The sequence below is a fragment of the Pezoporus flaviventris genome, unplaced genomic scaffold (assembly GCF_033815535.1).
Source record: "Pezoporus flaviventris isolate CSIRO_AGI_PZ_B2104156 unplaced genomic scaffold, CSIRO_AGI_Pfla_v1 ptg000059l, whole genome shotgun sequence".
Taxonomy (NCBI): domain Eukaryota; kingdom Metazoa; phylum Chordata; class Aves; order Psittaciformes; family Psittacidae; genus Pezoporus; species Pezoporus flaviventris.
Genome location: NW_026892607.1, coordinates 3,465,729 through 3,604,778, shown reverse-complemented (window position 1 = coordinate 3,604,778; position 139,050 = coordinate 3,465,729). Strand labels below are relative to the sequence as shown.

Genomic DNA, 139,050 nt, shown 5'->3' with positions numbered 1-139,050 from the left:
CCGTGCCTCACCACCCTCACAGTAAAGAATTTCCTCCTTATATCCAATCCAAACTTCCCCTGTTTAAGTTTGAACCCGTTACCCCTTGTCCTGTCACATTTTTACTAAAAGTGATCTCAATTTCTTAGTAAAAATCTGGCTTTTCATAAAAATTTGGAACATTTCATCTCGACGATTGAAATTGGATTGAAACTGGGTCTTCCGATATCCAGTCTGAATTGGATATTGAAGCTGGCAATTTGTCACCAACCTTTTTCTCTACATAAAATCCCAGTGTTGATGAATCAGCGTGTTTTTTTAAATAAACTTTTCTCTGTAAGGTCTTGGCAAGCAATAGAGGCATCCAGAGCAGAGCATGTCAGCAGAGAAAGGAATTTAGTTCTGGAACCAGTCATTCCATACGTGTTCTGTGGGAGCTGGGCTTTTCTTCAGCTTTACCACTAGTGAAAATGATTCTGAAATCATTTCTGTAGGTGCTCGTTTTGTCTGTGTGTGCTGCCTGGTGCTGCGCTTTCTTACCACATCAACAGAATAGAGCAGGAGCTTTGTGTCTGCGAGGCCAGCTTTGGGAGGCGTGAGCCCTGCCTGATGTTTGCATGAAGGTGCTGCGGCTGTGATACCTGCAGTGGTGCAAGCACGCAGCACTGCTGTGAAGAGCCTGGTGAAGAGAGCTTCTACCCACAGCTTTGGAGACTTCTGAACACAGCCAGGTTACCAGTGGTCACTGTAACCCAGATCCCATGGGATGCTCGAAGCAGTGTTCACTGGCATGAGCTGGCAATGAGTGGACAGGGTATCTTGGGAGTGGTGCCTCATCCTTGCAGAAGCTCTGCTCCCTGGGCTGTAGACTGCCTCACCCTAGCCTGTGCAATGGGATTACAGCCTGGTTTTATCCCTTTAGCTGCTCGGACCTGCATTAAGCACTTGCACAATTGCATTTTTATTATTATTGGCAGAAGTTGGCTTTCATTTAGCACGTGCCCTATCACTTACTCTGGAGTTCTCTCACAAATGATGTGTCATCAGCAAACAGCATTTAAATTGTGTTTCCATGCTATCAGACATGTACTCCAGGGCATTTCCACTGCAACTATTGGAGCTCTTATCAAGGTCTGGAGAATACAATAGAGTATGCAATGCTGACAACACCGAATTGCTTGTTTGAGATGTCACTGCACTGCAGAAATCATTTCCTGCTTTAAACTCAGGAGAACATGGTGCTGCCTTGGGCCACCCCACTGCTGTAGGGTAACTATGAGTAAATACTTCTCTCCCACAGTGACCTGTGTGTGACCAAGGTAACAGCAGGCAGCACTGAGACACTAACGTAACCTTGGTTTGCGGTTGAGGGGCTGGGGAGGAAAGCGGAGGCAAAGGGGTTCAGAAAAATCAGGTAACACTGGTAAGGACTTGTTTCCTCAACAGGCAGAGGCTCTGTAGCCTGCACTGCAGACCCGCAAGGTTCATACTCAAATGAGATGGTAGCAGGAAGAGTGCTTTTACAAAGCCCCTCCCAGTGATAAATGTCCATTGCATACCCATGCACCTGTGAGGAAATCCAGCGTTTTGTTTAGGAATTCATGGCTCGTTTGCCCTTTCCTTCATCTCAGAAGGACTTCCCAGTATTTCCAGTGGGGCTCCAGCGTGACTGCTGGTGCTGTCGGGACGCGCTGGTGAGGTCGTGGCAACCCAGTCTTTGTGCTTTTATCTAAAATCAGAAATACCTGGGCTATCTCAAAGGCACTAGTGTTGTCCATGGAGCTTTAAATCACTGTGCACCTGTGAAAGCCGATTAAGGTGGTGGATAGTACCCTACCAGGGATGCTGCCGAGACTCTAAGTCAAATTCAATCCAAATACGTTAAATTTGAGTGTGTTGTTTCAAGTTAATGGGTATAGCTTCAACTCAAGACAAAGGCAGGAGCTGAAACCAGGTGAATATGGCTTTAAACCACACAGGAGTTTTCCTTGGGATTTTCTGTGCCCTGTTTAAGTTTAGTTTAATAAACCAATCAAAATACTCTGTAGAAATGATAAACTTAAAAGTGTTTTATTCCAGTAGTGTGGCTTGGATAATTCAGGGCAATCTGGAAGTCAGAAAGTGGTCAAAATAAGTTACTGCAGGTATTAGGGGTAGCAGTTAGCCTTAGGAACCAATCCCTTGGGAAATTCTTGTGATTTCATCTTGCAGAAACTAACTGGGCTCACTTGAAAAGCTTCGTCACAAACATAGATTTATTTTGTGGGTGATCAAGTTTCAGAGAGAACTCATGATTTCCCACAAGAAATCTAACCCATCCGTATGTCCTTGTCCTGTTTAGAATCAGTGAGAACAATTACAATTACTTTTCTAGAAGGTTCTTCTCTCTTCCAGTCTCAATTTTCTAGCAACCTTAGAGAAGAAAAAGCAATCAGTCAGTCATCTCCAGGACATGTAAAGCCCTGAAGTCCTCTGAAATCGAAGCAGGCCGGAAGGAACCAAGAATCAAGCTTCCCACTTCAACCCTACAGCAGCTTCCTCAGCTGGAAACAAACAGGCTCAGAGGCTTTGTACCGCTGTGAGCTGCTCTGTGTGCTGCAAACCAGAATGAGAGTCTTGATCATTTCAACACTTTCATTTTCTCTTAATGGGCAGAGCTTTTGTTTTGCAATAGGCACCAGATCTTGAAACAAATCAAAATTGAACCAAGTAAAACAAAAGGCAGAACTGAGAAATGGAGAGCCAGACCCTCAGATGCTGTCAATCAGCTCATTCCACTGGTGGAGCTTTTGAGCTGAGGGAGGTGGACACTGGTCTATCTACAACCCAGGACACCGACCTCTGCCAGTAAACTGGAATGAAATGAGAGCCAAATCATTTATGCATCTTCTTTGGCACCTCCATGTCACTGTTGCAGAAGCATTTCAGATGTGGACTAAATCCTTGAGAACTGCCTTTGTGTTTGATGTGCCCTAAACGTGCAGCGTCTCCTTCCTGAGTGCCTGGAGGTGAATCCTGCCCTTGCTGCTGAAAAGGTGATGAGGATTTGGCTCCACTGAATGAATGGCAGCGAAGTATTGTTAACTTCAGCAGACTTTTACTGGGGATGCAAAAGGTCCTTTTACAAGATTGCTTCTGAATCTTGGCTTCTCCACTGCGGTGTTCCTGAAAAAGTGCCTAAAAAGATGCTTAGACTTCACTGAAGATAGAGTTTAATCCTGGCTGTTCACAAGTGATTACTTCTTGCTACAAGGCAATTGGTTAAAATATCCTAGCAGTTTCCTGCAGTCAATATGAATTTGTCTTGAACTGGTGAACTGCAAAGCTGCAGTATCTAGCAAGTGGGGTGGAACAATTCCAATATTCCCGAGGAGCCCTGAGTAACAAAAGAACATGTTTGGGGCTCAGCTTGGTCAATATGGGAGTAATAATAGATGTTCGTTGTGAAATGTAAGATCAGAGCTTGCTGCTCTTGCTCCTGCTGTGGCAACCAAAACGATTCTGTTTCCCCAGTATCATCACTCTGATCTCGCAGAGTGGGAAAGCAGCACACACTGCAGCTCGAGGCTCACCCGAGGAAAACAACGCTTCATTATCTTCAAGAAAAGCTGCATTTCTCAGGAAATTTAAGCCCCCAAACAGCCATGTTGAGGCAATCTGGTATTTATCAGCGAACAAGGCCCCTTGTGGGGTGTGTAAGTGTCTGCCCCTTGCATGGGGAAGAGCTGGTTGATCCCTGCCTGTCCACACCAGTGGGTCGGTCTCTGGAGGGTGCTCAGCACCCCGATGCTGCTACGTCCCCCATTTAATCCTTGTCTGCCCATGTTTTACTACGCATTTCAGTGAGAGGACAGCAGCGAGCTTTAGGAAGCCCTACTTGATACGGAAAGCTGCAACCACTTGAAGAGATGCCAAATGTAGGATAATGATTTGCCAGTGAATTAGATGGCAGAGTTACCTTTGAGGAAACAGTGCACATCCAGGACCCCCGTTGACACCAGGGCTGTAATGAGCTGAATTCTGCTGTGGCTGTGATGAGCTAGCACCTCTGTGGAAGGCAGTGTGAGACCTACCAGTCACTGCAGCCTTACTGTAAGGCTGCCCAGGCACCTGAGACATCCTCTGCCCTTTGCTAAGCCACACATGTATATTGTTCAGGAGCAGCAATACTTTCCAGAAGAAGCAATACTTCATCTGTAGCAAAAAAGCTCTCTTTTTGCTACAGATGAAGCTGATGTCTCCTGTCACCAGACACAGCTCCTCTTGCTCCTGGGTCTTCCCTTTGCCTCTCCCTGCGTGATTCCGTCCATCCCCTTGCTCAAGGAATTCTGGGCCGCTGCAGTTTGTGATAAATGCACAATGAAAGTAACAAGGCGTTGAAGTGACACTGCTGCTTGGAGCAAGCTGCCCTAGTGGAAGTGTGCATGCCCGTGGCAGGGATCGGAACTGGATGAGCTTTAAGGTCCTTTCCAACACAAGCCATGACATGACTCTGTGGTTCTATGGCTGCAGGGGATGTTTAACCTCCTCTGTGCATGGGCAGTGGTGTGTTCCCTTGCTGGCGCAGCAGGATGGCTCGGTGTTACCACTGCAGCCCCTGGGATGATGGCAGAGAGCTTGCAGCACGCTCCCTTCCCTGCTGGGAACCAGCCAGTTCTCGTGTCCCTGTGCAACAAGGGAAGAGCAAAACCATGCAGTTGTTTCCCAAGCCACTCAAATCACTGTCCTAGCTTTGGCATTGATTCTTAAGCCAGGGCATAGGCTTCCCTCTTTACTTCAATGGGACTTTAGTTCATGTTTAAGGTTGAGCACATCCTTCAGTCCTTTCCTGGGTTAGGAACCATTGAAAACAGATGAAGTGTCTTGTACAAGGGTGCACAAGCTAAAAGGAAGGTTTGCAAGGCAACAGCTGAAAGATTCTCCCAGTGCAAGAAGCTAGAGTGCAGTGACGAGAGGAATGCTGTTTCTCACCTCACTGTCCAGCTGATAGCTTCAGACATGCTCAGCCAGCCTCTAGATTTAGAATCATAGAATAGTTAGGGTTGGAAAGGACCTTAAGATCATCCAGTTCCAGCCCCCTGCCATGGGCAGGGACACCTCACACTAAGCCATGTCACCCAAGGCTCTGTCCAACCTGGCCTTGAACACCGCCAGGGATGGAGCATTCACAGCTCCCCATGGCAAAGTTTGGATGGTGGTCATTTGAAGGTGGTCAGCTTGCACACCCTGCGCAGTGCTGGATGAATGGGTACAGATGTCAGAGTGTCTTTTTTTCAGTCACATTTGCCCGTCACTGCATTGTATTGATGTAATCTCCAAGTGGATCAAACCCCTTTCATTGGTGGAGCTTTTGAGCTGAGGGAGCTGGACTCTGGTGCATCCCTTCACTAAGGATGTTTTTGTGTAAATTTTCTTGCCTATGAGGTTAATTGCATGCATTTGATCTTATCTTTGTCTCTAGCCAGGGAAATATCCAGTGCAGCTCCAGCAGGTTCTCAAGAAGAGCACTGTCTGTCCTTCTGAACTGACAAGTTTGTGTGCTTATTAAACATAGCTGTGGGCACCTTTATCTTTGCCCAGCAATGTGTGCAAAATCATGGAGTGTCCTGAGCTGGAAGGGACCTGTGGGGACCACTGAGTACAACTCCTCACTCCAGCAGCCTAAAAGTTAAACCAGATATCTAAGAGTGTGTTCAAAGATTTCTTAAACACTGACAGGCCTGGGGCCATGACCACTTCCCTGAGGAGCTGGTTCCAGTAACAGCAATATTTTACTTGGGGTGTTGATTTCGATGCAAGATAGATTGTAATGCAGCAAATCACTGCAGCAAAGCTCTAAGCAAGGCATTGCTTAATTCATGGGTTTATTTAACCCTTGTTTAACTCTGCAACATGCTTTACATGCACAAAAGGAATCTTTTATCAGTTTTGCTTGTGGAGAGCCTTTAAAGACAGGGAATGAGGAGCCAAGTTTGTGGTAAAGACTGAGCCCCTGGATATGGACTCTTCATTAGGGACTGTAGTGACAGGACAAGGGGTAACGGGTTCAAACTTAAACAGGGGAAGTTTAGATTGGATATAAGGAGGAAACTCTTTACTGTGAGGGTGGTGAGGCACTGGAATGGGTTGCCCAGGGAGGTTGTGAATGCTCCATCCCTGGCAGTGTTCAAGGCCAGGTTGGACAGAGCCTTGGGTGAGCTGGTTTAGTGTGAGGTGTCCCTGCCCATGGCAGGGGGGTTGGAACTGGATGATCTTAAGGTCCTTTCCAACCATGACTATTCTATGATTCCGTGATTCCATAGCACTATTGACCCAGCCGTTTCCGCTCGCAGTGACAGGACAGTCTGCAGTGACGGTCTGGCCCCGAGAGCTGTCCTCTGCTGAGAAGCACTCGGCGCTTCTCCAGAACCCTCTGCTCTGCAGCGGGGAAGGTGGAAGAGGCTGTGCCGAGTCCTAGACCTCATCTCTGCTGGGCTCAGGTGTGCACTGCCCCTTCTGCACGTGGGTTTGCAGCACTGTGAGTGCACTACTGTGAGTAACACCACCACCCAGACTGACGTTCTTTCCCACTGTTGATGCCATTGTTTTCTTCATAGCACCCTGCAGCAAAGAGAAGCTGTTACGTTTGCCCTGAGAAACGAGCACACAGACGAAACCTCTCCGAGATAACTAACAAACTAACAGTGACCTACAAAATCACTATTTTTTGTTAACGTAAGTAGGAGGTCTGCAATGTTTCATGTTGGTATTTAGGCAACTATTCTGTAGGTAAGCTTGCAGCACCCAGGAGCATATAGCCTAATTCCTGGGGTTTAGAGCCAGTAGAAACAATTAGTGGTGATTGAGGATGACTCTCCTGTTCGGCTGTTAACATTAACTTTTAACACTGAAAAGCAAATAGGGGCTTGGCAGTCAAAAACGCTGTATAAACTGAATTTTCCAGCCTATGCCATGATGAACAGCTCTGTCGTGACCTGCTGTTTATTGGGCTGGGTTTGCAATACCACAGTATTCTGAAAAAATCATTTCCATATGAGTATTGGTGTGAGATTTTCCTTTCTGAACATATCTTCCTCAGTTTGTCATGGTTTTCACTGCCATGGAGCTATAAGGAGAACCTATGTGTTTCAATTGGTTGCCAGAATGCTCACATACTTAGGCTGTGCAGTTAAAATTGATTTATTTTGTGGATATGAAGTTGTAGCTATAAAGTTTTATTGAATAGTCATCATTGGTAAAGAAAATACTCGAACAGAGTGCAGAGAGACTGAATGCTTTTGAATCCATGGGCTTTGGTCTGAGCAATGAAGCAGAGAGCCATCTGCTATCAGCCCAAGGAGAAGGGCCTGGGACATTCTGTTGCCAACCAGCCAGGACATCTTGATTTCATACTGCAGGGGTGGAGGTGATAATGGATGTTGATGGGATATTATGAATAAGGTCAAAATCGTCCTTTGCTTTTCTTGCCATGGTCCTTCTGTAGAAGGAGCTCTGTCTGTTAGCCAGGATGCCACCACATCGTGTGTCAGAGTAAGGTGAGCTGACCATGGATGGTTACAGCTGGAGGGTACCTTTACACATTGCTGTGCCCCTGCTTCTCTGCTGTTTCTTGCTGGATGCACATGCTTTGGGCTCAGATTAGCTGTGCAGAACAGGCTCGTGTGTGGCCAACAAGCCAACGATGCTGGACATCAGCGCTCGGTCTCGTGCTGTGGCGTGACTTCCCTGTGCTCTCAGGAAGGCAGTTCAGTCACCGTGCCTCAGTTCCTGTTCTGCAGGATGCAGATTGCCTCTTAGAGCTTTTACAGGGAAAAATGCAGCAAATAGGGTGAGCTGTGCAGCTTCTCAGGAGTCCCGGCACCACAGTCCGGCCGGCCCTGGGTCCCCTGGGTGTTTGCTGCTGCTGATGCGAGCAGGAGTCCACGCTCACTCAGCACAGAGGAAAGGTTCAGATTAACAACTGTGTATTCCTTATGCTCACATTCATCTGTCACCTTCACCCCGTCTCCCAGCATGGTTAAGTCATCCAGGAATGAGTTGAAAGGGCTGGGTTTGTAATTAAAGTGGGAACACATGGCTGAGTTTTCTTTTACCTGCTGCAGAACATGGAGCAAGGGGACATGCAAGATGTGAATTGGATGTAAACTTCCAAGAAGAGCTGAGCAGTCACTTCAGTGATGCTGCCTGCAGCTTGCTCGCCTGCTTTTGATGCGGCGCTAGGGTTACCAGAGGGTTATTCACATCTCTGACTGCTGGCATCCTGGACTCTGATGACATCTCCTTTCACTATTTCTCATCCATTCATTGGTAAGAGTACATAGCTTTTCAGTTTGTTTAAAGGAGTCCCACTCATGTTTTTCCCTCAGATTCTTTCTCAAGGAATCAAAACTGAAAAGGACAGAGGCTGGATGAGTTTTGGCTCCAGCCTTTGGCAGGTATTGAGTAAAAATACGGTGTGAAAAGTGTGAGCTCCTGCTATTTACATCTGCAGCGAACAGCTGATGGTAATGTACTGCAGAGCCAGGTTTGTTACCTCTGAGCGTCAGCTGCCTTCTGCAGCTCAAACCCCACAACTGTAAATGTCTGACTGTGGGTGTTTCTGGGTTAGGTGTTGTCTGTGGATGCACAGGTAGGCATCGACTGAGTTGGAGAAGAGGATAAGGGTCTGGTCCTGTGGTGGTTGTTAGAGTGTGTTTCACCCGATGCTTTGTGTGCATCACAGTCACCCTCTGAGATTATGAACATCGTTTTGTCAAGGGCCTGCAGGGACAGGCCAAGGGGAATGGCTTTAACCTGCCTGAGGGGATGCTGAGATGAGCTCTTAGGCAGAAGCTCTTCCCTGTGAGGGTGCTGAGGCGCTGGCACAGGGTGCCCAGAGAAGCTGTGGCTGCCCCATCCCTGGCAGTGTTCAAGGCCAGGTTGGACACAGGGGCTTGGAGCAAGCTGCTCCAGTGGAAGGGGTCCCTGCCCGTGGCAGGGGTTGGAGGTGTGATGATTCTATGATAACATAAGGACTTGTGTTGAAAGGGAAACTGTGTTGGAAGATGGGCAAAATACAGCCCCCCAAAATGGGGAATTAATTTAAAGTCACACAGAGAATCTATAGCAAAGTGAAAAGCAGGAATGAACCCTCCAAGTCCTGGGCCTCAGCTATAATCACAAACCTGGTTTACACTCATTTGCTCGTACTGTCATCAGGAGCTGATTTATTAAAATCCCTAAGGGTCACAGTGCTCCCTATAGTAAGAATGAGACAATGCAATGGATTATTGTCTGCTGCACTGGCCATGATCTGATCTAACTGTTTGTGTTAGCATTGCTGTTTATTTATATACCTAGGAAACTCTTTTTACAGTTTACTTTTGCTCGCTCCAGTCGTCCGTTCACAGTCAAATAACTAAACCTTGGTGTCCCACTGGAAACCACCATCTATCCTTAGTTTATTCAAAGAATGACCTCAGCACGATGAGTGTTTTGGTTCAGACACCGAGCTCTGTCTCCATGGAAGTGCACCTTGCTCCAACCCTGGCAGTGCTCCGGGCTGGGTTCAGTGGGGTTTTTAGTAGTGGGATCTGGGAAGCTGGACAGGTGCACTCAGTTATGGTTTGTGGTGTTGTTTGTGGCACATGGACTTGGAGGTGGAGGAAGAACTCAGAGCTCTCCTTGTCAGGGTCAGTATGATCAATGGAGCAAAAAGAAATGTTTATGCTTGTGAAATTCCATCGCTTGGTTTTGCCCTTAATCCTTTTTCTGGTTATGCAGGAAATGGCCTTAGTCGCTTCAGAAGGAGCCCGTGCTCGGGTAACGGGGACTCCTGGTGTGGGGGCTCCGTCTTCATGATTTTTCTGCTTAAGAGCTCTATAGGAAATCTCCTGTTTTCTCACAAGCATTTGTAAGCTCAGAGGAGACTGGAAGACCCGCTGGGCTCTGCCAAGTGGTTACCACAAGCCCGGGGATTAGTCCAGGGGCTGCTCCAGGCTGTGGAGCCTGAAAGGCTCAGCGAAGATGTTGTTGTTTGTTAATTATTTCAGCCACAGCTTTCATGTTCAAGTTCATGTTCGTGTTCGTGTTTGTGTTCGTGTTCATGTTTGTGTTCGTGTTCATGTTTGTGTTCGTGTTCGTGTTCTTGTTCATGTTCCTTGCTAACAGCAGGTGACCTGTGTTCAGGGGCAGGGGAAGCTAATTCTACAGAGAACACAAGTGCTGCTTTCACCTGGTGTTTGGTGCCTGGTGCTGTTTTCTCCCTGGCCCAGGCTCACTCTGGTGTCCTCCCATTTGATGCTCGTTTCCAGATGGTGATCTGTACCTGGTGCTGCTGCCTCCCCAGGGACTCCTGCTCTCTGGTACCTTGTACATCTGTTGGTCAGACTGTGCCATCATTTCATCTTAAAGAAATTAATTATCCTCATTGAATTCCTTTATAGAAAGGGAAGAATTAGTTTTCTCCTGTGCCTCGTCTTGGTACTGGCTTCCAACAAGCAGTCTCTGGGCCAGGAGCAGCCGAACAGGGAAGCACATAGCTGCACAGGAGCAGAATAGCAAGAGCAAATAGAACCGCATCACAAGGGCACTCTCTGAACTGCAGTGCTGAGGCAAAGCAGGTGCATCTGTGAAAGCTGCTAGAGTTGCCTTTGGGGCTAAACCCCGCGAGCAGGGGCCCATCTGCCCTGCTCAGAGCAGTGTCTGCTTCCTCCACACGCTCACAGTCCCTGGACTATGGCACTACCTGTGCAGGGGGCCCAGCGCCTCTGCCTTCTCCTCATGAACCTCTGTGATACGGCTTTGATGGAGGAAGGCTGTGCTGCCTGCAGGTCCTCACCTGCCTGTGGCCACCGGGTCCCTCTGCCTGCGGGTGGTCAGCTCTCCTTGCAGGGTGCCCCTTCCTTTGGAGCTGGACAGGCACTGGTGGGCACCTGCCTTGGATTTTGGTGCACTTCAAGGGCTGTAAAGACCTGGCATGGCTGAGCAGGGACAGGGGACTTGGGAGATCAGCTCTCACTGTGTCTGTTCCGCTGACTGAAGCTGCCTTCTGCGGTGGCAGGGTGAGAAGACACGTACGGGGCACACAGATCCCGGCACAGGGGCCCAGGGGAATCGTTGCTGGAGAGGCATGGTTGGGTCTGCAGGCTGCGAGCACGTGGTGCGGAGGAGCCCAGGATGGCTCACGGCAGCACAAGGCGAGGGGACAGTGGTGATCTGTGGGCTGCCGGTGTAGCCTTTTGTGAAGTGACTGAAGGGCTGGTGTGACTGCAGAACATAACCAATAAACTGCTTGTGATGGTAAGGACGAGGAGGGAGCCCAAGTGCAGAACCAGGCATTTGAGGAGCGGCATGGGAAGGGAACGGTGGGCTGGCCAGCCGTTCCAGAAGAAATCACTGTGGAACTTGGCTGTCTGTGAGGTTGCTTGGCTGTGCCTCACTTTACAGCGTGCAACCCAACAGTGGTTACTGCTCAGAGGAGGAATCACAGCTCATCTCCGGAGCGGACTCACGTGCAGGTGTAATACCAGAAAGGCAAAACCGCTGACACAGTTCTACCAGTGTGATCGTGGGGGCAGGATGGAGTTACCTCCTGCCAGGCTGCTGGCGTGGGCGCACGCTGATCCTCGGGGCATGGGGACGGTCCGGTGCGCTTTAAACCACAGGGGAAGTTAGCGCTGTGGAAGTGGTTCAGCTATCACCCCTGCAGCCCTCTGCTGCCGCACTGAGCGGCTCCTGGAGGCTCTGCACTGGCTCCTTCCCCAGCACAGCTGGGACAACCGGCAGGAAGGCAGCCGGGAGCCTCGGGCAGATCTCTGCCTCTCCGCTCCCGTTTTCACATGGAATAGTTGCGCTGCCCAGAGCGACAGCACGGAGCTGCTGCCAGGGCCGCTGCTTTCCTGGACATCCTTCCTGCCCACAGTTAACAGCACCGTGTGGGTTTGCTTAAAACTGCTACCAGTGCTCTCAGTGCGCGCGGGGACTCGGGCGTCTGGATTGCAGCGTCAGCAGCCTCAGCTGGCTTATCGCTGTGAATGAGCTGCAGTTACCAGAGCCCAAAAAGCTCCCTCTGCTTCCGCCCAGCTCTCCCCTGTGCTGCCTGTCTTGAAAATGAATCCACTGTCCCTGCCATGTTTCCTTAGAGCCCGTTCCTGAAGCTACTGCGGACTGGGGATGCTCACACGACCGCTCTGCTTATTAATTACAGCCAAATGGCATAAGCTGCAGACAGTGGAGACAAATAATGATGCTCACCAAGCCAGTTTTCTTTCTTTCCAGCCATTTCTCTCTGTGAATATTAAGGATTAGACTTGAAACTGAAACACCTTTGCTGTGCAGCGGTAGAACTAGGACACAGCAAGGGTGTTCGCGGGGATTTCAGCTCAGTTTTAGTGGTAGACTTTATCTACATATGCCACTTTAATCGATTTACCTTTATTGTTTGCCTCTTGATTTTAAGTGTTCCACCTTGCTACTTCCTGACCGCACACGAGCCGGAACTCTTCCAGGACAGAAAGTCTGAATTCAGTACAAAGATTTCTTCTCGGAAAATGGCTGAAATAGGTTTTACAGGGTGCCCTGAAGATCAACAGACCTGGGTCCCCATCAGTCAATGGCAGGGGCCTGAACACCTTCATCTTCTTTTCCATAGTAGTTAAATCCATGGCAATGAACAGTTAGATGGTATGGAAGTGTCAGGATCTCCCAATGCCTAAGACTCTAATTAGATTAAAACAGTAAAGGATGAGGGAAGATGTTTAGGGGAATTAGGCTGAAGTGAGTTTGCTATGGATGTACTCACCTGAAGAAACTGTGCTGTTTAGGTTAACTCCAGTGAATGATAACCCTAGTGAGAGATCTACAGAGATACATTAGAATATGCCCAGTGCTTCAGGCTGTCTGAAATGTCTACCCTGATTTGTTTATTGGTTCCAGCTCTAAAACAGGGCAAGCCATTGGTGTGACTCTGAGCACTCTTGCTATGGAGTAGCTGTACATCCCATTCCTAAACAACTCTGCATGACCAATGTTCCGTGTTTGACTCTGAAGAGAGGCTGGAGAACTCCACAAGGATACGTTGTAGACCCTTGAATATCAGTGAAACTGGGAAAAGAAGGGGAATGCAGGGGGAAATCATACATTCAAGGGGAGGGAGCTACAGTAGCAAAGCCCAAATTATTGAATGAGGGTTCATTACTGTGTGCTGAGTGTGGGGTGCTTAAAGAGTGGGGGCAGGTTTCCTGTGGTGGGGAGTGCAATCACAATGATTTTAGCACAGCTCGTAAAGGAGAATGTGACCCTTTAATGTTTGTGATCAGGAGTCAGCAACTCAGAGGAAACAATCAGGTTGTGTAGTTCCAAGTGACACAGAGCTCCTGGCGCAGTCAGCAATTAAACCAGAGCTGATTTATGTAAAACAGTATTTGTGATTTAAATGCCTGACAGTACCATGGGGTTCAGTCCTTCAAGTGCCAGTGAAGACTGAACATCAAAGGTGACTTACTCAGAATGGCTCTTCACACACTGCAGCCTCTGTGCAACCCTCATGGCAAACACAGAATGGTAAGGGCTTTGTTTCCAGTCACGTCTGTGCTTTTCTGTAAGACTGCAATGTCACAACAAGCTCTCCAGCACTTCTGCAAGTGTTTTACGTTACGTTGGATGATAACAAACCAAAACCTTTCTGGGACCTGCGCACATTGGTACATTCTGGTAGCAAGGTGCCTCCATTCTTCCTATTCCACTAATAAGGGGATTTCAGCAACTTGCTTTTAGTGACACCGGTAATTACCTGTGTCTGTAGGAAGCCAAATGAACAAGGATATGATACACAATCACAGACAGATGTGGTTAAGAACATCACAGATGTTACCTGGCTGGCTGAGGCACACATGCTCCTGTTTATGTTACTTTCTCAGCCCTGTGCAGGCTGGGGCTTTAAAGGCACTCGAGCAATGTGTTCAGTAGATCACTTCAGTTAGCGTCATAACCATGGATGCACTAGGACAATATGTGACCATTAAAAGGCGAGAGAATGGATCTCCCAAAGTCTCAAAAGGCAAGATTTGTGTTTGCTTATGTTCTAACTCCCTGTGGCTTGGTCAGTTTGTTGTGATTAGTAACTTCTGTTCATCTGATACCCTGAACCTTCCTGTTGAATCCCTTTCCCTCTCTGATTCAGGGTTGCTAGTTCCCTTTTTTAAGCTCAAGTTAACTCCAGCTGCCATATTAAGTTGGAAGTTTGCTTAACTCCACACAAATAGGTGGTGACAGATTGATCCTCAGAGCTCATTGCTTCACCTGTTCTCCATACTGACACTTTGCCAGTTATTCCCCGTTGTTCACCAGGTATTGTGGAAGCTACCAGAAGAGTTAGGGCGTTTGGAGGTCAGAGCAAACAGTCTTACGCCTTGCCTACTATGTGTAATGCCAAAGTAAAACTATCATGTTAAAGAGTGTATTTTCATATATTTTCATATTATTCTTATTGAATATTATATATTCAGTGTGAGGCGCTGGCACAGGGTATCCAGAGAAGCTGTGGCTGCCCCATCCCTGGCAGTGTTCAAGGCCAGGTTGGACACAGGGGCTTGGAGCAAGCTGCTCTAGTGGAAGGGGTCCCTGCCCATGGCAGGGGCTGGAGCTGAAGGAGCTTTAAGGTCCCTTCCAACTCAAAGTAGGCTGGGATCCTATGGAACAGAGGGTCTGGCAGCCCTGGGGTGTCCGGTGTCTGATGCTGTTCCTGCACGCTGCCCAGTGCAGGACACAAAAGTTGTCTTGCAGCCAGACCCAAAAGGCAGAGATGTGGGGTTTTTCCTGGGGAAGTGCCCAGAAGCCAGAGCTGCAGAACCTGCCCTGCCATTCCCTTGGGCTAGCCCCAGAGAACCTATCAGCAAGATGGGTTTCGTTAAATGAAGGTCTGTGCTCTGTGCCAGACTGCGAAAGTATCTGTGTGACGTGAGTCATTCCCCCAGAAATAGACCCTGAACGACCAAAAGCTCATTGCACTGTGTCAGGAGTAAAGTTTGGACAGGAAACAGAGTAGTTTTTTGGCTTCAGCAGATGAAGTGAACCCCTTGTGAAAAGAATTTGCAATTTCAAGTGGAAAATGTGGAAGAAGGGAAGAATGTACAAATAATGCCAAGAAACAGACTCACTCCTCTGGCACAAAATATGGAGGAGTCTTTCCAGCTGGTGGTGGGGACCCAGGAGCACCGCACGGGTCAGAAATCAGTGAACCGAGTTATCTTGTTGCAGTCAGCGTGTGTGATTTTCAAGCAGATTTGAGGACCCAACAGTATGTTAAAAAATCCGTTTTGGGTGACAAGAGCGAGAACAAAAAGCAGATTCTAAGTTTGTCAGACTCAAATATTCATGTTTCACTGGTGAAAACAAACAGAACGGGCAGTTCCTTTGAACTGGGCTGTAGGTGTATACAATGAGCTCATGGAGATCCAGGTGCAGCCATTAAGGGAACATTTGATATTGTGAAGTTCATTCAACTTCAAATGCTGGTACTTCTAGAAAGTGTGTTATTTAATGTAAGTGTAAATAGGAGGCAAGAAAGGGAACTGTTTTTTATAGTTTGGAAAGTCATCCACTTTCTCAGCAATAAATACCATTAACCATTTCGTGCCCTTTGTGCACACGAAGAGGCTTTTAGCGATGTAGAACCTGTGTCCTTGTTCCTCTCTACACTACTGATACATCTAACTGGGACAACATAGCCTGTCCGTAGCTATGTTTGAACTGGGGCTGGGGAGGGGGATCCTCTCAGGGACCCCAGGGGCTGTGCCTGGGCAGACCTGGACACTGCAGGGAGCAGGACATGGAATCACACAGGGGTTGGGGTTGGGACAATTTGTCTTGGCCAGGCGCTGGGGCTTGGTGTGGGGCACCCAGTACCCTCCCTGTAAGAAAAAGCTGATGGTTTCTGTTCATGAGAACTGGTCTTGGATGTGCAAATTAGTTCAGGCAAAGCAAAATATTAGTATAGTATAAATAAGGATGACGGACCTCCTCCTGCGCTCCAGATTCACTTGTTTCAACACTGAAAAACAGGCATTCATATTATTTTCACTGTTTTGTCACCTTTTTAGAATGTTTTCTGACTTTTAGCAGCCTCTAAAGTTGGTAAAGAGTTAAGGTAAAGAGTTAAGGTAAGGAGTTAAGGCATTAAATGGTCTCCACTCATAATGGTGTTCAGTGTTGGCAACGTCAGCAGTTGAACATATTTGGGGGAGAAATTAAGTGACAGATAGTTGGTCAGCAAACCTTCAGACCTAGCTCTACTCTCTGCAGCTGTTTAGCCTGTGAAATGAGATGCCAAACCTGTTCAGGTTTTAAGGGCTGCGGTTTACACTTGTTTCTCAGTTTCTAGTATTAAAGACCACCTCCCACAAGTATCGCCTCAAGTTCTTGCGTTCTTGTCTTCACTGCTGCGTTTACATCCTGAAGCGGATCGATCCTGTCTGTTAAGTCTCTTTGTGCAGGACTAGCAATGAATTACCCCAGGTCAAGCTCTGTTTACGCAGTGGGCTGCTCCTGCAGAATTACCTTCTTGACTTAATAGCTTCCTTTCGGGTGACATTTCTGCCGGGGAGCAGGCAAATTGTGCAGGGTCAGCGTGCAGAGCAGCTCCGAGCGAGGGCGGAAACTGCGGCGGACCCGGGCAATTGAAGGGGCAGGCGGGCAGGCAGAGCGCGGCCGGAGCCCTGCGGCGCTGGGCTTGGTGTGCTCCGCTCCGCTCCGCTCCGGGGCGTGAGGGGCAGACCGGTGCGCTGACAGGGAGCCACAGCAGCGCGGCCATCCCTCCAGCTTCGTGGCGGCGTGTTCTGTGCTCCCCCAGCCCCGGTGTTACACCTGGCAATTGCCTGCCCGTGTCCGCAGCCGTCACGTTTCCCGGCGGCTCTTCCATCCATGGTGCAGCTTCCCTGCACCTTCCCTCCTGCTCGTCCCTGAAACCGCCTTTGGAGTCTTTGTCTTACAGATAGCTGGGAGCTGAAGCCTTGCGGCTGAGCCTGCTCTCGTCGTGGCACAGGAGCTGTGAATTTGCTTCCTCATGTGTAACGTAGGGGGATAGGGCTAAAGGACCTGATGCAGATCCCATGAACCTGCTCTTGGTGATCCTGATGCTGTTCCATATGTGTCTGTATGCTTTACAGAGCACATCGTGCTATACAGAACACATGATTTGTATGGTTTATGTGTGTGTATATATTATATTCTATATAATTATATATTTTATATATATTTGTATTGTGTTTATATATATATATAAGCATTATTTGGTTTACATATATATGAACTCAAATAAATTAGAGTTTTATCTTGTATGAAACTTACAGTAAGGGAACAATTAGGCACTAAAACCCAGGCGTCTTGCATATGTGCCTAAAAACTGAGCTGAAGCTTGATTCCATGCTTGCCCCATGACACTCTGCTCATCGAGGTGACGGGTGAGCCTGTTTCACTGCTGCTTTGCTTGTTATTGCACCTTGGCTCTATTTAAAGTGGACATCCAAAGCCCCTTCGTGTGGGGGAGAACCTAAAACACAAGTGCGTCATATTTAAAACAATGGAGTTACCTTTTCCCTATGGAAATCCTTCTATTTATTCTGTGTTCTACGAGAGGAAAAATAGAAAAGTCTCCCTTTAATTAAGCTCTTTATCCTTTGAAGTTATTTTGGATTTTTTTTTCACGTCGGTGATGTAATTTATGTAAATAATCATCTATCTATGAAAGGAGTGTGTCTGTCAAAAGCTAAAATAAAAAACATCCGTCATTTTGAAGTGATTAACATTCTCCAGATGTTTAAATCATCGGATTTCAGGAGTTTCCCTTTGTTGTGATAATGATATAGTATCCAGAACTAGACTGTTTACTTTTTTGCATGGGTCAAACACAGATTTTTCACAATCCTATTAAAGCATGCAGTTTATTGTAATTGTATGTGCAGATGAAAGCATATGCAGTTATTATTATTTCCCTTAATTGTAAACTGCTGCTGGTAATTTTACTGTAAAGCTGAAACAAAAGGAGTGTACTTGAAAGGACCACCACTGCCCGCTGATGTAATCAATTTAGGGATGTCAAGTTTGTGCAGAGATGGTTATCCCTCCCCGTCAGAGCACCGGTGACATGCTGCCACCCTGCAGCGCGCTCCCCCCGTGTCCCGCGGGAGCTGCTTGGCCGTACAGTAGATGTAGCTGATAATATTAAGTGACAGTTCTGAACCGCCCTGCTCAAATGTGTTCAGCTGGAGGCTTCAGGGAGGAGAGGAAACGTGCATTCCTCCCTAATGCGATGGACCTCATGGCTGATCAAGAGAACTTTGCCCGTCCTCCGCCGGCTGGCTCGTTGGGGTAACTGGAGCCACAGAGCCTTGCTGGAAGTTATGGGGGTTATAGTCAGGGAGAATGGCTGCACGGGTAAAAAATGGATCGTTTCCTTCCCCTCCTATAGCCCTTGCAGAGCAACAGCCTTCAAGTCATAAACCTGGATAACGTACGTCAGAAACTGTCACTACTTTACCCCTTACCCAGGGACTGCAGTGACAGGACAGGGGTGATGGGTTCAAACCGAAACAGGAAATTTAGGGTGGATCTAAGGCAGAAGTTTTTCCCTGTGAGGGTCCTGAGGGCGCTGGCACAGGGTGCCCAGAGAAGCTGTGGCTGCCCCATCCCTGGCAGTGTTCAAGGCCAGGTTGGACACAGGGGCTTGGAGCAAGCTGCTCTAGTGGAAGGGGTCCCTGCCCGTGGCAGGGGTTGGAGCTGGAGGAGCTTTGAGGTCCCTTCCAACACAAACTGTTCCATGATTCTGTGATTTTACGCCTTTTTTTCCTCTCCAGCTCTGTTGCCCTGGATGCAATGGATGCATCAGCGCAATTTGCAAACCTAGCAATGAGTAGACCAAGCTCACTGTTGGTTTCCTGAGCCCTTTGCTCAAGCCGAAGGCCATGTCAGGAGCCTGGCAGCACTCAACTCTGCAGTGCAGGGTCTGGGTCTCCGTCCCCAGAGCTGCTCTGTCAGCTCAGTGGGCACAAGCACCTCTCCAGTAAGGGTGGGCATGGGGACCAGGTTGAGCCCCTCTCTCCTCCCGGTTACTCGCGTCCCCCTGGGAGCTGGAACACTTTGGAATTCATGTAATGAATTATGCACATGCTCCTGTTACAGACCAGGTGAGCTGCTCACATGGGCACCTGCAAGTGGGCCTGTTCATCTCAGGGTAAGGGAAGTGGGTGGGTGGGTTTGGTTCTTAGCACTGGGATTGAATGGGAATAAAGCAGTTCTCACCTGGGGAGTTATGACAGTGATATAGAGCCAAACGAAGGATGGGTTAAAGGCTGTCTTCTGCCTTTGTTCTACCTTGGCATTTTCACAGAGCAGTCCTGTGCAGGTCACATACGGACCCTCTCCCTACTGTCCGGTCACCGCCTTTGGAGAAGCAGCCTGTGGGTGCTCTGCAGGAATGTGCTGTAAACACACCTTTAAGAAAGCCAATAATTTCTGTCACTGCATTTCAGCTTTGCTGGGCATTCCCTCTGAGTCTGACAGGTTTTTTCCCTGGATAATGTTGAAATAGTCTTCCCTTTTCTGAAGTAATTCCTTTCTTTGAGTCTTCCATTGCCTTATTCACTTAAGCTGCTAATTGGGCTGAGACATGAGCTGCTTTTGCAGCTAGTTTTCCCTTGATATCCTGGACCCTCCAAAATGATGGCTTTGGAAAACTAATGACGGCTAAAACACCAGCTCTGCTGCATTTGCAGCCTCTAGCACCAGGAGATGTCAGTTCTGTTGGTTTTGCTTTTCCTGCCTTTACACACAGTAGCAAGTACCACCTTTCCACCGCAGCACTACATTACATAGCACAGTCTGGGTACTGCTCTGCCGGGGCTTGTCTCACCATCGCAATTGTGGATTTGGGATCATTTCAGTGCTAAACTGCTGGGTTTAGGGATATACCAGTGGGCTATGGAAGTATGTTTTATTTGATCAAATAAAACCTTTCTGCCTGTAAATGCACAAAAGCCATGGCAAGCCATGGGAAGGGGTTGGAACCTGGTGATGTTTAAGTCCCCTTCCAACCCAAACTATCCTGTGATTTTGTGATTCTATAAATACAAGTTATTGGCTTGAATCTGCAAACAAAGCAAACAAAGCTCAAGCCTCAAGCGCCCAGATGCTAGTCACTGCTTTGGGTTCACTTCAAGCAAGTCACTTCATCCCCATTCCTGATGTAACTGCGGGTTTGTCCTGTCTGGATGACACCCAGGTTCAGCTGCCTCCTTCCAACTTCAGTTTGGAATTAAAGTTCACACAATGCTTCTTCCCACCCCCCCGACAAAGGATGGAAAAGAAAAAAAAGAGAAAAGGAAAAGGTGAGGAAGGAACGGGGTGGGGGGGATAAACACAAAGTGCAGCTCACTTAAAATATCTCTGCTTGATGGAGGCTAAAAGGTGGCAGCTGTGCCAAAGTAGTGGACCCTGAATCGCTGAGCAAAGAAAGAGCCGGGAGCGCTGTGATTGCGCGGTGCCGGCGTGAATGTGGCTGAGGCACAAATCAAGCAGGCTTAAAAAACAGGGGAAGGAAAAAAAAAAAGACTCAATCAAGGCAATAATGGCTCCACTTCACAATCAGACAAGTGCTTCTACTTCAGAAATCCGACCATTTATGGCTGATTGCTAACCCCGGCCTCATTTCTAATCTAAAGGGCGAGTAATAATTTGGAAGAGGAATTATAACAACTTCCCAGCCATTTGGTAAATCGTCATTATTTTAAAGGGGTCTTGGGAGGCTGTTGCTGTTTGTCAGAGTTTTTTTTTCCTGCTGCTGCTCTGCCACTTCCACCACACTGATTCTCACTGATGTCATTCCAGAAGGGAAGCAATGCACGGTGGAAAAGTGTTGGAAAGAAAAGCCCAGAGCAATGCTCCTTCGGTGTGATAGAAGTTTATATGGAGGCACATGCAGAGGGATGGAAATGCTCTTTCCTTTACCCAGAGCCCAGTGACAGGATGGGTGCCTGTGATGAGCAGGGATGCTGTTCCCTCCCTGGGAGCTCCTGCATGAATCGCCTCCAGTGGGAGCATTCCTGCCCTAGAAACTTCTGGAACGGGAGGGTGCAGGGTGCGTGGTGCTGCTCTGGGGTGCTGGGGCAGTGAGGGGCTCACCAGAGAGGTGCACCCATGGCATAACTGCTGCTCTGCTGTCCCCACCCTACCTGTGCTGCCTCACTGCAAGCAGCAACATGAGAGACAACATCAAGTGTCCAAGGCCAGGTTGGACACAGGGGCTTGGAGCAAGCTGCTCTAGTGGAAGGTGTCCCTGCCTGTGGCAGGGGCTGGAACTGGATGAGCTTTAAGCTCCCTTCCAACCCAAACCAGTCTGGGATTCTGTGATTAATGGTTTAACCCACAGGTCATCATGACGGGAAATGCGTTAACCTAGAACTCCAGACCTTGACTGCAGTTATTTGTGCTTGCTTTCCTGCCCCAAGCATGGAGAACTGCACATGTAAATATTTCAATCTATATATAAATATTTATTCCAATGTCTAATGCAAGTCTGTTGTGTTTTTCACAGTGTTTTCTAGGGAGAAAACACTGAAATGGAGGGCTCAGACAATATCCCTTCCCACTGGCACTGGGAGAGCCACAGCTGCCCTGGGTCAGAGTATGGGATTTTGCCTGATGTGTCTGTTCCAAATGACAAAGCGTTTAAAACCAGATGCAGAGCAAAATAACCGGGGACGGGGGACGGACGGGGACGGACACGACTATGTGCAGCTTCACCTGGTTAGCTAATCTAATCCTGCTGAAATCATGGCAGTGTTTTGATAATAGCGGGCACTGGGATCAAAATACCTCTTACCTTAGTGAACCGAGGATAAGACGGGCTGCCATCACTTCCACAGGGGAATGTGCTTTGTGCTGTGAAGGGGATGATCAGTGTGTTTTGGAGGACAGCAAAATTCCATTCACTGCCTCAGGAGATAAAAGCAGCGGCAGCCTCGGTGTGGTGTGATCTCCCCTGTTCCCGGCTGTGCTGTGGAGTATCCAGTGCCGCGGTTATTTAAATCCATATTTTAAATACAATGGGAAGAGAGACCGATTCAGAAATTTCCAATGACCCCGTGGAACCTGAACTACTCATTGCACGACAAAAAGAATAATGTTCGGTTGGAACAACAACTCGGAATGTGTTTTATTAAACGGAATTCATTTAATGTTACCCTGGAGTGCTGTGGATTTGAAAGCACGTTCTTGAGTTTGACCTTTCCTACCTCAGCAACAGGAATGAGGGAAACCCTACTGTAATAGTGCACATTTGGGGGCAAGTTCTGATCCCCATAGAGCTGCCCACGGTGTTCCTGCAGGTATTTCCCGAACATTGCGTGTCCCTGAGTGCTGTCTGTCGTTCCGAGGTGAGGGGAGAACAGCGGATCCTGCACAGGGCTCTATGTAACACTTCCGTGTCCTGCTCTCCTGTCACTGCTCTATTTGTTTCTGAGGTGAGCGTGTGTCCAGAGAAACAAAACCAGGGTCAGCCTCAGTGGAATCAAAGATAATGCTGTCTAAAATAGGGACGCAAAGTAAGGCAAACAGAAGATGATGTGCACAAACTCTGGGTGCCCTTCACCTGTAAATATTCCTTGGGCTTTGTCAGCAATGTTATACACAAACATTTACTTCAGCAGATTATAGAAGTGTTAACAAAAGATTCATTTATAAAACGGCATTTATTTATAAAATGCATAGCATTTATTTATGAAAGAGTACTGCCAGTTTAACACGGATCCAGAACTGATCGCTTCTTAAGGGAATACTCCTCAGAAAGCAAAGGGATTCATTTACATATCTATTAGTGTGGTCATTCCAAGGAAAACAGGTTTTTCCAGTCCAGCTGGTATTTCAGTGGTTCAGACGGCTCCTACTGCGGGAGCAGCGTGTGTGAGACCAGTCACAAGCACTGCTTCGGTCGCAGATGGTGTGGGTGAAAGCCGCCGGACGGACATCGAGTAACGGTGGGGCTGCCCGGGACGGACATCGAGTATCGGTGGGGCTGCCCGGGACGGTGGCCGAGAAGCTGCGTGCTCGGGGCTGGGTGTCCCCGTGATGCTGGGTGCTCCCCTCCCGAGCCCGGTGCCGCACGGGAGCCCGGCTCAGCGCCCTGCCCGGGGCCAGCGGCGCAGCTGGGCCCTGCTACGGGCCATGGGGCTCTGTATCCCGCGGGGCACCGCAGCGGCTCAGCGGGATGGATGCGCCAGGCGCAGCCGTGCCGGTTGTTGAGAGCTCGGTGAGTTACAAACGCCGGGAGCCCCCGTGTGCGGGTCCAGGGCCACCCCTGAGCCTGTTCAACGGAGAGACGTCGCGGACACGTCCGGTACAGAAACGAGCCCCGCAAGCGCCCCGGCTCCGTATGGAGCCGCCCGCGCGGTACCGGTACCGTTCGTCACGCACACGCTGCAGCCGCCGCAGCGCTGCGACCCTCGCGGGGTACCGCGGCTCCGTTATCCCCGGCCGGGGACGGGAGGCGAGCGAAGGTCCCCGAGCCCGCGGTGGCAGCGGCGGGGCCCGGCGGGGAGAAGGGTTTGGCCGCTGCAGGAGCGGCTGCGAGCTCCGGGCGCTCTCCTTCGGAAACCTCATGACAGCCACGCACTGCCGCGCCGGAGGGGAGGAACGGTGCTCCTTCTGATAAGAAACCAGTCGGTTTCGATGGCAACGCTCCTCTTCCCACGGGGCCGCGCAGGAAAGGAAAACAAAATAAGATTCCCCCCCCCCCCCCCCCAAGTATAAAGTTGACCAAAGCGCCGTTTCTGCTCAGTTACACGCATAAACCGCATGCAGAAAGCAGAGTAAAAGCTTGGGTGTAATTTCTGCATGGAACGCGGACATTGCTCTCCGGTTTTAAAGCGGCCATGAAGATGCTCTGACCCTGGTGTCTGAGTAGCTGCTGCCACACCAGGGGACTGGGTGTGAGGCAACGATTCCCACAGGCTGCACGTTCCTGGTGGTGAAGAAATTGCTCGGGCAGCCAGGGGAATCTGGCATGAGAATATCATCCATTTGTTTTAAAGGCTCAAAGCTGCTCTCACAGGTTCTCTCAGAAAACACACCATGCGCTGCACAGGTGTTCGTTTCATCTGCTGGTACATCAGGAGTTAAACATTCTTCTTGATAGCACAGTATGTAAAATCGAATCAATATAATATCGCAAAGTAATTGTGTATTTTCAGTAACCAAACATACCAGACCCCTTCTAACACTGCCATGCGTGGCTTGTTTAACAGTACAAAGGTATTTATAAAAGTAAGACTCAATTTTATCCAGTTTCACATTGTCAAGTGCACAGGCTGGGGCACAGTGAGGTGCAGCACGCACAGGAGCGGTGGTGGGGACTGACGAGCTCTCCCTAGCCTACGGAGGGTTTTGACTCCAGCAGTTCCCACCGCAGTCTGACGGCGTTACTGCTCTGTTCTTGTGAACTGATTGAAGCACTCCAGCTTCAAGGGAAGAAGCTGCTCCAAGCAAGTGCTCCTGCTTGTGGCACACGCTGTGGTTTATATGTAGAGACTTGTCTGGGTACCCCTGCACGGCCGCTGGTGCTTGCACTCCAATTCAAGGAGTGAGGACCTGGAGTGACCTTCTGGTATGATAGTAAATGTTATGGGTGGGCAAGACCATCCATCACCAGAGTGAATGATTCCAAGGGGAATGAAATTGTGATTTTAAGCTTTCCAGTATTTTAACATAGAATCAGATGGGTTGGAAAAGACCTTTAAGATCATCAAACAGCAAAAGCAAGTATGAAAATTGTGCTGAAAATACCCTTTTGTGCCCAAACACACTTAAAAATGAAAAGCTTTGCCAGTTTTAGGAATCTTGTTGCTTATCCGTACTTCTTTCCCTGCTGTGAACCCCCGAGTTGCTTTTGAGGACTGCAGCCTCCTGTTGCATGAAGCCTTTTCTCTGGGGCGCCTGCAGCCAAGCGCTGTGTTGGAAGTGTAACGGAATTAGTTACAGGGGCTGGAAATAGGAGCTGGGCCTTCAGGGGGTGAAAAATCAGGAGAACCTTGTAAAACTGCTCTGTATTTTAATGACTGCAGTAACACGATTCCCTGATCATGGAGAATCACAGGCTGCTTGTTCTTGTTGTAGGGTCTTGTTTTGCTTTCCTGTATGAGGTCCGCAGCAGTGCTCAGTAATTGGAGTTAGCAGCTATGAAGTAATGAGGTGCAGTGCTTTGGGTCACCTTTCTGGGTCAACACTGTCAAAAAATCTCCCTGAATTTGGCATCATTTTTAAGAGGAATGTGGGATCGTATCACACATCAGTTCCTGACAGACCCTATTTCTAGAGGACACAAATCCTGTACGTGCAGTCACACACTGTAAGGGTTTGGGATGTTATTGTAGTGCTTGGATTGCATTAAAAAAGAAAGAGGGAAAAGGAAAAAGCAGCTTCCCCCCAGAATGAAGTAGTTGCATTGAATACCCTTCCCTCCTAACACATGGCCCCTTGAAAGCATCCCAAAGTCCTGGTTTCTACACAGAACCAGTGTTCGTGATCCCTCTCCCACCTCACACGGGTGCATTCATGACTGTATGGACCTGGGTGTTATCCCAGTCTAAACTCTGGTAGAGGCTGCTGGGCTCAGGAATATGGACTCTTTGTGCCGGGGCTGACGTCTGATGAAGCTCCTTCACATCTCAGCTTTTTCTGCGCTGAATTTTACCTTCCCCGTGTGTGGTGGAAGAGCAGTGCATTGCCAGGAGTGTGGCAACTGCTCACATTCACTGACAGCATCTACAGCCTCTTGCAGTCATGTCTAACAGCGCAGAGCCTCACAGCATCAACCACCCAGCCCTCCACTTGACACCACGGCAAGTGCCAACTGTTCCACGGCCAGCGGTTTGCTGCCTGGTACCAGAACTTGCTGGGGCTGCTTTAAATGCAGGAGCCAGGTCAGGCTGTTCCCAACAAGCTCTCTGAAATCCAGCCCCTGCCCCTCTCTGAAATCCAGCCCCTGCCCCTAAAAGCAACAGTGGCCTCCTCTGCATGGAGCTGCCTGCTGGGTGGGGAGGAGGGGCCTGTGGGATGGTGGTACCCCACCAGCTGGGATGGGGATGGGACAGGGACAGCCAGTGAGTCCCACCAGTAAGGATACAGATGGGGACTGGGACAGAGGCAGCCAGCCATCAGCTTACCAGGGCTTTGCTGGGGTAGCTGGCCAGTGAGATCCACTCACCCCTCTGCAACGAATTAGACGTTGCTGTTTGTTGGTGGAAGTTTTGGGGCTTCAGTTGGAAGAAACCTGGTTGTGCCTCAGAACGGAAAGGAAGGGCTACAGAAACTTGCTGTTGTGAAGGCCTGGAGCAAGTGCCTGCCCTGGCTCTGTTCTGGTAATGCAGGGGCAGCCACGTGCCCCAAGGACCCTCGGCTGCTCCTGCCTGCTGCAGCACAGGCTGTGGGACAGTTAGACTCAAACACAGATCAGTCCACCTAAATACAAGAGGTTTGGGAACAGCACATACAACGTAGCACTGTTTCTTGTGGTATTTCAACATCTTACGTACTTGGACACCTCACGAGCAGGTGCTCTCTAATCTTTCACATGTGCCGTCAGTGTCTTGCCCCTCCATGAAGCAGGGAAATAGCAGAGCCTGCTCCTTCTGCCCTTTGCTCGACTGCAGTCTTCTTGCAGGGATGGAAATGTGTTAGCTGTTTGCTTTCCCATGCCCCAGCCAGGTCCTGAGCCCTTTCAAGCCACCAGAAATGGGGTGAAAGTAAGTGCACAGGGCTGTTCAAGCTGCAAGTCACTAACACAGACAAGAACACAAGAGGCTCAGGTTTATTGTTTCTGGCTTGCCTGCTACTGGACACGCAGCCCAATAGGTCTTCCAAAATCTGCTTAAAGCCCCCAGTTACTTTTCCCTTTGCCTGCCACCTTGTGTGCCAAGTTTTCACAGAGGAGTTAAAATGCCCCCATGACGTGGGCTCACGTAATAGAAACAATGACAGTTCTCTGTCCCTGTGAACTGGGGACTGCTGCAACAGAGACCACTTCCTTCAGGCAGGGCCTTGCTCTACAGGGTTAGCCATCACTCCACCACACAAGGCTGGGCTCAGGATTCCTTGTTCTAAGGTTTACAAACTCACCATTTCCCCCCAAAAACCACACTATGAGTAGGGAGTGCCTTTTCCACTGGTCCCATATAGGAACACAGAATATTGCGCTGTTTCACACCTAACACTGCATGTCAGTGGCTCACAGTGGTACCAAAGCCTATGGCTGAACACTTGACTTTCTGCCCAAGGGCTGCAGCTGAAGCTCAGTGCTGTCCATGTAGGATCCATGTAAGTGAGGTCAGGAACTCTCAACACATGGGGCAAAGAAAAATAACATCGGCTGCTGGCCAAGGGAAGCAGAACACGAGCACAGCAGGGCTGGGGCCTGAAGCAGTGAGGGGCAGGAGAACAGCATCAACTGTGTTGCCCGCTGCACTGCCCAGGAAGGATCCTGGATGCACCCACCATGGCCAGCACAGAGCAGCACACAGCTTCTGCTCTCCTCACCTCCACTGCACGTACTGCTCTTCTGCTGACTGACATGAGGCTTGGTGTGATCTGAGAGGGCCACCTGTATTGGCACATGCTGCTCTGCAGGGCTCCTGCAGGGATTAAAAGCCTTCAAGGACAACCACCCAGTTTTCAGAGTTTCTCTGCTCTGCCAGATGACTTAAACCCAGGACCTGGAACTGAAACGCTTCCACAGAGAGCATGGCCGAAGGTGGCAGCAAACCAGTTATTTCTGTGATAACCAACAGAGTAAGAGGTTGTTAATTCAACAGTGCTGTTACAAACCCCACAACACTCTAAGGTTTTGTTCTCTGTGCTTCTGTGGCATTAATCCTGTTCACAATTACCTTTCTTCCCAGTAAATGTCCACAAGGGTGTTACTACTTAGAACAGCAGTTTGTATCTCTTACAAAGAGCATTACAACAATTATTCAGTTTGCCATTTGCTTTCAAATGCCTTAGTCTATATCATGAGTTCAGCAAAAATACCAAGATTGGTTTCTGCATCATCTGCAGGACCTGGTTCTTCACTGTGGTCCTCTGGGGAGGTGTGTGCTTCTTGTTGCTGAATGGTCTTCCTCCTTCTCCTGCGAGTGTACACGGCGTGGCTCTTCCCCATCTCCTCAGGTGAGGTGTCTGCACTGGCGGGAGCTTCCAAGGCCAACTCCAAGCATTTGTAGAATCTAGAAGCAAACAACTGTACAGCTGTTATTTTCGCAGGTTTGCTCAGGATCTGCCCTGAGAAACTGATGCTTCTGTGCTATAACCAAAACGTGCTGCGAGAAGAAAATCTTGAACTGCAACACTGGAAGAAAAATCAGAACCATCAGCACACGTCTTGTGGACGCTCTTCGTAACGTGGTGTTAGGAATCAGCCAGTGGATGTGCTCATGTGCCTTTAAGTCCCTGTTAATCTTACAGAAACCATACGCTGGGACCAGGATAAATGTCTGGTGAATGATGGCATTAATGATCAGACAGACTGCTACTATTAGCAGTTCCTTTTAACAACTAGAAAGATCTCAAACCTATACACAATGAAATGCTTGTTTAATTCGGTATTAAGGCCATACAAAAAGAAGCTGCTCTTAGCCCATGTAGGTGTCTCTCCTTTGAGTCCTCATGCTCTTTGGCTCTTCAACTTGTTCTCTTCCATAGCTGGAGACAAATGCAAAGAGCCAAAGCACCTGTAACCTTCCACCACCTTCCTGAATCACCAATTTGGAAACTATACAGAGGGTTTGGTGGATTAAAGTGTGTGTTGCAATCTGAGTGCTTCTGAACCAGTTACTGTTAACAGAGCCGTTATCATTAGACAAAGTAACTGCTACTGGTCAGTAACAAACAGTCTGCAAACACCTGTGGTTCATGCATTTTTGCTGAAGTGGTTTAGTCGGAGCTCAGAAAGTCTACAGACATTGTATTTGAGACTTTGGGAAACTGTCTGGTTTGGTGGTTGGTTTTGCCTTTTCACACCTGACAGACAGGACCAGCGTAATCTCACAAACCTGTCAATCCTCCGGGTGTTTTCTTCCATCTTCCGATTAGCAACGTCTATCAGAAATTCCATGTATTCCTCAGAAACCATCAATTTCCCCTTGTGGCTCAAGGGAACTTCCAAGCAGTGAGTGCTCCGGACGGCCTAAATACACAGAGAAGCAGTTATGTAGAGTAAAGGGTTTTATTTTATGAAGGTCATTTAAATAATATGGGGAGTTCGTTACAGGAAAGAGCCCACTTATTCACAGGATTGGTTAGTTTGCTGTCAGCCAAAGCAGAAAGGTATTTCTTTGCTATAGCACACCCTGTGACAGCTGTCTGCCACTGCCCAGTTCACATCTTGCCTTGTATAAATCCAGGTTAACAGTAATGATATGATTTGGTTACTTTTCTCACAGGGAAGTAGAAAAGTCCTTACCATCATGATTTTTCCTCCTCTGCCAACTGTAATACCAGAGTTCCTGAACCCCGAATTGACAGCCACTGAATGCTGCAGAACAAATAAATGCTTTAAACAGGTCTTGCACACTTTCACACCAAGAACTAATTACGATGGGTTGCAATGCAACTTGCTATCTCAGCATTGCAAAAACCCTTATTCAATGCCATCTCCGCGTGAGTGCAATAACAGTTACACTGACATGTTTTTAAGATCAAACCCACACAAATCGTGGCTGGTCCTCCAAGAACCACAATCACTCCTCAGTGTCTAATCTTAATCCATCACTGCAGATGGCACATGAATGTCTCTTGGGAGCTCCACTATTTCAGCACATGAAGAGCTGGGAACCACACAGACATTGGTGCAACGCTTTTATAGCTAGAAGTGCAGCAGCACTGTAAAAGAAGCTAATCAGCTCCTTTCCACGTTAATGAAGGAACAAACCTACCAAGCATCACTCTCCAGAGTCATTCTGGGGGAGCAGAAGGAAAAGGTACTGCTCAATTAGTTGAAACACTGGAGCCAAAATGCACGTAGAAGCCCATCACTTTCAGCCAGCCAAAGTGACCCAGGCTCACTGGGGAAAATTTTGGAGTAATTATGTTTTCTAAAAGTCCAGCAAAATCTCTGCTAAGTCTAAAGCTGTTTTCTTCATCAGCTTGCTTTTTCTACCCTAGTTATGAAACATACAGCACATCTGGGACTGCTCTTGAGTGCTGAAGCTCATTCAGGAGCAAATACTGTTACGTTAACAGCCAGGAACAGCACAGAACAACAGTGCAAGGTTGTTATTGATGTAGTTTTACCAGAAGCTGAGCATCTTGCAGCTCTTGACACAGCACGTGAAGAACAAATGGTTCAAACTTGAGCACAGCGTCACCAGTGGCTTTCTCTAGGGCTGTCATCTGGAAAAGACACCAAAACGTTTGTATTAACACTGCAAGCGTGTGCTGTTACTACAGAGCAAAGAAGAAAATAACAGCTAGTCAGTGTGTGAAACAAGCACTGAAAATGCAGCAAACGAGTCCAAGAGACCAGGTTTGTTCAGCTGCTTTTGATTTCTCACTGCCTGTAATACATAGAAATGTCATGGATTTCCAGGATGCTCTTTGCTAAACTGATCAGGTTTGATAGATTTATCACAAGATATACTCTAAAAACTTGGAAAAGTGTGTTCCCCTGTTTACTTCTTTGTACATTCAAACAAATGGATTTAGTCCAGCATGGGAAGAGCAGAGCCTTACTGCAACCAGGGGAAACCTGAGCAGGGGTTACTGTGGGCTTTTACAGATTACTTTTTTAAACTGTTCTTTAAACTCAGAGACATAGAGTTTCTGGTACATTCCTCGGCTTCAGAAAGCTTCCTGGGGGTCAGCAGATTGAACTCATGGCCTAACATACTTGATCACATTTTATTCCTAGTTTAAATAGCAATGCACAGCCTGCTCTGTAAGAGTTACAAGGATAAAAAATGAATGAGAGGTTGAAATTAGAGACAAAAACTCACCAGACAAGGAAACAAATAAAGGAAGTAACTTCACAATCGTAACATTGAAGAGATCCCTTTCAGAGCCCTCAGCTTCTGGGAACACTGAGCTGCTAGTGGCAATTCTGCCTAGGTTTGAGAGTGTGCAGGCAGCTGGGAGACATCCCACACTGGTTACTATCACAATTTCTCTACAGTTCTATGCCATCTTTATGCAGATAAATCTCAAGGCTGATATTCCTTACTTGCCCTCAGAAAGGTCACTTTAAGGGAGTTATATTACTTATTTCATTGCATGATTCTTTAATCATAAGCACTATTCCACCCCCCCCCCCCCATCCCTTCTTGATTGCCTTCACTTGCTTAATTCACAGCACTGAAACATTTGTTAAGTTAATCTGAGGAATTCCAGCTTCTCATTTCAGTTTTCTCATACTTTGCTGTTTTGAATAGCCTCTCTCATCTCTCTTGTAAAATGAAAACACGCAATCAAATCCTCAAGAAATATAATCAAATTCGTATGCTTTTTAAAGACAAGATGGCATAAAACTGCTAACACTCTCTCCTTTAAACATGGAAAAGTATTTAAAGGTATTTAGGCAGCATCTCCTCCATAGATGTTCTCACTTTAAGTGGAAAGCAGGTCTCTGAATGGCCAAGTTTGTCCTTTCTGTGCCAGGTTTAAGAACCGCCGCAGTGACCGCAGCTGTTCTGGAGCCGGTGGGAACCAGGAACAGCTCACATCCCGCGGCGAGCGCCGTGGAGGGCTACCTGAGCCGGCCCCCGCAGCGCCTGGCAGCCAGCTGTGTTGACTCAGCTCCACGGAGGAGCGCGGTCAGACGCTCGCTCACGCAGGGCCGGGCTCGCAGGGGCCGTGCGGTGCCTCCCCACGGCACACGGCAGCAGGACACGGGCACACGCAGCGGTGACGGGGGCACCGCCATCCCGGCCCGCGTGTTCCGCGGCCCCTTCTTCCCCATGTCCAAGAACTCAGTTCCAGCCCCTGAGCAACAGTGCCCTGCCTCAGTACCACCGCCAGCCGCTGCGGCTGCAGCCCGCTCACAGGCTTGTCCCCGAGACACACGTTGTACCAGAGGGCACGCTGTGAGCTGTGAGCAGCGTGTGATGGGGTGAGGGGGGTTCTGCAGGGTTTCTGTCTCTGGAGCAATTCATCAGATACTCCAGGGGCAGCTTTTCAGCGAGAACACAGCTAAATCACACTGACCGAGACCTCTGTGCGCGGCACTGCCCTGAGCTGCTGCTGTACAGCACTTGCTTCCTCAAAAGGCTCATGAGTATTTTCGTAAAGGTTTTTTATTACCTCGTTGTGTCTAAACCATTAGTTTCCTGCAAACAAAATTTAACAGGGAACCACTGAAAGCAATTACCTCACAGAGCTACTTTGTCAAGTGTGAGGCTTTTTCCAAGCAGTGAGAGGATAAAAGGATAAAAAAAATTCCCAAGCAAATATCCCATGTTCATATTGTTAAGGTTAATATGGGGAGTGAGGTCAAATGAGCTGACAGCCAAAAAGCACAATGCACAGCACACAGCATCCTGACTTCCCTTCTCACTTCCTAAACACTGCACTAGCAAAGATTTACTAGACATGAAAAGTAAGTGATGTATTTACTTTTGAAGTGTAGCTTCAAAATTAATCAAAGACATTTTTCTTACACTTGCAATGCATGCATTAAAAACAAAAATGTGAGGTGTCCCTGCCCATAGCAGGGGGGTTGGAACTGGATGATCTTAAGGTCCTTTCCAACCCTGACTATTCTATGATTCTATGAAAAATCCTCCACCTGCTAAGGGGCACAGGAAAACCCGGAGTGTTTTTTCTCGTAAGAGTCAGCAGTAACTGTGTCCTCCCCAGCCTGAGCTCTGCTGAGGGCTATTTCACCAAACTCTGCTCGGCTACAAGAAACACTGATGAAGGCAAATACACAGAGCAGATTTCTCTGTGCACGTGTGAGAATGCATGCATATGGCAAGGTGAGCTCTGCATTGAGAGAGAATTCTGACCTTGTAACTGCTGCTTTTTGGGACAAAGCTCAGAGATGTTTGCAGAGGCAGGATCATTCTGAAAGCACACTAAAAAGCCCCACTATATATATATATATATATATATATATATGTAAATATACATTTATTTTTTGGAAGGGGGGCGGAATTTAAAGATACTAAATTAAAAATGCAGCGTAAGAGTCACTGTTACTGTAGTTTCAGGTGTCTGTAACTTAAAGGCCATCAACACAGCAGGCCGAGCTGCAGGCAGGCTTAAATTCAAGTCAGTTTCGATGGCTTGAAGGACTTAGTTATTCCATACACAAGGAACATGCTCCCCGGCATGCTCACCTTTGCACATCTACCTTTAATGGAAACAAAGGAACTTGGTTCTTCTGGAACTGCTGAGCAGAACAGCAAAGCAAGTGTCCCTCGCTTACGGACAGTTAAAGAGGACAACACTAAATATCTGTTAATCACAACAGACCCATTCTGAAAGAGGTATTGCAATTCCTGGAGGTTCAAACTGCTGGAGAATGGGATAAAGGGCACACTATCCTGCCTCTGTCCTGCAGGAATGTTGCTGCTTGAGTAAGGTTCATCCCAGATGCTGCCTGACACAGAACTCTTGCCAGGAAAACACCCAGCTCCATACAGTGACTGCTATTTACCTGGGTATAGTTATATTTATATATAATTATATAAATATATAAATATAATAAAAATAATAATAAATATAATAAATATATTTATATATAAATATATATTTACAGGGAATAAATACATTTAGCCCAGCGTGGTCTGCACTGTCAGCACTGCCCAAAGCCCAAGCAAGCATGCTACAAAATTTAAGCTTGTTTTACTTTAGGATAGGAAGGCTTTTAAATCAAACCCAGTCTGCTGTCGATACCTTGCTGGCAATCCAGCAAGGAGGGAAAACAAAGAGCGGATAAAAAGATCAGAAGTGAAAAGTACAGTGTTATACTGACAGTGATCCTCCAGGGAAGGAAGAACGCGCTTAGAAAAGAGTTACTGATGCTTACTCTGAATAAGGGCTTGGAAAAATAAGACTCACTGGATTAGAACTGGTTTTGGAAAGGCAGTCTCCTGCTACAGGCGCCCCAGTAACCCCCGATTTCTTGTTGAGCGAGTGATGGGGAGATCATGTGGCTCCAGACAGTAAGAAAGTATCAAAGTTTCCTATTAGCTGCATTTATAACTATGCCAAGAATTTGGTGTTGCGTTTAAAAGCATTCTGTTCAAAGCAGGTTTTGAGTAGAACACCTGGAGAAAAGCTTATTTTGAGGTGACAGTGCAAATTCACCGTAGAACAGCAGTAACTGTCTATTTCACATGACTTGGATTGTTTCCCCACGGTTTTCCCCGGCACCGCGAGCATCACTGAATAAACACAAACGCGTCCTCTCACCACATCGTCCTTCGCGCACGTCTCGTGTGTCACCAGCAGCCACGCGCAGTTTGTCTTCTGGATCCCGCAGCTCTGCGCGTCCTGGGGACGGAGAGAAGCGACTGAGCTGGCCCGCGGGGAGCTGCGCCCGGCTCCTGTGCAGCGCAGCCCGGCCCCTTCAGAGCAACACCACCGGCGCCACACGTCCGGCTGTCAGCGTGCCCGGGGCTGCAGACCCGCCCGGGTGGGCGCCCCTCCGCGGGACCCCCGGGCTCACCGCGGCGCCGCCCTGCGCCAGGACCAGGCGGCCCGAGCAGGAGCTGGTGGTGCAGAACCGCGACCGCCCGTTGAGCAGCTGCACCACGGCGGCGGCGCGCTCGTCCAGGCCGCCCTTCCGGCTGGCGTCCGCCCGCGCCAGGCGCTGCGCCTTCCGCTGCACGAACGCCGCCATCGGCAGGGACGGGACCGGGACCGCGACCGTGACCGTGACCGTGACCGTGACCGGGATCGGGATCGGGATCGGGATCGGGATCGGGACCGGGATCGGGACCGGGATCGGGACCGGGACCGGGACCGAAGACCCGAACAGCCCCGCCCCGCGAGGCCGACGGCAGCCTGCGGGGTCCAACCCGCAGCACGCGGCGGGGAGGGCGGGCGCGGCCTGCAGCTGATTGGGAGGGTTAGGGGGCGGGGTCTGGCGGCGGCGGGGCGAGGCCTTGATACGCTGGCGTATCAGAAGCGTGTCCTGGTGATGACGAAGTACCCGGGGCGGGGCTTGGCGGCGGCGGGGGGCAGATCCCGCGCTGACGCCGCTCCGTGCCCGCCCGCTCCCCGCCGAGCAGCCGGTGAGCTCCGGGAGCCGGGTGGGGCCTCTCGTACCCGGTGCTTCCCGGCTTGAGGAGAACCAGGTTCCGCTTCCGGACCGCGCCGGGCCAGGGCTGCCGGCGGTTGCTCGGAGGCGGGGAGGCCCCGGGCAGCTCCGGGCCGCCGCGGCAGCGCTCTCTTGTACCGCCCCTGCTGCCGGGCTCTCGCAGGCGCCCGTCTCTGTTCGCTGCGCTTCAGCCCAGGTGCCCGCTGCCCTCCCTGTCCTAGGGCGCCTCCCGCCCCCTCGCTGCCCGCCCGGTTCCTGCCGGGGGCCCGCCTGGTGCTGCGCGTCCCGGGGAAAGGCGGCTGCGGCTCTCGAGAAGCTCCAGCGCCGCTCAGCCCCGGCCCCTGGCCCTGCTGCTCGCCCGCTCCTTCCTGCCGGGCTCTGCCGGTCGCGGCAGCCGGGGCCGCTGTACCCTCCGCCCCGCTCCCGCCCTTCCCAACTCCGGGGTGGGAGGGCTCCTCTCCTCCCGGTCCTGGATCGCCCGTGCCGGGATGTGCCGCCGAGGCACTCGGGAGCCTCCGGGACGCTTGTGCTGCCGCTGCCCCTCCGACAGGCGCCGGCTTGCTCCCGGGGCTGTGGCCTTACTCATCAGTCATCGTGCAGGGTCACTTAGCAAGGCCTACAGGTCCAGTTGTTGGCCCAGCAGAACGGGAGCCTTTTCCTTTGGTTTGTTGCTATGTGCAGAAGTGACCTAAGCTTCAGGAGGTACCTCACGGTGCAGGTTCTTGTCATGTCCCCAGGGCAGTGTTAGTGTATATCCTTGTGACTGATACCCTCCCTAGCTTGAACGGGTAACCACAAATTGGAAGCCTCGCAGAAGACTCTAACAGTCAGGAGAAAGCCAACAGTGATTAAGTCAGGTGCTTTTGAAAACTGTAATCATCGCTGGGGTAAAGCCTCCCTCTGGCTACAGACAGGAGTTCTCTAGCTGGAGTTGGCCAAAAGTGATCTCTTGGTGTCTTTGAGGTTCCTGTGTGCCTTGTGATCCCCTGCTGTGTAGCCTGTAGGATTGGATCCCTGGAGAAATTGTGTGTAACTTCTCCTGTAGCAGGAGTAACCTGCTCGTGGTGTTTTGTGAGAATACTTCATGTTTGCAATTGGAAAACACAGCTTCACGTGTTGGTACATGGCATCGCTGCACTGGGGCAGGCGAGGCTGTGAGCTGCACTGTGGCAAAATTCAGCTGGAGTTAAGGACTGCGATCTCAGCTATCTGCTTTTTGTTTTAATCGCCTGTGGTACCTTCTGTTTCTGACAGCTGATGAGGCGTGCTTTGTGTTGCCCTTTCATCACATGTCAGTTTAATAGGAAGCAGGAACAGTGACTGGCGCATCCCTGAGCTGCTGACCCTGTCATCCAGTGTGCCAGCATGGAACAGTAAAGTGTCACAGTTTTTCCCCAAAGCACTGTGCATCTCTGCCCATGTAATAGCAGTGCAGTGGTCACTCACAGGAGCTGCTGTAGAAAGCCTTCTGTGGATAAATTATTTGCATGTGATTTTCTTCACATCCACAAAATCCTGCAAATGGTAGAGGTCGTTTTCTGCCTTTTGCAACTTTTGAGGGAAAAAAGCCAACCAAGCAAACACTACCCTACCTACCCCCATTGAGAACAGCAGTGAGGGTTTGTTTGGCCAGGTGCTTAGCAGGTGGGGGTTGGATTTCTTTGTTTTGAAGATGCAGAATGAATTATGAAAGCAATACAATGTTACTGTGTCTTTTGTTTTTTTTCCCCAGGTACTCGGATCAGTATGGCAGCCACAAGAAATGTGATGAGAGCTGTCAGAGTTCTTGAGTTTGGTGGCCCTGAGGTGCTTAAGCTCCAGTCAGATGTTCTAATTCCTGATCCAAAAGAAAATCAGGTAATAAGAGTTCTGTGAAGTGAAGCAGTGATACAGGATGATAATGGGTACACTAAGAAGTGAATGAACTGCACACAACTTTTCATCTTGAATATGTATGGTTTGATCAGTGTATTTGTGCTACCTGAGACATCACGTTTAACAAATGTGGGGGTTTGCTGCTATAGGGGCTATGTATTCCACTTAAAGGACTTCCTGAAAATAGCTTCAGTTCAGCACTGGATTTTTGCTGACTTTGTTCAGGAATTCAATTAAAATGCCATGATACTGTGCTGTGAATTGACATCCTGAATCCTTTCAATGATTGCTCAAGAAGCACCTTTTCTTTCAGGTGTTAATTAAAGTCCATGCCTGTGGGGTAAATCCTGTTGAGACATATATTCGTTCTGGAAATTATGCCAGAAAGCCAGCTCTGCCCTACACTCCTGGCTCAGATGTGGCTGGGGTGGTGGAAGGTGTTGGGGAGCATGTGACTGCGTTCAAGGTATTTACCCATCGAGGTCTAACTCCCTGTTGCTTCGTGTATCTTCTTGGTGTGCTTGCTCCAGTTTTATTGTGTATGATCATGCAATCTAATGAAGGGGAAAATCACCTTCATGGGCTGGTAAAAGCAAGCAGCGAGATCACGCTGGCAGCCCAGCCTGCAGGGGGAACCGGAGGGAAGTCTTCAATGCTGTAACCTCCCAGAGTTGAAAGGCCTCAGAAGAGCCTTTGCTCTGCAGTTTGTCTGCTGGCAGCAGTAATGTCAGGTGCACAAAAGTTGTGGTTCAGAACTGTTCTGTGGCATTGCAGAAGTTCACATTTTCATTGCTCTGTAAAATGGAGACTAGTGAGTGGGAAATGGTTAAAACACTTTGGTTCACTTTGTTATCCTGATGGAATCAGCAGTTTTAATCCTGATGATGCCTCTGTTTTCTTGTGAAGTATGCTTGTGCTTGAGGTAATGATTGAATATGGAACTGCAACATTCTGATCAGTGTGTGCCCCAGGCAGATCCCCTGGAAACGCTGATGGCCACACTCACTCTGTGTGTGCTCCCAGTGCTTGAGAGCCAGCTGAGCTTTGTGCACCCCTGTGCAGGTAGTTAATAAACACCAAGTGTGCACAAACCAAACCCATACCCTTCACATGCTGCCTATCACCGAGATCAGCGTCCAAACAGGAGAGAAATCAGAGCTCGGGGAGAATGCTGACGTGAGAACAGCAGCAACACTGAGTTTCCTCAGAGTATATTAAGAGTGTGTCTCTCTTTCCGTGTTTAAACAAAAGCAATTGAGAAATGACTTATGTTTGTAAAAGCTTTCAAGGTTTTGCGTTTGGCACCTGTGGGCGGAATTTTTTAATGTTCAACTTCATTAAAGTTAATATTAATGAGACAGTAGGTTTTCGTGTTACACTGTAGAGGGGGTTATAATTATGATGCTTAAATGTAAGTACATGAAATGATACGGTTTGTGTTGCATGGATTGTAGGTATCCACACTTTTAAAAATCTTCTCTGTGACAAATGTAACTGGTTATTTTTAATAGGGGAGCTGTTAGAAATAGCCCAGACTTCTGTGATGTGGTTCTTAATGTGTATTAAGGAAAAAATAAGAAATGATTGATTTCTATATTTTCTGCCCTTGTTTCTAGAAAGGTGACAGGGTTTTTACCATTGCTACGATCTCAGGAGGATATGCAGACTATGCAGTTGCTGCAGCTAATAAAGTCTTTCCTTTGTCCGATAAACTGGACTTCAGGCAAGGGGCAGCGATTGGAATACCCTACTTCACTGCTTACCGTGCTCTTTTCCAAAAGTAAGGTGTCAGATCTACTTTTGTGCATTTTACTTTGGAGTGCTTAAAATACTGAAATTCGTACTTTCATTGTCCTGTGAAATGGGGGAGATGAATGAGTGGAAGATGTTTAAAATGCCAGTTCCATTTGTTATCCTGATGGAACAGTCAGGTAACTGTTACCTAGAAGCTGTATTTTCCTGTTAAGTATTTCTTCTTGAGAGAACAGACCTGGAAAGGCTTCTCTGACAAGTATCATGTAACAAAGTGTGTAACTTTCAGTGCTCATTGGTTTTTTAGCTAGGGAAGATAATTCTAATTCTAAGGGAAGATAATTCTAAGGAACAATTCTAATTTTTTAATTGAACAGTGTGCTGTAGGGCAGAGCCACATCTATCCTTCAGCAGGGAGTCTGCACAGCCTGAGCTGTTGCCTTAGACTAGTATAAGGAGTAAAAGCCCTTGGTGCCTGCTCAGTGAGAGCTTAGGACTGGAAACCTGGTTTGGTTTGACAGAACAGATGATTGGAACTAGTGGGGTTTGGTTTAAGATCTGTAACAGGTGAAGGTCTTGCACTGATGTTCAGCACCAGCCTGTTCCCTGCATGTTGACTTTATTACTTACATTCATAAATGATGCAGCTTATTTTGCCTCCTCATTTTCCCAAAGAGGCTGATGATACCCGTTTAGCCATAACACATGTTGGAAATAATGCTGTGTGCAAGGTGGGATTTGGTGTCAGTATGTGCAGTCTGATAATGCTGGTCCTGTGCTGCAGTCACAACGCCAATATTTTCTCTTTTCCATGCAGAGGCTGTGCCAAAGCAGGGGAAAGTGTGCTCGTGCATGGTGCAAGTGGGGGAGTAAGTATTTTGAGAAGGCAAGTTATAAGAACTGCTGCTTTCTGTCCTGAATCTGCTTTTGCCTGTGGTAGCGTGTATGGTCACATTTATATCAAGAAATGGATTAGCAAAATCAGGATTTTCTCTCAGATACACTAGCTACATCTTTCTTTGAGCAAGCCCTGTTATTCTGAAGAAGCATGAAAGTGCAGGAGTAGTTGTGTAAGGTCCCTGGCACAGAGGACACACGGGAAGCACATTGCTGCAGTCAGAAGTTGGTCTGGGAGCTTCGTAACAAGTTGTGCTCAGGTGAAATGAAGAGTAGGAAGCTGTGATTTTAACATCTGTGCAAGTTTCAGGTTTCCAGTGCAATGTGTAATGCTGGTATCGTAGCAGGTGATTTGTATCAAGTGTATGTGGCCCAGCTGTAACAGACAGACAACATTCCACACGGATTTATAGCAAATGCTGATAGCTACTAAAAAAACCTCAGGGCTTTGCTATGCCTCTGTAAACAGACATGTTTTTTAAAGACTGGCTATTTTTACTATCCAAATCACTTACTATGGCAAAAAACTTGTTACTAGGCCAACTTCTTAAATGGAAGTTCCAAGTGCTGGCAGAATCTATAAAACTTCATATGCTAAGAAAAAAAGACAGATTTTTTTGAAATGATTCTCTTTTGCCCTGCCTCAGGTGGGAATAGCAGCATGTCAGATTGCCAGAGCTTGCGGTTTAAAGGTTTTGGGGACAGCAGGAACCGAGGAAGGCATGAGCATGGTCCTGCGGAATGGTGCTCACCAGGTGTTTAATCACAGAGAAGCCAACTACATCGATAAAATTAAGGTAAGCCTGTACCAGGGCTAGGTGGTGCTGTGTGTGTGCTTCTTACTAACAAAATGTGAATAGTTGCTGGCAGAAGTTTTTCAAAGTAGATCTATATGGGATCTACATACACACACAGTAGTGTGCTGCCTCCTTCATGCCTGCACAACTTTTCCAGGCTGGAAGAGCTGAGCTTTCTTCCCAGGCAGTGGCATTCAGAAACTTGCATTCCATCACATTCCAGTGGGGTAGCATGTCATAATTCCGCATACCAGAGTATGCTGAAATTAAATTTAGCTGTCAGCTTTAGTGCAAAGGCTGTCCTCACAATTCAAACACTGACCCACAAAGTGTGTGTTATCTGTAGCATACGAGATAAACAGTGGCACTCAACACTAATTGGAGGGATTTAAATAACATCTGATGTCCTGCAGGAGTACACAGGGATGGGAGGAGTTGATATAATAATAGAAATGCTCTCCAACATCAATCTTGCCACTGACCTGCAACTGCTGAACTACGGAGGAAGAGTGATGGTGAGTGGGTTTAGTCCCTGACTTCAGTTTGTGCATCACAATTCAGCAGTTACAGCTTGAACCATCTTTTAACTCATTTGTAACAGGTTGTGGGCTGTAGAGGTCCCGTTGAGATAAATCCAAGAGACACTATGAGTAAGGAATCCAGCATAACTGGAGTTAGTCTTTTCCTTGCAACAGAGGTAAGAAACACTTTTGTTTCACAGCATGTTTCGTTGGCTTATTCCAACTCCTGCTTCCGGTTAAATCATGTGTAGGGATGAAAGCAGAGTCACTGTAACTGGTTTGTTCATTCCTTTACATCTAGAGTTAATCTCAGAACATCACAAAATACTTTTGGGTTATGAAATATGGTTTAACACTTGCATAAATACTCAGTACTTTCCTGAAAAATAAAGACCTTGTGGTAAGCACTGTTCTGTTTCACACAGGAGGAGAAGCATGAGTGTGCAACAGCACTCCTTGATGGCATAGAAGCTGGCTGGTTGAAGCCTGTTGTAGGCTCTGAATATCCACTGGAGAAAGTGGCGAAGGCACATGAAGACATTATTCACGGTAGTGGTGCTCGGGGGAAGATGGTGCTCCTTCCATAGAGTCTTTTTCCAGTTACGCTGTAGCTGTTCCAGCAGCACCTTTGGTTACCTGATTCTCTCATGGTATATTACAAAGCATACTTTTGATGAGGTTTGCCAGTAACAGCAAATTCTACCTTCCATTAATGACATTAATGATCAGTCTATTTTCTTATTGTAATAAGCAGAGTTTCCCATACTTTAAAGTAATTTTTGTAGATTTTTTTTTTTTTTGGCTGATGTGGAAATAATGGACCTCCTCCACTGGTGTGGCCTTGTGGGGCAGGAGAGCCTCACATCTAAGGCAGGATTTGATATCCTGCTCTCTGTGGGTCAAGCAGATAAAAGAATGTCCATAATTAACTCTATGTATATAGCTGTGACTCTGGAAATTTCTTAGCCACAAAATTTGCTCATCTTACTCATTTTTTTGTCACATAATTTACATGGAATAAAAGCTTTTACTGCCAAAATGGTTCACTTTCCAGTTCAAAAGATGGGAAAAGAACCTCTCAATACGAACTCTTTGGGAGCAGAGGCAGTTGTTGCTGCACCTGACTTCATATCTGAGGTCAAAGCGTCCCGGGTAACCCAAAGGGATGGTGACTTTGGAGCTGCATGCTAATAGCTGCTACTCCGCAGTAGCTGTCCAGCCCTGATTTGACCTTTGCCAGATTTAAAGCGCCCTGAATCCCTGGCTACAGTGCAGAGACAGAGGCTGCACGGGGTGCTCAGAAGTCATGTTGCTTCAGAACTGAATGTATTTACATGGTTGACTTGTTCTAAATACAAATTGATTGAGGAAGGGCATTTTCTTTGCTATATTGACGGTTCTTACCTAAGATCTCATCTCGGTCTCTTCTCTGGTGGGTTTAAGCCATTCCTCCTTGTCCAAAGGAGGCTGCCTGTAGGAGGCTGGAGGGTTTCTTGCAACCCCTTTAGGCACTGGAGCTGCTCTCAGGTCTCCCCTTAAGGAGCCTTCTCCAGGCTGACCCAGCCCAGCTCTCTCAGCCTGGCTCCAGAGCAGAGGTGGCTGTTGAGTACATCAGCTTTCTCCATGTTGGTTGTCACCAGCTCTCCTGTCTTATTTACGGATGGTGGTGCATTGTCTTTAATCTTCCCTCTCTGGCCAACATATCTGTAAAGGCTCTTGCTGTTCTTTGCATCCCTCTCCAAATTCAGCTCCAGTTGTTCCTTAGCTTTTCTAATCCATCCCTACACATCTGGGCAGCATCTCCACATTCTTCCCTGGAGCTGTTCTTTGTCCAGTTTCGTGTTATTTTCTGATTTGAGATAATGTGAGATAATAAACATTTTTTTTTTTTTCAGTTAATAACTGAGTGTAGATATTGACCTCTTCCTACATTTTAAAATGAATTCTAATGCTCGTGCTCACCCTTGGGTTAGCAGTTGACGGTAGCAAAGGCTAGTGTCAGACCTGTTTCTGGCTTCTGCCCTTCTGTTACACACAGATCAGTGTTTTGGTTTTATTAAAGGCACTACCAAGGTCTCATAAGGTTTCATCACTGCTTCAAGTTGGGAACTGAGGCTGAGGCCCAAGACAGGTGGTGTCCTGGAGGCAAATATTGTTGTGCAAATTATAGTGTGCTGGGGAGGAAATGAGCGTGGATTTCAAGAGTATGAAATTGTGAGCAATAACCCGGGCACATATCACAGGAGAGGAAAGGAGGCCTTTTCAGTGGGGCTTGTGAAATGGATTCAGTTCATACTTCGGATGAAAGAGCAAGGTGTTGGTGTTGAGCAGGGAAGGGATTATTTTTCTAATGCAAGGTTGAGTAACGTACGGTCCCTGTGGCAGTGCATCTCCTGTGTTTGAAATGAGCTTCTTGGGAGGCCACACAGAGTTCTAGATTCAGGTTTGCAACATCGGGCTCTTTCAGAGGTGGGAAGTTCTCTCTTGATGCCATGTTCATTTAGCTGGGACTGCTGCTCAGGCGGTAACTGAGACTTACAGGTAAACATTTCTTTTAATATACCATAGAGACACATCTTACATAGATATATATCTAGAGAGAGATACTTTTCCTGATGAGAGATAGATATATATATATATATATATATATATATACACACACATACTTTTTTTTTTCCATTGCTATTAATCCTCTACAATCTAAGTGTTTGTATTTCTGCTGGGGTGGGTGGTATTGAGATACTCAGCCTTTATTCTAATTACTGAGCACAGGACTATGTGGGACAGCCTGTGTGATGCCCCAGTGGGGGGCAGCTGGTGTCCCCGTAGCTGCCCTTTCCATAGGAGCAGGGAGCTGCGTTTCTGTGGAAGGCTGAGGAATGGCTCACCCGGAGTAGGGGTGTGGGTCGGGACCGCCTTGGCTGGTGGTTCAGGTGAAGGTGTGATTGTTCCCGTTCGCTCAGGCAGAGCGCGGGCTGAGGCTGGGGTGGTGTGTGAAATCTGCCATTCCACTTGGGAACGCTGCGAGTTCAAACAAAACTTCTAATATGAACGAGGTAATATAAACTTCTAATATGAAGGAGCAGTGGTTAACGGTGGGTACGCCCACGGAGGTGATGATGTGCATATGAAAGTACAGATTTTCCTTAAGACGTACAGTGTATAAAATATTTAATCGTTTGAATCTGGCCGTAGGTCGGGGGTATTGTGCGGGTAAGAGGCTCACGGTGCCCAGCAGCTCCTTTCCTGCTCGGCGCTGGAGCCCAGAGCAGCTGCTCTGTGCGCCGGGGTGTTTGTGAGCGGAGGGTTTCTCTCCGGAAGGTGTCAGGGTCGTTCTTCTGCTCTGGCTGCCTCGCAGCTCCCCTGCAGCGGTAACCGGAGGGACACGGCAGCAGGACCCGGCCGCGTTGCGCACTGTAACGTTTAGCGTCCGGCCTTGACGAGCATGGGAGCGGGAGCGTTGTTTTAGTAAGACCAGCGCTGGGCACAGGGTGCAGGAGGCGCGAGGGGGCTGCGGCCGGAGCCGGGCGGTGTGGGCGGCGCTGCTGCAGGGATGGGGGCCCGTGCGCGCCCCGGTCCCTGCCCTGCGGCTGAGGGCGAGAGCTCCGGCTTGCCCCTACCCCTACCCCTGCCCCTGCCCCCGCGGCCGGGTCCGGGCGCCCCCGTCGGTGCCCACCCGGCTGTAGGAGTGGGGGAGCGGTTGGGAGAGGCCAGCGCGCAGCCGCCGGGCCCTGGCCCCGCCCCGCGCAGCCGCCCCCAGCGGGGGAGCCCCGCCCCCCGTGTCCTAGCGACGGGGACGCGGCGGCTGCGGGACCCTCACCTGCCCCGAGCCGCCGGTGCCGGCGCCATGAGCGGCCCGCAGGCAGGGTGAGTGCGGCGGGACGGGGCCGGGGCCGGGGCCGGGGCTGGGCGCGGAGCTCCAGTGCGGGGGATGGCGGAGGGGGGGTGGTTCACCGGTGACCGCAGGGCTGGCTGTCCGTGTGCTGCGGGAGCGGCGGGGCCCGGGCGCCCTGACGGCGGCCCGCGCGGGACTGGAGGCACCGCAGAGAGACCCTCAGGGACCGGCCGCGGCTGTGCCCCGGCTCTGGTCCCGGCCCGGGTCCGCGGGGGTGAGTTCCAGAGCACCAAGAGATGGGAGTCAGGGACACCGGGCATCCGCGGAGCTCCATCCGTGACACAGCCCGTTCAGCGGGCGATGCGCCGGGTGAAGAAGCGGTGCTGGAGCGCGCCCGCGGCCCTGCAGCACAGCAGCAGCACAGGAGCCCTCCAGCCCCGTGTGGGCAGTGTCAGGACTGGAACCTGCAGTGGGAGTTGATTGTTTAAAAAGGTTTGAAAATCTCTTTTATGAAAATACCTTCTGTGAAGAGTTATGGGGGCCTCTTTTGTGAAGAAATCCGTAGACCTCCAAACAAAATCCAAGCTTGCTCTTGGAAGATGGTCTCACTGTAGTCACCATGTAAAGCACTTCTGGACACTGGATGGTGTTAATCTGGTTTTGGGAAGACACGTGTGCTGTGACTGATGGGATTCACTGCACAGATGTGCCAGGAATGCTCCAGCCTGCACAGGCACAGAAGACAGTCACTGTGACAAGCTAACAAGGACCTTGCAGTGGTCTCACTGCAGCCAGCCAGGGCCGATGGGTTCCTTCCTGCACATGTTCAAGCAGACACAGAATGTGGTTTCAGGAGACCATGGCCTCTCCCTCCCTTAGTTATCACCGAGTGAAACTGTACATGTGATAAGGGTCCTGTGGGCTTGGAATGAGCCAATTGGTTATTGTTAGACTCCAAAGCCCCATCTAGATTCCAAGTCGCCTGCAGACATCAGTGTTTGGCTCAGCAGCTGTGTTCTGGAGTGGCTCCTCACAAGCACTGTGTCAGTTGTTGAGGTTAATACCCGCAGAAGCCGGAGCTGTGAAGTCCAGGGGTGGTGCAGGATTTGTGCTGAAGGGTGCAGTGAAGACAGCAGCAGCCCTCTGAATGCCTGCACTGGTGAGTGGGTGACACGATCCCAAACTCAGTGATGGAATTGAACCATCCTTTCATTCCTCAGCCCATGCTGGGCCATTCCCAGCCAGGATTCACACAGTCCTTACCGCCAGGATTTAACGCCAAGTCCCAGTTCTGCAGAAGACTACTTTTCCCCCTCTGCGGACCCTGACAGGAGCTTATTTGGACATGGGCTATGGCTCACGGTGGCTGAAGAGCTTTGGACAAGGGCCTGTAGGGACAGGACAAGGGGAATGGCTTTAACCTGCTAGGGGAGAGACTAGCGTTCTCCAGGCTGAACAAGCCTGGCTCTCTCAGCCTTTCCCCACAGGAGGGGTGCTCCAGCCCTCCGATCACTTCTGTGGCCTACCCCGGACCCTGTCCAACAGGTCCATGTCTTTTCTCTACCCAGGACTCCAGAGCTGGATATAGTACTCCAAGGGGGGTCTCACCAGAGCAGAGGGCCAGAAGTCTCCAGAGGGACGTGGGACAAGCCCATGTGTAGTGCCAATATGACCCACTCCCAGAGTTCTTCCCAATGGTTTAATGGGCCTTAGTTCAGGCCCAGAACATTTCCTTGTTCCCTCCAATACCCATCTGAACTTTGAATTTAACTCAGCCTTTTTGAGAACCAGCCTGTTCATAATTCACATGAAACCAATGCATGTCAAGAGGCATCTTTGAATTTAAAGTTGCTGCATTGCTGTGCTCAGGTGGAAGCTGCATTTTAACTAGTTATATGGTCTGTGAAGTACGAGATGGAAGGCAGTAAATGAGGAGGAACTGGGTTGAGTTTCTCCTTTGCCTCCGTACGCGATTGACGGTGATACTATAAGTCAATACTTGGCACAGTTGATGTAATCTGGTTGTTTCAAATGCAAATGCAAAGAGTGGGTTAGAAAAGTGACGTAGAACAGTTGCTACAGCACGAGTGTTTAATCAACATGTGCAATGGGGTGAGCTGGACTGTTTGTGTAAGGTTTAATTTAGTGCTGGTAGGCAACCTGTGAGATTACTGTGAAGCCCCAGGCAGAATTCCTGCAAATCCATGACCCCTTCTATTTATTTTTTAATTGTTCTTTCTTCCCTTGAGCACGCTTTTTGGATTACTCCATTGGAAGGTACGTAACAGAGGTACAGTGGCATTGAATGTAAGGCCAAAAGAAACAAGAGATCAGCCCCTTGTTGTATGATTAAAACCTTATGCCTGGAGAGCCTGGGGCTCGGCTGAACGTGTCAGGCACCATATGTCTGAGAGCGTACGTTTCACAAATATGAATGGATTTAGTGTATCAAAAACTTGACCTCACTTACTGCCACTTCCGGACACTTTAGGTCAAAACTAAGTGTTCATGGCCAGGTTGGAACCTGCTCTGGTGGAAGGTGTCCCTGACCATGGCAGGGGGTTGGAACTGGATGAGCTTTAAAGTCTCTTCAACCCAAACCGTTCCATGACTCTGTGATTCTCTGGTCTCTGGAGGTGCCTTCCAGCCCAAGTTATTCCTACAGGTCTCCGCAGGAGCTGCTGTGTCTGTCACCAGTGCAGAAGGGCAGGATGGAGCACAGGCTGTGTGCTGGGGCAGGGTGCTGGTGGGCAGCACACTTGGGTATCCGGCAGGGCCCGTGCCAGGAAGCCAGTCTGTGCTGCTGGACTCAGCCAGGAATCGTGTGCCAGGACCTGTGTGGCACAATGGAGACCTGCCGAGGGTCAGCTTATTGCCAGTGTTGGAGGAGACCTCCAGGGCTGGGCTTTCTGGACCCTGTGCCTTGGCAGTGGTCGCTGTTTCTGATATGAAGCTTCCAGATGCATAAGGTGTTGCTTTTACATAATGCAATGGGTATTTATCTGACAAAACACTGGGATTCATCAAGACAGTGTTTTGTGCAGCACACTTTTGGGTAGGTCTTTATAACTTAAACAGTTATAATTTGGCTGTCAAGGGCTTTATATGCGTCTGCATTGATTTTATTTCAGATATCTTGCAACCTACAACAGCCTTACAGACAAACACCTGGTTGGGTATTTCAACAACACCAGGATAAGACGGCATCTTCAGAGATCGGGACTGGTGAGATTGAAAAGTTCCCTTTTATGAGGAAAAAAAAGAATAGAATAAGGAAAAGCATGCTCTGTTATACCGTTGCACCGGTCAGGCCATGGGTGGTTCTGTTGTTGGTTTGTTAGAGGGATGTGTTGTCCCTGGTGCCAGTTTGACCAGCCAGCCAAGCACATGGCATTATGCTGTGCCAGACCAAAGCCACACAGTCACGCCAGGGCTGGGGCCGGGTTTGTTCAATCAAAGCATTTCCCAGCGCATCCTCACCCACTGCTGGCCAGGGCAGTGGTGCACAAGGCTGTCAGGACACCAGGGTCCCAGGGCCACCTGGGGTTGTGAAGCTGCTGGCACGTGGGTCCTGGTGGGTGATGGTTGCACACTGGAAGCAGTGTGCTAACAGTCGGTTTGGAGGCCATACTCCATAGGATACCACACTAGGCTTCCACTGCACCTTCTGCAATGCAACCCGTATCATGCATATTTGTGGGAAGCTGGGAGCAGCAGGTGGCATGAACTGAAGATGCATTTAAATGCTGGAGAGCCTCCAGCTTCTGCTCAGCAAAGCAGCTTCTGCAGGTTAGGACATAAAGCACTGTATCACTGCATGGTTATGGCATGTGGTAATCTTGTATTGCACATCCAGACAGAAGAAGGTATTTCATGGAGAGGTTTGGATAAATTCAGAATGTTTTTATGGCTTTGCTGCATATTTCTTTTTGGTCATTGGAGTTTGCCTCTGCAACACCTTTCCATTTGCAGATACGCAGAATTGTCTTGATTCTCTCAGGTTCGTTACACTGTGAAATCAATCTAAGCACCTTTGACTCTATTAGATCTTTAAAGAGCTTCAGTTTTATTTTCCAAAAGTGCTTCACGGAAAGCTGAAGGGCTTGGTAAAAGTGAACCATTTCTAACAGTAGCTGTGCACTCCTGGGTGTGACGGTTCAGCACAGGCAGTGCAACCCCCGCACAGCAGGAAGACAGGCATTCAGTTCCCCTCCACTGACTCGGGCAATGGCCCATGAAGAGTAAGGCTGAGTCCTGCCTGCTGCTGCCGCTCTCTTCATGTGCCTGCTGGGGTCCATGGGGCGGAGGAAAGCCCAGCTCTGTGCTGGGAGGTGAGGTCCAGCCCACTGCAGAAGCAGAGGTGGTGTCTACGTGGAAAGAGAAAGATGTCTTTGTGGGGAATTGCACTGTGTTAAATACATGCTTTATTCTGCCTTTAGTTACATTACTCTTTAGTTACATTACATTACTCTGCCTTTTAGTTACATTATATTTGTTTGTGGCAGATCTCAAGGAGTGGAAGAATAATCCCTGAGAAGGAATACCGGCTAAATGCTCTGAGGAGGGATCACCAGAGATACGTACAGGAGTGCCTGGCTCGTGCCATATTTCACAAGGTCCTTGACATAGAGGTCTGTGTTTTCAGGGATGTGTCAGCCTCCACCTGCTTCCCCGCTGACAGCCAGTGGCTGTTAACTCATACTGAACTGTTTGCCATAGCTGGGTTGTCGTGCTCCCCTGAGAGGCTCTTTCTTGATGGGAATAAGCACAGTCTTTGTGCTTGATGTCCCCCACATGAAACCTTCACTGGCCTGTAACTATTAAACCATAGTGACACTAGAGCATACACTGTCCTGGCTCACTTAGTGTTGGTTGGCAGTCATCACATTATGGGATGATATTCACAGGGATTGTTCGCTTAAAAAATTGTTGTCAAAATGAAATAGTTGGATAAGAGTGATCCTGGATAAGACAGTTACGTATGTTAGCCACGTACAAAATTCAGCACGTTCCTATTATGTGACAAGAAAGGAGTTGGTCCCTACAACCTTACAAATGCTCTGTTGTTCCCTTGCCAATGTTAACATACTCAGGTGGAATGCAAATGCACTGAATCAGTAGTAGTTTTATAGTAGGACTCAATGAGGGTGATGACCAGGGAGCAGGCAAGTGATAAGCAGAACAGAAGCAAGTGTTTCTACGTTCATTTTCATCTCATAATACCCATTAATGAGATTTCTCTTTCTCTTACATTGATAGCGCCATCATCAGCGGGAAATAAAGCAGCAGCTTGAAAGTTCTGCGAGGAAGGAGAGGGTGCAGAAGGTCAAGGTAAGGCTTGAGTGCTCCTGAGTGCGGATGGGACACGGTGCTCTTGTCCTGTGGTAAATAACAGCCACGAGTCAGGCCAGAGATTCACTGTGCCAAGTCTTTTATCCCTGATGTGAGTGGAAAAAGTGCAAGAACTGGGGAGATAGAGGATGATCCTTTTTCTATCCAGCAGTTCAGGAACTTCTCTTCTTTCACCTAATTCCTTTTGAATCTACTTACTATTTGGTTCTGCAGTGTCCTTGCCTGTGGAATTTAATGATGAGTTGTATGAAATGGTACTCCCTTGCCTTTGTGCACAGTTATTAGTGTATCTGCTGTCTGACAGTTCTGGTTGATGCTCCATTGTTCTTGTTATGAAAAAAATTAATAACTGTTCTCCTTTTCCAAGGCATGTGTGGTTTCACATACCTTTTTCATATTCCTTCTCAGTTTTCCAAGCTGAAGACCCTCAGCCTGTTGACTCTTTCATACATGAGCCTTTCAGGCCTCTCATTACTGTGTCACTTTTACCTTTTCTAGTTCTACTGTTTCTGTTTTGAAATGGGGAACCAGACCACAATGAATAATACAAGACACGTGTAGCGGTTCTGGTAATTCTAGACACAATGAGCACTGAGCTCATGTTTTCAGTCCTTTGCCTCTCAACATGATATTTAGCAGAACCTGAATGTGAATAATGAAGAATAGCTTCAGAAGTCTTCACTTTGGTGTCATGTAGGTAGGGCTTGATTCTGTAGTTGGTAGAGGCATGGAAATCCCACAGAGGTCAATGGCTCTTCTCCCAAGTGTCTGTATGAGTCACTTGGACTCATATGGGGAAATTTGTTCTCATCTTGGCTGAAATACACACAACACCTTATTTCTCTATCAGGATCCTGCATGCATTGAGAAGAATGCATGGAGAACCCAGCTGCTGCTATGAGCACTTGAAAACCAATGTCAAATCTTCTTAATTTTAAATAATACATTTCTGAGCAATTCATCAGGTAAAGAAAGGGAAAGATTTTAATGAAAGCCACTAGTGATTGTGGTAATTGCAAAGGCACTGACTGCACTGCTGCTGGTAGAGAGTCACTGCAGTGGAGGCAGCAATCAAAGCACTCTGCCAAGGGGTGCTGGACTTGGATATCTTGGGAACATAAACCAAAACGTCCTTCACTAAGAAGTGTAAGGGAGATGCCTGCAGATCCGTGATCTGTGTCTTTGCTGTGGTGCCACACTGGGAGCAGGAACCTGGCTGGAATTAGCAGTGTAACTTAATTCTCACCTCATACATTCAGTCAATTGGTCTGAGTAGCTCATCTAAAATGAAAGGAGAAAAGCCGGTGACTGAGCAGGGGAGGACAGACAGAGCTATCTGTTTCCAGAAGGGCAGTCAGCCCAGTGTGGGGCTTTTGAGGAGAAAACGTAGGAAGGGGCAAGAGCCAGAGCAAGGTAGTGGCAGGTGCATTCACCTTGAAGAGACCTTCACCCAAACCAAGAGTTCAGGGATACAGAGAAACAGGCAGATGGCTTGAGTCTGGGGGGATCAGCAGCTGCAGAGGGCTGCAGGGAAATGAATTGGAGGTGGGAGCAATTCTTTTCCTTTGTCTCTCTCTTATTCTCCGCATGATTTCTTTTCCCTCCTTAAGCAGGTATTGCATCGGGCCCAGACAAGCTGATCTCACAGCTCTCCATTGAAGGACAGACAGAAGGCAGGCTCAGACACTGCTGTTAGGGTACATAGTACCTCAGAGATGTAAATTTCTGTTCTTTTAGATGGAGCAGTTCAGAAGATCAGTGGAAGGTGTCAACCCTATGCACTTCCCGCATCCACCACTTGCTCCAAGATATCATTATGGGCTCCATCCTTTTGTGGCTGAAGAACCAGCTGGTCACTCACAACTGGTAAGTTTTCCCGCTGATCCATGTGCTATAGGTACACACAGTTGGAAGCGTGCAGGTATACCTGGGCCATCTCTGCTTCTAGAGCACTGACAGCACTGGTTTTTCCAGATTAGGGCCTCGTTCTTTACCACTTGAGGCTGATTTCCTCTTTGCAAGATTGTGCCATTAAAGAGGAATCTCAAGAAGCTGATGTTGCAGGAATGACACATCAGAACCTTGGAAAAAAACAGCTTTGCTTTGTGATAATTCTGCTTTAACCTTTCCCTTTTTTCAGCATTGCCACCCTAGGTCAGGCCAGTGTCAGTACTTCAGGTGTTGTCAACGAATGCTGGGCTATGGGGAAGTTTACACATGGTGTAAGATCCTGAGAGCAATGTTTTTTTTTCAGAAAACAGAGCTGAAGGAGTGAAGTAAGACTAAAGCTCACTCCAAAGCAAGGCTGTACTTTGGAGCTCTGGCTCAGAAGCCTCTTGCTGTCTGTTAACAGGCAGAGAAGGAATGTTGATATACCCTTGAATATAATGATACTGAAGTCTAAGGTGAAAGTTCACTTTTAACTGGTTTCCCTTTCAATAATGATAATTGGTGCAGAATGAAGAGAGGTTTTCAGTCCTGACTGACCTTCCCCTCTCCACACAGAGGGCACCTGGACACTGTGATTACAGTGGTGGACATCCTCCTCCTCATCACCAGTCCAAGGAGCCTGACTTTTCTATGGTGGTGAGTTAACTCAGCCAAACAGCATTTCAGTTACAGCATTTGAACTCTGAAGGTATTCTGAAGGGGATACAAGGAAGAGATGAAATAAAAAAGCCGGAAAAATCCTGAACATTGAACAAACCCAGGCATGCTTGTGTCATGCATTCTGTCAGTGTCCGTGTGCTGAAGTCACCGAGACAGGCACACCATTACAGCTTCTGTGAGTTCATTCTGTTCACATCAGGGCTGCACTGTGAAGAGCCAGTAGCAAACCCTGTATTTATAGCTAAGAGTTAATTTGGATGCTCCAGTTTTTGGATGCTCAGAGATGTCTGAAGGGGTCTGGCTCTTTGGGGACAGCCTAGAAAAGGTCTGTTCCTGAAGGTACTTGAGAGTCACTCATCCCTTCCCAAGATCTTGTTGTTGCTGTCTTTGTTTTCCCTCTCAGCTGCTGCTCTGCACTGGAAACTGCACTGAGGTTTCACGGCTGTTTCCTTTTTCCTTTTCCAGACTTCCTGGCGACCCAACACAGCTCCAGGGAACATGCAGCACCCCCCTCGCCTCCAGCAGCTTCGCAGCGGCGCTGCAGAGGGGTCTCTACCAAAGACTTCAAGCTCTAGCCACAGGTGCCACGTGCTGAGATGTGTCAAGCAGTTTGTCACCAGGGTGAGGCCACATTTCATTCTGAAAATGACCTAATGCTGGCGACAGCTTTATAATACTGCTTTGGTGCTGCAGTTCTGCTGCCAGCAGCGTGCCTTCCCAATGGCAGTCAACTTTCCTTTAAACCCTCCTTTTTAACCTCCCCTTAGTTTTCATGGCATTGTCCTACTGGCCTAATGCCCAGTGCTTGATCACAGTGAGGAAAAATGTGGTGACTTCTTATAGCGTAAAATCTCTCTGCATGCAGAATTTTCCCCCTCTACATAGACTTTCTGTTGCGTAGAGAGGGAGGCACATGATTAACATCAGTGACTCAGGAATATTTTCACACAGTCCTACAAGTTTTCATTCTCATCTACAGCTGTAAAGTAGGCAAAAATCCTTTCTTTCTTTTGCCATTCCTCCTCCTAAGGAAACCGGTGGGTTCAGAGAATGAGAGCTTGGTGGAGTAGCCAGATGTGATCTCAATGTGCACACAGCTACTTTCAGCTGAGATTTGGCCTTGTCTTCTGGTCTAGAAAAAACATTCTTTAGTTGGCTTTGTGTTAGGGATTCTGTGGGACTCAAGGGTTTTGGAAGGAGCCTGTGACCTGGAGCCACTGACTGGCAGACACTGTATAGATAGTTCCTATTCTGCCATGCATTTGCCCTGTATTGCGATGATCATGATTCTTTCTCCAAGAATTTGCTGTCACTGTCTCTGTGTACTCAAATTATGGGCGATTTAAACAGCTTCTTTAGTGCCCACTACTGACAAGGCAGCTGAGTCAGTCACAGATTGTGAAGGTGATGCAGAGCTCAGATACAGAGCATGCAGCACTTGCACTGGAGATGTCTTGCCTTTCAGCTCCTCTGTTTGTATTTTGTCCTGAAGGATGACTAAACCTCCACCACAAACGGGAAAGGGGCGTTTTGAACCACATCTTGGATAATTGATGCCAGATGATGTTGCTGGAAGATTCTGGCTGCCTTGGAGTTTGGGTGCTGAGAGAACACTGCAGTGCTGTGGAGTTGTGCAGTCTTCTGTCTACTTGTGGGCAGGACTCTGCACGGTTACAAGCAGTACATGGTTTATGATGTTATATATATATCATCATAGGATGATGGTATATATATATATATGTATGAAATCATAGAATCATAGACTAGTTTGGGTTGGAAGGGACCTTCAAAGGTCATCTAGTACAACCCCCCTGCAATAAGCAGGGACATCTTCAACTAGATATACATCATATATATGAGGGTGACATTTTCAAGCCATCTGCCTGTCGCCTTGCTAATTAGAAGGAAGGGTTTTAGCCCAGAAATGTTTTCATGAACAAAACTGCAGGCACCAAGTGAAAGAATTGTTCTAGAAAGATGTGTGTTACTAAATGTAAAGAGCACTCTGAGCATGGGTGGTGCACTGTGCTCAGTACCTATTTAATCTGGGTAAATGTTTTGCAGCAGGAGAGGAATGGGTCAAGACTTCTGAATTCAGTGAAGTGTGTGACTGGTGTATCCCCATATCAACTCCCTGCCATCAACAACTATGTGGTGCCAGTGCCACCTCCTCGCCTGCAAAAAAGGGGCCTAAATGCAGAGAGGAATGGGATGCCCAGAGGGAGACAATTTCATCTTGCCACTGCACCCAGTGATGCAGAGCAGCCTCCAAAGAAGGTAAGTTATCTCTCACTGCTTTTCTGTTAATGTAGAGGCATATTACCTTCCTCATTGGTGTATTTGCCCAGTGCTGAAAGATGTGTGTAACTAGTTTGCATAAATATTCACTGAATTTTTGAAAGGAAAAGTATTTATAACTATTAAAATATCTAACTGCCAGCCATCTCCCTCTACTAAAACATTTGGTGTTTTCATCAGTGGAGGGGTGAAAGGGTGCTTGAACAAAACCTCTTACTTAACCCTTCCATTTTAGTCAATCTGGTTCTGCTCTGACCATATTGGTACCAGAACTTCAGAGGGGTATAGGAAATGCCTTCCATGTATGAAGACTCCATCTGTTGCACTATATCTCCACACAGTGTTGATACCTGTAAAGGCAACTGTTGGGAACCCAGGACTGGGAGGGACGACGTGGGTCATTAACGCGGTCCTGACATTTTGGGCAATTCACTGCAGTGGATTTTCAGTTCAAAACCTTTTCCTGCCCTTCAGCACGTTACAAACCACTTCCCAGTTGAAGCAGCTCAAGGCCTGTGCTGCAGATGGGAAGCCCCCCGTGTATGCGGCACGTACTCCTCTGTGCTCACCTGTGTCAGAGCTGGAGCCTGATGCACTCTCTGTGTCCTTCCCGCTGCAGCCCGCTGGAGGCTTCCCCAGGTCCCCGCTCCGCAGCAACGCCTGCGTTACCATGATCTTCCTGGGAAAAAGCGTGCATTTATCTCACGATGATGCTGATTGCAGGGATGAAATCAAAGTCTATCAGCAGCATTGTGGAGGAGAGAACCTCTGTGTCTACAAAGGCAGGCTGATGGCAGGAGGTAAGGATGGGCAATCAGACTGCTCGTATTGATGCTGGCAACATCCTTTTTTGGGGGCTAGAATACTGATGCGGTATCAAACTGATTTCAGCTGAGCTCAGTCAAGATCTGTGCTTCCAGGGGTTTTTGTACCATCTGCCTTCACACTACATCTGGATCTACTGTTTCATGATTGAAACTGAGGTTACTTTTTCAGATTCTGGTGGAAGGAATTTAGAGAACTGATTTAAAATGCTCTAGCTTAGAATAATTTTGTATAAAGATGTACAGTTAATAATGTAAATAATTGTAGCATTGAACTGTCCTTAAGGAGGGGTTTTTTATAATACATCCATGGATATTGCTTATTATTCCACAAAGAAAAGTATGTAGTAGGAGCCCAATTCCCATCTCTTCTATGTGAGTTCCATCACACCAGTAGAAGGTGAATTGTGTTCTGGGAAATTGGGAAGACGAAATGGCTGGGAGATTTTCACTTATAGAGAAGAGTGATTCCACAGGCTGTACCCCTCATTCCAGCTACAGGACCCTCTGAGTCTGTGTTTGCACTTTCATTGGGTGTGGAAGATGGTGCATCGACGGGGCACCTCTGCTGTGGAGACAGGAGAGAGGGCTAGTGGGAAGGGTCCCTACCCATGGCTGGTAGGGATGATGATGGGTTGATGATGAGCTTTAAGGTACCTTCCAACCCAGACCATTCCAGGAGTTTATGGTTCTTTGAGGCCTGAACAATCTGTGCACAATGTGCACCCTCCTAAGTCAAGAGTTCACCTTGTTGAGGTGGGAGCTCTGGTGTCTGTTCCACTGTAGCAGTGAGTGGCCAAACTGGGGACGTATTTGCTTGTCCCAGATGTGTCTAGCTTGGTTCTCTGGGTTGGAAAGAGACAAGGCTGCTGTGTAAGGAGGAGGCAGAGTTTTATCAACTACTTAATGCAGCTGAGAACAGTGTACCTGACCTCAGAGGGCTGGGTACTTTAGTGGTGGTGCAGGTGAGATAAAACCATTGCAGTGCTGACAGTATGGTAGAATCCCAGACTGGTTTGTGTAGGAAGGGAGCTTAAAGCTCATCCAGTTCCAACCTCCTGCCATGGGCAGGGACACCTTCCACTAGAGCAGCTTGGTCCAAGACCTGTCCAAGTAAGTCCCAGTATAGCACAACCTTTTTCTCTGAACCTTTTCTGTGATTACAGAGACCTTTCAGTTCATCTCAAAGAGGCACCGTGGTTTCCCATTCAGCCTCACCTTTTTCCTCAATGGGATACAAGTGGACAGGTTGAGCTGCTGCTGTGAGTACAAGCATCAGAAACGTTCCAGGCTGGGAGGCAAACATGGGTCCTTCGCAATTCTCCACGTGGAGGGAGCATCTCCTTGCTACAGGTACGGAGATGAATGCACTTTGCTCACAAGAACTCAGCAGCCCAGTTTTCAGAGAGTTTATCGCTTGTTTCCTCTGTTTTTTTCTATCTGGCACCTCAGAGCTCTGTAGAACCTGTCTCTTTCTCAGTGCTCCTTGAAAGCACAATGGAGCTTATCCCTCAGGGTCTCACAGCCCAGGATGCCACCAAAGCCATCTGCCTCTGTGCAGTCACCCTGTAGAGCAGCAGAGCAGTGGGCAGGGGCTGCACTGGGTCTGTCAGCTTGCACAGCCTCAAGCCTTCTCTATTGTGCCATATTATTTTTGACTCCAGTCTAACACTGAACATGATTTGTGTAGATGTATTACTTAGTATGTTCAAAGCAGTGAAAACAACCCGAGTTCAGAACGGACACAGTGCCTCCAGAGCTCAGGAAATGCCCAAATCTCTGTTTCTGTCTGATTTCTGGAAAGATTTGAGTTGAATTTTCTGAATTAATGTAGTCTCCAGAAACTGGATAATTTCCTTCTGAGTTGCCCCCATTTCCTGTCCCACCTCCCCTCTTATACTTAGCGATACCTCTGTTTTCCTGTCTCTTGTCTTGTCCAGCCAACCCTATCTGGTGACTAAAGCCCATCTCCGTTAACTACATTCTCCCTGTGCATGACAGCTATTTTCACATCTTCAGATCAAATGCACTAGTATTTGTTTCTGCTTCAAATATGACACCACATCCACACATTAGATACCCGCTCTGATTCTCAGCAAAGATGCCAGCTGATCTGCCCTGTTGGGTTCAGGCTTTAGTTCACAAAGAGGTGATGCCGCAGTGATTTCTACACTGATGCTGTGGTCCTTGCACTGAGAGTTTTGTGCTGGCCTAGGTCCAGCAGAACTCCATCAGTATCTTCGAGGTCCCTGAACAAAATACCAGGAATGAATAACTACAAGGCAGGACTCTTCAGAAATTGTCAGGTTTACATTTTATGCCCTCACTCAGAACTAAAACATTTCTGGACTGGATGACTGTGGGGTGTTTCACAGTAGTTCATCAACAGCTGGAATGTGAGCAGAGTTGCAGTCAGGGAAAGGAAAGGAAAAACGGTTTAAGACACAGTTGTTGTCTGTGAGGAAAATATGGTTTTCCAGAGAGACTTGAAAGTGAGACAGAGTCACTGTCTCACTCCAGAGAGACAGTGAAAGTTCCAGTTTCAGCTTCATCCTCTGTTTGCTGATCTGAGTCTCTGTACTACATCCAGCATGATGTCCTGGCACCCATGGGTGCTGTAGGGTGGCTCTTGGTGTCTGCAGTTAATATTAATCAGGATTAGGGACTCTGGTCTCTTGTATGAGCCTCCTAACTTATAAGACACAAAGGCTGTCACTCCATTTTATACAGGAGGAGCAGTCTCAACAGGTCATCCAAAATGCTTTGTTTTCCAGCTATTTGGGTTGCTGTTACATAGGCAAAACAGAACAGAAACTGCAGATAACTCAGTTTCAATTTCCCTCTTCCCCTGCAGGCATTAGACCCAGCAGACAAATAAAACCCCCCAAACAGTCTTATCCACAAAACCTGAGTTCCTGCTTTATGGGTATTACAGCAGGGTCTGAGTCTAGCATGTCTGACTCAGAGCTTGTCTGCCTTTCCCAGTGGTTCTATCTTTATACTTGGTGTAGCTTGAAATCACTAGATGATCTTAAGGTCCTTTCCAACCCTAATTATTCTATGATTCTATGACACTTTGCCTTTAATCTATTTATACTTTAGTTGTCTTCTCCTTCAAGAAGGGCTGCATCTGTGTTAGTGGAGCTCCTGAGGGTCTCAGGGTGCTTCTCCAAGTGGGTTGTTACCCCTGCTGTGTAAGGGGCAGTACAGAGGCACCAGGTTTCACTGTTGGCAGTGGCTGAACAGTTCACTGCATCTGCTGCCCTCCCATCCTTCACAGAAAGAAAAGCATGATATTTACTGTTTTTTTATAGGTGCATTATTGCAATGGGTCTGGACAAAGAGCCATCCCCCCCCAAGAGGAAGGTGAAGGAGGACCATGAGGAAAAGTATGTGGGTTTCTGGGGAGATGGAGCCTATAGTGAGCCAAGCAAAAGCCGTGTTGAGCAGAAATCAAGAAGAAATTCAGTGTTAGTCATCCTGCCAAGTCATGAAGCAACTGTGGAAACTGCTGGGGGTGAAATGAAGACCAAACGGGAGTATGGAAAAGAAGAAATGAAAAAGTCAGCTGATAGTGAGAGGGAAGATGGTCAGGAAGACACCATTAAAAATGGTACAGTATTCCAAAACACAAGCAAGGGGTGACAAATGGGAGAGGGTGACTCTGGAGAAGGCATGGGACTGCGTGCCTCCAGCTTTGCCTGAGGCATCCTCTCTTAGGATGCCTCATGTGTGAGAAATGGGGTGATGCCATGTCTGGGCAATGAAACTTGTGGGGTTCCTTTGGGCCAAGCATCAGGCCGAGAAGGTTTTGCAGAGCCAGGAAGGAGGGTCTGTGGGGCTGAAACGGGAGCCTGAGGTGTGAGAAAGCAGAAGGCACATGGGGCATGGTGAGGGAGGAGATGGCAGCTGGTGGAGGATGCATGGAGCGGAAGGGAGGGCTGGGGCTGGGTGGGCTCCGAACGGAGACGGACATCAGTGAACGGAGACGGTGGCCACGGGGGCAGGAGGTGGAAGAGCCTTGTGCTGCGGGTGGGGATGGGCTGTGGAGGGAGGAGGCCGGGTGCTCCGGCGGAGCAGCAGCGTCAGCGCGATGGAGCTCCCGATGGAGCCCTTCGGTCTCCCTCCTGCCCATGGGCAGGGGGCAGGGCCTTGCTCACCGGGGCTCCTCCAGCCCTTTCTCTCCCGCACTGCCCCAGGCACCATGGGCACGGCCCCAGCCTCCAGCAGCTCATCCCTGTGCCCCAGCTCTGCAGCTCACCTCTCGCCTTCCCTGCTCCCCTTGCAGTGCTGCTGTGCAGCGTCCTCATTATTCCCTGCGGATGTGTGTCTTTAATCGAGCCTTTCTCCCTCAGGAGGTGGGCTTCTTTCTCAGTTACCCGCAGAGGTCTCGCTCCCAGCAGGGCAGCTGGAATCTCAATTGATTTTTGATACAGAGATAAATGTTATTCCCGTAATTCTCGTTGCCTGGGTAATGGTTTATTTGACTGATTGGTTCTGCATCCGGTACTCTTCATCTCTGTCCTCGGCATTCTGTCACTCCCGTACTGAAAAGCTGCGATGGAACAAGAGCAGTGAGCAATAAGCTCTGCGCAGTGAGGCTTTGTGGCAGAGGAACAGCTGGTGGCAGCACTGTAGCACTCCTGCGCTGTTGGGGTCCCTGCTGCATGCAGTGTGCTGGTGGCGGCAGTGACGATCCTGGGTTTCAATGGCACCAAACATCTCTGTGCATTCCAACAGCACAGCCTGGCCTGGGAGTAGAAGGGCTCTCCAGTGCAAGTGCATGGACAGCCCTTGTCTGTAGACCTGAGCAAAGGGAAGGTGTCTATCAGATGTCGCACCTTGCCGGGCCAGTAGTAGCCTGGTATGAAACCCAGACCTGCTGGTGTAAAACTGCCCTAAGCTTCATCTGTACTTTACCTGGGACCTGAAGAGTGTGTTGGAACAGTGTGATACAGGCTGTTCCTCTGCAGCAGCCTTTGGCTGGGTTTAATAAATTCATTTAGTTTGTATGCCTCTTCTTTGCTAATTAACCATGTGAACCCATGATCATCTTCCTGGACACGACAATTTATTACCCTTCCCCAGCTTTCTCTAGTGCTTGTATTCTTTTTTCATCACAAGTTTCTCTCCTGTAATGAGACTGTCTTGCATTCTATTTCTGAGTTTGCCCAGCACTTAATTTTCCCAGCCCTTCCAGTGACTAATGAGTGTGTTTGGTTTGGGTTTAATGTACTAATCATACTTGGTGCCATTCAGTAGCTTTACTGCACTTTTGCTGCTCTACCTATGAAGAACATGATGCTTTTTTATGATAACACGCTCCTACGATTCCTGTCTGTGGTCTTAGATTTTCTCGTGGCTTTAAAAGGACTGAGCAAATGCAAAGGCAAGGGGGCATTAATGAAGTTCCACTGCTTGAAAAGAACTTTAGTTGTGAAGTTCTTTTCCTGTCTCACACTGTGATTCTTTTATTTTAGAGTATGATGAAGATTTTGAAGCAGATGAGGAAGTTAATGAAGAGGGACAGACCAATGATCAAATGAATGGGATGTCAAAGTCACCCTCAGATGATAAAAACCATAATTTAGACTATGAAAATGAGAGCAAAACCTCATCACAGAAAGCACTGCAGACCTCTGACAGCGAGGAGGATGAAAGTGATGGGTATTCCGACAGCAGCTCTGAGGATGATGAACAAGGTTAGTGTTTTTTGTAACGAGGCTTGGAGAAGCCGACCTGATGTATATCCAGTACATCTGTTGATAGGAAAACCCATGCAATTCCTATGGAATTGGTAAAAGATAACTGTTTTATCTCTTACTAATTCTACCTTCTGTCACTGACATACAGCCAAACCCAGTGGCAGGGTGTGTGTGTGGCAGCTCACAGCAGGCTTTGCTGAACTAGTTAGAAATGGAGATGGAGCCAGTCAGCAAATTAGCTCTAAACACTTGAGCGAGTGAGCACTGTTTCTCAAGGTGAATGGAAACACTACTTTCACATTTGTGTTTGTGGGTGAGTTAAGCAGAGGTGATCCAGCTGCTTGTGACAAGGTTGCAGCTGCAAGAAAGGTCCAGGCTTTTTACAGGAAGTACAAAATCCACCAGAGTGTGAAATCAGGTTTGAAAGATCCTGGTTTATAAAACCAATCACTGCCGTGGCCCCAGAGAGTCTTGGTTTTTGTTCTCTCTGATCACTCGTGAGCTGTGAACAGTCAGTGAGCTCTGCTTCCACTGTCACTTTTGGAGAAAGGGGGCAGAGGAGCTGCCCTTACCTCATTATCCCTGCTCTTTGCTGAGGCTGTAGGAAGAGACAGGTAATGCTCTGACTTGGCATTCGGTATTTTGTGTAAGGAGCAGTTACCAAATAACAGGTGGGGAGCCAGGGGGGCTTTTAGAAGTCTAAACATGCCAGTACAATAAGTAATGAGAGACGCATGGATTAGGAGCTAAGGATACTGATGGAAGAGCCTTTATGTTATGTTGTGAATGGATCTGTTCTGTGCTCGGAGCTGCGTGACTGCTCCTCATGGGTGTAAAACACTGTCAACAAGAGGAGCAGTGCTTCCAACATTTATCTTCTCAGGACAGGAAGCCTGAAGGGAGCTCCTGAGTCCTTATTTACTACTGGTAAAAGGTAGACTGTAAGATCAGATAGGGATGGTTTAAGGTCACTGCAAGCTTTGTGAGACATTTCAGATCATTAAAGCTTTGGATTTCTAGGGACTTTGCATTTAAGTTTGAAGGCCAGGATGATCTTTTGTTCTGGATTAAGTGATTAATGTTCCAAGAGGTTTCTGTGCTCGGGGTGGTAGAAGTATCCAGAAACCAGTTGGTATCTACTTCTTGGTGCTTGCACAGAATGTGTTACAGCCAGTAAAGAGTGGAACCCAAACTGGTGCAGGGTGTTTCCTTCTGAATAGTGTAGGAAAGGTTCATCATCTCCCAGAGGTCTATTTGCTGTTACCTGGTGGCACTGAGTCCTCATCTAGTTTTATCCAGATTCTTTAAAGAAAATAAGCTTTTCACATTGTTTCCCTCTGGGCAGTGATACCTTGAACACAAATCCCAGGAGTTTTCATTCCTCTTTCCTATCTGTTGATCTTTTATATTTCCTCTTTGTAATGAAATCTTTCTCCTGTTGTTTTCTGCCATAGCTCAGAAGAGATAGAGAGATAAAAAAGGTGGGGGCTTTTCCCAATGGAGCTGTACCAGTAAATCTATAAAAACTAAGGGTTTCTTGGTAATTCTGAGGACAAGAAGATTTTTCCATTTGGATGGAGGACTCTTGCTCTCTAGAAATAGTTTACATGGAAATATTTCAAGCAACTTCCGTAGCAACTTCTAGTTCCATTGTTGGGACTCAAGAACCTATTTGAAAACTTTTCTGAGTCACATTTTAGGGGTGCTTTTGGAGTGTATTTCTGTGTGATTGATGGTTCTAATCTGGTTCATTTCTGTTGTCAGAAAAAAACATGCTAAATAGCTTTGACTTTAACCCTTTGATACATCTGGGCAGTGTTCTTCTATTACCCTTACTGGAGTTTTGCCACAATACCCTCAGATGGTGCGATTCAGAGGCTGATACCAGATGAGTGTCTGTCCCTTTGTGCACAGCAAAGGGAACTAGTGGCCAATGAAGGCAGATGTAGTGACAAATGCTACACCAAAGTTCTGTTTGCTGTTTCTAGGTGGGAGGCCTGTGCACTCTCTCTCATCCGTCAGCACCCAGTACAGCAGCGAAGATGACTCTCGTGCTGAAACAATGAAAGATGATGTTGAGGGCAAAGAGGAGCATAACGATGAAAGGGCATCTAATAACACAGCACATGAACAGTTTGGAAATGAGAATGGGGAGAATAAACTGCACAGAGTGGAGGAAAATCAGGAAACTTCTGTACTGGAAGAGGAAGGGATAGATGGAGCACAAAAGGCAAAACCAGATCTAACAGCAAGGGGAGACAATGGAATTTTTCATGAAAATACAACAGCAGTACAGCATAAAAGTCCTGAAGTTAACAGGGAACTCGACGAGGCTGCGTCAGTCCAAAGTGACACAGGGGAAGATGAGGAGAACACCAGTACTGGGAGAGGTGATGGGGAAGAAGGTGTTCTAGTGCGTTTGGAAAGCAGTGTGACAGAAGTGGAGGACAGCAATGATGAGGATCCTCGCAGTGACGAAGGAGGAGGTGAGTACAGTCCCTGCCACAACTGTGAGTGACTGGTGCATACAAGGGTTGCTGTGTTTAGCTTTGTACTCCTTCGTGGTGCAGCATGGGGAATGCCACTGCTGAACTGGTTTCAAGCTTCTGCAATGCTCTGTGCTGCTGTGAGATAAATAACCACCCAGAATGTCGCCTGGGTTATTGGTTCTTTTCTAGTGTTGCCAATGTAACCCAATCTGTGTGCCAACTGGAGGACAGTTTATACTGTCAAAATGCTAGCTCAAAAATAACACTAAAAATTACCCTGGGAATCTTGGTGCAGCAGATGAAGGCTAGACTGTCAGTTGATCCGTGGTTGTGCTGCTTCACTCTGGCATGGACTTATTGGCAAGGAGTAAATCTATCAGTTGTGACACCTTGTTTCTACTGTTGACAAAATGGGCATTGTGCAGTTTCAACCTTACCTTCCAGGGAAACTTCATGGGCAGTTAATAAGAGGTTTGCCACATGAGCAAGGTTTGCATTATCATATCTGGGGAATAAGAAAAAATGTGAGCCTTGCTTTGCAATGCCATCCAAGTCATGGGGAAATGTGTTGGATACTGTTAAATGAGGCAGAACAGCATCTGTGCTGGTGCTGACATAAGGGACAGCCACAGGCCATGGTAGATGGAATTTCCAGTTGTCTTTCTGTGTGCTGGGTTTGCAGTGGAATGTAGAATGCTTTTCCTTTATGTCACAGCAGGTTTTGGCTCTGTTTCTATGGCTGTTTACAGCATTGCATCCAAGGTAGCTGTGTGTGGAATAAACAGTTTGACTGCTGGTGCTTAATGCTTGGCAAGTCCATTGCTGCTGGGTTACTTTGTCTTGTGCATTACTCTTGCTTTGCTATGCAATCAGAATTGAGACAGTGACAGTAACACACTAGTCACTGAAGAGTGCTGAAGTCTTCAAAGAAGTTTGCTTCTGGAACCCTTCTCTTCCCTTGTGGGAAAGAAACTTCAGTCTCAGCACCTTTTCCTCTAGGCTCAGATGAGTTGGGTGAGGACTGCTGAAGGAGAAGGAACTTTAAAAACCTGGAGGACAGAGATTGTGCTGTAGTAGAAAACCAAGGAAAGACCCATCGGATGTGCCAGGCTGGTAATCTGGCACTGAGTTAGCCAAGAGAATAGTGTTGTTCTTTGGTGGCATGAATTCCTTTGTGCTCACATCAAGCACTCATGGTTCCATGGCTCTAGGTTTAAACAGAGATCCCCTATCGCATACAGATAGTCTGAATGTAACAGAATTCACTTCTTGATCAAGTCCTGCATCATCTCTGCTGCCAGGAGACTACCTGAGACTCAGGGACAGTGCAGATCAAGAGAGGGCAAGAAAAGTCATTGACTCATGACAGCTGCAGACAGGAACATCTTCCTAAGTTGCAGATAGATTTTTCCCTGTCTACATGAAGTTTGTCTAGGTAAATTTTATAGTAAATAAAGAGTTGCCAAGAAACTGTGTGGAGAGCAGTGAAAGGAAAAGATAACACTTTTTGAGGTATAATGGGCCTGCTAAAGAAATACGGTGGGGTAATAAAGGCAATATGGGAATCCTGGCTTATCCCAGGCACTTTGCACAGTGGCTGCCGTGATATTCTAATGCAAAATGTAGGGAGATCTAATGAGGGTGCTGAGGCGCTGGCACAGGGTGCCCAGAGAAGCTGTGGCTGCCCCATCCCTGGCAGTGTTCAAGGCCAGGCTGGACACAGGGGCTTGGAGCAAGCTGCTCTAGTGGAAGGTGTCCCTGCCCGTGGCAGGGGTTGGAGCTGTAGGAGCTGTAAGGTCCCTTCCAACCCAAACCAGTCTGGGATTCTGTGATGCTAGGAAACGCCTGATGGTTACACCTCCCACTACTCCAGCCCTGCAACAGGCTGAGATTAGCAGCCCCTGGAGATACCAGGGTCAAAAGAGCTCAGCCCTTTACTGGGAGCGCAGAACTGGTTCTCAGTCTGCTCTTGGGCCTCCCTCACTTTTTCACATGAACTTCCCTGTGGGACTGGTCATTCCCATCAGCCTCCATTGAGATGAGATGGGTACGGTGCTGTTCTGGCTTTGCCCCTGCAAGACCCATCGTGCTCTGCTCGTGACAGGGTTTCTCACAGCCAGTGCTGTCATTAACAGTGCAGAACGTGTTCAGCAGAGAAAACTGCGTGTGTGAAGAAAGCAAAAGGTTGAAAGTGCTCCTCTGGGTGCTCTTCTGGGTGGCTCCTGGGCAGCCCAGTGCCCAGCATGACAGCTCTGTCAGGAGCATAGACATAGCTGGGACAGCCCCTGCTGCGTGTTCTGGTCCTGCTGCGTGTTCTGGTCCTGCTGCGCTCCTTGTGACAAGGAGCTGCTGATCCTAAGAGAGAAGTGCTGTGAGCAGTGCTTGTCACCCTGCCGGGGCCCTGAACCCTGACGTGTCACCCCCCTTTGGTAGAGGTTGCACAGGCAGTGACTGCAGAGCATGCAGCTGCCCTAGAGCCAGAGCAGCAAATGTGCACCGCACCTGGCAAAGCACCGGCTGGGAGGACGTGCTGCCTGTACCCTGCGGCAGGCAGCCAAGGGGTGTCCTGGAGCTGAAAGCTTCTTGTCTGCCCTGAATGACTGGAGCAGGATGCGCACGACTGCAGAGACCGCGTCAGGATCCCAGGAGGAACCTTATGAACCTCCCTGCTGAGCTTCCATGGCTCCTTACTGCTTCCCCCCAGTGAAGGGGGAGAGCAGGGAGTGAAGCTGCCGCTGCCCTTTGGGAGCTGTGGCCCAGGCAACTGGGGGCTTGTGCTGCCTTGTGGTCCCCAGGCTGAAGTGGTTGTTTGGAAATGTGCTCACAGTTCTGTTCAGAAGGGTGGTGCATGCAGGGTGCTGATGGGGTAGGACCAATGAGTGTAAGCATGAAGTACGAGGAACCACAGGAGGAGGAGGAAGAGAAAATAGACACAAAATTGAAAACAAGAAGAATAATGCCATAGGCAAGGGTGGGTGGAAAACCAGAATCAGCAGGGGAGGAAGAAACAGCCCCATAGGAAAAAGCGGAGAGGTGGGGAAAAGGTGAGAGCAGAGAGTGTGCATGGGAAGAGGGAGGCAGGGATGTGGGAAGAGAAGAGTGCTGTTTCTGGGAAGATCGTTGGTGAAGATACTGAAAAGTGTCTGTGTTCTCACTGAGCCTGGAGAAGAACTTGTCTTCTAGAAACATCTAGAAACCAGGACACGGAAGAAGTGTCCCTGCAGCTCTTCTGCTGTGTAGATGAAGCTGGGAAGTGTACTCCATGTCACCTGCAGTAATAAGATCTGAAATGTTGTGATTGTCTCCTCTAAGACCTGAACCCTGGGCTTGACTGAAGTCTCAAGTACAAGCAGTTCGCTGAGTTTCTCCCTTTTGGACAAGGACTTGGCTGTTCTGTATTTGGAATGTATGAGCACCGGCACCATCCTGGCAGCAACAGGGATTACACAGGTCTCACACTGACAGCCACAACACAAACCAAGGCAGGAGCTGTTGCAGAGATGCACCTGAAGGGCTGCAGTTCCTCGTGGGCACAGCCGGCAGTAAAACCAGAAGCAAGGTTTGGTTTTATGCTGCCAGTCAATGTCAGTAGCAACCTTGGAAGTGATCTGTGTGAGAGGCTAAGCCAGTAACTGCAACAGGAAAGGAAAGATACAGAAAGCTGGTAGAACTTGGAGGGAGAAGCCTGTCTGCTGGAGGGGAGAGCTCCTGGGAGAGGTTTGGGAGGGACTGGACTGTGTATGTAGCTGGAACACTGCTCATAGAGAGCTTGTTCAGTTTTTCTATCTTGAAAGCCACTTGCATAATCCTCCAGCAAGGCATAAGCAAGAGTGGGAGGGATTTTACTTCAGCAAAGCATTTGACACAGTTTCCCACAGCATCCTCACAGCTAAATTGAGGAAGTGTGGACTGGATGATCAGGTAGTGAGGTGGACTGCGAACTGGCTGAAGGAGAGAAGCCAGAGAGTTGTAGTCTATGGGGCTGAGTCTAGTTGGAGGCCTGTAACTAGTGGAGTGCCTCAAGGGTCAGTACTGGGACCGGTATTATTTAATATATTCATCAACGATTTAGATGAGGGAATTGAGTGTACTATCAGCAAGTTTGCTGATGACACTAAGCTGGGAGGAGTGGCTGACACGCCAGAAGGCTGTGCTGCCATCCAGCGAGACCTGGACAGGCTGGAGAGTTGGGCAGGGAATAACTTGATGAAATATAACAAGGGAAAGTGTAGAGTCCTGCATCTGGGCAGGAACAACCCCAGGTTCCAGTATAGGTTGGGAAACGACCTGTTAGAGAGCAGTGTAGGGGAGAGGGACCTGGGGGTCCTAGTGGACGACAGGATGACCATGAGCCAACACTGTGCCCTTGTGGCTAAGAAGGCCAATGGCATCCTGGGGTGTATTAGAAGGGGGGTGGTTAGTAGGTCGAGAGAGGTCCTCCTTCCCCTCTACTCTGCCCTGGTGAGACCCCATCTGGAATATTGTGTCCAGCTCTGGGCCCCTCAGTTCAAGAAGGACAGGGAGCTGCTGGAGAGAGTCCAGCGAAGGGCAACAAAGATGATTAGGGGAGTGGAGCATCTCCCTTATGAGGAAAGACTGAGGGAGCTGGGTCTCTATAGTTTGGAGAAGAGGAGACTGAGGGGTGACCTTGTAAGTGTCTATAAATATATAAAGGGGGAGTGTCACGAGGACGGAGCCAGGCTCTACTCAGTGGCAAACAATGATAGGACAAGGGGTAATGGGTACAAACTGGAACACAAGAGGTTCCACTTAAACTTGAGAAGAAACTTCTTCTCAGTGAGGGTGACGGAACACTGGAACAGGCTGCCCAGGGAGGTTGTGGAGTCTCCTTCCCTGGAGACATTCAAAACCCGCCTGGACACATTCCTGTGTAACACTATCTAGGTGTTCGTGCTCCGGCAGGGGGATTGGACTAGATGATCTTTCGAGGTCCCTTCCAATCTCTAGCCTACTGTGATACTGTGATACTGTGGATGCAGTCTTAACAATAACGTTGAACATGTGACTTGGCTGTGAAGGCTCATTGCATGTACAGAGCACAATAATTCCCACTTAGCTGCAGCTAAGCACAAGTCTTTGGTCACTTGTGTTAGTTTGAGGGATTGGGGAATCCTCAGAACTGCAGTTGGGAGCTTAATATAGCATTTTAAAACCATGTTCATAAACCAATAATGATTTTATATCTATAAACCAATGCTGTTGCTTGAGTGTTGACCAGCCTCAGAGCAAAGCAACCTCGCTGTCTGTGAAATGTGCAAGGTTGCTGCTCTGTGCATCAGTGGAGCTCCTGCGTGGCTCTTCCCTTGCATTCTGAGTGGTTGTCTGCTTTTGGGTTTACTCTTTTATTTAACTGTAATTACCTTCCTGCTGGTGAGGGCTCACACGGCTCCGGTCGGGCCGGCCCCAGCATTCCAGCTCTGGGGTCAGCTGAGATTGCTGAGTGACTTCCATGCTCCTCTTGCTTTTTAACAGTTTCTCTTGCTTGCTTTCTTGTAACCCTGTGCCAGTTTTTGATGATTGCAAACCAGCCCAGGCGGAGGTGGCAAAGGCAGTTGGAAATGATCACCATGTGAATTCCGAACCTGAACCTGGTGATTCCCATGTGGATGAGGAAGAAGAGCACGTAACAAGTGCAGAGCATGGTGACAGTGAAGGTGAGGTCAGCTGTCCATTGGGGATGTGAATTAAATCTTATTCATCTGAAGTCTCTTTATAGAAGCGTTTGCCTTTTCTTTCCTAGGCTCCAGACCCTCCTTGTGCTCTTTCCTTACTTGTGTACAATGGGGTGATGCCTAGCTACCTTCTGTACCCATGTATCATTAATGCTTTTTTGGCAGTTATAATGGTCCTAGGTAAAGAATCCAGGCCATGGGAAAACTGGCTGCCAGTCAAGGGAACAGCTGTGGGAAGCAGGAATCTAGTGAGCTTCCCTTCGCTTCCAGCTGGCACAGGGCTGCCTTGGGAAAGGGAAGGACAGGAGCGACAGACTTGATCCCCAGGCTGTTCCCTATGTGTCTCCCAAGCCCACCTCCCTCTTAGCAGTTGGCGTAATTGTCAGGGAGGAAACTTCAACTTGATCCTGATTCCCACTGAGAACTTTTCTGGTCCAGCCACCCTGGCAGCTTACTGCTGCAGACAGCAGAGCCTTGCATGTTGTACATTAAAGCCACCCTGCTGCAGTGAGCCACAGGGACAGGACATGATAAGATTCCACTCCACAGTAGCAATGAGGCTGAAAAGAGCAGAAAACCAGAGGTGAAAACTAACTTCAGTCTGCTCTGGCTATTGCTCTTCCTTTCCCTTCCTCCATCCTCTAACAGGCAGAATAGGTCTTCTATATTGCATTAAAGTGCTGGTTGCGCACTGTCTTCATTGAATCATAGAACCATAGAATAGTTAGGGTTGGAAGGGACCTTAAGATCATCCAGTTCCAAAACCCCTGCCGTGGGCAGGGACACCTCACACTAAACCATCTCACCCAAGGCTCTGTCCAACCTGGCCTTGAGCACCACCAGGGATGGAGCATTCACAACTTCCCTGGGCAACCCATTCCCGTGCCTCACCACCCTCACAGGAAAGAATTTCCTCCTTATATCCAATCTAAACTTCCCCTGTTTAAGTTTGAACCCGTTACCCCTTGTCCTATCACTACAGTCCCTAATGAAGAGTCCCTCCCCAGCATCCCTATAGGCCCCCTTCAGATACTGGAAGGCTGCTCTGAGGTCTCCACACAGCTTCTCTTCTCCAGGCTGAACAGCCCCAAATTTCTCAGCCTATCTTCATACAAGAGGTGCTCCAGCCCCTGAGCATCCTCGTGGCCTCCTCTAGACTTGTTCCAACAGTTCCATGTCCTTTTTATGCTGAGGACACCAGAACTGCACACAATGCTCCAGGTGAGGTCTCACGAGAGCAGAGTAGAGGGGCAGGATCACCTCCTTCACCCTGCTGGTCACGCTCCTTCGGATGCAGCGCAGGATATGGTTGGTTTCTGGGCTTGCAAGCGCACACTGAAGCCGGCTCATGTTCATTCTCTCATTGACCAGCACCCCCAAGTCCTTCTCCTTGGGCTGCTCTGAATCTCTTCACTGCCCAACCTGTAGCTGTGCCTGGGATTGCTCTGACCCAGGTGCTCCGACCCAGGTCTTCTACATTGGTACATTCATCCAGTGTGTTCCAAGTGTTTTTCAGGCCAACTGGGAGCCTTTTAGTCTTCTTGCTCTACATAGTCCAAGAACAAACAGGCTTGTAGGGTTTGTTGTCTTTCATCCAGGAGGTGTATGCAGGAGGCTGGAGGTTCCTTCTCATCTCTGGTCTGTCAGTAATAATTGTCCTCTCAGTAATTCTTTCTCTTATGATATTGCTTCTGCTGGCAGCAAAAACTGTCTAGAACATTTAATTTCCAAGCCCAGTGGTCTTTGTGTGTTGGTCTCCACAAAGATCTATGTTTCTGATGTACAGACCAGGGCAGAGAACATGTTGTTCCTGGACTTTGCCCAGTTTGAGAGAGGGTGGCTTGGAAAAGACATTGCTCCTTCCTCCTTGCAGTGGCACAAAACTTCTCAGCTCCTAAAGAACAGGAACCTGCCAGGTTTGCATGGAACACAGGTGCAGCAGTACAGGGTGCTGGGGTGATGGCTGGGGACACATCCTGGAACACTGGATTCCCAGGGGGTGGGAATCGATGCTGTGCTATTGCCCTGGTGTAATTACAGCACCCATGGGCAGTTCCCCATTCTGCAGGAGCAGCTGAGGATTCTTCCTGTGTGTGCCTGTTTCACATGAGCGGTTTGCACCTATTTCTGCGTGTTTGAATGTCACTGTAGCTGTAGCTCACGCACCCGAGGTCCCAGAGAAGGCCGGTCAGGGAGGAGGGCGCGCAGGCAGGCCCACCAGAGCTGGAGGCTGGTCATGCATTGATGTCTTGGCTTCAGTGAGGTGTTCTAGGCACCAGAAGAACAGCATTGGGAGCACAGCCAGAGCATGGTGGGTGATGAGAACAGCACAGCAAGTTTTCTTCTCGTCACCATGCCGATGTCACTTCATTGCTCGGGTCAGATCACATCCTTAATGATAACCCTGTAAACAGCCTTCACACTAACACAGTTCTCAGTAAAACTAATGTTTGATTGTTCCCTAATAGCACCAGATGCAGCCTCCTTGGTAGAAGGAGCAAGAACACTTGACGAGCAGAAGGCAGCAAAACAAGCGGTACAAGATGGGCAGATGGAAGGGGAGAAGCAAGCACTTGAGGAGGAAAAATCTGTGGCTGAGGGAGGAGATGCTCGATCCAAAGAGGCAGAAGAAGTGGCACGGGTGGGAGATCTGCTGCCCAAGGAGGACACCGTGGCTGTGCTGCTGATGGAGAGTCTGCTCGCGGTGCGGGAATCTGCACCTGAGGAGAGCACCCGGGCAGAAGGAGATCCCAAAGGACAGGAGACATGGAAGGGAGCGGAGACTGGTGCAGAGGTGGCACCCGGGGAACAGGAGGGTGTGATGGAGGGGATGGGGAGCCTGGCAGCATGGGGAGGGCAGGAACCTGAGGCCATGCAGGGGGTTAGTTCTGCAGGTCATGGTGTTGAGGTGGTTGAGATGGTGTATGAGGCTGTGCAAGGGGAAGGTTCTGCAGGTCAGGGTGTTGTGATTGAGATGGTGTCTGAGGGTGTTCAGGAGGGAGTATCTGCAGGTCACGGTGTTGTTAGTGAGATGGTGTCTGAGGGTGTTCAGGAGGGAGCATCTGCAGGTCACGGTGTTGTGATTGAGATGGTGTCTGAGGACTTGCAGGAGGGACGTTCTGAAGGTCAGGATGTTGTGAGTGAGGTGGTGAATGAGGTCACGCAGGAGGCAGGATCTGCAGGTCAGGGTGTTGTGATTGAGATGGTGTCTGAGGACTCGCAGGAGGGAGGTTCTGCAGGTCAGGGTGTTGTGATTGAGATGGTGTCTGAGGGTGCTCAGGAGGGAGGATCTTCAGATCACGGTGTTGTGATTGAGATGGTGTCTGAGGACTTGCAGGAGGGAGGTTCTGAAGGTCAGGATGTTGTGAGTGAGGTGGTGAATGAGGTCACGCAGGAGGCAGGATCTGCAGGTCAGGGTGTTGTGATTGAGATGGTGTCTGAGGACTTGCAGGAGGGGGGTTCTGCAGGTCAGGGTGTTGTGATTGAGACGGTGTCTGAGGGTGTTCAGGAGGGAGGATCTTCAGATCACGGTGTTGTAATTGAGACGGTGTCTGAGGGTGTTCAGGAGGGAGGATCTTCAGATCACGGTGTTGTGATTGAGATGGTGTCTGAGGACTTGCAGGAGGGAGGTTCTGAAGGTCAGGATGTTGTGAGTGAGGTGGTGAATGAGGTCACGCAGGAGGCAGAATCTGCAGGTCAGGGTGTTGTGATTGAGATGGTGTCTGAGGACTTGCAGGAGGGAGGTTCTGCAGGTCAGGGTGTTGTGATTGAGATGGTGTCTGAGGGTGTTCAGGAGGGAGGATCTTCAGATCACGGTGTTGTGATTGAGATGGTGTCTGAGGACTTGCAGGAGGGAGGTTCTGAAGGTCAGGATGTTGTGAGTGAGGTGGTGAATGAGGTCACGCCGGAGGCAGGATCTGCAGGTCAGGGTGTTGTGATTGAGATGGTGTCTGAGGACGTGCAGGAGGGGGGTTCTGCAGGTCAGGGTGTTGTGATTGAGATGGGGTCTGAGGGTGTTCAGGAGGGAGGATCTTCAGATCACGGTGTTGTGATTGAGATGGTGTCTGAGGACTTCCAGGAGGGAGGTTCTGAAGGTCAGGGTGTTGTGAGTGAGGTATTGAATGAGGTCACGCAGGAGGCAGGATCTGCAGGTCAGGGTGTTGTGATTGAGATGGTGTCTGAGGACTTGGAGGAGGGGGGTTCTGAAGGTCAGGGTGTTGTGAGTGAGGTGGTGAATGAGGTCACGCAGGAGGCAGGTCCTGCAGGTCAGGGTGTTGTGATTGAGATGATGTCTGAGGGTGTGCAGGAGGGAGGATCTGCAGGTCACAGTGTTGTTAGTGAGGTGGTGAATGAGGTCACGCAGGAGGCTGGTTCTGCAGGTCACAGTATTGTGATTGCGATGGTGTCTGAGGACTTGGAGGAGGGGGGTTCTGAAGGTCAGGGTGTCGTGAGTGAGGTGGTGAATGAGGTCACGCAGGAGGCAGGTCCTGCAGGTCAGGGTGTTGTGATTGAGATGGTGTCTGAGGACTTGCAGGAGGGAGGTTCTGAAGGTCACGGTGTTGTGTCTGAGATGGTGTCAGAGGACTTGCAGGAGGCAGGATCTGCAGGTCAGGGTGTTGTGATTGGGATGGTGTCTGAATGTGTTCAGGAGGGAGGATATGCAGGTCGGGGTGTTGTGATTGAGATGGTGTCTGAGGAATTGCAGGAGGGAGGTTCTGTAGGTCAGGGTGTTGTGACTGAGATGGTGATTGAGGGTGTTCAGGAGGGAGGTTCTGCAGGTCAGGGTGTTGTTGTGATTGAGGTGGTGTCTGAAACTGTGCAAGGGGAAGGTTCTGCAGGTCAGGATGTTGTGAGTGAGGTGGTGTCTGAGGACTTGCAGGAGGGAGGTTCTGAAGGTCAGGGTCTTGTGATTGAGATGGTGTCTAAAACTGTGCAAGGAGAAGGTTCTGCAGGTCAAGGTGTTGTTAGTGAGGTGGTGAATGAGGTCATGCAGGAGGCAGGTTCTGCAGGTCAGGGTATTGTGATTGAGATGGTGTCTGAGGACTTGGAGGAGGGAGGTTCTGCAGGTCAGGGTGTTGTGATTGAGATGATGTCTGAGGGTGTTCAGGAAGGAGGCTCTGCAGGTCAGGGTGGTGTTGTGAGTGAGATGGTGAATGAGGTCACGCAGGAGTCAGATTCTGCAGGTCAGGGTGTTGTGATTGAGATGGTGTCTGAGGACTTGCAGAAGGGAAGTTCTGTGGGTGAGGGTGTTGTTGTGAGTGAGGTGGTGTCTGAGAGTGTTCAGGAGGAATGTTCTGGAGGTCAGGATGTTTTGATTGAGCTAGTGTCTGAGGGTGTTCAGGAGGGAAGATCTGCAGGTCAGTGTGTTGTTGTGAGTGAGGTGGTGAATGAGGTCATGCAGGAGTCAGATTCTGCAGGTCAGGTTGTTGTGATTGAGATGGTGTCTGCGGGTGTTCAGGAGGGAGGTTCTGCAGGTCAGGGTGTTGTGGAGGAGGGTGAGATGCTGTATGAGACTGTGCAGGAGGGAAGTTTTGCAGGTCAGGGTGTTGTGAGGGAAGGGGAGATGGTGTATGAGGCTGCGCAGGAGGGAGGTTTTGAAGGTCAAAGTGGTGTTGTGACTGAGATGGTGTCTGAAACTGTGCAAAGGGAAGGTTCTGCAGGTCAGGGTGTTGATGTGAGTGAGATGGTGTCTGAGGCTGTGCTGGAGGGGTGTTCTGCAGGAAAGGGTGTTGTAGATGTGAGTGAGATGGTGTCTGAGGCTGTGCAGGAAGGAGGTACTGAAGGTCAGGGTATTGTTGTGAGTGCGATGGTGTGCGAGGACTTGCAGGAGGGACGTTCTGTAGGTGAGGGTGTTGTTGACAGTGAGATGGTGTCTGAGGCTATGCAAGGGGGAAGTTCTGCAGGTCAGGGTGTTGTGAGTGAGATGGTGTCTGAGGCAATGCAATGGGAAGGTTCTGCAGCTCAGGGTGTTGTTGTGAGTGGTGTGGTGTCTGAGGTCACACCGGAGCGACATTCTCCAGGTCAGGGTGTTGTTGTGAGTGAGATGGTGTCAGAGGCTCTGAAGGAGGGAGCTTCTACATGTCAGGGTGTTGTGGAGGTGTGTGAGATGGTGTTTGACGCCACCGAGGAGGGAGGTTCTGCAGGTCAGGGAGTTGTGAGTGAGATGGTGTTTGAGGGTGTGCGAGAGGGAGGTTCTGTGAGTCAGGTTGTTGCTCTGAGTGAGATTGTGTGTGAGGATTTGCAGGAGGGAGGTTCTGCAGGTCACGGTGTTGTAGATGTGAATGAAGTGGTTTCTGAGGTCAGTAAGGAGGAAGGTTCTGCGGGTGAGGGTGTTATGAGTGAGTTGGTGACTGAGGTCACGCAGGAGGCAGGTTCTGCAGGTCAGGGTGTTGTGGAAGTGGTTGAGATAGTGTCTGAGGCTGTGCAGGAGGGATGTTCTGTAGGTCAAGGTGCTGTTGTGAGTGAGATGGTGTCCGAGGCTGTGCAGGAGGGAGATTCTGCAGGTCAAAGTGTTGTTTTGGGTGAGATGGTGTCTGAGGCCACGCAGGAGGGAGGTTCTGCTGGCCAGGGTGTTGTTGTGAATGAGGTGGTGTCTGATGCTGTGCAGGAGGGAGATTTGGCAGGTCAAGGTGTTGTGAGTGAGATGGTTTCTAAGCCTATGCAGGGGGTTGGTTCTGCAGGTGAAGGTGTTTTTGTGTGTGAGGTGGTGTCTGAAGCTGTGCAAGGGAGGGATTCTTTAGGCCAGGTTGTTCTGAGCGAGATGGTGTCTGAGGCTGTGCAGGAGGGAGTTTCTGCATGTCGGGGTGTTGTGAGTGAGACAGTGTCTAAGCCTATGCAGGAGGGATGTTCTCCAGGTCAGGGTGTTGTTATGAGTGAGATGGTGTCTGAGGCTGTGCAGGAGGGAGTTTCTGCATGTCAGGTTGTTGTGAGTGAGACAGTATCTAAGCCTGTGCAGGAGGGAGGTTCTGCAGGTCAGGGTGTTGTGAGTGAGATGGTGTCTGAGGCTGTGCAGGAGGGAGGTTCTGCAGGTGAAGGTGTTGTGAGTGAGGTGGTGTCTGAGGCTGTCCAGGAGGGAGGTTCTGCAGGTAAAGGTGTTGTTGTGAGTGAAGTGATGTCTGAGGCCTTGCAGGAGGGAAGTTCTGCAGGTGAAGATGTTGTGAGTCAGATGGTGTCTGAGGATCTGCAGGATGGAGGTTCTGCAGGTCAGGGTGTTGTTGTGAGTGAAGTGATGTCTGAGGCCTTGCAGGAGGGAAGTTCTGCAGGTGAAGATGTTGTGAGTCAGATGGTGTCTGAGGATCTGCAGGATGGAGATTCTGCAGGTCTAGGTGTTGTGAGCGAGATGGTTTCTAACGCTGTGCAGGAGGGAGGTTCTGCAGGTCAGGGTGTTGTTTTGAGTGAGATGGTATGTGAGGTCCCGCAGGAGGGAGGTTCTGCAGGTCTAGGTGTTGTGAGTGCGGTGGTGTCTAAAGTCATGCAGGGGGGAGTTGATAAAGGTCAGGATGTTGTGAGTGCGGTGGTGTCTAAAGTCATGCAGGGGGGAGTTGATAAAGGTCAGGATGTTGTGAGTGCGATGGTGTCTGAGGTCACGAAGGTGGCAGGTTCTGCAGGTCAGGTTGCTGTTGTGAGTGGGATGGTATCTCAGGCTGTGCAAGGGAGAGGTTCCGCAGGTCAGGGTGTTGTGGAGGAGGGTGAGATGGAGTCTGAGCCTCTGCAGGAGGGAGGTTCTGCAGGTCAGGGTGTTGTTGTGAGTGAGATTGTGTCTGGTGCCGTGCAGAAGGGAGGTTCTGCAGGTCAGTGTGTTGGAGATGTGAGTGAGATGGTGTTGGAGGTCACGCAGGAGGGAGGTTCTGCTGGTCAGGGTGTTGTTGAGTGTGAGGTGGTTTCTGAGGCTGTGCAGGAGGAGTGTTCTGCAGGTCAGTGTGTTGTAGATGTGAGTGAGATGGTGTCTGAGGTCACACAGGAGGGAGGTTCTGCTGGTCAAGGTGTTGTGAGTGAGATGGTGTCTGCGGCTGTGCAGGAGGGGTGTTCTGCAGGTCAAGGTGCTGTTGTGAGTGAGATGGTATCTGAGGTCAAGCAGGAGAGAGATTCTGCAGGTCAGGGTGTTGTTGTGAGTGAAATTGTGTCTGGTGCCATGCAGGAGGGAGGTTCTGCAGGTCAGGGTGTTGTTGTGAGTGAGATTGTGTCAGGTTCTGTGCAGGAGGGAGGTTCTGCAGGTGAGGGTGTTGTTGTGAGTGAGATTGTGTCTGGTGTCCTGCAGGAGGGAGGTTCTGCAGGTCAGGGTGTTGTTGTGAGTGAGATTGTGTCTGGTGTCCTGCAGGAGGGAGGTTCTGCAGGTGAGGGTGTTGTTGTGAGTGAGATTGTGTCTGGTGTCCTGCAGGAGGGAGGTTCTGCAGGTGAGGGTGTTGTTGTGAGTGAGATTGTGTCTGGTGTCCTGCAGGAGGGAGGTTCTGCAGGTCAGGGTGTTGTTGTGAGTGAGATTGTGTCTGGTGTCCTGCAGGAGGGAGGTTCTGCAGGTCAGGGTGTTGTGGAGACGGAAGAGATTGTGTCTGAAGCAATGAAGGAGGTAGGTTCTGCAGGTCAGGGGGTTGTTGTGAGTGAGATGGTGTCTGAGGCCATGCAGGAGAGAGGTTCTGCAGGTCAGGCCATTATAGAAGTGAGTGAGATGGTGTCTGAGGTCATGCAGGAGGGAGGTTCTTTAGGCCAGGGTGTTGCTGTGAGTGAGATGGTGCCTGAGGCTATGCAGGAGGAAGGTTCTGCAGGTCAGGCTGTTATAGATGTGAGTGAGGTGATATCTGAGGCTCTGCTGGAAAGAGGTTCTATGGGTCAAGGTGTTGTGAGTGAGATGGTGTCTGAGGTCACGCGGGAGAATGGTTCTACATGTCAGGGTGTTGTTTTGAGTGAGATGGTGTGTGAGGTCATGCAGGAGGGAGGTTCTGCATGTCAGGGTGTTGTGAGTGAGATGGTGTCGGAGGCCACTCAGGAGGGAGGCTCTGTAGGTCAGGATGCTGTTGTGTGTAAGATGGTATCTGAAGTCATGCAGGAGGGAGGCTCTGCAGGTCAGGGTGTTGTTGTGAGTGGGATGGGGTCTGAGGACTTACAGGAGAGAGATTCTGCAGATCAGGGTGTTGTTTTGGGTGAGATGGTGTCTGAGGCTGTGCAGGAGGGAGGTTCTGAATGTCAGGGTGTTGTTGTGAGTGCGATGGTGTCTGAAGCTACAGAGGAGGAAGGTGCTGCAGGTCAGGGTGTTGTTGTGAGTGCGATGGTGTCTGAAGCTACAGAGGAGGAAGGTGCTGCAGGTCAGGGTGTTGTTGTGAGTGCGATGGTGTCTGAAGCTACAGAGGAGGAAGGTGCTGCAGGTCAGGGTGTTGTTGTGAGTGCAATGGTGTCTGAAGCTACAGAGGAGGAAGGTGCTGCAGGTCAGGGTGTTGTTGTGAGTGCGATGGTGTCTGAAGCTACAGAGGAGGAAGGTGCTGCAGGTCAGGGTGTTGTTGTGAGTGCAATGGTGTCTGAAGCCGTGCACGAGGGAGGTTCTACAGGTCAGGGTGTTGTGGAGGTGAGTGAGGTATTGTCTGGGGCTGTGCAGGAGGGAGCTTCTACAGGTCAGGGTGTTGTGGAGGTGGTTGAGATGGTGTCTGAAGCCACACAGGAGAAAGGTGCTGCAGGTCAGGGTGTTGCTGTGAATGAGATGGTGTCTGAGGCTGTGCAGGAGGGAGGTTCTGGAGGTCAAGGTGTTGTTGTGAGTGAGGTGGTGTCTGAGGACTTGCAGGTGGGAGGTTCTGCAGGTCAGGTTGTTGGTGTGAGTGAGGTGGTGTCTGAGGACTTGCACGATGGAGGTTCCGCAGGTCAGGATGTTGGTGTGAGTGAGGTGGTGTCTGAGGCTGTGCAGGAGGGAGGTTCTGGAGGTCAAGGTGTTGGTGTGAGTGAGGTGGTGTCTGAGGACTTGCAGGAGGGAGGTTCTGCAGGTCAGGTTGTTGGTGTGAGTGAGGTGGTGTCTGAGGACTTGCAGGAGGGAGGTTCTGCAGGTCAGGTTGTTGGTGTGAGTGAGATGGTGTCTGAGGACTTGCATGATGGAGGTTCTGCAGGTCAGAGTGTTGTTGTAAGTGAGATGGTGTCTGAGGACTTGCAGGAAGGAGGTTCTGCAGGTGTTGTGAGTGAGATAGTATCTGAGAGTGTTCAGGAGGGAGGTTCTGCAGGTCACGGTGTTGTTGTGAGTGAGATGGTGTCTGAGGGCTTTCACAATGGAGGTTCTGCAGGTCAGGGTGTTGTAATTGAGATGGTGTCTGAGGTCATGCAGGAGGGAGGTTCTGCAGGTCAGGGTGTTGTTGTGAGTGAGATGGTGTCTGAGGACTTACAGGAGAGAGATTCTACAGGTCAAGGTGTTGTTTTGGATGAGATGGTGTCTGAGGATGTGCAGGAGGGAGGTTCTGAATGTCAGGGTGTTGTTGTGCGTGAGATGGTGTCTCAAGCCACAGAGGATGAAGGTGCTGCAAGACAGGGTGTTGTGAGTGCGATGGTGTCTGAAGCCGTGCACGAGGGTGGTTCTACATGTCAGAGTGTTGTGGAGGTGGTTGAGATGGTGTCTGAAGCCACACAGGAGGAAGGTGCTGCAGGTCAGGGTGTTGTTGTGCGTGAGATGGTGTTTGGGGTGGTGCAGAAGGGAGGTTCTGCTGGTCAGGGTGTTGTGGAAGTGGTTGAGATGGTGTCTGAGGCTATGCAGGAGGAAGGTTCTGCAGGTCAGGGTGTTGTAGATGTGAGTGAGATGATATCTGAGGCCCTGCTGGAAAGAGGTTCTATGGGTCAGAGTGTTGTTGTGAGTGAGATGGTGTCTGAGGGCATGTGGGAGAGTGGTTCTACGTGTCAGGGTGTTGTTTTGAGTAAGATGGTGTGTGAGGACACGCAGGAGGGAGGTTCTGCATGTCAGGGTGTTGTGAGTGAGACGGTGTCTGAGGGTGTGCAAGGGGAATGTTCTGCAGCTCAAGTTGTTGTTAATGAGATGGTGTCTGAGGCGGTACAGGAGGGAGTTTCTGCATGTGAAGGTGTTATGAGTGAGGTGGTGGCTAAGGCTGTGCAGGATGGGGGTTCTGGAGGTCAAGGTGTTTTTGTGTGTGAGATGGTGTCTGCAGCTGTACAGGAGGGAGATTCCGCAGGTCAGGGTGTTGTGAGTGAGGTGGTGTCTGAGGCCTTGCAGGATGGATGTTCTGCAGGTCAGGGTGTTGTGAGTGAGGTGGTGTCTGAGGCATTGCAGGATGGATGTTCTGCAGGTCAGGGTGTTGTGAGTGAGGTGATGTCTGAGGCCTTGCAGGATGGAGGTTCCGCAGGTCAGGGTGTTGTGAGTGAGGTGGTGTCTGAGGCATTGCAGGATGGAGGTTCTGCAGGTCAGGGTGTTGTAGAAGTGAGTGAAATGGTGTCTGAGGCTGTACAGAAGGGGTGTTCTGCAGGTCAGGGTGCTGCTGTGAGTGAGATGGTGTCTGAGGCTGTACAGGAGGGAGGTTCTGCAGGTCAGGGTGTTGTTGTGAGTGAGATGGTTTCTGAGGCCTTGCAGGAGGGGTGCTCTGCAGGTCAAGGTGTTGTGAGTGAGGTGGTGTCTGAGGCTGTGCAGGGGGGGTGTTCTGCAGGTCAGGGTGTTGTGAGTGAGATGGTGTCTGTGGCCTTGCAGGAGGGAGGTTCTGCAGGTCAAGATGTTCTTGTGAGTGAGACAGTGTGTGAGGCTGTCCAAGGGAGAGGTTCTGCAGGTCAGGGTGTTTTGGAGGTAGTTGATGTGGTGTCTCAGGGTGTGGAGGAGGGAGATTCTCCAGGTCAGGGTGTCATGGAGGTGTGTGAGATGGTGTCTGAGGCTGTACAGGAGGGAGGTTCTGCAAGTCAGGATGTTGCTGTGCGCGATACGGTGTCTGAGTCCGTGCAAGGGTGGGGTTCTGCAGGTGAAGGTGTTGTGAGTGAAATAGTGTCTGAGGCTGTGCTGGAGGGGGGTTCTGCAGGTCAGGGTGGAGTTGTGAGTGAGATGGTGTCTGAGGACTTGCATGATGGAGGTTCTGCAGGTCAGAGTGTTGTTGTAAGTGAGATGGTGTCTGAGGACTTGCAGGAAGGAGGTTCTGCAGGTGTTGTTGTGAGTGAGATAGTATCTGAGAGTGTTCAGGAGGGAGGTTCTGCAGGTCACGGTGTTGTTGTGAGTGAGATGGTATCTGAGGCTGTGCTGGAGGGGGGTTCTGCAGGTCAAGATGTTAGTGAGATGGTGTCTGAGTCCATGCAAGGAGGGGGTTCTGCAGGTGAAGGTGTTGTTGTGAGTGAGATGGTGTCTGAGGCTGTGCTGGAGAGGGGTTCTGCAGGTCAAGGTGTTGTGAGTGAGATGGTGTCTGAGTCCATGCAAGGAGGGGGTTCTGCAGGTGAAGGTGTTGTTGTGAGTGAGATGGTGTCTGAGGCTGTGCTGGAGGGGGATTCTGCAGGTCAAGGTGTTGTTGTGAGTGAGATTGTGTCTGAGGCTGTGCTGGAGGGGGGTTCTACAGGTCAAGGTGTTGTGAGTGAGATGGTGTCTGAGTCCATGCAAGGAGGGGGTTCTGCAGGTCAAGGCGTTTTTGTGAGTGAGATAGTGTCTGAGTCCATGCAAGGAGGGGGTTCTGCAGGTCAGGGTGTTGTGATTGAGATGGTGTCTGAGTCCATGCAAGGAGGGGTTTCTGCAGATCAAGGTGTTTTTGTGAGTGAGATGGTGTCTGCGTCCATGCAAGGAGGGGGTTCTGCAGATGAAGGTGTTATTGTGAGTGAGATGGTGTCTGCGTCCATGCAAGGAGGGGGTTCTGCAGGTGAAGGTGTTGTTGTGAGTGAGATGGTGTCTGAGTCCATGCAAGGAGGGGGTTCTGCAGATGAAGGTGTTGTTGTGAGTGAGATGGTGTCTGAGTCCATGCAAGGAGGGGGTTCTTCAGGTCAAGGTGTTGTTGTGAGTGAGATGGTGTCTGAAGACCTGCAGGAGGGAGTTTCTGCTGATCAGGGTGTTGTGGAGGTGGTTGAGATGGTGTCTGAAGCCACTCAGGAGGGAGGTTCTTCTACAGGTCAGGGTGTTGTTTTGAGTGAGGTGGTGTTTGAAGCTGTGCAGGAGGGAGGTTCTGCACGTCAGGGTGTTATTTTGAGTGAGATGGTGTCTGAGGACTTGCAGGAGGGAGGTTCTGCAGGTCAGGGTCTTGTTGTGAGTGAGATGTTTTCTGAGCCCTTGCAGGAGGGAGGTTCTGCAGGTCAGATTGTTTTGGATGCGGATAAGATGGTGTCTGAAACCATGCAGGAGGGAGCCTCTGCAGTTCAGGGTGTTGTGGTAGGAGCTTTGTGTGAGGCAGAGGAGGCTGCAGAGGAAGCTAGCTTGGGAGAAGCAGGGTTTGCTGGGGCAGCTGACCCTTATGGGGAAGAGGCTGTCAAGGAGACAATTTCTGGGTGGGTGGAGGCTGTGGAGAAGCCTGGGGCTCTCCTTGAGGCCCTGGGGAATCGGGATGTGTGCACAGGAGAGTCTGTGCCTGGAGGAGATGACTTTGTAAAGCCAAATGTGTTTTCCCAGCTGAAAGCATCAGGGGAAGAGTTGGCGCAGAAGGGGAAAGCAGCAACACCTGAGGTTGGCGAGGCATTGGAGGTGGAGGGGAGTTCTTTCCTGAGAGTAGAAGACACAGTGGAGGAGTCTGTGGAGCCTGGCAAGGGTCCCCTGCTGCAAGAGGCACCTGCACTGGAGGCACTGGTGGGTGCTGGAGGGGATCCCTTAAGTGAAGGATCACTTAGGCTGGAGGACACCTCAGCAGCAGAAGAGGAGGAGGGCTCAGCAGAAGCAGTCTTGTGTGGAAACCCATCTCCAGGCAGCAAGGCAAAGACGGAGGGAGCAGTGGAAGGGAAAGCGGATGGAGGGGTGGGGACGGCGTGTGTGCAGGTGGCCAGAGCAGAGCCAAGGGCTGGAGAAGAGGGCACGGGGCGAGCAGCAGGTCCGGGGGAGCGGGCAGATGGGATGGAGGGACCCGCGGGGTGTGCTGAGGGGACAGGGAAGGCGCAGCCTGCCGGCGACGGGGCAGTGGAGGGGGCAGCGGGGTCTGCCCCGGGGCGGGGGGGGAGCGCGGCGGGGGCAGCGGGGCAGGAGGGGACCGCGGATGGGGCCGCCGGGGCCGAGGCGCTGAGCTCCCCACGGCTGCAGCGGGGACATCCGGGCACGGGGGCAGCGGGCAGCGAGGACGGGGCAGAGCCGGCGGCGGGGGGAGCAGAGCGGGAGCAGAGCGGCCTCCATGGGGGCACTGCAGAGGGAGCAGCAGCCCCTGTCCCGGCGAGTGCACAGAGCCCTGCTGGGGCCGGGGAGCAGGGGACGGACAGTCCCGTCGGAGGGAGCCCGGACACCCCAGGAGCTGCTGATGCGGGCGAGAGGAGCCACAGTCCCCGTGAGGTGAATCCTGTGCGGGTCAGCCCCTGTCCCACACACTGTCCCCACGCTGTCCCTGTCCCGAGCAGAGGGTGCACCACTTCATCCCGTTTGCTATAAGTGGAATGTCTGCAGCTGGTACTTGGGGTGAGGGGTCATAGAGCCCGAGAATCATGGAAAGCTTTGTGGTGGAAGGGACCTCGAAGCTCACCCAGCTCCAACCTCTGCCATGGGCAGGGACCCCTTCCACTAGAGCAGCTTGCTCCAAGCCCCTGTGTCCAACCTGGCCTTGAACACTGCTAGGGATGGGGCAGCCACAGCTTCTCTGGGCACCCTGTGCCAGTGCCTCAGCACCCTCACAGGGAAGAGCTTCTGCCTAAGAGCTTATCTCAGTCTCCCCTCAGGCAGGTTAAAGCCATTCCCCTTGGCCTGTCCCTACAGGCCCTTGTCCAAAGCCTTTCTCCAGGTTTCCTGTAGCCCCTTTAGGCACTAGAACTGCTCTAAGGTCTCCCCAGTGCCTTCTCAAGGCTGGACAAGCCCTCCTCTCTCAGCCTGTCTCCATAGGATGATGAATCCTTTTGGGTGTCAGCTTCTGCATTCTTCCTTGCTCACAAAATCTCATAGCAAACATATTTGCTCTGGCACTAACACTTGCAGCAACCCTCCCCCCGCCATTACCATGTGGAGCAGCTCCTGATGCCCAGCATCCCGCTCCCCTGCCTGGCTCCTCTGCCGCAGCAGCAGCACTCAACTTTTCTGGTTACTCCGGCATCAGCTTGCAGGAACCTGTTGCAGCAGCATCGCAGTAGCTCAAACTTCAGCATGTTTTGTGTAAGCTGACTTTTTTCTCTCTGTTCCGTAGGAGCCTGCAGTCACAGACACCGCTGTCGTGCCCCCGGTACAACCCCAGCTTGGGAAAGAAAGCAGCCTCTAAGCTTTTTCTGCAGCTCCTTCCTCAACACTGACACAAGTTGCTGTAGCTTTGTGCTGATTGCAATGTTCCCTCCTTTATTTCACTCCATGAGTACCACAACTGTCTGTCACATTTTACCAGAGCAGCTTCTCCGTGTGCAGCAGACACCCAAAGCAAGCCTGAACCCGCCAGCCCAGGGAGCAGCACACTCAGAATGACGAAGAGGACAATCACAAGGGCTGTTCCACTGCTTGCTTTTCCCCAGACACAGGGAAATACTGGACCAGCTGAGTCTCCTCCCCCAGCACCACTGCTGCAGGCTGAGGGTGGCTGTGCTGTGTGTGCTCACAGGACAGGAGGTGTCTGCACGCAGTGCCCGCGGTGGTGGCTGTGTCCATGTCCTGACTGCTCTTCCCTGTGTGTCATTTCCTATTCTGAGCTGCAGGCTCTTCACTGTGAGCCAGGGCTGTGTCCCTACCGTGGCCATGGGCACCCACTGCTGCTCTGATTCCCGTAGGGCAGCTGGGGGTGCTTGGCAGGGTCACGAGATGGGGTGTTTACTTGGGGGATGCTGCGCTCCTTGGGGGGGGGGTGTCTCTGTCCTTGGGGTCCAGGCTTGCTGCTGGCCATGCTTCAGGGTGTTCTTGGCACTTGGCAATGTTGAAGATCATTGGATCAGAGCAGCTCTAATGGGTCTGTGAATGAATAAAGCCTTTTGCTTCTGCTGGTGCCAGTCAGGAGTGATTCCCTGGCCCATGAGGCTGTGCTGGGTGGTCAGCAGGGTGAAGCTGGCTGCAGATCTACACTGCTGGAGTCTGCATTCCAGCTCTGCTGCATCTCCTGGCGTGTGAAGGGCACAGAATGGAAAGTTGTGCTAAGGACCTTGTCCAGGGGTGGGCACTGCACATCCGTCTGGGGTATCAAAGCCCCTGGGCCAGTCTGTGCAGTTTCTTAGATCTTTGCAGATGGTTTCACAGAATGATGTATCTTGAATCTTGTTCAAGAGTAACTCGTGCCAGGGCCTGGTCTTCAGTACTGATCTCTTCTTTCTAACCAAATGACTAATGCTGAGTTGAATGCTATAACTACATCATGCATGCACTCATGCAGAGCAAAGGCCTGTGGCTTGTAAGCATGGTTGCACCAGCACCATTTACAATTGCACATCCATACACGTGGTTGCAATTCAAGTGTTGGAGCTGAGCAAGCGCAGAAGGAGGAGGGCAGGGATTTGCCTTTGCAGGGGTTGCCTGGAAGGGTCAGGACTGAAACTAAGGCTGTACTTGGGCACGTTGTGAGTCATACTGGTCTATCTGACATTGAGCTGCTTTACTGAGTGCAGGATGAAAACACACGAGGTGTGATTTGTTGGTGGTAGGCACCAGGGAAGCCCAAGGTGAATGGTGCTGCAGTGATTGGGGAAGGAAGCTGACAATTCATTAGTTAAAATACTTGATATATTTACAACTGACACTTGTGTGTGTGATTTTAACCATTATGGGAATGAACCCTTTGCTTTGGAACATTCCAATTGTACGACTTCTTGTATTGCTCTAAACCCCCACCCTGCAAATACTCTGGTTTTATAGACTGGGAGAAAAAAAAATCAGCTTTCCCAAGAACACACCATGATTTCTGAGCTCATATTGACGGGATGAGCTCCTCTCTGTCGTGCTTCTTTCTCTTCTCTCACATACAGGGCAGGTGTGGGTGAGCTTTGATCTGTGGTACAAAGCAGTTCTTGCCCCATCTCACCTTTTCCCCTGGCATGGACCAGACAGTTCCCCCGTTCTCATGCTTACCTTCTTCCTCCCCTGTTCCCTGCTGATGAAGCCACTTGCAGGTCACTGAGGGCCATGGACTGGAGCTGTGCTGGGCCATGTTCATTTGTCCAGCTCCTTCAATGGGGCTGATTTCTAACATGGTCAGAGGGCTGGAACCACGTACACAATTGAGCTGAATTTGGCAGTTTCAGTGGCTGGCCCTGCTGCTGCTGGGCTGGCCGTTAAAGCTGTGCCATTTGTGCGCTTTCAAATGGGAGCACGCCTGTCATCGGAGAGGGTGGAATTGTTTGGTAAGAAGCAGACCCGTCGAACGTTTGGACCTCGCTAAGAGGTCTGAACCCGCAGCTTTCAGACCTGCTACAGGCGGTGGTTCTGCTCCTTGCTAGTCACTGATTAACGCCAGCGCGAGGGGATGCAGGTGGCTCTTGGGAGCAGCAGGATGTGCACCAGCCCCAAGCATTCACGGCACCGACCGCGTGCGGACACAGGCGCGCTGGCGGCACCTCCGTGCGCTGCCCGCGGCCGGTGGGGGCCACCCTGCATGGACCCAGCCCCGGGCGGGCTCCCCCAGGGCAGGTCCGTGCTCAGGCACCGGGCTCGGCTCTGCTGCAGGGCAGCGCTTGGGCACCGGCGTGCTCCAGGCGGGGAATAACAGGGCAGTGGGAGCGCTTCCAGCTGACCCTCGCTATTGGCAGAAGGTTCCAGTGCAATGAACTGTCACCGCCTCTAGAAGCAGCGGTCAGCTCCCCCCACCACACCCCCCCGACCTGTTCGGGGTGGTTTTAGTTTATTTAGTTACGTTGAATGCGCAGTGACCGGAGGTGCTGTGGCCCAGCCCATGTATGGTGCTCAGCAGGCTCCAGAGAGCATCCTGCAGCAGCTCTGCTTTGAGGCCGGACGGCGCTGTTCCCTGTGTTGAGGTTATTTGTGACACAGTCCTAAATATTTCCCTTGTGGTTTAAAGTTTGTTGTGAGTTCCTCTTGCTTCCTGTAAGCAAAGGCCTAGAAGGATACTGAGTCTGTCAAAACCAATCCCTCCAACCAAACCAAGCAGGTGGGTAAGAAAACACAGATGGCTGGAAGAGAGCAGTGAATGTGACCACCCAGATACCTTTATTCTCAGCAAGCACAAAGCATCCAAGGACCAGGCTTTGGTGAGCTGCAGCCGGGGGCTGCTGTGCTGGGGCTGTGCAAGCCCATGGTGTAGAACATGAGACACAGGATGTGCCTGGGACTGAAGGAGCTCAGACAGAAAATGGGTCTCAAACAGTAACAGGCCAAGGGGAATGGCTTTAACCTGCCCGAGGGGAGATGAGCTGAGCTCTTAGGCAGAAGCTCTTCCCTGTGAGGGTGCTGAGGCGCTGGCACAGGGTGCCCAGAGAAGCTGTGGCTGCCCCATCCCTGGCAGTGTTCAAGGCCAGGTTGGACACAGGGGCTTGGAGCAAGTTGCTCCAGTGGAAGGGGTCCCTGCCCATGGCAGGGGCTGGAGCTGGAGGAGCTTTAAGCTCCCTTCCAACCTAAACCAGGCTGGGATTCTGTGACTGATCTGGTTCAGGAGCTGGAAGCGGGAAAATCTTCAGCTCTGGATGGAGGTGGGGAGCAACAGGCTGCTGCTCCTCCTGACCAGGGCAGACCAGCGGCTCCCAGCTCCTTCCAGTCAGCACTGGGCTGGTAGCCCCTCACTTTTGGGCAGTCCCATCTAAGAACATCTTGCTGCACAGCTCTGAAGCTACAACAGATGCATTTTTACTTTCACCACATCATATTATTGAAGCTCCAGGTGAAAGTGCAGCATTCCTCGTGGGACATTAGAATCACAGAATCATTTCGGTAGGAAAAGACCTTCAAGATCATCAAGGCCAGCCACTAACCCAGCGCTGCCAAGTCCACCATTAACCATGTCCCTCAGTGCCACATCTACCTGTCTTTTAAATCCCTCATTTAACATTAACATTCATTTGTTAAGGAAGAGATGCACACCACCAAAAACTCCTAACCTTCAAGCAGGTCAGCAGAGAAAGATGCTAAAGCAGGACTTGTGACGGGGACATTTGCCACCAGCACATGGAGCTGTTGGGGGTCCTCAGTGCAGCACTGGGAGCCTGGGTCAGTGCTGACACGGTGATGGGTCTCTCCGCAGAGGGACGGTTCATGCTGTCAGCTGCTTTCTTCAAAGCTGCCACTGCTGCAGGAATGAAACCTCATGGTGCTCATGGGGTCCGACACGTAGCCTGTGGGGCACAGAGAGAGGTTCTGTGGGGCTCAGCAGTGTAACGTTACCCCCCAGCCAGGTAATGTGCGTGTCAGTTTGGGGTGAGCAGGATCATGCCGATACCTCCTCCCTGGCTGCAAACTTCCCTCGATATCGTCTGCTGAGGAGAAGTTTAACTGGGAGGTAAACAGACCCTGTCACTCGTGTGAAGAATTCACAATGAGCAACACAAAGCAGGCCCGGTTACCGACATAAAACCACCGATCTCGATGTTTTAATGGCACAATGGAAGTTTGCCATTGGAAATTACCTTCTGTCCTTTCAGCTGGAGCTGCTCTGAAGCGTTCTGATAGAGGCGTTTGTAGAGCATTTCAGTTCCTGACACTACCAAACACAGCGACCACTCATGCCCACCCTGTATCTCCAATGCACACCCCAGCAGTGCCAAAGAAACCGGTGCTTCCTTCGCACGGTGTCACTGGTCACCTGCTCCAGCTCCTCTGATTTCACTGGACTGATATGGAGAGCCTCTTGTCCTCCAGCCCTTCATTCCCTTTTGTTCCTCTCTAACACAGGCCCGAGAACCCCACTCCAGCCTTGCCTGGATGCTCTCACCAGAGAGGTTCACTGAACATTCCTGTCTCTGGTTTTCTTCCTCCCTGAATCTTCCAGGTGCCGGGTACCTGATGAGAGCTGTGCCCTAGGAGCTGCTCCCTGTGCGCTCCCTGCAGCTCTGCAGCCACGTACAGAGTCATAACAGCAGAGCTTCTGTTCTGGTTCAGTTTCAGAGGTCAGCACCTCATCACTCGTGACAGCAGCGCTGCTCCTGGTGCTGTACACAGCACACGGGGAGATGTTCTCCTCTTCTCACCCCATGTGCTCTGTTAGAGGAAGGGAGGGAGTGCAAGGGCCATGCTGGGGCCCGTGCAGAGCTGCAAAGATGCCAAGTGTCGGATAGATGCTTCAGGCAGAACAAACCACTGCATTCTGGTGACAGAACAGGTTGGGAAGTGGCAGGAAAGGGAACGGATGCCAGGAGAGGAAGTGAGGAGGCCCCAGAGCAGGGGATGGCAGCAAACAGTGAGGATGGTGGAGCCGCTCCACACAGCTGCCGTCGGAGCACACAGGGAAAGGTGTCCCCTTGTACGCGCTCAGCAGCAGTGATGGGAGGAGCAGAGGCTGCACAGCTCCTCCGCCTGCAGCAGCACCGGCACCTTCCTGCTGCTGCTCCCGTGGTGTGCGTGTCCCTGCCCGTGCGTGCTGCCTCTCAGAGCCCAGCCCCGCTCTCGGTGCTGAGGATGCCGCTGCTGTTCCCTGCCATGTAAGGCTCATGGCTCCTGCCGCTGTTTGCCCCCTTTGTCCATCACATCCCAAAGTCCGATACAAGGATTTGTGACAAAACCTGTACCCAGCTGTCAGAACAGAGGCGGGTGGCACAGGCAGTGCCAAAGACTCGGCTCCTGCCTGCTCTGTGGTGCTTTTCAAAGAGGGCATCAGAGGCTGGTTTTGCATCGGTGAACTGCAGCGCTCTGTATGCTGGTGCCTCCAGCAGTGCCTTCAGAAGACACCTCTTGTACTGCTCTGTCTGCAGGCTGCCTGCCTTCCCCTGAGCTCCAGCACGCTGCATGGGGCAGGCACAAGGTGGGTCCGTGGTGCTGCCATTGGGCTCAGCAAGAGCAGCAGGTGGAGCAGATGGACCCCTGTGTGTCAGCACTGCAGTGAGCGACCTCCCCAGCCCCTGCCGACCCCATCCAGCCCCTGCACTGTTCTCTCGGGGGGTGTTCTGGTGCCTCCAGAGGGGCAGCATTGTGGCTCAGCCACGCCGCGGGCTGTTCTGCTCCCACTCACCGTTCTTGTCAATCGGGGGGTACTGGAAGTTTCGTCTCATGTCATCCAAAGACAGCCCCTGAGAAGGGTGTTGCCCCGTGCTGCAAATGAAGCAGGAGGGGTCAGGTTAGGTAAGTGATCAGGTCACATCTCAGATCATCAGAACTCCTACAGAGGTGGAAGGAAAATACTGACATGAAGTCCCTCAGCCTGATGCCCAGCCACGGGCATTTGCAGTAACCAAAAACCAAGAAGTTATGAAGCGGGAAGATGTCTCGGATGCTCACACCGCATCCCCTCTCAGGATAACGTCCCTCAAATAGACTGTCTGCGGCTTTACAACCGTTTGTATGCCGCTATTCCAGAAGCAGTCCTGGGCACCAATCCGAGATCAGTGCAGCGTGTTCCATGCATCACTGCCAAGAGACCCCTGCGAGTAAGTTCACTGAATTGTCTTCCAGTCCCTGACCAAACCCACTGTCCTGCCAAGAGGCTGCTCAGCCCTGAGCCCGAGGGGCTGCCATGTGCAGGACCGTCCCCCTCCTCTCCTCAGAGCGGAGCCGGACATGGGCTGTCCCAGGCAGGGCCGGTACCCACCTCTGTGACCACACCGCGTACGCCCGCGCGTTCAAGGCGTACTCCAGCTCGAAGCGGCTCCGCAGCGCTGCGACGTGGCTGCGGCCAGGACCTCCCCGAGCAGCGAGGCAGTCCGAGGACGAGGAGGGGGACAGGGAGCCGCTGCTGTTGCTGGAGGCTGGGGACATCAGCTGGGTTTAAAGACAAAACCGGGCACCGTTGTTACGTATTTACAAACCTTCCCTCGTCTTTTTTGAGTCCCGCATTTCACAGAACCCCAGCCTGGTTTGGGCTGGAAGGGAGCTCAAAGCCCATCCAGCTCCAACCCCTGCCACGGGCAGGGACCCCTTCCACTGGAGCAGCTTGCTCCAAGCCCCTGTGTCCAACCTGGCCTTGAACACTGCCAGGGATGGGGCAGCCACAGCTTCTCTGGGCACCCTGTGCCAGCGCCTCAGCACCCTCACAGGGAAGAGCTTCTGCCTAAGAGCTCATCTCAGTCTCCCCTCTGGCAGCTTAAAGCCATTCCCCTTGGCCTGTCCTTACATTTCCTTCAAAGTTTGGCGCACAAAAACCTCCTGGCTTTGACCAGCTGAGGAGAGTTAAAAAGGGAGGAAATAGAGGAGGTGGAGGGAGAAAATTCGTTATAGTCTGCGGTGCTTAACTTACCAAAGGTCTTGCTCCTTAAGTCTCCTCTCAAACAAGGCTGTGCCCTGGCTGTAGCACAGCTTCAGCTCTAACTCCCCAGCTAAGTAATGCTTTCCCTTTTTCATGTATAAGCTCTTGCCCCAGGTATCTTCCAGCACACGCTGCTGCCCGTGTACCACAGCAACCTGGCCTGCCATGAGGTGACGTGGCTCCTTGTGGTAGTGCTTCACCTGCTTTTCTGCACTGAAAAGCTTCTGCTTCACCTGGAGTACCCTGCTGCAGTCAGAGCATGAAGGAATGCGGTAGGTTACGTGTGTCTTCTCTGACCCCTAAGCTCAAGAGCAGGGATCCATTTTGCAAGGAATTCTTTGGTTCGGTTTGTTCTTTACGACTGACATGCACCAATAGGCACAGAAAATGCCCCTTCAGGAACTGCAGCCCTGAGTCATCTGCTTTGACCACTCATCTTACACCAGGCTGAGGGCTGATACATTCATCTGTGTTACAGCCACAGCCCAGAGCAGGAATCGCCTTTGCATTGCCTCTTACGTTGTCTGGGTTTTACCTTTCTCCCAAGGGTCTTGGCCAATTTGTCTTTGATTCTTGTTAACCTGAGCAGTCTGGGATGGGACGAATGGGACCATAAAATCCCGCATGGCCCCAGCACTGCGGGCTGTCCCTTCAGTGCACTTCTTGCTCACAGCACTACGTGGGTCCTGCCTCCTCCTCCCGGCACCTGTACGAAGCGCTCCTCACACGACGCCTTCATCACCCAGCGCACTGGTTAGTGATGGGGGGAAGTGGCTGCAGGCTCTGCCCTCGCCTGCCGCAAGCCCCACGTGTACCCCGCAGCGCACCCACGCTCACCCTTACCTCAATGTTGCACAGACATTCCTCTAGTTTTGTGACTACTTCTGAGAACTCCGGCCTCCCCTGCGAACACAAGAGCAGGCAGAGCTGTGTCAAAGCACATTACAGCGGCCCCATTCCCCTTTCCCTGAGTTCCGTGGCCCTCAGAAGTAAGTGCCCCCTTGCTTCTGAGAACAGGAGCAAAACACCTTTAGTAAAGCTCATTTTAGTAAGTTTTTGCCCACATTTTGTGCAAAGGTCAAGCTGACTGAACCCATAGCTCTATCACACAGCTCTAAGACATTAGCAAGATTAAGTGGTGCTGGAGTGATACTGATGAGTGACAAAGTGCATTAGGATTCTGAAAAGAGTTTCTTTTCATTGGGGCTAAATGATCTGTGGAGATGCTAACAAGATACAGTGACTGTATCCATTACATTGCACTTCCTTAAGTCAACGATTTAATATGACATCTTATTAATACATTTAAACAGAACGTGAGTTACATGCTTATGAGTATTAGCAACTACTTTATAGTTATGGAAAACAACCAACACCCCCTGCCATAACATGAGCTCCTGCAGTGCTCAGACAAGAGCATATACAAGAACCCAGGAAACACTGACAATAAATAACCCAGTGATGAGACAAACCAGCTGTGTCCTGAGCTGCAGGTACATTGGATGGGGCTTGGAGCAAGCTGCTCTAGTGGAAGGTGTCCCTGCCTGTGGCAGGGGTTGGAACTGGGTTGGCTTTAAGGTCCCTCCCAACCCGAACCAGTCCAAGATATGATTCTATGATATGATACACATTTGATGTGTGACTGATTTGGTATCATACACATATGATACACATCTAAGCAAACTGAATTCCCAGGCTCTGGAGGATATTTCTCAGGCAGTTCAGAGCCACATGCAGGGATGCCTGGGACACGCGCAAGGATGCTGTGATGGACCATTCAGGGCCCCCTGCCCAGCTGGCACATAGAAGCATATAAAGGTCCAGCCCATCTCCATAGCCCTCTGTGTGAGAGATGCTTCATGGAGATGACATTCATCTGGCTGCTTTCTATTTTCCATCCCCAGGGAACACTGCCAAAGCCCAGGAATTAGGGAGACCAGAGCAGCAATGCACAGGGTCCAAAATCTGCATCACTTTCATGGGCACACACACAGACCTGTGCAGGACCCAGCCAGGCAGGAGGTACAGCTGGGATGCAGCACCAGCAGTGCTGCCTTTGGGAGATCTGACCCTCACTATGAGGACAGGGATATAAAGACCTGTTAGGGGTCGTTATATCCTACCTCTACCCTGAATGCTCTCAAGCACCATTAACTCCTGCTGTGGCCACTGTGAGGATGATGAGGTTTTTGCAGTCTTGCTTTAGTTAGTTCATGTTCCCTTTAGTGCAGAAATAGCAACAGGCTGCAGAAGCCAACACAAACCAGTCTTCCTTTAACTCCTGTTTCATAACCTCAGAAGGGAACGCTTGTGTATTTTACTTTATTAATGCTGTTGCTATTGAGTTAGTTGGGATAATCAGATCGTATTCTCCAGTCATCAACACCTCCCTGACTGCAACAACTCCTGGTTAAACCAGACTCCTGTCCTGCAGGCATTGCTGGGCTCCAAAAGACAGGAATTCCAGCCAATATAACATGTGTCTTGACATTCACAGAGCAGTTACTTTCTGTCCTAAAGGAGAGACCATGAATTGCAGCACATCTCTGAGTCTGTCTTTAGCAGCATTAACCAGTCCCAGGGGAAAGTTCTCAGCTGGGGAAAAGTACTCATTGTGTTCACTAGTTTAAGCCTTTGGAAATTAAATTCAATATCATATGGGGAAACACTGAAATAATAGGAAGAGCCATAAGGAGTTTAGATGGATGGAACGGGAGAGGCCCAGGTTAGGATTAGCAGCACGCTCTCACCTCCCTGGGCCATGCAAACCGCATCCCAAACCGACAGCAATGCTGCTGAGAGCAGCGTGGTCACAGAGCAAAGGCTGCCAGCGTTCCAGCAAGCACGCCCTGTCACAGCGAGAGCTAACCTGCTCCCTGCACGGACCTTGGGCAGCCAGGGGTGCCTGCCCCCGCCAGCACTCACCTCGGGACAGGCGTTCCAGCCCCTCATCAGCAGCGCGGAGATGGGCTTGGGGATGGAGTACCCGATGGGCGGGCGGATGTGGTGGTACGCCATGTCTGCGGCCGCCGCCGCTGCAGGAGACACACACCGCGGTCACCAACACACACCACGGTCACTGACAGACACCGCGGTCACTGACAGACACTGTGGTCACCAACACACACCGCGGTCACTGACAGACACCGCGGTCACTGACAGACACTGTGGTCACCAACACACACCGCGGTCACTGACAGACACCGCGGTCACTGACAGACACCGTGGTCACTGACAGACACTGTGGTCACCAACACACACCACAGTCACCAGCAGACACCACAGTCACCAACACACACCACAGTCACCAGCAGACACTGCAGTCACCAGCAGACACCGCGGTCACCAGCAGATACACGGGTCAGCACTCACAGCCATGTACCACACACCATCAGTGGTACCACTGAAACATCCCACTGCGGGCATGGGGACATGGAGCCACCAGGCTGGGGGCTTAAAGAGGCTTCCCAACCCACACTGTTTGTATAGAGACAGGGCAGCCAGCAGCCCTGGGTGGAAACATGGTGCTGGGCATGCGTGAAGAGAACCTGACTGTGCTTAGACCCAAGAGAAAAAGAAAGAACCCCCCCCCCCAAAAGGCCTTTGGGAGGTGACATGAGTTAATGTTCCTCTCACCTTAAAAAAGGTATCTTCATTATTAAGCCAGGGTGATGGGTGTACTCCGGTTGTGGGTAAACTGGTATCAGACCCAGATCAACCCCAGTCTAAGAATCACAGAATCACCTAGGTTGGAAAAGCATCTTACCTGGTTTGAGGTGAGCAAATGGGATTTCACCTGTTAACAGCTCCCAGAGGCACAAGGCATAGCTGAAAACATCGGCTTTTATGGTGTACCTCGTACACTGGGTGAACACCTCAGGGGCCATCCAGCGTAGGTTCTGTGCATCAGGGAACATCAATAATACGTGTTAGCGTTTACTTCTTCATGTGTGCATCCTTGCCTGTATTTGTATGGGGTTTTCCTTTCTTCCTTGTCTCCATTGCTCCATAAAATAACTGGTAAATTTGCCAGGAAACATTTTCACCCTGCTTGCAAAGTCTGGGCACCACACAACAGCATTAGCACGGCAGCAGTCTCAACCATAAAGCCAGAGTGATCAGGCTTTAAACATACAAGCAGTGCTGAACTAAAACCAGGACACCCAGTATCAAGGCTTGGAGACCACATTGTAAGGTCTGACATTGCCATATAGCACCTATCAACTGCTAGGAGCTGGTAGATGGAGAAACTGGCTCAGCTGGGATCCCCCTGCTTGCTGCAGAAGCCCCATCCTGAGGCTTTCTCACAAGTAACCAGCCTCTGACCAGGGTGCTGGGTTCAGGGTGATGGGTTTAGGGTGCTGGGTTTAGGGTGCTGGGTTCAGGGTGCTGGGTTCAGTATGATGGGTTCAGGGTGATGAGTTCAGGGTGCTGGGTTCAGGGTGCTGGGATCAGGGTGATGGGTTCAGGGTGCTGGGATCAGGGTGCTGGGATCAGGGTGCTGGGTTCAGGGTGCTGGGTTCAGGGTGATGGGTTCAGGGTGATGGGTTCAGGGTGATGGGATCAGGGTGCTGGGTTCAGGGTGATGGGTTCAGGGTGATGGGTTCAGGGTGATGGGTTCAGTGTGATGAGTTCAGGATGCTGGGTTCAGGATGATGGGTTCAGGGTGATGGGCTCAGGGTGACGGGTTCAGGATGATGGGTTCAGGGTGCTGGGTTCAGGGTGCTGAGCTCAGGGTGCTGGGCTCAGGGTGCTGGGCTCAGGGTGCTGGGTTCAGTATGATGGGTTCAGGGTGCTGGGTTCAGGGTGTTGGGATCAGGGTGCTGGGTTCAGGGTGCTGGGTTCAGGATGATGGGATCAGGGTGCTGGGATCAGGGTGATGGGTTCAGGGTGATGGGTTCAGGGTGCTGGGATCAGGGTGATGGGTTCAGGGTGCTGGGATCAGGGTGATGGGTTCAGGGTGATGGGTTCAGGGTGATGGGATCAGGGTGATGGGTTCAGGGTGATGGGTTCAGTGTGATGAGTTCAGGATGCTGGGTTCAGGATGATGGGTTCAGGGTGATGGGCTCAGGGTGACGGGTTCAGGATGATGGGTTCAGGGTGCTGGGTTCAGGGTGCTGAGCTCAGGGTGCTGGGCTCAGGGTGCTGGGCTCAGGGTGCTGGGTTCAGTATGATGGGTTCAGGGTGCTGGGTTCAGGGTGTTGGGATCAGGGTGCTGGGTTCAGGGTGCTGGGTTCAGGATGATGGGATCAGGGTGCTGGGATCAGGGTGATGTGTTCAGGGTGCTGGGATCAGGGTGATGGGTTCAGGGTGATGGGTTCAGGGTGATGGGATCAGGGTGATGGGTTCAGGGTGATGGGATCAGGGTGATGGGTTCAGGGTGATGGGTTCAGTGTGATGAGTTCAGGGTGCTGGGTTCAGGATAATGGGTTCAGGGTGACGGGTTCAGGGTGATGGGTTCAGGGTGCTGGGATCAGGGTGATGGGTTCAGGGTGATGGGTTCAGGGTGATGGGATCAGGGTGATGGGTTCAGGGTGATGGGTTCAGGGTGATGGGTTCAGTGTGATGAGTTCAGGGTGCTGGGTTCAGGATGATGGGTTCAGGATGATGGGTTCAGGGTGATGAGTTCAGGGTGATGGGTTCAGGATGATGGGTTCAGGATGATGGGTTCAGGGTGCTGGGCTCAAGGTGCTGGGTTCAGTATGATGGGTTCAGGGTGCTGGGATCAGGGTGCTGGGATCAGGATGATGGGTTCAGGGTGATGAGTTCAGGGTGCTGGGCTCAGGATGCTGGGTTCAGGATGATGGGTTCAGTGTGATGAGTTCAGGGTGCTGGGCTCAGGGTGCTGGGTTCAGTATGATGGGTTCAGGGTGCTGGGATCAGGGTGCTGGGATCAGGATGATGGGTTCAGGGTGATGAGTTCAGGGTGATGGGTTCAGGATGATGGGTTCAGGATGATGAGTTCAGGGTGCTGGGCTCAGGGTGCTAGGGCAGGTTCCTCCTCACAGCACAGCCCTTCTCAGTGGGCTCCGTCACACCCCAGTGGCATCCAGCTCTGCTGCAGCAGTGCCCATCCTCACCCAGCCAGTGCCTGGCAGCAGTGGTGGACAGGCAGTTGTCAGCCCTTGGTCTGGCACCACCAGCATCAGTCGTTGTGATGGTGCAAACTTCGTGGAATGCATCTGGACTGAAACTCATGAGAACAACCATACTGTCTTGTGAAGCTGACTCTGAGCAACAGGCTTGTAATGGAGAAAAGAAAAGCAGCGTGGAATTGCTAATTCCCTGTTGAACAGGAATAGGAATAGGAAGCACCTACCAGCACCCTGTGTATGTGCGTGGCAAGGGTGGATAACAAATGACACTTCACTAAGGGTCTGGGGGGCAATGGAGCTCCAAAGACAACCTAAACCCCATGATTTTCTCTTGCAGATATTCTATATTCACTCATCTCTGCTCTTAAAGAGGTTTAAATGGAAAAAGAAAACACAAAGAAACATTAAGGGAGATAAAATGTGATGCGGGTTCATCTTTTCCAGCACAAATGCATCTGATGTCATTTGCTCCTGAACCGAGTTTTCCTGTATGTTTTGAACTAATGATGTGGAACAAAGCAAGAAACAAACCCCAGGTTGCTTTGTCATATTGTCTTCATCCAGGGACTGCAAAAATCTAGATTCTGAAACACACAGAACAACAACAAGAAAAGTTACTGTCAAGGCAACGCAGACGCACAATGCAGGACACCAAAGCCTTGGTAAGAAGTGGGGGTTTTATTAGGTCATCATCTGGGGGTTTTGCCCAGGAGAGCTGTGACAGCAGCTCCCCAGCCAGGCTGTGTGCACACAATGAGGCTTCTGCAGCCTGCATGCCAGATTCAGCTCTGCCATCAAAGCTCCATCAACATTAGCAGCAGTTGGCAGCAACTGCGGGTCCGGCTCAGTGTCACCTCATGGCTATTTGTGTGGGTCACTATAAGTGCACCTAGGCTGACAGCAGGCTGCCACTGAGCCCTGCTTTACAATGGGGGCTGTCAATCTCTTGCAGTGTCAGAAAAGCTTCCCACTGGGAAATGAGAGATCCTGCATGAACATAGTGGAGGTGGTGGCACACGCCCCATGTTGTGATGCAGGAATCAGTCCCTGAGCAGGACTTAGGAGCCTTTGCAGTATCTGAAGACTGCACTTCAGTGTGCAAGTACATGGATGAGAGCATTGCCAGCATCAGCTTGGATGAGCAGCTCCTCCTTGCCTCGGCAGGGCTGATAGCAGCAGGTCTGGGTCAGCACTGGGTCCATCACAGGCATGGTGATGCTGACACCACCCTTCTCCTGTATTAAGCAGCTGTTCATGTATCTCTGGTGGTCACATCTGTGGTGTCATGCATGGTGGCAATGGCCAAGGCTAAAGTCAGGTAGCTCTGAGGAGTCGGGTCAAACTCAGCTCCCTGCACCAGCATTAACACACTCAGTAGCGCTTGTCTGACAAACACCAAGACAGTGCACAAAGTCCAGGTTCATACAGTGCAGCCTGCTCTGGGTTTGGACGCAGAGTTACTGGGGTCTGTGACTGAAGGGACGGGCTGCATTCTGCTCTGCTAACTAGAATGAAAGAAACCGGTCCTGCAGCCAAGGGGCTCGGTGCCAGCAGGCAGACCTGCACCATCATAGGCTCATAGGATCAGCCCGGTTGGAAAAGACCTTTAGGATCATCCAGTCCAACCACTTCCCCAGTGCTGCCAAGGCTACCACTAACCCGTGGCACTGACACCGTCCTCAGATCCTGAGCACTAGCTATCTCTTACAGGCATTTTCACTCAACTTCTTCCTCTAACCTGCCACTAGAACCTGCTCAAGCTGAGCACATCATCTCACCAGCACCCGGCCTTCCTGCTCAGGTAAATGGGGTGCTCCACAGACCTGATGGCTTATTTGACGTGAAAACGGGGGGTATTCTCGTCCCTACAAGCTTTTTGTGTCCTCCCACAATAACAAAACAAGGAGCAAACTCCTCAGCATTTCCTCAGCCGGCACGTGTTTAGTTAGAGAGAACCTGAGGTCCATTTCTAATGTTCCATAAAAACTCCTTACCTCCAAAATCAGCAACAACGGCGTGGCCGTCCTCATACAGCAGAATGTTGTGACTGGGGGGGAATACAGAAATGGTTAATAGTGTCTTAAAGGTGGTGAAAAATCACAGGTTTTGGTTCCTGGCTGAGCTCACGAGGGGTTCAAATCACCGCATTGTCTATAGATACACCACTTTGAGCTACATCTGCTATTTGCTGTAATAAAGTACACATGAACTCCAAGGAGGCAAACCCAATAGCTTCATAACTGAGAATGTCAGTTTTGAATCAATACTAGAGCAAAAGAATGTCTGTAATTAGCTACAGATCAAGTGCAACAGCTTCATCCAGTGTGTGCACTGATTCGCAGTAATGAAGTGAAAAAGGTGACATTTGAATATAAACGCAGTGATGGCCCCTAAATGAAATGACATTCTTTTCTCTTTTAAAGCTTTTGCAAGTGTAAATTCATAGTGCCAATTCCTAATTGATGCCAACAGGAAGAAGGGAAGGACTGATCCCATGCAGGACTATGGTATGTGTTTGGTACAGCTGTACCTGCTCACCTGCGTCCGGCTCAGGAATCCTTCCAATGGGGAAATGCTACCTGTTGACTTGGCAATTCCTGTTTGGAACAGCACGTGCTGATGGAAAATGAGCTATCGATCAGCTACCTGAGAACACAACCACGCAGGAACGAGCAGGAGCTCAAGGGCTCCCTGCCCAGATTTATCCAGAAGTTGAACATGCAGAAGTGTTGGAGTGATTCAGAAAGGCCATCGGGACAGAGATTGCCGAGGCTGCAGGAAATGGATAATATACAACTGGAGACTAGGCAAACGTCCCAAGAGAAGTTAAGCCCCAGGGTTCTTGGCAATAAACTCATTTAGCAGAGCAGGTTGGGAATAAGCCCAGGTATCGCCAGGAATGTTCAAGATGGCAACTTCCGATTTTGTCCTGAATTAGATGGAATCAGACATTTCACCGTGTGCTGTGCAAAGAAAACGGTATTTTTCCTTGTAAGTAACTGAGTGACCTACCTGGAGCGTGCCCCCTGAGCTCATCCCCTAAGCTGGCCTAAGTTACGGTGGCAGCAAATCCTAGGAGCCAACCTTCAGCTGTCCAAAAGCTGCACATAAAAAGGCGAATTCCCGGGGTGAATCTCGGGGACCTTCGTGCCCTGCTGACCCCAAACCCCAACCGTCACTTCCCTGGCAGCAAACACAGAGAACGGGAAGCTTCCCGTCCTGCCTGCCAGGTTTATGCGCGGGCTGGTCAGCAGAGGGGGAGCAAGGCACGGTTTGCAGCGTGCCCACTCCTGGGTTTGCTGCTGCTCGCTTTCCTTGTGGGTCTCTGCGGTGCGGATCAATGACACCCTTTGGCGACACTTGTTTTGGCTTAGATGCATCAGTTAATTCCGGAGAGATGATTCGGGTTGTATTTACTTTGCCAAGAGTATAGAGAGAAAGAGCAAACAGTCACAAGGGAACTGTTGGGAGTAGATCATCCCTTCCTTCTGCCAGCTCTGCTACTGTACAAAGCCTCAACCTGAAAATCTAGCTTTCTCCTAATCCCAGTTCCCATTCCATGGCTTTTGGCTGGGCAGTGGCACCTGAAGTCAAAGGCATTGGCAGCAGTCCTTCCACTTCTGTGGCACTTAGCGGAGGGGTAGAGAAGCAAAGGACTGAAGCTCTGTTCATCAAAATAACCCAGATTGAATCTAGTCCAACAGGTCCTCTCTGCTGTGATTTGTAAGGGACTCAGTCTAATCTGCAGGTGGGGTTTGCCATGTGAGATGAATTATTTAGCCAGAGATAAGGTCTGAAGCAGCATTGTGTGTTACTGCTGGGTTTCATAGAGAATTTCCTTTGAAGTCAGCCAAAGTGAAGGGGGAGGTTTTGGACCAGATGATCTCGGAGGTCCCTCCCAGCTTAACTGCTCTGTGATTTTATTAACTGCAGCTCTCCAGTGGCCTCCCTTTAATCTCTCAGCAGCAAGCAGCTCTTCATGCAGCAAACTACATAGGGGGTTGCTAAGGGAGTTCATAGAATCACAGAATAGTTAGGGTTGGAAAGGACCTTAAGATCATCCAGTTCCAACCCCCCTGCCATGGGCAGGGACACCTCACACTAAACCATCTCACCCAAGGCTCTGTTCAACCTGGCCTTGAACACTGCCAGGGATGGAGCACTCACAACTTCCCTGGGCAACCCATTCCATGTCAGTAATTCCCCAAGCACTAAGTAAATTACCTATAGGCATATTTATACACATACAGGCTTTTGCTTCTGTGGATTCATAGATGCCTTTCAAATACACTTATTTCCTGCTCCTCTTCTTCTTCATGCTATACTGAGTACAGAAAACAAGGTGTCATTTTACTACACTGCTGACACATCGGACAGCATAGAGTTACCAGGGCTGAAGTGTTCCCTCCACATAAACAAATGCAGGAAAGTCATATATAAAATCCATTGAAGATGGATTTACTGATCCAAGGAAGCTACTGCAACTGATTTAATGTTCAGCAAAGAGCACACAGGAGAAAGCAGAAAAGCACTGATTCCATGGGAGAACGAAGAGCAAGGCTTTTGGAAATCAGCATCACACACACTGGTTTTCACACAAAGTGGGGATGTGGGAAACTGCACAAGAAGCTCTGGCTAGGCCAAAGGCTTCCAGGAACTCTGGAGGTGAAGGTTTCCTACAGCAGTCACTAGGTCTTCATGGCACGTGGCTTTGGAAAGGGCTGAGCAGGTTGCACTGGGAAGATGCATGAGTGTGGACACCCCGATGCTGACACAGTATTTGTCAAAATGCCGGCTGTTCAGAGTGAGTTCAACAGAGTGTAGAGTGTAGGAAAAGAAGAAATGAAAAACTTGGCCATGACTTACGTGATGAAGGGGAAATGAAAGTAATATTGATGGCCTTAACCAAAAAGCCTAACTTGCCCATATTAGAGCTGTAGATACGAGCAAGAACAGCCAAGTGAGGAACACAGATTTCACCAGATAACAGTGTTTAGGACAGAAAAAAGTTAAGCTCTCCCAACCAGGACTCCCACAAATCTTCAAGGTTTCTGGTTTACCTAAACCAAACCCTGGGATGATAAAATAAATCATAGAAGTGTAATGGGTTCATACAACATGGCCACAACTGACTTTAGCTCCCGTAGATACTTTCTACAGAATATTTAAGTGATTTGAGTGCAACACAGAATCACAGAATCACAGACTGGTTTGGGTTGAAGGGACCTTAAAAGCTCACCCAGTTCCAGCCCCCTGCCATGGACAGACACACCTTCCCCTAGAGCAGGTTGCTCCAAGCCTTGTCCAGCCTGGCCGTGGACGCTGCCAGGGATGGTGCAATTGTTTGGAGACCCCCACCAGGTGTCAAATGAAAATGTTAATCCAGGCAAGACTAAAGTAGAGAGTCCTGAAGGCTGAACCCTGGGCTGAGCACAGGATCCTACAGAACTGAAGTCCTCTGTGGTCTTGGTTCAGGTTTGAGCTCTGTGAGCAGCGACAGAGATGATCACCATTTCTCAATGTGAATACATGTATTGAGCCCCAGCTTCAGCTTCAACCTGCTCAGGGATAGTACAGACCCTGAATACACCCAACTTGGCAATAACAGTCTAGTCCTGGCGTGGCAGTTTTTGTGGAGAAGCTGAGAAATCAATAATAGACCCTTTCTGTGCATGGACCCTTTCCATACCCTAACCAATGCCAAATGCTCCTCTTGGTGCTGGCAGGTGTGACCTCTGGAAGGGTTTGTCGGTCTGCTCCCACCACTGAACATTACAGCTGCTGATTTTGCTTATGTAGAGGAATAAATATAGCCCCCAGAAATAAGGCTTGGGAGGTGCAGCTCCAAAACACTATTGTTGCCTCAATGGCACGTGGAGATCTGAAAGCCACGGATGAGAAAGGGACTCGTAAGCCTCTGTTTTGAGAAATGCAGCAAGAGAAGCCTGAGCTGAGCTGACGGAAGGTTAACGGTGAGTTCAGCAGAATCACAAATCAACTGTCTTGTGCTAAGGCCACACACGGCTTGTGACGGCGGGACTGAGCAGTGCTCTCTTCTGTGGAAAGAAAGCGGGAGGAAAGAGGAGTGTGTGCTCATCGGCTGCCACAGGCACACGCGGTGCTGCGGGCCTCGCGTGTGCAGGGGCTGCTCCGTCCCAGGGCAAGAGCCCACAGAGCACGTTGGCTGCGTGTCCCCTTCCCAGGGAACAGGCCATGGAAAGATCCTTCTGCCTTTAGCACGCTGTGGGCCTAATGAAAGGCAACTGCTATTTTAAGGTTTCACACGGGGGTTTATAACAAAGAGGAGTTGCAGACACCATCCCCATTACCGTCAGGCTTCCATTCTTGCTTTCATCTTCCTCACTAAGCTGGCTCTCAGGAGCTTTTATAGACAGTAGGAGCCATGAAATGAAGGTGAGTCACTCAAAGGCTTGGCCCAACCATGTTCAGCTGCTATGGCTTAAATTAGATAGCTACTAAAATGGTCTCTCTTTTTTATTAAAGTGCTATAATCATTGTGGCTACAACCCTCACTGCAGTGTTAGTAGTAATAAGCTGATACGTGTCACGGTTGCTGATAGCTGTCAGAACTGGAAAGCAAAAGAAAACTCCCAATTATTCTCCAAATGGAAGGATAACCCCTTTTCCAGGGCAGAGACATGAAAGGTCCATTTTCTCTCAGTTCTTTCAAGCCATATTGCAGATTTATTGAATGCATTATGTGCATTGCATTGGATTTCAGATCTCATAAAGACGGTTACAAGCTATGTGAAACTTAAGGTACAAAATGTGAGGCTCCTGTGAATCCACTGGCAAAACTTAACTCAGAGTTTCCCTCTTGGTGTTCCTCTTCAATTGTCCTGAAGGTTTTCATCCTGTAATAGTGCCTTGGCTGACTGGGACTCATGCTGCAAACACGACTTCTGCTCTCACACTGGAAACCTTCAACAGTTAAGCTACTCGCAGCACCACTGATCACATCAGCACACTGATGTCCCTACAGCAAATTATCTTGTGACCCCATAAGTAAGATCTGGTAAAAGTTCTGAGAGGCAATGATGCACTTGTCGGCTCTCTGGGGAGAGAATGTTTTGCCTTTTCTTTCTTGAAAACGTGATTTAAACCCTTGAGAGCAGAACTATTCTCCTAAGAGCCGGCAGCGACAAGGCTCATCCGGGTCTTTGCTGTCCTAAACCAGTTGCACAGGCTGCAGCACTCAGACATGGGCTCTTGTCTTGCATCACAACTGAGGCAGGAACTACAGCTTCAAACAAAGCATCTCCCTCCTCTGAGCCTCACTCTTTGGTGGCCTGAAAGGGAGCTGTGAAGGGACGGAGGTGTATGGGGACACTCAGGGAGAAGTGGTGGATGCGTGAAGTCAGGGTGAGGAGGAGGAGGATCCTTGACTGTAAGAGGAACACTCCAGCAATATCCTCCTTACCCCCTGTTGATCACAGCCATACACATGGCTGCACAGCCCAACACAGCAGCAGGGCCTGCAGCGCAGTGCTGGATGCAGCCATTCCTCTACTTGAGGCAGTTTCAGTGTGAGCTGATGGATGCGCCTGGACATCGGAGAAGGCAAATACAGCAAAGTGTGCTAAAATCTGTAGTCAGAGCGTAAAGCAGAATTCGTGCCACTATTACTAACCTGGGGCACATAAATCCCTCATTAGGGTTTGTAGGCTGCATTTTTCAGCCTAAAACAAAGAAAGGTGGCGTTCCCTTTGCACCAGTGCTGTGATTTGCTTCCTCAGCCTGCAGGGGCATGTTTTTCTTTCGTAACCACAATGGAGTTGTTCTTTCATTTAAAGAATCTCTTCAGGAGCAGGTAACTCCTTCCTGCAGTGCCCGTTTGAACCCGGAGATCTTGGGCACTGAGGAGAATTCAAGGAGAATTTCATTGCACACATGCCTGGCTCTCTGGTTTGTCACTGGGCGCTCCCTCCCCTCCTGCAGGCTGTGCTGTTCCCTTCACAGTGCCAGCAACATGCCAGAAAACTGCTGCTGCCTCATATTCCCCCAGAATTCCATGCCAGAACTGGGCCCAGGCCAACAGCCACTTTCATTCTTAGCTCAGCAAAGGGGAAAAACAGCTCTACAAGGGGAGGTAGGGACAGGCCAAGGGAAATGGCTTTAACCTGCCAGAGGGGAGACCGAGATGAGCTCTTAGGCAGAAGCTCTTCCCTGTGAGGGTGCTGAGGCGCTGGCACAGGGTGCCCAGAGAAGTGATCTATTGAAGATGTCCCTGGTCACTGCAGGGGGTTGGATTAGATGAGCTTTGAACATCCCTTCCAGCCCCAACTATTCGCCGGTTTTATGAAGACAGGTGAAATGAATTCACGTTTTTGAGCCAAAGACTCGTACTGGGGAAATACCCTAAGCAGCAGGGAGCGTGGAAAAGCCATCCCTCAGGAGCCCTCATGCAGGTGCGCTGTAAGAGGTAGTGTTCAGACAAGCTACCGGTCAGGGAAACCACTACACACACAAAGCTGGCTGCTGCTCAGTCCACTACAGCGTGCTAAAGACTCCAGTGGATGTGGAAGCCTCGTGTTGCAGTTCCCAGCCCAACCGGTGCAAGCAGACCTTCCTCCAAGCCCCATCAGTGTTTCTGGGGTACCACTCAGGGACCGGAGCCTGTGGGTACAGGGGAGGCTGCAGAGCATTGCTGCTGCTGGAGGCTTTGTATTCCCAGAATGGTTGGGGTAAAGAAGACACTCACCTGTTCAGATCGCGGTGTATGATGGGTTGGGTGAGGTTGTGGAGGTACTCCATGCCTTTGGCAACATCTACAGCAATGATTAATTTAGACTGCAGATCCAGAGTTCTGTATGTTGAAAAAAAAACCCAAACCAAAGAGATTACTCAAAATGAATAAACAGACATAAATTACCTGTAAATTGTTCTTACCTGTACATCTCGGAACCTTTATGATTGCTTTAAATACACAATAATGCCACATAAGCCACAGAATGTAAATGCAGATAATGTGAAATAATGATAATAATGATTTTGTGATGACTTATTAATTTCCCTTGTACCTCCAGTTATCTGCATCACAGCTAACATCTTTTCTCATGTGTTCCTTCCCCTGTTGCTTTGCACTGAAACCAACATTTACATGGGCACTGGTTTACCAGTCGCCCCGATCTGTACCGCCAGCCCCGGCAGGGATGGAGCAGATACCTCTTTTGTTCATGGAGCAGGGAGAAGAGCGATCCCCCTGAGATGTACTGAGTGACGATAGCGAACTGGCTGGGGTCGTCCAGGCAGGCTCCCACAAACTGGATGACACACGGGTGGTTCAGGCGGCAGAGGATGGAAACTTCGCGGCAGAACATGTCCACGTCCGATTTGGAGCAGTACGTGTTGGCTCGGTAGCTGCGGGTTCACACGAGGGACACAGTAAGGCAGAAACAGCACAGAACAGGCGGTGTCAACGCTTCAAGGTGGAGAACTCTGATGAACTCACCGCTTGATTGCCACGATTTTATTTCTGCACCGTCCCTTGTACACTTTCCCGAAAGAACCTGAAATGGTTTGAAATAAATGAGCACAAAGTTCTTGATCCTGAGCACCAGGCGTTTTAAACGGGAGCATCAGGCTTTCCAAACGGGTGCATCAGGCACTACAAATGGGTGCATGCTTCCTCGGGTACCTGAGCCGATGATCTCATGGAACTCTAGGTCGGAGAGCTGCAGGTGGAAGTGTGATGGCAAACCAGCACGGAGCAGGAGGATGTCGGCCTTCTCTGCAAAGGAAAACACTTTCCTGTTGCACAGTGCGGGTCATGGGGAAGGGCAGAACATGAGGATTTACCCTCATGCACCCCTGTGCTCTGGAAGCTGGTTTTCCTCCCTTAAATCCTATTCCCTTTTCTTTCAGTAACCACAGCAAAACCGGTTAGAGACCAATGCACTGCCCCAGCTGTTTGGGGCTTTCTTGGCTTCCAGTCCTTACCCCGATGATCACTATCCCAGGGCATATACTGCCTTCTCATCTGATGGTTCTATAACACTCTTTATGCACAGACTTAGCTCCTGTTTTCCTGTAGAAGCTCATCACTAATGCAGGGGATGCAATTCCAGATTTGACCGACTCTCTAGTGCCAGGGGAATCTAAATTTTGCAACTTCATTTTGTTAGCACACAGCTACACCTTGTTGATCTTTTTGGTCTATTATATAAAGTTTATCAGAACATTTCTAAATGGACTATTTCAGTGCCACTGTGTGCAGGATGTCAGGATTTCATTATACTGGCCGTGCGTATTTGAAGTGGAAAATTGAAAACTCCACAAAAAATGAAATATTTTAAAGTACAAATATTCATCTGAACGTTTTATCTATTTGTGGTTCAGGTTAACACCAATTATTTTGGGATAGAATTTTTCTTGTAAAGATAATCCAGGCATTTTACAGTGGATTTCAATGTGATATTGCATAGATGTTTGTGCATTGGTTTGGTGCTAAATTACAATCACATCCTTTTCTCCAAAGAAATAAAAATAAATGTATTGCTTAAAGTAAATGAAAATAAGATGAATACGGAAACTATCGTGATGTTGAGCAACAAAGGGGAGTATATCATTTCCTACAGTTACCCTGGGGAAATGTCGCTGCTGTTCATGCCCATCATTACATTTCTGAACGGTTAAAACCCCAGGAGTAATGAATCTTGTGCAGTGCGTGTAAGCTGACAAACATCCTGGGTAAGAAGACCATAAGAGTTCAAGTTTTCCATTGCCATTAAAATACCTTTTGTCATGCTTTTAATCTTCCCTAGAGGGGATGGAACTGACACATAGGAACCATCTGAAACAGAAGAACAGAATGAGTTGTGGAGCTCAAAGACAGCAGAAGCATCTATACTGATAAACTAATGAGGCAGTGATTGCTCAAAGAATGAATAGTAAAGGGGTGGACATGCACACAAGCACACTGACACATATGATTGTGTGGTTGGGCTGGGATGGAGTTAATCTTCACAGCAGCTGCTGTGAGGCTGGTTTGGATTTGTGCTGGGAACAGAACACTGCAGTGGTTTATTTATCTAACTCCTTGCTTCAGCATTCTTCTCAGCACTTGTCATTCAGTTGCCAATACAAATGAGCCTTTTTGTAGCAAAAAGGGTGATTAATTCTTCCCAAGGGGAAATTAGATAGTCAGATAGATACTGAAAAACACAAAGGGGACTGAGCATAGAAATCTACCAAGTGTCAGCAATCAGAAACATCAGGGCTAAGCACCACAAGGAGAATGGCTAGACAAGGTATTAGGATGGGAAAAGGCAGGAGTAATGATTACAAGGGATTGATCTTCATCTCACAGCTTTAGCTTTTTTTCTAGTGAGTGATAGGAAGTGACAACTCCATTTTGAGATAAAGGAAGACTTTTGACATATATAGAGTACCTGGGAAATGGTGATTCTCATGACACTGATTTTATAGTAAGATAAATATATATATATCTTATAGAGAGAGAGCTGGGCCTGGAGAAGAGATGACTGACGGAGATCTCACAAATGCATGCAGGGGTGGGTGTCAAAAGGATGGGGCCACTCTTCAGTGATGCCCAGCAACAGGCACAAACTGAGACACGGGAAGTTCCATTGGAACAGGAGGAAAAAATTCCTTATTTTGGGAGTGGCAAGAGCACTGGGATGGGATGCCTAGAGACGCTGAGGAGCCCCTTTCTCTGGAGATAAACCCACTGGATGTGATGCTCTGGAACCTGCTCCAAGTGAGCTTTAGCAGGGGGTTGGACTGGATGATCTCCCGTGGTCCCTCCCAGCCCCAACCACTCTGTGGTTCTGTGACTTCAGTGATCATTGGATCAGACCCTTCAGTTAGAGGATAAAGTGAGTGCTCAGACCATACCTCCACCAGGTTGTGAGTATTCGTTGCAGGGGGATTCATCTTGAGGTCTCTTGTAATGCTTCAGAAGGGTCACAATGGCATCATGACCTGAGGAAGAAAGAGGAAGCTTAAAGACGTGCAGGTAAACTCAACAGTCTTCTTTTTTTAATTGATTAATACAAAATCAGGTGATTTCTAGAAAAATGCACAATGTGTCCATAAAACATGTAGACACCGGTACAGCCGCGTTCATTGGAGCCATCCTGTGATCCTTAACTACGAAACACAGGGAAATACCTGCCAAGAAAAACAAGGGTCTTACTGTTGCTAGCTCACCTGGTCCTAAAGTGTGAAGTATGGCAACAGAACAAACCCTGCTACAGAAAGCCTACAGTGGAAGCTGACGGCGCACTTCAATAGGCCTTACAAGGAAACCAGTGCCTGAAAATATTTCAGTTTTGGTGTCCTAAACGGGACTAAATGTTTTGGCAGTCTCAGGTTTTTGAAATCCACAGTTCTCTATCAGCCATTCTCGTAAGAAACAGTGCTGCTCTTGGAGGAGGGGGAGCGTCCTGAAGGCATGGAGCCACAGACAGGACAGAAAACTGGTCCACGTAGGACAGTACAACAGGAAGCATGGAGACGGCCTTGCTGTGACCCGTACCTGCAAGGATTTCAGGTAACTGGCTCTGTTTCACTCCTTGCAATGCCTCCCTCAGGAACAAAACTCGAACTTGTGCACAGACTGAGGGAGAAACGGCCTCTCCTGACCAGGCTGCCTGCTTTCTGTTCTAGCAGCACAGACACGCTCCTGGCCTTGAGGCTGGCTGAATCAGACTAATGCTTAACAGAGGGTCTGAGAAGATAAATCAAAGGGCTGGGTTTTATAACCCTTCATGCCAGGCACCAGAAAGCAGATGGTGAGAGCTCTTGTTCTACAGGGAATGAGGGGTTATTCTGAAGTGTTCCTTCCTCTGCTGTTCCCTCTTCCTTGTGCTGTTCCTATGGATTTTGTAGCAGAAACAAGAAAGCCAAAATACCTTTCTCATAGGCCCACATTAAACAAGTCTGCTCATCCTTTTCTCCACTGGACCTGCTGGGATCACAAGCTACCAGGTTCATATCAGCTCCATTATCCAGTAAAAACTGCACCAGCCGAATGTGGCCATGGTAGCAAGCACAGTGTAGTCCTAGAATATCAGAGAAGCGTGGTAAGCACAGCTGCCAGAACATCCAAACAGGACTTGCGGCAACAAGTACAAAACACGAACTGATTTCCTATGTAAAGGAATATATTATCAAAAAAGTACCCGAGGCCCTAGGTGAAAATGGAACGGGGACGTTGCAGGAGCCCCTCTGCTGCCTGCACACAAGATGTCAGCATTTACTCTCCCACCTGCAAATCACACTGAACAGCTTTGTACGTGAGGAGAAGCAAGCAGAAACAAAGGTGGCTCTTTTGCTGTTGCCTGTGGCAGGGGCATGGAGGTGTGAAGCCCTTCAGACACCAGATCCTTCATGCCTGGTCCCTAGCAGAACTGTACTTGGGCCCAATTCCTGAACCTACTTAGAAGCCCAGCTATGGGAGAATCAGTCTGCATCGGGTTTGTTACTCATATACAAGCTAATGGGCCTGGCACATCCTCACTAAACTTTTATCACTGCTTTGCATGCCTGCAAATGTATTCCAAAAGAGCTGGGATCTCTCTGAAGGGTAACTGGGTGCTGGTCATCCAATTACTGTGGGGGTTACCCTGGAAGTCCTCACTTCGTGTGGCTTCCTGATTGTTTGATGCTGGAACATACCCTCCTACCCATACTGACGGTGATGTTACCTGTGTGCCCATCTCTTCCCTGGTGGTTGATGCTTACAACGTTCTGGTCCAGAAGAAATTTTACAAGTTCTATGTTCTTCCCATAGGTGCAAGCACTGCAAAATAAAGGGAAATGTGAATGCTGTAGTCCATAAAAGGACAAATAGCTCAGATAGCCCAATATTAACAAATCATTACACAGAGATAAAACTGTAGAACTAGAACAAAGGACCTTTAGTACCGCATGGTTCACCCACCAAAGTACGTTCATTCCATTGTTTCAGGGACATTCTAGTTATTGTACAGATTCATTTTGCACAGTTATACAAAGTCTGTTTTGCAAAGTGCCTCTTAAATGACACTTTACAAACTTAGAGCATCAGAATCAGACTGTTCAACCACCTCGTTTCTCATTCAGGGCTCCTGGACTACCTGGTTCTACCTTCACATGCTCTCCTGTATCTCCAGGTGTAATCCTAGCATCCGCACCGAGTTCACTGCTTGCTTTGCTCCTCACCTGGCTGGCTGTGAGGCAGTTGTAATTCTGGGTGCTGTTCCACATGCACGTGCAGGTGGAAGGCTGCTGGTAACGGCATTGAAACACCTCACCTGTGGAAAGCCGTTTCACTGAATATGTTTTCTTTGGTAAGACTTTCTGTTCCCGAGAGCTGAATCATTTCCTTCACAACCTCGAACTTCCCGTTGTAGCAGGCACTGGAGGTGAAGTGAAGAGCAGTTACCACCACCAGCTTTCCCACCAGTCTAACTCCCCAGTGCTAAACCAGGTAACCCAGAGCTCACAGGTGTAAAGGGGTGTCTCCATAGATGTTCACCACATGGGGCTGAACTTCAAAGCTGCTCTGCAGTAAGAACTTCACGATTTCACGGTGTCCAAATCGACAACAGAAGTGCAGAGGGACATGGTCTTCATTGTCCTGAGCATTCACTGCCGTTGGACCCAGAAAGAGAACAAAGGAAGTATTTTATACTTAACATAGCTTGTTTGGAGCATTTAGTAATGCTTTAGGTGTTGTGCCTAGATGCACCTATATGTTTTGAAGCCTCCTGCTAAAATATTTACGGTCCTCTTTCTTTAAAATGGATATTTCTATGAGCTTTCATGTATCAAACCCGCATTACTCAATGCCATCTGTAGTAGTCTGTCAGGATGGTTTTTTGGACTTGGGGTGTAATTGCTTTCTTCCAGTAGCAGATGGATTGAATGTTTTGATGGAGCTTTCCATGAATGATTCACGAGTTTCAAGTGGCCCTTAGGAAGAGCAGCTGTGAAGCAAAAGTAAGATATGTAGCTGCTATGTGTAAGAAAGCAATTCACTGAGTTACTCCGAATGCGTGGAACAGTAGTTATTGATTACAAATACTATTAAGAAACACACTTGTTGTTGCTCATAAGAAAGGAGAATCCAGTTGGTTTTAAGATTCATGTTAGCTTCCTTGAGCAGCAGGATGAAGGCTTCTCAATGGAGTTATACAGTGACAAAACAAACAAAACTGAAGGAAATGCAAGAAGGATGTGTTTTTCATAGTCACTTAAAATACAAATACATAAAAGGCAAGAAAGGAAGAGGAGAATTCGTTCAGATGTCCAGATTTCTAGTGTTCACTGGTGTCCAGTGACAGATGACTCCAAAGGTGAATTCTGTCTCAGGCCAAAGAAGAAAACAAAAAGGAATTCCTTTAACTTCTATTAAGCTTGCTGCCCCACGTTTCATTAACTGCTTCCACCACCCTTCCTTGCAGTTGTATTTTAAAGGGAGGAAAAGTAAAATAGTAAACGATTTTATCTCTCTGTTCTAAAATAATTCTTCACTTTATAGATTCATGTGACATGTTACCCTTTGAGTTTTATTATGCTGCAGAACCAGACACAGATTCATTCTGAGGTGCAATAAATAAGAGGGGAATAAATGTCAGTGTTTTATAGTAATAAATGTCAGTCTGTTGGAATATGTACCCACGGGATGGCCTGAAGGACATCAGGGGTCCCAGGGCCATGAGCTTCTTCAACACAGTGAGGTGTGGGCTGTAGCAGGGAAGGGAACATGAATCTTCCCTGTTTATGCAGTTGGAAAGGATGTCAAATACTTGCAGCCATTTCCTCTTCCTCCGAAAGGACACACGGCTCAGCGTGGGATGATGGGTTTGTTTAATTGAGAGCTTTCTGATTTCTAAATGAAGCACAGCAGAGTGGAACGTTTCCAAGGCTGGAAAACGGGCTCTGCAGGTCTGGTTTAAACAACCAAGGGAAACTTGCCATGACCCAGCGAGTGGGAACTGGTTAAGACTGGATGACAGACTGAACGTGGTGGATTCTCAACACCGGGCTCTGGCTTTAGATTTAAAACTGACTGCATCTGCCAGAGGTGACAGTGGTTTTCAAAGACACTTGAGAGAGGAGGAAGAGCAAGTCCAGGCAGCTCAGAGCTCCTGCGAGCAGCAGATTTCAGTCAGAGACTATAGGAATTACACAGACAAAGAATGTATTTTATACCACGTGGTCCCTGGAAGAAACCTCCAGGACCAGCAGTTTGAAGAGTAATAAAAAGTAGCAGTTGGCCCATGGGAGGCAAAGGAAGTGTTTGTTTCCTGGCCACCAGCTGGCTCTCTGAGTTCACAGGGAGTCTGTTTCTTCACTACCCCATCGGGCTATAAACCAGCCTGTGAAGCTCGGCAAAGCAGGCGCAGGGAAGACTCCGTTTGCAGTGGAACTGTTTGTGAACCATTTCAGTTTCTCATCTGAACTATTCTGAATCACTTGCTGTATAATTCTGACTCGAAATTCTCCATCCGCACCTCCCCACTGGGATTTCACCGCATGTTTGTGTCATTCTGATGGCAAGCACTCACCACACGGCTGCGGGTCCTCTGCCCGCAGTGAGGGTCTCAGGAGTAAGCTACCTCTGCATATTAATCTTTACTTTGTTTTCTGCTGCTGCTTTTCACCTCTAAGTTACTCATGGGAACAGAATACACGTGAGGTGGCAAACCAACAAGTGAGGAGAGCTCTCCAGCTCCTGTCTGTATGTTTCAGTTGCCCAAAGGCGATACACAAACACACGCAGAGTACGCGTCAGGAAGGTAAATCCAAGCTTTGAGGCCTGACTCTGCCTATAAAATACACTGTTCAAGTTGGTTTTTCAGAACATCCTTTCTTACCGTCGGCTTTGCTCCCCTCTTCCACCAAGAGTTTCGTAATGTTGAGAAAGCCTTTGGCAGAAGCCAGATGGAGAGGTCTGTCTCCAACTTCACCGCTCGCGTTCACATCAGCTCCAAACTTCAGTAAGAGGTGGGTTACCTGAATAGGTCATTAAATTATCACATGAAAATACAGCTTTTGGCAAGATCAGACAGAGTATCACACTGGGCAGTACTATAGGTGGGCGTCTCCTTAAAGCTGAATCAGGTGAGGTTCAGTAGAGAACTTATTTTTGAGTTATATATCTATAAAAATATTTAAATCCTCAATGGCAGGTAGTCATTCACTCTCTGAAAGGCTATGTATGGCAAAAGGCTCAACACAAGACACACGTATTGGTTTAACTGGCCAGTCAGCAAAATAGAGCAAATGCCCTCAAAGTCCTCAACTGCCAGAGCCTTTGCTTCCTTCCTGATCTGAGCCTCTCCTCACAGGAGCTTTCAGCACAATTTCACAAGGCCATGACTATTTGTTCAGAAGTGGCTCATGGCAAATAAGCACAATCTTCTCTCAAGCCAGCATTCCTGGAGCTCCTTAATGTGACTGGATGATGAGGTGCACGTATAGGGAAAGCAGCACCTCGGGAACGCATTCCTGGTTCACCCCAGCCACGGATACAGAACATCTTCACTCATCTGTGCATCTGAGTTCTGCGCTTTCAAAAGCTCTTCCTGCAACACCTCCTCGGTGCACCCAGAGTAACGTGTCCTGGAATGAAGAATGCACTCTGCCTACAGGTCATCCTTTGAAACTTGAAGGTACCCCAGAATCCATGCTTTTAGCCAAAGAAGGGTATGAGGAATGACGTGCGTAACCCAAAATAGATCCATTGTCACATTTCCCGTAACAGGGCTATTGAGGGCAAAGGGCTGGACTGCTACATTAACTGCATGTCAACTACACACTGTCGAAAGAAAGAGTTAGGAGGGTCAGTGCCAGCTTTGGTCAGAGCTTCAGCTTGTTTCAGTAAGTCATGGTCTGTGTGAAGGAAGCAAGCACAGTTGGACTTGTCCCATGCATGGACCCCATGCAAACCCTGCTCTCTAAATCCTTCTTTTTCTGTTAACAAAAAGTGGCCACAAGCTAGTTTGAGCGTTGCAGGGAAAACCAATGGAATTGCCATGGAATTATTATTCCCTGGAGATATTTAAGAATATCTACTTACATTTCTTCTGCAAGCTCTGAAATGTGGGATGAATAGACATCAAATGGATCATGCTTCTGGGTCCAAGCTTGTTCATAGGTTACCAAACCTATTTTTGCTGGGGCCTAGCATCGAGTGTAGAAATTTCCTGTTGATATTCTGACTGTTGAAACAGCTAGAGATTGACTTCAGAAGTGTAACTTCTGTATATGAGGCCTTTTTGCGGTAGGACCCTCTGGAATGTAAAGCAAAACGAACACCAAACCTATAGCTTTAGTTACCTGTTCATGGCCGTAATATGCAGCAATATGCAGCGGGGTGAAAAAAACTGCATCCTGGACATTCACATAAGCTCCATGCTGCAAAAGAATATCAACAGCCTGGAAAGAAACAAGCAGAAAATTCCAGTTGGAAGCACTGTAGACACGTGGGCCACTCCTAAAACAAAATTTCCAAACCTTACACCACCAGCTTAACAAGAAGCCCCAAACCAGCAAGCCATGAAGGTGAAGAACTGCGTCCAACATGCAGAAGTGATTGACTTACAGTACTCACACTGAACACTGAATGTCACTGATGCTTTATAAATAAGCCTGAAAATCTGTTTGCCAGCGAAAAGCCTCAGTTATGAAGTAAGAGGCACTGAAATGAATGCCTGGATTTTCTGAGAATAACCTTTAATTTTCTTTTAGCCATTATGAGCAGAGAGCAGTAAACAAACCAGGTTTTAGAAGCAGAAAAAAGAACCAAAATGAAAGCTCCTTTGGAATGTAAATGTGTGAAGGTAAATCCTCACACACAGTTCCCTCAGTGGGTAACGGTTTCTTTGTATTTTAGATGATAACAGCCTTTGGCTTCAATAAATAACTCAAAGTATTTGCTTTCTAATTTTCACTTTCTGGGTCTTTCAGGAGGCCGCTGCTTACCCAGGCAGTGATGGGTTATCAGAACTGGCTTCCTGAGTAACTGTCAGGATAGAAGTCAGAGTGCTGTGGATTATGCACTGGAGCCGAAGGACTGCTGAGCTTCGTGAAGCACTAGGGACTCTTTAGGCACACTCAGAGGCTTGTACCACAGACTGCCCGAGTACTTCTACATGTGATGAATGCTATTTTTTAGTCTAATGATGGTGAAAGATGCTGGCCCATTAATCAAAGAGGAACTGGCCAGCTTCCAAGCTGCATTACTGATACCTGCCCTCCCTGCTGACACCTCCTCTGGGGATGCCCGTGGTTAACGCTCATGGTGATGATGCCCATTTCTGACAACTACTGCCTAAGCTGAAGCCACCAAATCATTTCAATGTGCAAGAGCAGGGCCAGCCATTCCCATCCATGCCCTTCTCCAGCACTCAGAAAACGAAAACCTGTTACCAAGCAACATCAGTGCACAGGGATTAGTTCTCTACACAATTTAAATTGAAATAATTTCTTTCCAGGTGACTGCCTGAATACACCTTCTGCATAATGTCCCTTCTCTGGCATATTCAGACATGGCCGTTTCCCATCAGTTTAACCATTCCCCATAGTCCCAGCCATAAGCCTTCCTTTGAGCAGCACTGCAGGGCCAGTTCTGCCTCTTCAGAGCCCAAGGGCTTTGATAGGTCCTGCACATTGCTGGAGGCACGTGGGTGTTGCAAGGACTAAGCCATCAGTTGGAGGCTGGAGGATGTGAGGATTGCTGTGGTACTATGGAATTTTCTTCAGCACTTCTCTGAATGCAAATAATGGGCAATGTTGGCATTCTACATCCAATATTATTTTCCCAAGGCTAGAAGTATCCTGGGAGCATACTGGGCACTACCGATCATACATACATATTCCTGATCAAAGCAAGGACCAATGTCAATGATCAGGTTGCTCATGGCCTTGTCTAGTTGAACTTTGATGATTTCCAAGGATGGAGGCCCTGCATGCTCTAGGGAAAGCTTTCAGTGCGGCACCACCCTCATTCTGATCTTTCCAGACCCTTTCTGTGGAGTCAGAATTTCCCTTGCTACGGAGCTTGGAAAAGAGTTTGACTCCATTACTAAAATCTTATGAAAGATCCATGGAGATGCTTAGAGAAGCTGCTTACCCTTCTACCAGCTGAGGAGCAGCTCAGCAGCAGCCTCTGCACATGCACTCTCTGGAGGAGTGTCAGTGTGCTCAAAGAGTAAATAAAGACCATGCTCAGTCACTGGTTAATGCACTGGACTCCACCCGTGCACCCCACGACCACACAACTTTCAGTACACAAGTGGCATGGTGGACCAGAGGTGGGGAACACAGCCAGCTCCTCTGTGATTTAATGGCTCGGTGGCTTTCAAGTGATTCATCTTAGACATTTTTCAGCAAGCTCCCACCCTAAAACTGAAGTTGTAGCTGTTGGCTCTGAAAAGAGCTGTTTGCACCTGTAGCTTTTACAAGAGTATGATTGAGAGTTCTTTGGATCAGTTTGGTTTTAATTTAGGCACATGAGGCTGGAACGCACTCAGCGCTGTGACCAGTCAAAGATGGAATTCAGAATTTAGATCCATCTAGAAGCTCCAAGATGGTTCTTTGAGCTGCAAAACCCATGTTGAGAGATGTGGATCCAGCTCTGATGATGAACATCAAACTAGATAAATTTTGGCAGAATTTCCAGGCTGCAGAAATGACAACCATGAAGTGATTTTGTGATCTCCGGATAAAAAGGATTTTGTGAGTCACATTAAGCAAACTCCACTCAGCTGTGACTGATGAGAGGGGTACAGAGACAATCACCACAGTTTCACAGACAAGCTTTCTTTCTAAGAGAGGATGAAGGAACCTTAGAAAACACTGCAAGTTGGCATAGCCAGTACAAGTGGGTGGGTATGGATAAAATGACTGCAGGAAGTAAGGGGGAAATTTCTGATGCAAAAAAAAAGCTTTAAGCTGTTATTGAAAGACCAGAAAAAGATGATTCTCATCCTCAGGATACAGTTGGTGACTCACGGTGCCGCTCAGAGCCTGGGGGATGTTCTCAACCAGCAGAGACAGCAGCTTTCAGGGCCTCGAAGTGATGGGGTATGGCTGTTTCTAACTCAAACAGATGCTTTGAGCACTCTGAACAGCACTTACTTTGTGAGCTTTCTCAAAACTCTCTTAGGAAAAGCTTATTCAGATTCAAGTCCATTATGTTCACTTCAAAGATAATTGCACTGCTCTGAAGGTTAGGAGGAGTCAACAAAATAGAACCTAAGACAGACTACGTAAGGACTCCGCCTCTTGGACAAGGACAAGGGGTAAGAAATCCTCTAAAATACAAGACCAGAGATTACTGACTCTTTAGCAGGTAAAATTTAAATGAGAAGACAACTTCAACAGTGAAGGCCTTTGCTCCAGCAGTAGCCTCTGCACAGCCTTGCACTGACTGAACAGCTAAAGGATCTATCATGAGCTTCAGTCTTTATTAATAAAGCTGTTATAACAAAACATGAATAGTGGCAAGTGAGGAATACAGCTGTGATCAGTCACGTCCTGCAAAGGGGCTTTACATTAAATAAAGGCTCAGACATCAGCCCGGTGACGAGCCTGTGTGTGTCCTTTTATCTTGGCTGTTCCCATCAGATAAAACACAGGTCACAGAGGCTGCTAGTGCAAGATGCAGGTAATGGTGCCCGGAAACAGGAAGCTCTCCCCAGGGTTGCTTTTGCCACAGGGTGGTCAAAGAATGGGATTTTGAAAGTATTTTGCTGATTCAGGTATTTGCTGGACACAGGATCTCTTACATGGCTTCGGGCACTGTTACCGCATCTTTGAGTCCCCATTACCTTGCAGCTTGTGCAGTCACGTACAGTGGTGCTGGGTGAATGCCATTTCTGTGGTCCTGGGCCTAGAATGGTTCTGAAAAGGTCTGAAAAAGTGGTGTCAGATGAAAAAGCAGGCTGGAAAGATGCAGCATGGGCATAAAGTGCAGGGACTGAAGGTAGGAAATGGGGACTTTGTGAACCATTTGAACAGGCTCACAGGAATTCTAGTTTTCAAGGCTTTTAAAATCATTTGAACATGCCCCTTGTTCAGCCTGGAGAAGAGAAGGCTCCTGAAGGGGAGACCTGAGAGCAGCTCCAGTGCCTGAAGGGGCTACAGGAAACCTGGAGAGGGGCTTTGGACAAGGGCCAGTAGGGACAGGCCAAGGGGAATGGTTTTAACCTGCCCGAGGGGAGACTGAGATGAGACATTAATAAGAGACATGAGACAAAGAGCAGGGCCTGCCTTGGCATTTGCAGGACAAGGCTCAGGGACTTTAGAAAGCCTCAGTGCAGAGAAGAGTACTTTGTGCTTCCCACAGAGGAAACATTAAATACACACCCCATAAAAGTGATAAGGATCATTAAAGTGCTAGGACTCTGATTAACATCTCCATTGTAATTCCTGCACAGAGCAATTAGATGTGGTGGCTCCTGGGCTGGTTTTTGGTAACAGGATACTCAAGGAAAGATTCCCATCACTCATAAGAAGAGCTGTATGTGTGCTTGCAGGGGTTGACATGGTGCCTGCCAGCTCAGGGAGGTAATGCTGCAGCACCAAGGACCCTCGCCCTGCTCACAGCTTTGGCTTGCGCTGCTGACGCTTCCCCTCACTCACCACTGCAGCAGATGCACCAGGTTGATTTGTGCCCTGGCCACTGCTGGAGCTGCTGACTGAAACACTGAAGGTTAACAGCTCTTCAATAGAGTTCCTTGGTGTGACCACCCATAAATGGTTTTAACCTTCCTCCAGCTTAGCCTTCTGCACACACACAGCCTCTTGGGGTAACGTGAGGTTGGCACTGAGTCTTGATGCAGGGCGTCTTTGACAACAAGAGCAAACATTCCTGTTGGATTTAAATCACTTTGAAACCATTCTGGAGGCTGCAATGCAAAGCTAAATTGACTGGTAGCCTTGCTGGTGGCCACAAGCCTGGGAAGGTCCTCAGCAAAGTGCACATACACATGTACATATATACACATTCACAATCATATACATATATTTAGTGTGAGGTGTCCCTGCCCACGGCAGGAGGGGTGGAACTAGGTCCTTCCCGACCCTAACTATTCTATGATTCTATATAGACAGCATACACAGCCCTTAGGAGGAGTGAAAACCCGAGGAGGGTGGAACAGCACCGTGTGTATTTCCATTGGAAATGGGGGAACTCTTCACTGACAAAACATTTACTAAGGGCAAGCAGCTCTTACTGGTGCTTGCAGAAGTGCTGGGATGGGGCTGTTCCGAGCTGTGTTTGCAGATCACAGCTTCTCTCTCACACTGGTCACTCTGCTGTTTGCTGGTATTGTTGCTTCGTCCATGTCCACAGAATCCAGAGCGTCCTGAGCCCTGCAGTGACTCGAGGTACTGTCCCTATGCACATACTTATGTCCCTATGCACATACACGTGCAGTTGGTGCACAGGGTGCAATACTAGGAGGTATTCGTTGCAAAAGATTGCGACGGGTGCCTGGTGCAATTTCCAAAGTCTTCCAAGTAAGTCACTTACGGGATTATCTTCACTGGAAATGAAAACCTGGCTGCAAATTCCAGCAGAGATCTATCGGCCTCTTTGAAAGCCTAAATAAAACAGGAAATGTAGCATATTGCTACTTGTGCAGAGATCTGACAGATCCTCAGGCTAATCAGAAGCAGGGAGTTAAAGACAATCTGAACAGCACAAATGAGGAACTGTCACCTTGCCTCAGCTGAACCTCAGTGTCCGGCCGCATCAGTCCTCAGAGCAGGTATGTGAGTGGTAGCAGCTGTCTGAGGTAGCACAGAGAATATCTAGAGGTCACCGATTCCCCAACAAAAGTGCCTCTTTGAAGAGAAATAGCTTTTCTCTCTTTCCACATATACTGTATAACTATTTCTATATGTGTATATGCATATGTATAGTAAACAGCATGGGTGACTGAGAGTGCAGCAGCAGAAGAGCTGGCATTCTTTGTGTCAGTGAGCTCAGTGACTGCTGTAACTTGGGAGTTCCTAAGACATGTCTTCTTTCTTGCCATGCACATAGATAGAGGTGGTTCTTCTCTGCTGCAAATGCACACACGTTTTGTTCTAGCCCAGATAAACTCTTCTACTGGAAGGGAATGGCTAAGCCTAAAACGCACAACTAAATTCACAGTGTAAAGGCAGGTATTGGCATCACCTGCATTTCCTTCCTTGTCCTTAGTTATTCTCTTGCTGCTTCTCTCTCTTTAAAGAACTTGCTGTCTCTGTCTCCAAACATTAGTCCAGCCCCTGTGTAAGTTTAAACTTCTACTCAAGCAGAGGACAAAATCTTTGCTTGCTTAATGGACCCAAAGGAGATAAAAAGTGAAGTAAGTACCTGAACTGGCGAGTCCCTTTAGAGCCATGAGCCTCCCAGCACCAAGGTAACTGCGCACCCAGTACTTGAAGAGATTAAAGTAATAAATAAATTACACCAAGTGAGCTGTTGCCAGGGTGACAGAAATGAGATGAAGTGTGAAATGACTGAGCTGGGGTGGTAAGTGATAAGGAAACAGATTCATGACTGACAGCAGGTCTAGAGAGGGAAGGGCCCGATTATGGGTATCTAGGGAATCTCATCCCTTTTCCTCCCTCTGCTCCCCATAGTGATAAGTCTCCAAAGGAAGCTTATCACTGTGGATGTTTGAGATTCACACTAGACCTGCCCTGGCAACAGCTTTCTCTGCACTAATCCGAAGTACAAAATAGCTCTGCATGGAGAACCTCTGTCCCCTTCTGAAGCGAAAATCACAGAGCTCTGCAGCAGAGCCCGTGACACCTACAAGAGGAAATGAGACTTTTACTGTGCTTCCTTCACACTCAAGAGGCAGCGTTTGGAAGCCTCGCTCCCTATCCAGGTTCAGAAATGCCTATGTATGAGTGAGTGCATTTCATCAGCTATCTGTTGGTTAACACTTCTGATGTTTAGAAAGCAGTGCCATTTATTGCCAAGACTTTAAAGCACTCATGTAAAGGTAAGAGGTGTACAGACAGACCTGAGTCCTCTCTGCATGTTTGTTCATGTAAAAGCACACGCACTGGGGTGGGTTCCCCCAAAGGTACAGAACATTCAGTGCAACTCAGCTGTACCCAACCAGCTTGAGTTTTGTCTGGAACAGCATCAACCTGAAACACAGCGACCTGCTGCTATCTGCACTCACAGAGGTGGCCTCCAGCAGCAGAGGGGCAGCGTACCTTGTGGTGGCCGGCGATGGTGGCGATGTGCAGGGCTGTCAGGGCTCCGTACCCGACCTGCTGGATGTCAGCTCCGCCGTGCAGCAGCGCTGTCAGCAGCTCCGTGTTGTCCTGAAAGGCAGCGGGGCCGACACGTCAGTGCTGGGCACAGCTCCCACAGGAGCCCCAGAGCTGTGTCTGTGTATCGAGACCTCCGAGACCCCTGGAGACCTTACTGTGGTCTTTCAGTACTTAAAAGGGGTCTATAAGAACAACGGGGAGAGACTTTTAGCCTGTTGTGACAGGATGGGGGGTGATGGGTTTAAACTAAAAGAGGGAAATTCAGGCTGGACACAAGGAAAAAATTCTTTACACTGAGGGTGGTTGCCCAGAGAGGTGATGGATGCCCCGTCCCTGGAGACATTCAAGGCCAGGCTGGATGTGGTTCTGTGCAACCTGCTCTAGCTGAAGGTGTCCCTGCTCATTGCCAGGGGTTGGAACTGGATGAGCTTTAAGGTTCCTTCCAACCCAAACCAGGCTGTGGCTCTATTTCACGCAAAGGGACTGACTGCGATGCCAGGAGCATGGGTGCAAGGAAAAGGTGGAGGGAGGATTTGTCCTGGGCACCAAAAGTCTCTCCTTTGCTAAACTAAAGCCTGCATCTAAAGTCTTTATTCTGATTACATGATGTCATTAAAGATCTGTGTCTCCAAGCCATTATTAGGTGCTGACACAAACTGTTCTCCATGTTTGTCCTGGGTTCGGGACGTTACAGCAGCTAACATGGCAGAAGGGCACCTGCGGAGCTCCCAGGGTAACATGAGTGCCACATTCTCAACTGCAGGCTTGTTTTTCACTCCTCTCCTGTCACGCAGTTTAGCTATGGCTTCTTGCAGGTATAACAGCAGCAATGGGCACTATCACATGGTAGCAATAAAAATCAACTTGAGAAACACATTAAGAGTCACAATGCACAGGCAATGTGACCAGCAATAAATTCTGCTTCACAAATAGTGACACTAAACACAGAGAAGTGAAATGATGGGGGGCAGTGACAGAGCTGGCAGGAGAAACCAGACCACCTTGCTCACCGTCACTTGTTCTAACTGCACTAACTACAGCTACAATAATTCCGCCTTCCTGGAGATCTGCCCAGAGATGAGCCTTTTCCAATCCGTTTTCATTGTCTCAGGAGAGGAAAGGCACACAGCTCAAGAGTGAAAGAGGTGCTAAAGGCTCCAAACTTCCTCATTGTTCTCTACCTCTTTGAAGTAGTCACTAGAAGAAGGGCAAGAAGGAGCCAGTGCCAGACAAGCAGCAGCTGAAATATGTGAGTTTGTTCATAGTGAAATGGTTTTCCTGCTTTCAGGAAATCCACAATTTCTCTTTGATAACAATGGACTGTTAAAGTTTACATCATTTTCCCTATCAAATAGTTTTAGACCTCGAAACATGGTGCTTGGGTGGCTAATGGGTGGGATATTGTGCTGCCTGGGAAGACAGACTGAGTCTGAATTACCTTGGAATGTTCTGCTCTGGTTAGTGACTCATCCCAGTTTCCCAATTCTGTTTTACCCAGAGGAAATGCCACAAAACCACCCAGAATGCAGGTAAGCAGCAGGCAAGGACTTTCACAAGAAATTGTCCTGCCTCAATGCACATCACTGTTGTTAAGAGGTATCTGTTGGCTCCTTTATGTTTTACTTAGAAAAGAACTAGAATACAACAAAATCTGTCATTTAAAGTCTCAAAATGTCACTTTTGGGAGGAATGTTATATTGCATTCTACTTTACATCCCCAGATTCACACTAGTTTGCTTAGCTTCATGGTACCTGCAAAAGATACTGGATATTACATTACACCAAATGACTGTCTGATATAGTTTTGTGCCTAAGTGGATAGAAGAGATTTATCAACTATACAGTGCAGGGCAACCAGACAAAACAAGATTTGATAGCAAAATCAAAACTATTCCCAAGTAATGAAAACACCTGGGAAATCTGATATAAAATTCCTTTTAAACAAAGGAATGGTTTTTCAGCTAAATTATTGATTGGAAACCATTCCCTGAGACTGACATTAAAGAAAGCAGAGAAATTCTTCCAGGCAATTGGCTAATAATGCAACACTGAGCACAGGGGAAGTTTCTTTCATGACTGCTGTAAAACACCTCACCCCATGATGTATAAGACTGGCTGATTGTCATCAGTTTATAGCCTGCACTGCTAATGGGTACCAGTGGCTGTAAAATTAACACAGGAATTCCGAGACAGAATGCAAGATACAGGAAGTGCTCATAGCACAGTAACTAGGAGAGATGGTGGCTCATGGACAAATACACAGTTAAACATGGAGCTGCAGAGCATCCTCAGCATCCTCAGCACATTGTGAGTTTCAGGTATCCAGCTCCATGATGGACACCTCTCTGAACACACCTGGGGCAAGGTTATTGTTCCAGGATGGGATTCATGAAATCCAGCAAGTGGAGCAGGAAACGGGCTCAGCTGGTCCACGACAAACGCTGGAGATGATAGGGCAGTGTCTTTCTTCCCACCTTAGGGCACAAATGCTGCTGCTTGCATCTCTTCTTTCCTTCCCTTCCTACTGCCCTCTAAGCAGCAAAACCATTGCTGCATTGGGGGTCCAGTGTCTGCCTTGCACAGATAATACTGAGGACCGTGTGCCATGTGCCCCGCATGTTGCCCTGTAGGCAACACTGTCCCTACACAACCTTGTGTTAGGCCTTCCCTTTGCTCTCCCCATGGGGAAGCTGACTGCATGCTCACGCTGGGACAGCCATAGGTGCTGACTGGCAATATGAGCTGAATTCTCTCCAGGAGAGACTTCGTTGTCTTCTTTCTGGACAAATATTCTAATCACCAGATTATCTCCCGGCAGAAGGCAAAACATCTCCTCCTCCACAGGTGAGCTTTTGGAGAGGATTGATAGAGACTGCCATGACTCCTGCTGCTCTGGAATTGGGTGTTTGGATTAAAGACCGTCTATCACTTCCATGACCTCTAGCAACACCACTTATGGATCAGGGGTGGCACACAGGTGCCATCCTGCTTAACCAGCTTTGAACACACAGCAAATGGGAACTGCATCTGCCATGAGAGCTGCAGAGGAAAGAGGCTGTATGAGCTTATGGCACCTATGGGACATCTAAGCGTGGCCATTACAGTCTAGAAAAGCTCCCAAATTTGATTTGAGTTCCCCCTAAAAAATCCAGGTGCTTTTGGGGCTGGGCCACACATGGATTCAGTTTCTAAGATGCTCAATCTCAAAATAAGGATCATAACAATTCTTTCAGAAAATGCTGTCTGTCCACTTTATTCCTCGCTGCTGTTATTGCTGAGTCTCAAAAGATAAATATAATAGTGAGGAAAATTAATACTGAAGCTGAATGAGGAATCTGAGGGGGAACAACAAAGCAGCAGCAAACAAGAAAAATTGCAAAATGAATTCTTTTGAGACTGCTTCTATTACCAGCTATGATCATAAAAGAGCACTGCTCTATCTTGAGTTGCATGGCATGATTTAATCAATATTTCCAAAGCAGGATCATACCCTCACGGACGACACTGCAGAAACACCTGCTGATTCCCTGTGCTGGGCTCTTTACAGGGCGTTTTTAAATGTGAAATCTGTGTTTTCACCAGAAATAGCAACCAGAGACTCCAACCGGGTGGTTCACACAAATGAGCTGCTCGGTTCTGATTTCCTTTCACCAGTTCAGTTTACCTTATAAGCTGCCAGGTGCAGAGCTGTGAACCCATTTCTGGTTAATCTGGAGGGGCGCAGTCCTTTCAGCATGAGAGTTCTGATGTGGGACTTGTTACCTTCAGAAAGAAAAAGGGAAACTAAGTCATGTACAGAGAAGAACGTGCAGATGAAGTAAGAGCCTTCCGTGTGAGCCTGAAGCAAAGAGCAGCAGTGGCTTAGCTGCTGACCTGAGGCAAGTCATGAAGTAGATCTGATACCTCCCAATGCATTGGGCACCACGTCCTGGCCCTCAGGGGCAGCTGCAGACCTGGCCACAGCCTGGCCGTTTGCCCACACTTCAATGGGGATTTGTTAAGGACAGGAGAAGCTCTACAGGAGCAAACCCCTGCGTCACATCCTGACCACGCTGCACTGCACAGAGCAGCAGATGCTGCTGGACTCTGCCTCCTCAGCCACTGCCCTCTTTGCCCCTTCAGAACTGAAGCATCACTCTCCCCCTCCACATGACACTGCCACAGGGACAGTTGGTGTGGGGACGGTGCTGAATGTCACCATGGGCACTGGCCCTCCTCTGACCTTCTGATGCACAGTGATGACCTCAAAACACAGACCTGCCTTCTGCTGACAGTAATCAGTATTAGTTATTGTTAGTCCTGTTATGTTCTCTCCTTCCTTCCAGTGCTCACACACCATGTGGAGTTAATGAGCAGTGCCTGCTTTCTTACATGTCCTCTAGCAATCCCCAGTGGCTCCAGTGTTACCAGGCACTGGTGTCACATCTGGGTATGACCTTGCACTCTGAGAGTGAAGATCCATCGGTTTTCAGCAATGCAGCATCAGGCCCTCCTTCATGATGGCGTTGAACCGAGACAGAGCAAATCTCCATGATGTGTGTTATTAGTGCTTGCAGAGCTGAAACCTGAGGGTAAAATTCTCTTTGCTTTCAGCTGATTTTGGCTCTTGTATAACAAGAGCAAAGTGCGTGCATGAACAAATGACCCACTATGGGTATCAGAGCAGCAGTGTGGACAGGAGTGGAAAATTCCACCATCAGTGTGTTTTTATGACCATCCTAGCAGACATCCTGCACTCTTTCCTCACATACCCTCAGTTGCTGTCTGCAAAACTCCTACCAGGTGGTACTTGTCACTAAAGCATTTGGGTTGTTCTTCTTTTAACCACTGTGAAATGAAATACAGGTATTTCCATTGCCCTGGAAAAATTAGTGTTGTAGGTATGGCAAAGGATTGCTAAAGCCTATCCTGGAGTCTGTGCCATGTGCAGAACACAGCACTGTAGAGCAATAGTGAATGAGAGTGGATTGATGAACCAGCGAGTACAGCAAGCTGTGAATCAGTTGAACACTTGAAGCACAACACACTACATTAGCAACCAAGCCTTTTGCTGGACAGAAGCATCAGCCACAATGTGGCTCAGTGTAGCTTGATTCCCCCTTTCGGCAGTGGGGCTTAGAGTGATGCTGCGAGGTGCTTACCCAGCTGCCAGCAAGGACAGCATGGAAGGAAGCTCCCTGAAAGCACCCTCTTCCTGACAGTTGTCAGACCCAAAACCACAGCTGTGTAAGGAACACTGGATTTCAAATACCTACCCCCACAGATGCAGCATAAATGGAGCAGAGAGAGTCCATTTTCTGTGCGGTAATTCAGATTGACTTTGCAGAAGGCTTCATCAGAGCTGCAAAAAGAGGGTTTACAGATGATCACTGTTTTCATCTCTCGCACATCTGTCATTTGGAAAAGCTTTCAAACAGAAATCTCAGTGCAGTTTTTGAGACCTGGAGCTCAATTTCTACCCTGTGTGCACTCAGTAAGCCTGGAAACACTTGACAGACATCAAGCAGGAGTCCAGATTTACTGCTTTCTGAACAACCCCGCAGCTCAGTCACAGCGGAGCCTGAATTCAGCTCCATTAGAGAAAAAAGAGGAAAGACTCCTTAGCAATATCAAAGATCTGTGCAGAGCCAGCTTCCGTACTGATGCAATAATAAACAAGGAATCGTTTAAAAGCTGCGTGTTTGGTCTGAAGCGATGCACTGGGCACGCACAGAGCCGGAGGCAAAAGAGCTGAGTAATGAGAACACCCAGAAAAGGCCTTTCAGAAGGTAAGCTGGTGTTCCCCAAATGAGGTCATAGGAACACCACCAACACACGGAAGCTGTTCTATGGGAACGCTACGGGAGCATGTACATGGAACGAGGGTTGGCCAAGCTCAGACCAAAACCTGGCAATGATTAAAAGCAAAAGGAACGAAGGAGTCTTTCCAGAGCCACGTTTCTGGTGGAGGATTTGCAGTTCCAGTGGCACACCAGCTCCTAAGAAGATCCACGAGTGTCTGAGACCTGTGGGGACTATGGAAAGGCAGCCCTGCGCTTACAGTTCTCAGACAACTGATCACACATCTTGTGACACTGACAAAGTGAAGCTCCATTTATTGTTTCATTTTCTTCCACATTATTGGTGAAGTGTTACAGCTTCATGATTTCATAGTGCTTCCCAGGCCACACAAAGATGAAGTGAATAGTTAAAGTGAAGTCATTGTTATTAATACATTTCCAACAGAATAACTCTTAAACAGGTTCCATGTCAAGCCTGACGCATTGAAAAAGCACTCAGCTTCTGTATCTGATGCTCTGCTCTTTTTTACAAAAAAAAACCCAACATACATAAAATGTTAAAACCTCTGATTTTATAGTTCATCAATTTCCATGCTTCTTGTCACAGAATCCCAGCCTGGTTTGGGTTGGAAGGGAGCTTTAAGCTCACCCAGCTCCAACCCCTGCCACGGGCAGGGACACCTTCCACTGGAGCAGCTTGCTCCAAGCCCCTGTGTCCAACCTGCCCTTGAACACTGCCAGGGATGGGGCAGCCACAGCTTCTCTGGGCACCCTGTGCCAGCGCCTCAGCACCCTCCCAGGGAAGAGCTTCTGCCTAAGAGCTCATCTCAGTCTCCCCTCAGGCAGGTTAAAGCCATTCCCCTTGGCCTGTCCCTACAGACCCGTGTCAAACCAAAATCCTGTCATACAACACTTGCCACAGCTCAGAAATGAAGCGTTTCATAGAATAAAGGTAGAAGACCCAGCAGCCAAGGGAACTGCAACAAACGTTTAAACAATTTAAACAGAATTTCAAGCGCAAAGCCAGAGACTTCCCTTTACTTCTCATAGTTTAGTCCATCATAAAGGAAATCCTGCTTGTTCAGTGTGTGTGGTCATTCTAAGCCAGTAATAGACCCTGTGTTTTCCTATTCTTCTGCATGAAGCATGATAATGTTGATTTGGAAATGTTAAACCACCTCATTTTTCTGGGGTTTGTGTTGAAGGAACCAGTTTTAACTTCCAGAATGTGAAAGTTCCTTAAGCTGGATACTGAAATCTCCCTCTTCTCCTGAATCGAGGTATAATGAAAAGTTTCAGTTTGCTTTTTTATTGCTGTACAATTTGAATCTGAGTTCTTACAACCAGGCAAAACAATAATGGTTTTGTGGGAAAATATTGCAAGGACAGTTTTATATGTTAGAAACTGTGATTAAAAGGCCCATACCGAAAATGAAAACTAGCTCAAATGACTCCACAGAGGGCTGGTTTTACCTCAGTGCCCTCCTAGTTCATTCCCTTCAGAGTTAATTGCATGATTTAGGGAAACAAACTCCCGACTTTTCATTCCTAGGGTGCATTTTTAGTTAAACCATGGCACTGAGAGCTCTGAGCTCCAGGAACAGAACAGGGACAGCTTTTACCCAGGCTCTGAGACGTGCTGTGCTGCCTACACACGTGCTTCTCTCTGCTGCAACTGTTGGGTTTTCCGTGGCACTGGAGAGATGCCCACTGAGTGCAGTGAGGATGCTGGGGGATGCTGGGAGCTCTCTGCCAGGCTGGGTCACTTTTACCCTGCTTATGTTCTAAACCTTCCGGAGCAGGGGCTTGAGCAGCTTCTGATTTCATCTCCCCCAGCTGAGCTTTGCCTTCGCTGCAACAACCCCCTGGGTTCTCAGTCCTAAATCTTTTAAATACGTGAATTTGGTTTAATAATGGGGAAAAGCTACGAATTCCTGTGCTGCTTTGGTGAGGAGCAGAGCTCCCAAAATAGCCACTGCTGCTGCAGAACAGGTCTTGGATAGTCAAGATTGATTTCTAACACTGGCATGTTTGGATGTCAGAGACCCACAAGCCCTGATTTCATACCCATGGGTAAAGGCATTTTGAAAGGAGATCACTGATTCCTCAAGCCTGACTACAAAACCAAGTGTTTCCAGTGCAGTGTTAACCAGTACCATTAATTCTCACCCCTTCTGTGGGAAAGAGCAGTGCTCTTTTTCTAAGAAGCAGATTTTGGCTGGCATCTTACTGAGACTTAGATGGGCCCTACAACAAACTGGTAAGCTGAGCTGCCAAAGTCTGCTAACCTCAAAGTTTGGGTTTTCTTTATCCTGATGCCTAACGCAGGAGCTGAGCACAGTAACCATACGCTCAGTTGTTTTGCTTATCTAAAATAAAGAGAACTCTGGCTCCACTTTGTGAAGATATTAGTTTTACTACTAAACAGGCTTAAAGTGAGGCAAGTAGTGAAGTACTTTAGTGGATCACAGCCAAGGTGGTCCATGAAAGCCCAATGTCTTCTTTCACTTTCGAGGCTCCATCAGCGCCAATTGTGCTGCCAGTGCGCACGGTGAATGATTTATGAGACCAGTTGGGCTTTTTTGAGCTTCTGATTTATTTCTGATTAGAATCCCCTGTTTTTCCAAGGGGGTTTGGGGTCTGGAATTATTCACCTGATCTTCACACACTCACAGTCACTGAATTGTGTGGCTTCTGCATTTGAGCTTTTCTGATAATGAGCATATAAATATATATTACCTCTTTGGGTGACCTTGGTTGGTGGCAAGTGCTGCCCTGAGAAAGCAATTGCAAACATGAACTTGAAATGCACTTTCAGAAGATAACCTGCTTGTGCTTGTTGAAAATCTGTGACTTCAGCGACGTTCCTGCCTGAAGAAACACATCAGCAGAGCAGGGAAGTACCCAGCACAGCTGGACAGCCTGTGAGAGCTGACTAACTTACACAGTACATAGGCATTTGCTGTGCGATACTGGCATCAGTAATTAACAGTCACTACCTCTGGCACTGTGCTGCGGGGCTCTGTCCCAGAGCTGTGACATAGTCCCAGAAATAGACATTAAAGACCATGCATTTGTACATGACAAAGTCCTTCCATGAGCAAACACCTGAAACTGAAATTGCTGTTTAATGGCAGATACTTCTGTGAAAGAAATTAATAAGCAGGTTTCCAGAGTATTTTACCTAAAAACGTGCTTCAGTTCCGCCAGCTCCTTCTCTTTGATTTGCAGGTCATCCTCTAACCGCTCTATGATGATAGCATAGGATTCACTTACCTTTTTCTTCCATTCATCTGCCAACAAAAAAAAACCTAATTCATAAAACACTTCAAAACACATCAAAACCATGAAGCATAATGTCCCAGTAACCAAAGCGCTTGGTGTTTAAACACCCAGTTGCACCGTTTCATACAGTTTTCTATTCAAGTATGGAAGTTTAAATACTGCAGCTAGTAAGCTGTTCTTGCTGCACCAATCTAGACACACATACACCTGTTTCACTGACAAGTACTACATCTGAATCCTTATATCAGGAATATTCTAACTGGAGCAAGAGCAAACTTAAACCTCAGGGTGCATTTGTTAGTTCTTAGTTCCTAAATCTGAGCATAGACACACAGCATAAAGAGTTGGCAGTTTAAAGGTTTTCTAACGAAGTACAAGCTAAAGCAACAGCATAATCTATGTTAATATGATATCTCCACAAAGAAATCTACTTTGAGGCTTTCTGCCTTCTTTCCCAGGCTGCACATGCGGTTTGGGCTAAGCCTTTCTCTTGTAAACCGAGAACAATACAACACCGCAGCCTTGAGCCCAGGAGTAAAAGGCATTTGCTGAAATCCCACCTGCCTCTCGCAGATGGGTGTTTGGTAAATGGCATTAAAAAAGCAGCATGCGTTACCAGTGCAAGTTTGGGTCGGTCTGGACTTGTAATTTCCCATTTGTCCAATCTATCTTCCTTGTTTCAGCAAAGCTGCCGCAGTAACGTGATTCCTCGGTCAGGAGCAGGGACAGTCCTCCTGAAAAATGCTTTTGATAGTCTCTGCCTAAAAATAACCCCTGTGCCAACTGGAATGTCATGCAACAATGACAGGGAGGGAAACAGCCTGTGCGGTCAGCTGCACAGAACAGCGCTGCTACCTGCTCAGCTTCCTTCACAGCCCGTGCCTGTTTCAACAGAAACAACCATCTCCTTCCGTCTGCTCAGCACCCGGTGCTGGTGCAGCTGGGCAATCCAGCGGCTTGCTACCAGCTTTGTAGAGGAAGAGGAATTTGGAAGCTGACTCCCAAGGGTGCTTTCAGGATACCCAAGGGGTGCTGGGGTCCCCACTCTGGGGAGGCCAGAGATGATCTCAACTCCTAACGGCAAAAGTCTGTGCCTCAGAATGGTGAAAGGCTGTTTAACAGTGAAATAACCTGTTTGTCACTCTCACAAAATGAATGTCTTCAGGTAACGTGGTCAGCACAGGTCTGCTCAGCCACAGCCTGCCCTCCTCGCATCCTTTTCCTTCCCTTTTCTTCCAAATGGAATGAACTACATCACACCTATTGCCCCAGCCAGCTGTGGGGTTTATGCTGGTCTCTGTAGGTGCCTCTTTTCCTCCTTCTATTGCTTTTAAAAACTTATTTTATCCACATATACATGTACAAATAGACACAGAAATAGACCCATAGATTTGTAAATATCTATGTATTTGTATTTGTGCATGTATCTATTCTATATTTAACGTGTGTTAACTGACCTTGGCAGCTGCTCTGTGTTCAAGTGGGTAGTTTTCTCAGTGAAGGATTTCAGGCAAGAAGACAACACTATGTAACTCACACACACACACACACACACACACCCCCTCACCCTGCTGCATCCCCCTGCAAACAAACCTGCACCCTGAGAGCTCCTGGCACAGCAAGAGCTCATCCCTTTATTTGCACTGATCTGCCCATTAAGCCAGGATGTGTTTCGGAAGACTTTGACCTGCTTTGACAGCACACTCTGTGATATTCAACAAAACATTTGCAAGAAGGAACCAGCTTGGTGATGGATACTCCACGTCCAGTTGCCAAGCAACCGAGTGCGCTGGTGATGAGCACCCAAGCAATGGATGCAGCACCCAGGCAGGTATCTCCTCTCCCACTGCTGTCATTAGCCAAGCACTGCTTGTTTTCCTTCCAGTGCCTAAAGGGGCTGCAGGAAACCGGGAGAGGGGCTTTGAACAAGGGCCTGCAGGGACAGGCCAAGGGGAATGGCTTGAACCTGCCAGAGGGGAGACTGAGCTGAGCTCTTAGGCAGAAGCTCTTCCCTGTGAGGGTGCTGAGGCGCTGGCACAGGGTGCCCAGAGAAGCTGTGGCTGCCCCATCCCTGGCAGTGTTCAAGGGCAGGTTGGACACAGGGGCTTGGAGCAAGCTGCTCCAGTGGAAGGGGTCCCTGCCTGTGGCAGGGGTTGGAGCTGGAGGAGCTTTAAGGTCCCTTCCAACCCAAACCAGGCTGGGATTCTGTGAAATGCCAGGAGAAAAAACAGACCTGGAAGTGACAAAACACTTTGTGGTGCTCCTGGGTGCCTGAGGAACAGAATTTTCTTCCATTCAGACCAAGCCGACCATGACAGGGACAGGACAGACTCCAAACCCCAGGAAAAGTTCTGTTCACTTTTGCACAGAAAACACATTTTAATACAGCAACTTTATAACGTAAGTACATAAAGTTTCCATGAGATAGAGATAAAATGATATACTTTAAAGCAGAAAATACCTTGCATATTGTTTATATTCTAGTACCATCTGTTTCAAGAACATCAACAAAGTCATCAGTTTTACGCTGTATTTCTTCTCACTCTTTTGCACACATTTGTGTGGGTGAAGATTCATTCCTATGGACTCTCAGGGAGAGCTCTGGAAGCTACAGCACAGCAGGACCATTCGGTCAGTCACCAGAGCCCATCCAACACCATGAAAGCAGCTTCCAGGTGAGTTCTGCACATCCACAGCCCAGCTGTGAGGCAGCTGCGGAATAACTGAGATCAGTGGGAAGGGGACAAAAGGAGCGATTGCAAAGCCTGTTTGCAGTGTGCTTGCAAACAGAGAGGAACGGAACAACTGCTCTGTTGGGCCAGTTCTAGTTCGCATCTGCACTGGCAGCACTGCAGCGGCAGAGCGGTGCTCCTCGGTGAGCAGAGCCCCCAGCTGCAGCGGTCACACAGCTCAGCTGTACGAGTGCCTGCCACGCACCGCTGACACGTCCAGCCCTGCAAGAGGGACGTGTGAAGGGCTCCTTTCCACCTCTGATTTCCGGCATCCTCCACAGGAAGGCTTTACAGGATCAAGCCTTCTGCAATGGTCTTTATGTCAGGTTGGTTAGAAGATCTCCATACCTGACATTCCCTTTGGGAGGCTGGAAGCTGCTCCTGTACATTTCCTTGTCATTCTGGTGACATTCTGACCTGTCACATAAAATGAAAAAGGCACCTTAATGGAAATGAAGTTTGAGGAATTCTGTATCCCGGATAAGGAGCGGGTGGTTCCACGGCTTCTCTGGGAGAGGGCTGAAAGGAGTGCACGGGGTAATGCTGCTGGTTCTGCTCTCACAACGCTGCAGGGGTGTTTGCACAGGGACTCATGTTCCACACGTGCAGGGAGCAGAGCATGAAGCTGCTGCACCAGGGATTTAGGAACAAGCAGAGGCTGAACCAGGGAGCTCAGCCCAGGCAAACTGCCCATCCAGGACAGGGATGCTCCCGGGCAGATCCGGGTGGTTGCTGGCACTCACCTTCCTCCATCAGCTCCCCAGGTCCTGCTGGCACAGATGCTCCCAGCTGCTCGCTCTGATCCCAGACACCTCCCTCCTGCACCTCTTTAAGGGCCTCAATTCTCAGATTTCAGTTTCCTGCCCAAAGGGTGACCGAAAGAATCCTCCCCGGCTGCACAGTGTAACACACACAGGAAGGCTACATCCCTGCTCTTTCGAGCATGCTCCCAAAGCAGTCAGGGAAATCATTTGACAATGCTCATGATGAGGCCCATTATTGCACTACACAGCAAACCTAATTACATAAAGCAAGCTGACATGAATAAAATCATTAAACACTCATCTTGGTTTATTTGAGATTGTACCAGCCTGAGACGCATTTCACGAGATGGAGCCAGGCAGTGACCTGGAGGCCTGCATGGCAACTGCGTCCAGCCAGGAACCTCAGGAGCCTTAGCAAAGTCAGACCCCAGATTTCAACAGATGCTCCCGTTCCTCCTGCTCCGGCCTGACAGGCACTTTGAGCACTGCATCCTTTGTTGCTCAGACTGGAAGGAAAACCTGGACCAGAATGCCGTGAATCAGAATCTGATGCCACAAACCAGTAGCCCCACAATTACTATTACCCTGCTGCTAGATTTCACTGCATGGCCTCGCGCAAGTCCCTCAATTCCCCTGGAACAAGTTTATCCCAGCTGGTTACATGAGAAAACTGTTATCACCTACCTTCACAGCACACTGTGAAAAAGATGGGCTGAAGTTTGTGCAATGTACATGAACAGAATACATACAGATACTGCCTACATCAACTGAGGTCATCACTGTCAGGAAGCATCCAGGCTGAATTCTGTCTGGTTTTAGTAAGATTTGATCACACTGTAACATAGCAGATTTAGCCCTTGCAAGAAGGGCTATAGCTGAAAACTACACACACTTCATAAATCACTGCAAAAGATTTACCCAGTGCCTAAACAGACACTGTTCTTCAAATGTGTCATCAAGGATACATACAAATCACAGAATCCCAGCTGGTTTGTGTTGGAAGGGACCTTACAGCTCATCCAGCCCCAACCCCTGCCACGGGCAGGGACACCTTCCACCAGAGCAGCTTGCTCCAAGCCCCTGTGTCCAACCTGGCCTTGAACACTGCCAGGGATGGGGCAGCCACAGCTTCCCTGGGCACCCTGTGCCAGCGCCTCAGCACCCTCACAGGGCAGGATGCTGGTGCAACATCCACCACTTCACAGGAAGTTGGGTCATTCCAGCACCGGAGCAGGGTTGAGGAATGACACAAAACAGAACATCCCAGAGGACACCACTTCCTGCAGGGGCATGAGGCCCTGCTTCTGACCCATCCCAGATGCAGCTGGGTCTGCAGGTTGGTACCACCACACCATTGAGCCTCTGCTCCACTGGTCTGTGTTAGCACCGAGCATCAATGGGCAAACCTGCGCTACCTGTGGCTCCATGGAAATTTCTGGAAGCTCTTCTCCAAGGACTCAACAGTTTTAACCCCAATATTACCAGTCCCAAAGGAAAGAACCATCCCCCATGCAAAGCTTTTTCCTCTGATGAAACCAAAGAAGAAAAATTACAAAACAGAGAAAGAAAATGATTAATGCTAAAGACAGGATGTCTGGATTTAAAAAGTACTTTTAATAAGTGTACCTGTACCCGTTTGACACATCACTAAAAAGTCAGGTGAAAGGAGAGAAACTTGGAGTTATCACGCTGTGCTGCTGCAGCTAAGCCCATGCTGAAAAGTTTCTACAGCAGTTGCCAGTGAAATGTCCATGAATCTGCTCTGTATCACACCTCTCCTGCAAAGGCCACAGAACACAGTGACCAGGAAAAGTCACCCATCAGAGTCTGCAGAGATCTGAAACAGTTCCATGCTCTTCTCATCAAAAGAACAGTTCATCTGCATTCGCTGCACCATTCGTGCCATGCTACAACGCTGCTAATGCAGGTTCACACTTCCTCCTCTGACGAAACCACAGACAAGATCCGTGTGCTTTCCTCTGACGATTTTCAGAAGCTGGGCAGTACCAACCACCCTCACACCAACATCGGGCGTTTGCTCAAGCACTGCTCGTTCTACAGATCAGACTTCTCTTTTCGCCTTCGTAGATGGATTTCATCATAAATTTGCTTCCTGAACTTCATCATGCCCCCGACCTCTTTGCACCTGAGCATCTCCTGCACAGACAAGCGCCTGAGGCCGTGCAATGCGAGACGTGACGTGTGCTGCACGGAATGCACCATCTGCAGCGACACGCGGACTGATTCCGCCGGCGTGGAGCAGACGGGGAAGAGCCTCGCGGTCCACAAGCTCAAGCCTGTGCTCTCGCTGGAGAAGAGCTGCTCCGACACCTGCACACCCCAGAGCTCCAGGCACTCCGGCAAGCTGACGCCACAAAACCGCAGGGCACCGACGTCGGACAGCACCTTCACGCTCTTCTTCAAGTCGTCCTCCACACCGAACACCATGCTCACATACTGCACCTCACGGTCAGCTTCTACACTCAGCGCGCTCAGAAAGCAGTGCGAGGGAACATCTACTTTCCCACTTATATCCGACCCACTAATAATGCTGCCCTCCCCTACAGAGACCTCAGGCCCAATCCTGGAGTACTCGATGATGGATCCAGGTCCTACAAGACACCCTGGCTCCAGAATGCTGTGCATGACACTCGCTGTTTGAGCCAATGCCCTGTCAGGAAAGATGCTGAAGGCCACAGGCAGCAAGCCAAGCTCAGACTTCAGTTTGCTGTCAGACGTAAAATGGAACAAATACTCCTCAGTCGTTCCAATGTGGTAGAACTTGGAGTTGTTCAAGACTACAACATTAAGTGCAGTTCCTTTGAGGAGAGAGTACAGCTTCTGCCGCACCTCTATCAACTGTGATCCCTCTTT

At 49.1% G+C, this 139,050-nt stretch overlaps 6 protein-coding genes across 12 annotated transcripts in view; 3 read left to right on the top strand and 3 right to left on the bottom strand.

Annotated features, from left to right (window-relative positions):
• Positions 1 to 26,788: 26,788 nt before the first annotated feature.
• Positions 26,789 to 34,875, bottom strand: TYW3 (tRNA-yW synthesizing protein 3 homolog). Of its 2 annotated transcripts, none has more exons than XM_061469786.1 (6): positions 34,661 to 34,875; positions 34,405 to 34,485; positions 30,289 to 30,387; positions 29,459 to 29,530; positions 29,049 to 29,182; positions 26,789 to 28,237 (listed from the first exon to the last, which is right to left on the bottom strand). In XM_061469786.1, the coding sequence occupies exons 1-6, from the start codon at positions 34,832 to 34,834 to the stop codon at positions 28,009 to 28,011; spliced, it is 789 nt and encodes a 262-aa protein (XP_061325770.1). In that variant the 5' UTR covers positions 34,835 to 34,875; the 3' UTR covers positions 26,789 to 28,008. The 2 variants fall into 2 exon arrangements, with proteins under 2 accessions (XP_061325770.1, XP_061325771.1); XM_061469787.1 differs by having other exon boundaries at positions 26,789 to 28,223; positions 34,661 to 34,874.
• Positions 34,876 to 36,525: 1,650 nt separating this feature from the next.
• Positions 36,526 to 42,467, top strand: CRYZ (crystallin zeta). 2 transcript variants are annotated; one of them, XM_061469785.1, is made up of 9 exons: positions 36,526 to 36,545; positions 36,987 to 37,111; positions 37,443 to 37,595; positions 38,746 to 38,909; positions 39,699 to 39,750; positions 40,426 to 40,575; positions 40,989 to 41,090; positions 41,177 to 41,272; positions 41,522 to 42,467. In XM_061469785.1, the coding sequence occupies exons 2-9, from the start codon at positions 37,001 to 37,003 to the stop codon at positions 41,681 to 41,683; spliced, it is 990 nt and encodes a 329-aa protein (XP_061325769.1). In that variant the 5' UTR covers positions 36,526 to 36,545; positions 36,987 to 37,000; the 3' UTR covers positions 41,684 to 42,467. The 2 variants fall into 2 exon arrangements, with proteins under 2 accessions (XP_061325769.1, XP_061325768.1); XM_061469784.1 differs by lacking the exon at positions 36,526 to 36,545 and having other exon boundaries at positions 36,920 to 37,111.
• Positions 42,468 to 44,871: 2,404 nt separating this feature from the next.
• Positions 44,872 to 73,616, top strand: ERICH3 (glutamate rich 3). Its single transcript, XM_061469598.1, has 16 exons — positions 44,872 to 44,963; positions 48,063 to 48,156; positions 49,437 to 49,562; positions 50,191 to 50,262; positions 52,021 to 52,149; positions 52,789 to 52,869; positions 53,359 to 53,514; positions 54,958 to 55,170; positions 55,811 to 55,991; positions 57,182 to 57,368; positions 59,330 to 59,628; positions 61,496 to 61,717; positions 63,709 to 64,206; positions 69,738 to 69,884; positions 72,371 to 73,540; positions 73,582 to 73,616. The coding sequence occupies exons 1-16, from the start codon at positions 44,944 to 44,946 to the stop codon at positions 73,614 to 73,616; spliced, it is 3,630 nt and encodes a 1,209-aa protein (XP_061325582.1). The 5' UTR covers positions 44,872 to 44,943.
• Positions 73,597 to 85,325, top strand: LOC133277679 (spidroin-1-like). Of its 2 annotated transcripts, XM_061469782.1 has the most exons (11): positions 76,144 to 76,231; positions 76,352 to 76,488; positions 77,068 to 77,127; positions 77,596 to 77,692; positions 78,056 to 78,415; positions 78,602 to 78,661; positions 79,565 to 79,689; positions 80,578 to 80,635; positions 81,341 to 81,460; positions 82,943 to 84,297; positions 85,136 to 85,325. In XM_061469782.1, exons 2-11 carry the CDS (start codon positions 76,369 to 76,371, stop codon positions 85,205 to 85,207), a joined length of 2,427 nt encoding a protein of 808 aa, XP_061325766.1. In that variant the 5' UTR covers positions 76,144 to 76,231; positions 76,352 to 76,368; the 3' UTR covers positions 85,208 to 85,325. The 2 variants fall into 2 exon arrangements, with proteins under 2 accessions (XP_061325767.1, XP_061325766.1); XM_061469783.1 differs by lacking the exons at positions 76,144 to 76,231; positions 76,352 to 76,488; positions 77,068 to 77,127; ... (1 more) ...; positions 78,056 to 78,415; positions 78,602 to 78,661 and adding exons at positions 73,597 to 73,779; positions 76,879 to 76,930 and having other exon boundaries at positions 82,943 to 85,218.
• A 3,159-nt stretch (positions 85,326 to 88,484) lies between these two features.
• TNNI3K (TNNI3 interacting kinase) lies at positions 88,485 to 133,520 on the bottom strand. Of its 4 annotated transcripts, XM_061469776.1 has the most exons (25): positions 133,297 to 133,512; positions 132,580 to 132,688; positions 128,871 to 128,956; positions 127,280 to 127,377; positions 123,556 to 123,666; positions 116,668 to 116,766; positions 115,203 to 115,341; positions 112,827 to 112,971; positions 112,635 to 112,739; positions 112,047 to 112,141; positions 111,252 to 111,401; positions 110,233 to 110,319; positions 109,112 to 109,168; positions 108,014 to 108,106; positions 107,828 to 107,885; positions 107,542 to 107,736; positions 107,078 to 107,182; positions 100,350 to 100,402; positions 98,887 to 98,939; positions 96,027 to 96,159; positions 95,186 to 95,295; positions 93,104 to 93,163; positions 91,607 to 91,776; positions 91,031 to 91,110; positions 88,485 to 89,201 (listed from the first exon to the last, which is right to left on the bottom strand). In XM_061469776.1, exons 1-25 carry the CDS (start codon positions 133,334 to 133,336, stop codon positions 89,128 to 89,130), a joined length of 2,505 nt encoding a protein of 834 aa, XP_061325760.1. In that variant the 5' UTR covers positions 133,337 to 133,512; the 3' UTR covers positions 88,485 to 89,127. The 4 variants fall into 4 exon arrangements, with proteins under 4 accessions (XP_061325760.1, XP_061325762.1, XP_061325761.1 ...); XM_061469778.1 differs by lacking the exon at positions 91,607 to 91,776 and having other exon boundaries at positions 133,297 to 133,520; XM_061469777.1 differs by lacking the exon at positions 93,104 to 93,163 and having other exon boundaries at positions 133,297 to 133,516.
• Positions 133,521 to 137,942: 4,422 nt separating this feature from the next.
• FPGT (fucose-1-phosphate guanylyltransferase) overlaps positions 137,943 to 139,050 on the bottom strand; it is a 4,340-nt gene continuing 3,232 nt past the window's right edge. Inside the window, exon 4 of the mRNA XM_061469780.1 lies at positions 137,943 to 139,050. This exon is cut by the window's right edge and continues 632 nt beyond it. Within this exon, the coding sequence (XP_061325764.1) occupies positions 138,232 to 139,050 (819 nt within the window). The 3' untranslated portion in view covers positions 137,943 to 138,231.

Bases quoted from the DNA above. Each gene is read 5' to 3' on its own strand.
- ERICH3 (XM_061469598.1), top strand. From the start codon at position 44,944: ATGAGCGGCCCGCAGGCAGG. The intron at 55,171-55,810 runs GTAAGTTATCTC...TTCCCGCTGCAG, and splicing joins CAGAGCAGCCTCCAAAGAAG to CCCGCTGGAGGCTTCCCCAG. The intron at 57,369-59,329 runs GTACGGAGATGA...GTTTTTTTATAG, and splicing joins GGAGCATCTCCTTGCTACAG to GTGCATTATTGCAATGGGTC.
- TYW3 (XM_061469786.1), bottom strand. From the start codon at position 34,834: ATGGCGGCGTTCGTGCAGCGGAAGGCGCAGCGCCTGGCGCGGGCGGAC. The intron at 30,388-34,404 runs GTGAGAGGACGC...TGTCTTTTCCAG, and splicing joins CGTGCGCGAAGGACGATGTG to ATGACAGCCCTAGAGAAAGC. The intron at 28,238-29,048 runs GTTTGTGAGATT...ACAGCTGTACAG, and splicing joins AACACCCGGAGGATTGACAG to TTGTTTGCTTCTAGATTCTA.
- CRYZ (XM_061469784.1), top strand. From the start codon at position 36,941: ATGAAAGCAATACAATGTTACTGTGTCTTTTGTTTTTTTTCCCCAGGT. The intron at 37,112-37,442 runs GTAATAAGAGTT...CTTTTCTTTCAG, and splicing joins CTGATCCAAAAGAAAATCAG to GTGTTAATTAAAGTCCATGC. The intron at 40,576-40,988 runs GTAAGCCTGTAC...GATGTCCTGCAG, and splicing joins ACTACATCGATAAAATTAAG to GAGTACACAGGGATGGGAGG.
- TNNI3K (XM_061469776.1), bottom strand. From the start codon at position 133,336: ATGGGAAATTACAAGTCCAGACCGACCCAAACTTGCACTG. The intron at 98,940-100,349 runs GTAAGGAGTTTT...TGTGTGTTTCAG, and splicing joins CGTTGTTGCTGATTTTGGAG to AATCTAGATTTTTGCAGTCC. The intron at 93,164-95,185 runs GTGAGTGCTGGC...TTGTGTTCGCAG, and splicing joins GCTGGAACGCCTGTCCCGAG to GGGAGGCCGGAGTTCTCAGA.
- LOC133277679 (XM_061469782.1), top strand. From the start codon at position 76,369: ATGGTGTCCGAGGCTGTGCAGGAGGGAGATTCTGCAGGTCAAAGTGTT. The intron at 78,416-78,601 runs GTCAGGGTGTTG...GAGGTTCTTTAG, and splicing joins GCAGGAGGGAGGTTCTGCAG to GCCAGGGTGTTGCTGTGAGT. The intron at 81,461-82,942 runs GTCAAGGTGTTG...GTTCTTCTACAG, and splicing joins GCAGGAGGGGTGCTCTGCAG to GTCAGGGTGTTGTTTTGAGT.